General features: G+C 40.8%; 6 protein-coding genes and 6 long non-coding RNA genes across 15 annotated transcripts in view; 5 read left to right on the plus strand and 7 right to left on the minus strand.

Annotated features, from left to right (window-relative positions):
- Positions 1 to 6,346: 6,346 nt before the first annotated feature.
- Positions 6,347 to 15,468, minus strand: LOC116310367 (placenta-specific gene 8 protein-like). Its single transcript, XM_031727132.2, has 4 exons — positions 15,414 to 15,468; positions 12,280 to 12,390; positions 11,919 to 12,064; positions 6,347 to 7,226 (listed from the first exon to the last, which is right to left on the minus strand). The coding sequence occupies exons 2-4, from the start codon at positions 12,386 to 12,388 to the stop codon at positions 7,131 to 7,133; spliced, it is 351 nt and encodes a 116-aa protein (XP_031582992.1). The 5' UTR covers positions 12,389 to 12,390; positions 15,414 to 15,468; the 3' UTR covers positions 6,347 to 7,130.
- A 20,766-nt stretch (positions 15,469 to 36,234) lies between these two features.
- LOC120433452 (G2/M phase-specific E3 ubiquitin-protein ligase-like) lies at positions 36,235 to 44,028 on the minus strand. The gene is made up of 12 exons (XM_039599687.1): positions 43,990 to 44,028; positions 41,310 to 41,446; positions 40,862 to 41,076; positions 40,347 to 40,405; positions 40,199 to 40,264; positions 39,941 to 40,006; positions 38,867 to 38,954; positions 38,561 to 38,775; positions 38,173 to 38,440; positions 37,875 to 38,029; positions 37,423 to 37,661; positions 36,235 to 36,443 (listed from the first exon to the last, which is right to left on the minus strand). Exons 4-12 carry the CDS (start codon positions 40,352 to 40,354, stop codon positions 36,235 to 36,237), a joined length of 1,314 nt encoding a protein of 437 aa, XP_039455621.1. The 5' UTR covers positions 40,355 to 40,405; positions 40,862 to 41,076; positions 41,310 to 41,446; positions 43,990 to 44,028.
- A 3,308-nt stretch (positions 44,029 to 47,336) lies between these two features.
- Positions 47,337 to 48,933, plus strand: LOC120438961. The gene is made up of 2 exons (XM_039609574.1): positions 47,337 to 47,415; positions 47,721 to 48,933. The coding sequence occupies exon 2, from the start codon at positions 47,901 to 47,903 to the stop codon at positions 48,567 to 48,569; it is 669 nt and encodes a 222-aa protein (XP_039465508.1). The 5' UTR covers positions 47,337 to 47,415; positions 47,721 to 47,900; the 3' UTR covers positions 48,570 to 48,933.
- A 9,294-nt stretch (positions 48,934 to 58,227) lies between these two features.
- On the plus strand, positions 58,228 to 62,484 carry LOC120433939. The gene is made up of 3 exons (XR_005608855.1): positions 58,228 to 59,404; positions 60,897 to 61,030; positions 62,348 to 62,484. It is a non-coding gene; the product is annotated as an uncharacterized LOC120433939 (long non-coding RNA).
- LOC116310382 lies at positions 61,027 to 65,551 on the minus strand. The gene is made up of 5 exons (XR_004198711.2): positions 65,440 to 65,551; positions 65,105 to 65,264; positions 62,694 to 62,804; positions 62,354 to 62,499; positions 61,027 to 61,458 (listed from the first exon to the last, which is right to left on the minus strand). It is a non-coding gene; the product is annotated as an uncharacterized LOC116310382 (long non-coding RNA).
- Positions 65,552 to 69,968: 4,417 nt separating this feature from the next.
- LOC116310366 (cornifelin homolog B-like) lies at positions 69,969 to 74,244 on the minus strand. Its single transcript, XM_039610086.1, has 4 exons — positions 74,159 to 74,244; positions 71,349 to 71,459; positions 71,036 to 71,187; positions 69,969 to 70,247 (listed from the first exon to the last, which is right to left on the minus strand). Exons 2-4 carry the CDS (start codon positions 71,455 to 71,457, stop codon positions 70,122 to 70,124), a joined length of 387 nt encoding a protein of 128 aa, XP_039466020.1. The 5' UTR covers positions 71,458 to 71,459; positions 74,159 to 74,244; the 3' UTR covers positions 69,969 to 70,121.
- Positions 74,245 to 77,462: 3,218 nt separating this feature from the next.
- LOC120439193 (cornifelin homolog B-like) lies at positions 77,463 to 92,318 on the minus strand. Its single transcript, XM_039609962.1, has 3 exons — positions 92,160 to 92,318; positions 77,803 to 77,913; positions 77,463 to 77,652 (listed from the first exon to the last, which is right to left on the minus strand). Exons 1-3 carry the CDS (start codon positions 92,236 to 92,238, stop codon positions 77,486 to 77,488), a joined length of 357 nt encoding a protein of 118 aa, XP_039465896.1. The 5' UTR covers positions 92,239 to 92,318; the 3' UTR covers positions 77,463 to 77,485.
- An 18,365-nt stretch (positions 92,319 to 110,683) lies between these two features.
- On the plus strand, positions 110,684 to 113,309 carry LOC120437348. Of its 3 annotated transcripts, XR_005611046.1 has the most exons (7): positions 110,685 to 110,913; positions 111,012 to 111,125; positions 111,280 to 111,485; positions 111,603 to 111,727; positions 112,272 to 112,433; positions 112,916 to 113,016; positions 113,145 to 113,309. It is a non-coding gene; the product is annotated as an uncharacterized LOC120437348 (long non-coding RNA). The 3 variants fall into 3 exon arrangements; XR_005611045.1 differs by having other exon boundaries at positions 110,684 to 110,913; positions 111,012 to 111,485; XR_005611047.1 differs by lacking the exon at positions 111,603 to 111,727 and having other exon boundaries at positions 111,012 to 111,485.
- Positions 113,310 to 116,051: 2,742 nt separating this feature from the next.
- LOC120439014 lies at positions 116,052 to 118,869 on the minus strand. The gene is made up of 4 exons (XR_005612322.1): positions 118,677 to 118,869; positions 117,773 to 117,930; positions 117,281 to 117,339; positions 116,052 to 116,314 (listed from the first exon to the last, which is right to left on the minus strand). It is a non-coding gene; the product is annotated as an uncharacterized LOC120439014 (long non-coding RNA).
- Positions 118,870 to 120,958: 2,089 nt separating this feature from the next.
- Positions 120,959 to 129,652, minus strand: LOC116327764 (placenta-specific gene 8 protein-like). 2 transcript variants are annotated; one of them, XM_031749425.2, is made up of 4 exons: positions 129,604 to 129,652; positions 123,233 to 123,343; positions 122,873 to 123,018; positions 120,959 to 121,394 (listed from the first exon to the last, which is right to left on the minus strand). In XM_031749425.2, the coding sequence occupies exons 2-4, from the start codon at positions 123,339 to 123,341 to the stop codon at positions 121,254 to 121,256; spliced, it is 396 nt and encodes a 131-aa protein (XP_031605285.2). In that variant the 5' UTR covers positions 123,342 to 123,343; positions 129,604 to 129,652; the 3' UTR covers positions 120,959 to 121,253. The 2 variants fall into 2 exon arrangements, with proteins under 2 accessions (XP_031605285.2, XP_031605284.2); XM_031749424.2 differs by lacking the exon at positions 129,604 to 129,652 and adding an exon at positions 125,485 to 125,509.
- On the plus strand, positions 127,780 to 134,935 carry LOC120437469. Its single transcript, XR_005611154.1, has 3 exons — positions 127,780 to 127,849; positions 134,605 to 134,738; positions 134,822 to 134,935. It is a non-coding gene; the product is annotated as an uncharacterized LOC120437469 (long non-coding RNA).
- A 6,356-nt stretch (positions 134,936 to 141,291) lies between these two features.
- Positions 141,292 to 144,179, plus strand: part of LOC120436214 — a 3,125-nt gene continuing 237 nt past the window's right edge. The window contains exons 1-2 of the long non-coding RNA XR_005610246.1: positions 141,292 to 143,822; positions 143,980 to 144,179. The exon at positions 143,980 to 144,179 is cut by the window's right edge and continues 237 nt beyond it. This is a non-coding gene — a long non-coding RNA (uncharacterized LOC120436214). The remainder of the gene's footprint in view (positions 143,823 to 143,979) is intronic.

Here is a 144,179-nt window from a genome sequence, read left to right on the forward strand (position 1 = left end):
TCTGCTGTGATTGGTTGGGGTGAGAGAAGGAAGACAGGATAAAGACATGCTGTGGATTAATAACAAGTATGATTCAGTGCAGAGAGGTCTATTAACACATAGTGAGTGAGAAAGGTGACTGGAAAGGAAAAACTCAGTGCATCATGGGAATCCCGGCAGCCTACGTTCACTGCAGCACAACTAAGGGAGGATTCAGGGTCACCTGATCCTGCCCTAACTATATGCTTTAACAAAAGGAAAGTTTGAAGCCTAATCTTAAAAGTAGAGATAGTGTCTGTCTCCCGAATCCAAACTGGAAGCTGGTTCTGCCTATTTTACCAGCCTTAATAAACAGCTTGCTTTCTGTTAATATTAAAATTTTCTTTCACGTTCCTTTGTGTCTGCATTTTGGGTCCATTCCTCAAATTCATACATGTGTCTAACTGTTTTTCCCCACTCGGCGACACACCCGTCGGGGTCAAACTCTGGTAATTGGTGATTCTGTTCTCAGACATGTGAAGCTAGAGACACCGGCAACCATAGTTAATTGTCTTCCAGGGGCCAGAGCAGGCGACATTGAAGGAAATTTAAAACTGCTGGCTAAGTGTAGTGAAGTAGATTCTGGGGTAGGATTTTACATGATGTCCACAAACGCACCACTAACATCCACACCTTCCCAGTTGACAATTAGCAGGCTTATAAGAAACAGCTGCGCTTCACTACCAGAAGGAGTCATTTGGTAGTCTTGTCCATCCAAGGTGGCTGCGAGCATTAGGCAGTTAAGCGCTGCAGATCTCTCCAGGAAAGTTACTCAGTTTAGTATTGCCCTTTAGAGAGTGGTAAGTGGGACTCTTGTGTTCATCATAACGTGGCATAGTAGGGTGGACTTTGACAACTGTTTCCCTCTTTTGTTGCAGGCTTGCACTATACTACTGCTGTCTTGTCATATGCTGTTTTGTTTGTTACGCAATGCTTTTATAACAAACAGTAATTTGGGGTGTATTTGTTTTATGTAGATCTTTTACTAATCTGTTTAATGTTTTATGCTTTCTTTTATTGCTTTAGTGGAGGTGTGGCTGCTTGTTGAGGGGCTAGGCACGTGAGGTGGAATCCTCCCGATGCATGCGAGTGTACACACGGGCATAGGTAGATTGCACCGTTTAGTGTGAGTGAGGTCTGCAGTGAAATCACATGGGTGAGTAATTGGTGGCACCCTTGGGCACTCCTCCCTGTAGGTTGCCTCCTCAAGTGGCCGGTCTCCACCATTTTGTTTAGTTGCTCTTTTATCATGTTGTGATTGTTTTTAGGGTAGCATCGTGGTAGGGAGTCTGGTCGTTTTAATTAACTATTTTGCCGTCTCAACCCTGCTACCTTAGGTGCCTCTTTGATTTTATAATTCTATGTTTTTAGTAGTTCTTCTTAATAAACCTTGATTTGTAAAATTCACCTGCCTCACCTTTGCCGTTAATAACAAGTCTGTGGGCTTTGGTTGCCAGTGTAACACTTACATTGGCTAGAGATATCTTTCCTGGGGTGTAACTCCCTCCCCAGGTGGCGTTGTCAACATCTTAGTTACCGTCCCGGTTATTCCTCATTCGCGCCACCACATAAGGGTAAACGTAAATTCAGTAAAATCATAATTCACATCGGCAGTAATGACACCCAGTTACGCCAATCGGAGGTCACTGAAATCAATATCGAATCAGTGTGTAACTTTGCCAAAACAATGTTGACTCTGTAGTTTTCTCTGGTCCCTCCCCAATCAGACCAGGAGTGACCTGTTTAGCTGCATTTCTCCTTAAATTGCTGTCTGTGTTGTCCCAGAAATGATGTCGGCTTCATAGATAATTGGCAAAGCTTCTGGAGGAAACCTGGTCTTGTTAGGAGACGGCATCCATCCCACTTTGGATGGAGCAGCTCTCATTTCTAGAAATATGGACAAATTTATTAAAGCCCCAAAATATGACTATCCAGAGTTGGGACCAAGAAGCAGAGTTGCAGTCTTACACGCCTCTCTGCAGCTTCTCTCCTCCTGCTACCCCCCCAAAAACCCATCTCCACTGAGACCGTGTCAGCTCCCAAACAGACAAAAACAAACTAAAAACCAGCAAAAAACAATTTAAACATAAAAAAATCAAAAGAAAGAACAATACAGTATCCACATCTGAACCAAAGAGTAAAACATTGTGGATTATTAAATATTAGGGCGCTCTCCTCCAAGTCTGTTAGTACATGACTTAATAATTGATCAACAAATCGATTTACTCTGCCTTACAGAAACCTGGTTGCAGTCGGATGATTATGTTAGTTAAAATGAATCAACACCCCGAGTAATTCTAACTACCAGAAATCGCAAAGCACAGGCGGAGGGGCGGTGTGGCAGCAATTTTTCACACCAGCCTATTAATTAACGAAAGACCAAGACAGACTTTTAATTCATTTGAAAGCCTGATGCTTAGCCTCGTCCACCCCAGCTGTAAAACTCAGAAACCAGTCTTACTTGTTATCATCTATCGTCCACCTGGGCCTTACAGAGTTTCTGTCTGATTTCTCAGACTTTTATCTGATTTAGTGCTCAGCTCAGATAAAATAATTATTGTGGGTGATTTTAACATCCATGTAGATGCTAAAATGACAGCCTCAACATGGCATTTAATCTGTTATTAGACTCAATTGGCTTCTCTCAAAATGTAAAAGAACCCACCCACCACTTTTATCACACTCTAGATCTTGTTTTAACATATGAAATAGAAACTGAACATTTAACAGTGTTTCCTGAAAACCCTCTGCCGTCTGATCATTTCCTGATAACATGTACATTTACAGTAATTGATTACACAGCAGTAAAGGCCCTGGTGTGGTGCCTATGGGTCTAGCTAGGCCCTGGTGCGGTGCAGATGGCCTCAGAAAACAGCACAGGCCCTGGTTGAGGCTCAGTTGGTTTATGCTAGCAGCACAGGCCCTGGTGTGGTGCAGACAACTTCTGGTAGTAGCAGAGGAGAAAAAACCAAAACAAAAAAAACAACCCAAAATTCAAAGCAGACATTCAACAAGGAGACATGCTGCTGCCCCTCTTGGAATTCAGAGTCGAGACTGAGCCTGATGATCATACTGAATCACATGACAGCGGCAGGAATCTCTAAGTTCAACTGCAGATTGCAGATGCAATTATATTAATGCAGATTAATATAAACTCTTCAAGGGTCAAAATCTGCACACACATCATTCTGCTTAGTGAAGGTCAGACAATTTGTGCATTGATTTTGAGAAGTAAGACTCATTAAATAACAGTAATATAATTACACAAATGTTGAAACTTTATATTTTGAGACATTTTGTCAACAACAAAAACCCCAAGATGTGCAGGCACTAATAACTGAATCTAAAGACCTTCATTTTGTCAAGATTTGCCTGATTTAACTGTTGTTACCCTTGCTTAAGCCCCAAGAAGGGTATAACCTGGGTCAAATGTGTTATTGTGTCTGACACACCTACAAAATGAGGACTCGCAGAGTGACGTCACTATAACCTGGGTCAAATGTGTTATTGTGTCTGACACACCTACAAAATGAGGACTCACAGAGTGACGTCACTGAAAGTGTGTTAAAAGTGTGTTTTGTTCCAAAACTGGCCAGTAGGCGGCGAAACTGAAAGTGAGCAAAAAGCGCTAAACACACTTAAACACACTTTTCATAAAATTGTGATATTTCAGGACATTTGAGATTTTTGGTTTGGGAGCATGTTGGGGGCCTCTAGAACACTTTAGAAGGCTCGGAAAAATGAGGACCTCAAAAATGTCCTCATTTTTCCGAGCGTCCTCATTTTGTGAGTGTGTTATCATAAAATTGTCCTCAGATGTCACGAAAACAAGTACACATATATATACATATATATATACATATAAAAACTTAACACCCATCTCGCCGCTGCGGGCGGTTTTATCCTTCAAGCTCGGGTCCTCTACCAGAGGCCTGGGAGCTTGAGGGTCCTGCGCAGTATCTTAGCTGTTCCCAGGACTGCGCTCTTCTGGACAGAGATCTCCGATGTTGTTCCCGGGATCTGCTGGAGCCACTCGCCTAGCTTGGGAGTCACCGCACCTAGTGCTCCGATTACCACTGGGACCACCGTTACGTTCACCCTCCACATCCTCTTGAGCTCTTCTCTGAGCCCTTGGTATTTCTCCAGCTTCTCGTGTTCCTTCTTTCTGATGTTGCTGTCATTTGGAACCGCTACATCGATCACTACGGCCGTCTTCTTCTGTTTGTCTACCACCACTATGTCCAGTTGGTTAGCCACCACCATTTTGTCCGTCTGTACCTGGAAGTCCCAGAAGATCTTAGCTCGGTCATTCTCCATCACCCTTGGGGGCGTCTCCCATTTTGACCTCGGGACTTCCAGGCCGTATTCGGTACAGATATTTCTGTATACTATGCCGGCCACTTGGTTATGGCGTTCCATGTATGCCTTGCCTGCTAGCATCTTGCACCGTGTATGTTATGAGCTGGATTGTCTCTGGGGCATCTTTACACAGCCTGCCCCTGGGGTCTTGCCTGGTGTGATAGACCCCAGCCTCTATGGATCTTGTGCTCAGTGCTTGTTCCTGTACTGTCATGATTAGTGCCTCTGTGTTGTCTTTCAGTCCAGCTTTGTCCAGCCATTGGTAGGATTTCTGGATATCAGCCAACTCCTCTATCTGCCGGTGGTACATACCGTGCAGGGGCCTGTCCTTCCGTGATGGTTCCTTCCCTTCCTCCTGTTTCTTGAGTTTCTGCTGCCCGAGGTATTCACTGAGCACACAGTCAGTCGGGGCCATCTTCTTAAAGTATTTGTGGATGTTTGTTGTGTCATCCTGGAATGTGGTGCTGACACCCACCAGTCCCCGGCCTCCATCCTTCCGCTTAGCGTACAGCCTCAGGATGCTGGACTTGGGGTGAAATCCTCCATGCATGGTCAGGAGCTTCCTTGTCTTGATGTCAGTGGCTTCTATCTCCTCCTTTGGCCAGCTTATTATCCCAGCAGGGTACCTGATCACGGGCAGGGCGTAGGTGTTGATGGCCCGGATCTTTTTCTTACCGTTCAGCTGACTCCTCAGGACTTGCCTGACCCTCTGCAGGTACTAGGTACTAGGAAGCTTTCCTAGCAGCCTCTTCATGGTTCCCATTTGCCTGTGGGATCCCCAAGTACTTGTAACTGTCCTCAGTGTCTGAATTGTTGCCTTCTGGTAGTTCGATCCCCTCAGTTCTGACTACCTTCCCTCTGTTTGTCACAGTGAAACTGTTCATCATACTTTGATGCAGCTAAAACCATGCAGACAGAAATGAACAAATAAAGTTCATCTGCGGTGTGACCACAGCTATCAAAATGGGGCAGAACCTATGAATAAACACACGACATGCTTTCATTTCCTCATATCAAAAACAGACTTAAACAGTATAAATGTTGAGTGCATGCTAATCCTCAACAGTCGATTATAGCAGTTTTCTGAATTGCTAAAGCTCAACTCCCATTCTCTACACTAACCTAAACCACTTACATATCTCATTTAAACATTCTGCAAAATTCTAAACACCTCGTTACTCACTGAAACACATTTTGCAAAGTGATAGACATCTACAACCACAGGAGTGATCAGAGACCACAACCACATGGTAACACCTTTGACAGGAAACAATGTGAGCAGCTGTGATAAACCGGCTTTTACCTTTACTATACACTATTTCTTATGTCAATAAGAGGAGTACCAAAAAGAGAAAATGTTAATTTTAGCAGATGCTTTGTTACCACAGTGATTTTCACTATATACTCATGTTTTTGTACATCACTCAAGTGATTAGCTAGTAGGAGATCCATTTTTTGTTGTTATTATAAACATGTTGCATCCCCTAACTGTCGGTTTTCAGGGATTTAAATGTATAACACATACACACCCATGATCTGATAACATTGTGTGGTTGTGAGCACAGTTATAACTGCTTTCATGGGTTCATGGGTTGCCCGGAACTTTCAGAGGTTTTCTGGGTTTAGTTGGAAGAGTTTATTTTGTGCTTAGAGTTTTAAGAAGTCTACATGTGATTAAAAATGTGATGATGAGCTTGTTAAGCAGAAAGTGGCACTAGATCAGGTATCTTGGTGGAGAATAGTAGTGTCTTTAATTTACCTGACTTTTTAAAATGCACAGCTGAACACAATCTTGCATTCTTCGGTCTTTACTTTACAATGTAAAGCAATTATTATGATCTGTCAACTATGATATGTGACAAATAAAATTGAATTTCACAGAATCCAACTTAGAAGACCAGGGTGAGTTGTCATAACCCGGAAAGGTGAGTGGTCAGGATCCAAAATGCACACTCATCGGAAGGTGAGGTTAAACTGAAAATGAGACGTTTATTTGGCCGATGAGCAAATACAAAATGCAAGAATGTAAAGGGGAACTGAAAGAACTGTAACCAAAACGTATACTAGAATAAAACATAGTAGAAACATTAGGTAGCTGAGAGTGAGGAGACATGAGGGGATGGTGACTAATTAGCACAGAGGAATGGACTCAAACATTCAGACTTGACACAAAGACAGAAAGGTTTCTGTCTTAACCTTAACCTGGGCACAACGTGCAAACACAGAGATAAGACTGGGACATTAAAAAAAAACACATAAGGGAACTAACATCATCATCTGAAGAGCTCAAAAGCACCAACTCCAAAAACTAAAGTAGAGCTACATACTGGGTGAATATGAATATTTTTTTATTTCACCAAAAGTTCAGAAAGATTACAATAACCATGAGCATGTGAAAGTACACAGATTTTACTGGCCAGAGTAAAGAAATTTTCTCAATTATATTATATACCCAACATGCTGCCAAACCTAAAAAAAAATGTTGATTCTATATATTGCACTGAACCACACGAGCACAGGAACTTACACATTCGTGTTGTGGGTGGGTGGGTGGGTGGGTGGGGGCAGGGCAGCTGGTGTGTCAGGCTATATTTTTGTTTTTGCCTAATAGAAGCAGAAATCAACTTTTCTTATTTATTGTGTTATTCCAAAATTATACCAAATAACTTTGTCATATTCACCCAACCAACAGCCAAAATGGTTACATGCTATCCTCTCACAACTTGTGTAGTGACCATCATTGAGCTGGTGAGCTACAGGCCGTTCCTGATCTTGACCTCGCGATGCATCTGGCACCAGAAACACATGTAACAGCAAAACGCTTTATACCAGTCTTCAAAGCACGAGCCCTGCAGGATGGACAAAAAGAAGAGGAGAAGAGTGAGAAAGAAGATCGGAGCAGAAGTTTCTGTGGTTTCATTTGTGATGGTTGTAACTACTGTATCAGTGATCACACTGGCATAACAATAAAAGGGCCTGTAAGTGTCACTTTAAGACTATTCAGACATATTTTTAATTCAAATCAACACAGAAAAGGAAACACGGGGAAGCCCCCATGCTTGTCTGATTTAGAGTAATGTCAGTATTCACTTGGCGAATGTGAACCATTGAAAATATGATTCTTATATGTGTGCTGCGCATGTTCAACACCTCTGACCTCTCCTTCAAGGTCATAAAATGGAGCTAATGGTCCAAGTGATAATAAGGTTACACAGGGCTATTTATTAAAACTATGTTTCTCATTACAATTATTCATAGTGAAAACATGAAGGCATATAGGGAATGATATATGGGCACTGTAAATATCATGTTACTTTGGACCTATGACCTCTTCTGCAATGCCAAATAAGGTCAAATTTTCATAAAATATTTATTACTTATTGGTGACATTTAGGAAATGATACTGTTGTATGGGGCCTCAAAATATCATACATGATTTACCATTTACAATTCATCCAAATATTATGTCACATGTGACATCTTAGCTCATTTCTGTATTGCAAATCTATATTTCTTTTAAGTTTATCCTAAAATGTGTGATTTTTACTACTCTACATAATCTTGAAGTACATTAGCAAGCAAAAAATATATACTTTTTTTTTAAAAATTCCCCTGTGGGCGGTCTTATCCTTCAAGCTCGGGTCCTCTACCAGAGGCCTGGAAGCTTGAGAGTCCTGCGCAGCATCTTAGCTGTTCCAAGGATTGCACTCCTCTGAACAGAGACCTCGCCTAACATGAGAGTCATCGCACATAGTGTTCCGATTACCACTGGGACCACTGTTACCTTCACCCTCCACATCTTCTCGAGCTCTTCTCTGAGCCCTTGGTATTTCGCGAGCTTCTCGTGTTCCTTCTTCCTGATGTTGCTGTTGTTCGGAACCGCTACATCTATCACTACGGCCGTCCTCTTCTGTTTGTCTACCACCACTATGTCCGGTTGGCTGGCATCACCATTTTGTCCGTCTGTATCTGGAAGTCCCACAGGATCTTAGCTTGGTCATTCTCTACCACCGTAGCGGGCACCACCATTTTGGCCTTGGGACTTTGAGGCCATACTCGGCACAGATGTTTCTGTATACTATGCCAGCCACTTGATTATGGCATTCCATATATGCCCTGCCTGCTACCATCTTGCACCCTGCTGTTAAAACTTGCTTATGCATTCCATGTATCCCCTCCCTGCTAGCGTCTTGCACCCTGCTGTTATGTGCTGGATTGTCTCAGGGGCATCTTTACACAGCCTGCACCTGGGGTCTTGCCTCTTGTGGTAGACTCCAGCCTCTATGGATCTTGTGCCCAGAGCTTGTTCTTGTGCTGCCATGATTAGCACCTATGTGCTATTTTTCAGTCCAGCTTTGTCCAGCTACTCGTATGACAATGTGGAGGAGGTGGCTGACAATTGCTCCGTTCTGTAGTCGGTATCCGAGGCCAGTCTTGTCACTTATCTTACTGAGGGGGCCCATCCCTTTGCAGAACATGTGCGCCATGTGCCTCTTCTTCTTGGCCACTATGATGCCTGACAGGAGCTTTCATCTGGTACTGAGGGAGGTTATTCGCCAGTAGTTGGATGAGACCGGTCCCTTCTTGGGATTCTTGGGTATCAGGATTGTCTGGCCTTCAGTTAGCCATTTTGGGTGTCTCTCATCAACTTGCAGCTGGTTTATTTGTGCTGCCAGACTCTCATGGATTGTAGTCAGCTTCTTCAGCCAGTGGGAGTAAACCATGACGAGGCCTGTGCTGTCCAACTCTTACATACTGTAGACCCTTTCTTGGATGTCTGCCACTAGTGATGGTTACTAGACCCTGTTCAGGGAGGTTGCCGTGGTTTGATCCTAAGTCTGCTCTTAGATCCACATTCCACCAAACATTGCTGTTATGGGTTGCATCCTTCTCCAATGTGCTTGTTTATTCTCCTTCAAGGCCTCGGCCTTGGAAACTGCCAAGAACAAGCAAAGTTTCCAAGGCCTCAGGTATGGACATTTTGCAGTACTTCTTAGGCACCTTCTTCATTGCACCTTTTTGCAGCTCCAAGTGCTCATCTCCCACCACAATACCTTGATCTTGGCTGCTCCTTGTGGCTGTTCCTCTTGTAGCCAAGCATCTCACTGATCACTGCTGCTGTGCTGTAGATCAGCTAGTTAGTTTTGGTAATGGTCGCAGTAGGCATTGTCTGTAGTACTGCATTCACATCACCTAGTAAACCTTCAGAGGGTACTTCACGTAGTCTTGGTAACCGGCTACAGGGGATCCAGGTTTCAAGCTTCACCATGATCCTTACAAGTCAGTTCCTCTCGCACTCAACAATCCTACTTCCATCATGCTTGGGGCTTGGTATCAATCTTGGGTGGGGGTGAGGATATCTGACCCCTGACCTGTCATCCTGGCTCCCCCTTGCCGTAGCATTTGTGTTGTACCTCGTCAATCTCTAGCTGTGAGAGCAATCTCTTCTTTCGAATGTTGGAACACTGAGCTACAAGTTGTTTCACCGTCGCTGTGGATGTTGGGTATCGAAGAATCCATTGGTCCCTCATCCTATTCATGTAACCCCTTCTGCCAGGGTTACTTGCCCACCGATGCCTTCTTGTTTGACCTGTATATATGTATATATATATATATATATATATATATATATATATATATATATATATATATATATATATATATATATATACCGTATTTTCACGACCATAAGGCGCACCGTACTAAAAGGCGCAGTCTCAGTTATGTGTGCCATTACTGTATTTAACACACACATAAGGCGCTCCTGATTATAGGGCGCGGGTTTTATATACAATCTACGCCCACACTTCCCCCTTTAACGTTCTCATGGTGTCCTCTGCTACGGGGCCTGTTGTAAAAGGCCCCGTAGTTACGGTTTTATTCTGTTCAGTTGTTCACCTGTAGTTTTTTAGAGTGGCCAGTAGAGGTCACCCCACCGCTTTGTATGAGAGAGACTGTGGGCAGGGAGAAACGTGGGCAAGGCACCTGAGCTTTTCTGCTCCAGATTACCGGCAGAGAATTGGTCATTCCGTGAGAAGTGTGCGTTAATGAGCAACGTAAGTTTGTGATGTGTGAGGATGTGATAATAAGATGCGTTTGGGACTGTAACTGAGGTTAGGGGGGAAATGACTATGTTTCTGTCTGTGCCGTTAGCGGGTGCCAAGCTAAGCTAAGCTAAGCTAACTCTCCTGCCGTGTGGTTGGGTATAACTGTGTACTGTGTTAGCTCTCTCAGTGGGTCTATAAGTGAGTCGTGGGTAATATATGGCCTATGGTATTAAAGGGGATGTTAGTTTATTTCCCACCTGTGTTTATGTTGATGTACTCTGGAGTTATTGTTGTGAACACTTTAGTAATGTAGTATTTTCTTTCTGTTCCTTTCAGAGACCACACACACACACACACACACACACATACACATGCCCACGCACCTGAACCTGTATGCAATACCTGCTCCTCTGTTACCTTTAACTGTGTGAAGTCAATACAAGAGTCTGCACTATCCTCGGTGTCTTCATTGTCTCCCTTCTGAACATTCATCCTGGCCTTGAGCAGTGTTCTGGCCGACACTCCGAGGAGTGGTAGCTGCAAACCGAACTAGCACCTTACAGTCCTCCCAGTCCAAGCTATCTATCCAACACCCGTTGTGTGTATCGCTACCGTGCTGGTCCCCTTCTTCTCCACAGTGTGACTCACCGGGATGTCGAAAGCGAGCGGCACCTCGTCCATGTTAGTGATGTGGCTGGGCTGGATGTGTTTGTCGGCGATGTGTTTGCTGCAGTAGGAGCGGAAGATGGCCAGCTTTTCATTATAATCCGCTGGAAGTTGCTGCGCTACCGTAGTCCTGGTCCGGATGGAAAAATGGCACAGTTTCATGAAACGAAAGCACCAAGACGGACCTCCTTGGAAATGTTCAATTTTCATTTCTTCTGCTAGCGTTACTGCTTTTAGTCGAATGGTGACTGTCGAAACGCTTCTCCCACTCGTTCTTTGCTCGATGATCCACTGCTCGAGTCTTTCCTCCAACTTGGACCACCTTATGTCCGCGGAAACTCAGCTGCGTCTTCTTGACCTGTCGGAGCTCGTTTTCCAGCTTCCTCCACTTGCGAACCATCGTTTCATTAATCTTAAATTCTCTCGCGGCTGCTAGATTTCCATGTTCCTCCGCATAGCTGATGGCCTTCAGTTTAAACTGTGCTTCATAAGTGTGTCTCTTTGCCATTTTCAGGGTTGTTAAAACAACGATGTTCTGCATAGTGCACCTACCTGTTCTTTTATACAGGTATGTGCGTTTGTATATACAATCAACGCCCACACTTCCCCCTTTGGCGTTCTCATGGTGTTCTCTACTATGTCCTCCTTACAACACACACAGGGCGCACTGCAATATAGGGCGCGCCGCACTTTTTGAAGAAAATCTAAGACTTTTATGTGCGCCTTATGGTCGTGAAAATACGGTATTAAATAAAATAGTTTTTCTCTCCTCAGTTTTGTTTTTAGCTAACAACAATAACCTTGACCCTCCCCCACTCCCAGCCTTACATCGATCCCGTAGCGCTCTCTGATGGACTTGCTGAGCAAAGAGGACACCACACAGCATACATCCAGGACTGGGAGGAAGCAACAACAGCCGTGCTTTTTGGCTGTATCACACTGCATGCAGGGAAAACACCAAACGGCACAGCAACCTTGACAGAAGAGAAAAAAATATGTAGAGACAAAAATTTATTTCCCTTTTCAATAAGTTCTCCTTCAATGACTGGCTTTTGCATCCTGTGTTTTATATGCTGACTTCAGCCCTAACTTCAGATGGTCAGATACTCAAGACCCTCTGAATAAAAGTCTGATGAGACAGTTAATACAAAAATCACTACTGTTTGTAGAGTTTTCTAGATTAACTTACAAGTTTCCATATCACTGAAGCAATCACAGAGTCCAGTGCTCCACTCCCCATGGTTTAGATTAGTGGTGGTGACTGTCACTACCTGGGTGGGCTGCTGGTAGACGGCCATTTCTGGAGGAAAGAAGGTAAAAATGGAGACACATTGAAGGGTTATAGTGGTTGTTGCTCCTGTGTACAGAGAAATCAAATGCTAGAATATGAAAAAGATAACAGCTGGTTTGAAACATGACTGTCCACAGTGTGGATATTTTTACAAATCACAGTTTTCTGGTTCGTACAAATCACTACAAAGACCCTTGACACTAAAATTCTGATTACATCTTTCAAAACTCATAAACTCAGATAACAAACGGCATTCACAACACATTTCAAACCAATAACTTATATACAGTCATCTTTTTAAACAGATCGAAATTACAATTTTTGTAACACATCCAATCCAAATAATGCTGAGCATTCAAGACACACTACATCAAAAACTTATGAGTGTTCATCGCATGTACCTTAAGTGAGAAAAAAATTTAACCTGATTGTGAATCGATCATATTGATACACAGCCTGTAAGTTTATAAAACTTCAAGATACTAAAACAAATTTTGAGAAAATTAAAATATCAAAGTAATGTGATTTCATATATTTTTTAATTTTCTCAACTTTTGACTTTGTTGTTCACATAGCAGTTCTGGCAACTTGAAATTTCTTGTTCACCTGCATACATTACTGTGAACTTCACAATTATAACTGCTGAAATTCAGTCCCTGTCAACTGTTGCATGAGCTTGGGCCACATCGCTGGCAGAAAACTGGACTCATTCCCAGCGGGTGTTGGAATTTGCCAGGACTGCCCTTTTCCCCCAATTCTGTTAGTATTTATGGATGAAATTTCTAATCATAGCCAGGTGGCAGAAAACTTTCACTTTGGTGACCTCTGGATCTCGACTCTGCTTTTTACAGATGACGTGCTTCTGTTGGCATCATCACACGGTGCCTCTAGCTTGTGTGGAGTGGTTTGCAGCTAAGTGTAAAGCTGCAGGAATGAGAATCAGCACCTCCGCATCTGAGGCCATGGTTCTCAGCCGGAAAAGGGTGGACAGATTATATCGCTTGGTAGGCCTGGATCAGCTGGACGAGGTGGCTGGGGAGAGAAAGGTCTGGCTTTCTCCATTAGGCTGCTGCCCTGATGACCTGGCCCCAGACAAACGAAAGACGATGGATGGTTGGATGGATGGGTGACAAGAAAATCCTAGATTAAATTGCATTTATTTTTCCCTTCAACAAGCCCAGGAACCGTTGTTGAGTAAGCAACATCAGTAATGTAAAACATTATCTTTACAACTCTCAGCTGCTCCCTTATTTCAAGAATCTTTTCATTTATCCAGGCTAGGGAACAGCAGAGGTTGTACACTAGCTGGTGATCAAAAATTATTTGGAAACATGAAATGTTTTAGCTAGCTTCCGGCTGTGTCATCTTCATTTATTTCTCCACCAGACTCTACATAGCATCCTTAATAGGTTGATGTGTTTCAATAACATAGGGGCTAACATGTTTGCCAGGCCCTCTGGGCTGTAACTCGGAGGAAACACACCACAAGATGCCTGATGTAAAAATCTTTGCCAAACCAAACATGTTGTTATTAACATCACAGGAATATTGTTGAGAATAAAATCTCATGTTGCCAAAACTACATTTTGGTAACTTCAAAAACAACTGTTTCGTTGCCCTTATCCCACCTTTTTTGAGATGTGGTGCTTCAATTTTTGCATTGCGTTTTTATTTACTTTCTACTTTTTTTTATTTATTCTGTCTAGCAGAGTGGGTTAAGCAGCAGAGTTGACTATGTTGTTTGGTCCATGAAAACCTTGCTGAATCATCTCTGCCACTCCCAAACAGCTCATCCTGTTATCGACTATGCTGTTGAACTTCTAGATGCAAGTTTCAGCATTATGTGGAGTGAGCCCTAGTACCTCTCCGAGTTGGAGTTGGTCTTAAAATTAAGGAAATCCAATATCAGAAGGCCAAAGACACTTCACATATTACTATTTGTCCCTGTGTAGTTAGAACTAGGTCACGAATGCAGAAGCACTGTGTGAAAAATTAAGCATCACTGTTTTCTGTACAACTTTGACTCTCATATCATATCGTGCATGAATTTTGGCCCACCTTTTCATTGAGGTTTGTAGGTGTCTATTTATACAGAGGTCTCACCACAGCATTTAGGTCAGGCTCTTTTCTGTTACAGTCATTGTCCTGTTGCACGATAGTTTGTATTGAATGATATTTTTGTCATACCAATTGCACCAACAAAGAAGAACAAAGAAGTCATCATGCACGAGCAAGTGTCTGTTTTGGACACGCTGCTACAGTTTTACGCTTTCGCGGGTACCTCTCTGCTCTCGAAGAGAAATCCTGCCTGCGCTAATGAACTTACTTTTGACTGTCTGGAGGCCAAAGGAGCAAGAGGTCCTAATGTAATTGGTCACTTTGATGGACACTTCAGGTTTCTGCATAGAACTGAGATACACTGTGGTAGCCACAGAAATGCTGTTTTAAACTGTATTTGTTTACAATTTGAAAAATAAAGTTTGACGAATGAATTATCAACAGGCAATTAGGTAATGTTAATAAATATCGGTAATACATACCGACAACTGTTACTGGATTAATTTAATGTTGAAGAAATATTTGAAATCAGAGAATTCTAAAGCAGGTTCTGAAGCCTCTACAATCCCGTCCCATTAATCTGCTGTACAGTATCACATAGTTTATGTGATTAACAAAAAAAATAACATAATGAGAAGCACACATCATCCCTACGAAAAAGATCAAATTGCTTATTAGCCTATGTGTTTATGTTGTTGTTGGTGAATGCGCTTCACTCAGTGAAACAGCTGTACACATCTGGCTGCAGAGCTCCACTCACTCTGTGTTCAGCTTCGACTGTAATATTTCATCCATATAATATTTCATGTTCTCTGAACAGACAGACTATGAAGTGGACAGGAGAGGAGGATGTGACAGGCTGTCCTTGGTAAGGAGCTCATTTGTCTGAACTAGTGTCTGATATACAGTTCAGGTTGTTGCTATCATGCTGTGTAAATCTAAGGCTCTTATAACTATGTTACACACATACTTACTTGTAGCTGCTGTGTGCTAGTAATTGCTATGTTTTTATGCTTTGCGGTTATCTCTGTGCAGCTAACCACTGGATTAACTTCAGTTATGCCTGCTGTAGATCCATCACTCTGGTCTCCAGTCCTGGATCTGCAGATCACAGGGAAACATGGCACATCTTTCTACTATCTATTATCACTGCTCAAGCTAAAGTTAATCGGTGTATACCTTTCACCACTGATGCTGCTCTACAGATGAGCGAGTTGCCAGTGCCGTAGGCACTAATGCACCCTACGACCATAAGAGAAGCAGGCTTTGAACTTAATGCTTAAAACAAGCTGGATGGTTTTCAGCGCAGAGGACAGCATCCATGTTTTCCAAAAGAAAATTCAAATTTGCTTTCATCTTTGTATTTTGGTTCAAATCTTAAATACATCTCGATGGCAGTGTGACATCGTTTTAAAATACAGGAACACGGGGGCAGGCAGATATGTCGCAAAGAGACAGAAGTGCCGTACATGTAGAAAAACACTGGTAGAAAAAAACTGGTGTCCTATCTGCACTCACAACCCACAAGAGAGAGAAAACGTGCAAACCAACACATGACCACTTTTTAAATTCCCCTCTTGTTTAGTTTACATGTCGCCCTCCAGAGGCCAAGAAATGTACGACTCATGTTGGTCTGATTCCAAACCGCATATTCGTGTTTTACATGTGAGCGTCAAGAGCTACTTTTTCAGAAAAAGCGTTCAGTCTTTTGTTAGCTTTGTTATATTTTAAATTCATTAATTGCATTGTGGCCTTAGTACATAAGTAAAGATTGTGCTAAAGATTGCTACTGAATAGATAATCACTTTGCAACAAAGGGAATCTAGGATGAATTGGTGTGGTCGGTCTGCACAAGTGGAGACCTTAACTTTATCTAGATACAGTTCTACTCTTTTTAAAGTACTGCCACTGTATAATAGCCTTCAATTTTAATAATATTATTAACAGCATCTCAAGAATATTTCAACATGCACCTTTCAACATGCATGTGTATATACCAGATATGCAGTTTGGAATCAGACCAGTATGAGTAATATATGTATTGGCCTCTGGAGGGCGCCCACATGTCAACTAAATAAAAGAGGTGGAATTTAAAGAGGTCATGTGTCTTTTTGGGGGGAATTTTTCTGAACTATGATGTAAATAAGTAATCTCAAGAACAGAAAATAATTGCTTTCCATGTAAATTGAAGATGTCCTTCTCAATGTCATCAGAGTACTCTGGAAGTCTTACATGAATTTGGAACATAGCACAAGAGGGTGTGACATCACAGCATTGTACGTCACATAACTAGCAGACCTGTAATGACATGAAGTTATTTAAAAAATCCATTATCTTGGTTATGGCTTCTTTCTGATAAATGTAGATACAAATCAGCTACAGTGTGCATTATCTTCACTAAAGTATAACACACTGAACCCTCTGATGTGATGTGGTGGGGAGTACAAATACCTGGACACCCGTATACACAACAGACTCAACCGAAAGATCAAAACAGAGGCTGCGTACAAGAAGCGGATGAGCAAGCAAGGAAGCGCGTGAGTGCACCAAAATGTTGGAGATGTTCTGTCAGTTGAGGTGAGTGCAGTGCACTTTGCTGTGGTCTTCTTGGGGAGCCAGATTGGAGCTGGCGACACACACTGGAAAAAACTGCTCAGGAGAGCTAGCTCTGTGATTGGCTGTAGTTCTGAAGCTGTGGTGGAGAGGAAGTGATTGAACAAAATGCTATCCATCATGGATATTCCTGGCAACCCACTGCACCACGAACTTCTTTAAAAGAGTGATTCAGATCTGTTGCCCCAAAGGATAGAGGAAATACACTGATTTCCATGACAGAATCGTGTCTGTTTCTAATGTGCTTTCCTCTGAGGGCTTGAAGATCACTAACATCAAGACTTTCAGCCTCGTTGTTTCCAACGAGAGATTTCTCCAGAGTCTCTGGATGTTTTGATGATATAGATTTTGATGACTCTAGATGATGAAATATTTTAAGTCTTCACAGCTTTACACTGAAGAAAAATATTCTGAAATTGTTACACAATTTGTTAATGGACGTTTTTGCTGATCAACCAACCTGCCCACCTTTCCTTTGGAGCAACTCTGTTTCTCTAAGTTGCTTTTTAAATACCTAATCATGTTACTGACCTGTTGCCAAGTAACCCAATTACTTTTAAAATGTCCCTCCAGCTGTTTCTTTTTAGCACCACTTATATTTCCAGCCTTTTGCTGCCCCATCCGAACTGTTTTGAAACATATTAGTCCCATCAAATTCAAAACAAGTTATTTTTAACAACATTGTGTCAGTTTAAACATTTGACATCTTTTCTATTATGGACAATAAATTATGGACACTTGTAAGCGAGTTTTGAGATGTGAGATTTGTGACGTTTAGTGTGTTTGGAGTGTGTAGTTAATGTGTTGTCTTGTGTAGTTAGTGTGTAGTGTTGTGGATAGTTTTGTGTTGTGTGTCAGAACAATGTGGCGACTGCTGTCTCCAGGTAGAAACAGGAGTGATACACCTGCTGCTGTCAGACCTGCAGGTATCAGGCTGTGATGTTCTCCTTTATAGTGGACAGAAATTATGTTTTTGGAGTGGCACAAATAATTTGTGTGGCATCTTATTGAAGAACAGCTGATTGTTCTGTAAATAGTTTGAAATGGTTATTTAAAAAATCAAGGTAAATGGATGCAATTAAATTTGTTGTTTGCAAAACTTCTGCATAGGATTTTAAAATTGACAATTAATATTTGCATTTGAAGTTATGAAATATGATTCATTAAACATGTTTGTGATTGTTACAGTAAAAATATAACTTTTTCTACTGTGATTTTATGGTTTTTGTCTGATTTTAGATCAATTCTGGTTATACAGTATGACAAAATGAAAACATAACTGTAAATTCAGACACGCGAGGTTGTGCTAAAAAGAATGATACCAAACAAGGCAAAGCAAATAGTTTTTAAAGATAAAATGTGGAGGGAAAATCAAGAGTAGTAAAAAAATGGCCAATTATACCCTGGACCCCAGAGGGTTAAACGTTCTTTGTTTTTGTTTTTTAAAGTAACGATTGTAAAGGAATTTCTTTCACTTATGTACTAATCACATTATTTTATTGTATAATGCCTTGGTGCCACTGGATTTTAACATGTCTGAAACCCATACTGTAAGAAGGAAGTTGGGGGGAAACAGACAACTCCACAGGAAGAGTCTTTTGTCTCTTCGAGGACTCTGGGAGGTAGCAAGTGAGTGTGAACCTTAAGGTGTGAAACAGCTGTGTACTGCCTTTTGTTCCTGGAGAAGGTATTTAACTGAGAGCCATGCTAGGCTCAGTGAGACTCTGCTGACCCTGCCCCGTGGTCATGCAGGCTCTCCATCAAGCTTGGTTGTCTGTTCTGTGTGTTTTGATTAAAGAATGTTAGCTACCGCTCACCGCTCATCTGCAGGCTTTATTTAAGTGGAAAACTTCCACAACACGCAATAGTTACTTTTCCAAATAATTAATTACTTTTAGAATATTGTAACTCAGTTACTTTTTTGAAGAAGTAACTAGTAACTATAATTGAATTACTTTTTCAAAGTAACTTGCCCAACACTGCTCTTAGATAAATTAAGTTTACTTTATGTCAAATATAGCAAGGTGAATCTATGATGAATCTGATTCTTCTTTGATTGGGTGACAGGAGTTGAAAGTAACTGGATGAGAGAACCATGAGAAGGGCCCTGTGTAATTTAAAGAAAACGCCATCACAGCTGGCATTGAATGGCAGAAAAAAAACACAGTTTTTACTGGTCTTTGAACACTGCTTTTTCGGGCACCCACAAAACAGACATTGAAACGCCATTTGCTAGTGTAAAATACAGCGTTCCATCGTGGTCCCCATCGTTTTTTTACATCGTTCTGACTTATTAAACTGCGATTTTTAAGTCATTTCTTCAACCAGGTAGGTAGTGTAAGTGGCAAGTTGGCACACTGGCAGAAGGAATTTAAATGGGCCCATGAAGTAAAATTATTTGCTCGGATTATGTTTTTTCTTGCAGATTTGTTATGACAAAAATATAATTCCATAAATTTCAGTTTGGATTTAGCTGTCAGAAAGACGACATCACACACTCTAGGATACTTTGGTACTCAAAAGAGTTCATGGTTGGCTTGATAACTGCAACATACCCAGGTCCTGTGACTGCTTTGCATTTAATTGCAAAGCAGTCACAGGACCTGCAAAGCCCAAATCATTGTGCTTCCACCCCTGTGTTTGACACCAGGTATGAGGTGTTTGGGCTGATATGCTAGATTTGATTTTTCAACCAACGTGATGTTGTGCACAACGAGTAAACATCTCCACTTTGGTCTTGTCTGTCCAAATAAACCTTCCCAGACTTGTTGACTGCAACATATGCGCCTAAACTCTATTTACACTATCAGTTGTTTAAAACAATCGAGCTGAAGGGTTTTGATAAAATATTTCCACGCACTCTTCTCTTATCTTCCTACAACAGATAGCTAAAATTTGGCATTCCTGGAAAAGGCTTTCTAGTCTTACATCCACCATTTCTTGAATAGTGTAATTAGACAAAGAGGAACTGCCTCAAATTCAAGTATATTCATCCATGTAGTGATTTTAAAATGGGGTTTTACCATAACGAACGTGTAGCGACTTCCACAGTCGCTAAAGGCCGGGGATGGAGCTTGTCTCTTTGCCTGACGCGCTGTCAACTTATGCAATAATGCGAAAGGTGGAATTGTTTGCTTATTTATTAAAGTGCTTTGAGAGTTAACAGAGTAATGTGATCATCTCACGATTTGTACTCTTACAACGTCACAGGCTCTAATGTAACAAAGCAAAACATGTTGTGCAGCGGTCAACAAAAATTACGGCTACCCAGCCCTCCTCTCTGTCAAAATCAAACCCCCGTGAATGACAGACTGACAACGCCCATTTATGTCGCCGCTAGCACCCACGTGACTCCCATAACAACCAAACAAATGAAAACCCAGTGATCATCAAAATTCTATATATTTAATTATGGCTCCTACACAACGCTACATGGTTTTCCGTACCTGCTAAGCTTTTCTCCAAAGACATGCATGTTAGGTTAAATGGTGATTATAAATTGGCTGTATACTGAAAATAGTACATCTGTAGGTGTGAATATGAGCTAAATAAAGATGTGATTTAAAACATGTTGAGTGCTGAGCACAAGACTTGAAAATTGCTACATAATTGCCAGTCCAATTGTAAATGGATTTTTAGTTCCATTACAGTTATGAGAGTTTAGCTAACTTCAGGTTCATTCAAGCATAGTAAACAGGGACAGGAGAAGCTTGGTGTTTCTAACAAATCCTAAATTTGGCATGCAGTTTATTTCTTGAATCACTCTCACGATGCAAGCTGCTATCTGAATTCATTTATAGTGCAAACAAAGCAAAGTTTCATTGGCTACTGTGCCTAAGATGCTATCATGTAAAGGGTATTTTCAGTTGTAGTGCATTATACGTTACACATAAAACCCATCAGCTAACATTTACCGAACTGTGAGCTAATGCAGATTAGTGTAAGAAAGAATAGTCGCTAAAATGAGTTTAAAACGCTAAACTGTAACTTCCTTTATCCTCACTGTGCTGACAGCAGTGATAATTATCACACATCCAGATCATGTTTTTCTTAAGGAAAGTACAGTTTTCCTTCAACTAACTCACAACAGCTTACTGATGATGAAACTAACCAACCAGTATTGTATGTTCACAAAGAACTGACTGTGTTTAAGATGTTCATTATTATAAAAGGGTTTTTCTTACCTTTCCTCTGATTCTGTAAGCTTTGAAGATGAGAGTAAGAACAAGAGGAATATATACCTGGAAATTGTGAGGGAAGTAGTGGGTGGGCTGAGGTTTTGATTTGGAGCATGTTGTGGCTTCTTTTTTTGGTAATTGCCCTACAAATATCTAGAACAGCCACAGACTGACATTAGTCTAAGAGCTCATGTGGAGAGCCTAAAGAATTTTTTTTTTTTTTTTAATTAACACTCACTGTCAGTACTTGAGTCTCTTAAGGCTGTAACAAAAAGCTGGACCTAAAAGCAGACTCGAGTGAAGCAACTAGGAGTTCAAAAGTTTTAGTGACATCAAGAATTTGTAACAACACGGTCACAGGGAAAGCCAGAGCAGGGAGCAGATGTCACAGGAAGAGTGAGCACTAGAAAAAAAAAAAGGAGCACAGAGTTAGTCATATAGTTCCAAAAGGAGTAAAGCAGTTTCAAGCTAACTTTCTAGACAGGCATTTCAGAGGAATAGCTCAGGAGGACAACCACACATTCTGACCTTGCACATAGCAAGGAGCTGAGGTCTTTCAGCGGTAGGACAGACTCTGGCGAGATTCCAAGTTTTCTTCAGTTCTAGCCACATAGAACTGAAGAAATGGCCACTTCTGGGAACAACAGTGGTTGGTATCCCAGGGAAACCTGATAAGGAGAAAGACCTGTAGCTGAGGAGGTGAGACAGTTATGTGCATACTCAATCCATGCCAACTGAGAACACCAAGTTTTAGTCATTGTGCAAATGTACTGTTTATAAGGTTGGGGAAACCTGCAGTCAGCTGACACTGAAGAAGTCACTTGGATGAGTGACAAAATGTTTGTCCCACTGAAAACACTAATGAACAGAATCAACTTTTTGGAACAAAATGACAAGTTCAATTTTGTCTGCTGCTGCCAAAATCATGCAGACAGAAATGAACAAATAAACTTTATCTGTGGTGTGATCACAGCTATCAAAACAGGGCAGAACCTATGAATAAACACACACAACATGCCTTCATTTCTTCAGATCAAAAAACTTGTCCAGCTTTGACCTGCTGAATGTTAGAAATTGTAACATTTTTGGGATGTAACAGATATAATATAAGACACATTTAGAGTTATTTATCAATTTTTTCTTTGCCACATATATTTGCATATATCTTGCTTTATATATTTGATGTCTTCAGTTTGTATCTACAATGTAGAAAGTAGTAAAAAAAAAAAAGACTGGTAGTGAATATACTATATACTCATGTTTCTGTAGATTGAGTGAGAAACTACTGGGAAATCCATTTTTTTGTTCTTGTTATTAACATGTTGCATCCCCTAACTATCGGTTTTCAGGGATTTAAATGGGTAACAATTACACACCCATGTCATGATAACATTGTGTAGTTGTGAGCACAGCTATAACTGCTTTCATTGGTTTGATACATTGGCCGGAACTTTCTGAGGTTTTGTGGGTTTAGTTGGAAGCTTTTCTTTTGTGCTTAGAGTTTTGAGAATTCTACATGTGATTAAAATCTGATGATGAGCTTGTTGAGCAGAAAGTGGTGCTAGATCAGGTATCTTGGTGGAGAACAGTATTATCTTAACTTTTTAAAACAGACAGCTGAACACAATCTTGTATTCTCGGGTCTTTCTTTACAATATAAAGCAATTATTATGATTTGGTGCTATGATATGTGATAAATAAAATTGAATTTAACAGAATCCAACTTAGAAGACAAGGAGTTGTCATAACATGAAAATACACACTCTCTGGAAGGTGAGGTTAAACTCAAAATGAGCCATTTATTTGGCTGAGAAGCAAATACAAAATGCAAGAATGTAAAAGGGAACCGAAAAAAATGTAACCAAAACCTATACTTGGAAAAAAAAACTAGAAACACTAGGGAGCTGAGATCACTGATGCAAGGAGACATGAAGGGATGGTGACCAGTGATGGGAATAACGGCGTTACTAACAGTGTTACATTTTTCAGTAATGAGTAACCTAACTAATTACTATTCCTATCGTTACAACGCCGTTACCATTACTAACAAGAAAATGCGGTGCGGTCACGTTACTATTTTTAAACAAACAGATGGTTGAAGCTGTAATAATCTGGGCGCTACAGCTTTAAGCAGCTGCGCGCGCTCCTGCGGACAGCAATCACTTTCTGGTAGACAAATCACTTTTTGGCACAGCACCTGGAGCTAAGGGGGAAAACAATCGTATGAGTGCCGCTGTTTGGCTGAAGAAGAATAAAGTAGTCGTGGTAAGCCAATCACATGACCACTTTAAGATGACAAAGCAACAAGGTGATATATACCAGTTTTTAAATTGTGTTGATAGGCCATGTAAAACCAGAGTCATGATAAACAATATATATGCTGTGTTTTTTCCTCAATAGTTTCATCACGTTTACTGTCTAAGAGCGCTAGCAAGCACTTTCTCCTTATGGTAAATGGTCTGTATTTGTATAGCGCTTTACTTAGTCCCTATAGACCCCAAAGCGCTTTACACTACATTCAGTCATCCACCCATTCACACACAGGTGATGGTAAGCTACATTGTAGCCACTGCTGCCCTGGGGCGCACTGACAGAGGCGAGGCTGCCGGACACTGGCGCCACCGGGCCCTCTGACCACCACCAGTAGGCAACAGGTGAAGTGTCTTGCCCAAGGACACAATGACCGAGACTGTCGGAGCCGGGGCTCGAACCGGCAATCTTCCAATTACAAGGCGAACTGCCAACTCTTGAGCCACGATCGCCCCAAAAAATAAAAAAAAACAAAAAACAGCCCGTTCGCTTTGGTGGAAAAATGTACCATGTCAACCAATCAAAAAATGATATGGCTCATCGTTTTTTCACTTTCACATGTTTCTCCCACTGAAACTTTTTGGGACAAACTGACAAGTTCAATTTTATATTTCTCACATCATTTTACAGAGCTGCCAGCTCCAATGTTGATGCTTTAAAATATCACCACTATATGTAAACCTCTTGATCCTACCCAATTCAATTACCTAAAAAACTCTGATATGATTGAAGATGGTAATCAAACTGTTTATCAGAGGGAAAGTGTGATTTGTAGGACACCTGAGCCTAACATTAGCTGGCATAATGTTACCTTATAACCAGTTGCTGTTGTTTAGTCGGCTTGTTATCAACTGTCCAAAGACGGGAAGGTCACACGTCTAATCTGCCGACAATAAGTGACTGCAACAATATCTGGAATAAATAAACATGTTTATGTATGTTATTGTGTTTGAGCCCTGAGTTCAGTTCAAGAGATGAGGCTTAAGGTGAGGAAAAGGAGCAGGAGGTGGAAATGACAGAGGAGAGAGTGGAGTGGTGGAGGAAGAAAAAAACACAATGAGAAAGAGTTGATGAAAATGTACATGTACAAATCTTAACTAGCCATATATCATTCGAAAGAGTCATGATCTTTAAATTAAAAGCAACTTATAAGGTGTATGTCACTGATCTTTTGCCACAAAGGAAATAGGCAGAACGGCAATGTCCATCTCAGCCATTGTATTCGAGCCCGTTCTCACTTGGTCCGCGTAATATACCGATGATTTGTCACGTCCAGAGACGTTCCTCGGGAACGGGAAAGGTATCCTTCCGCGTTCCTCATGAACGCGCCGGGTTGTGGATGGAATCGAATAGATAGACGCTCCCAGCAGTAATACACGTTCCAGCCGTGTATTCCAGCCCTAACCTTATTCCTAATCCTCCTACTTTTCAATAGTCTAGGAACTACAAGTAAACCAGCAGTTTGAGAGGGAAGTGTTCTTATGGGGTGATATGGTACTATGAGGTCTGGTGTAGAGTCAACAATCTGTCTCTGATCATGGACAAAACAAAGACATAATTGTCAACATCAGGAGAGCACAGAGAGATCCCTGTCCACTGAATATCGATTGATCCTCAGTGGAGTTTGTCAAGAGCACCAAATTTCTTGGTGTTCACCTGGCAGATTACCTTTCCTGGTTCAACAACACCAGCTCCATAAGTACGAAGGCCCAACAGTGTCTTTACTTCCTGTTGAAGCTGAGAAAAGCCCATCTCCCACCATCAATTCTCACCACCTTCTACAGAGGGACTATTGAGAGCATCCTGAGCAGCTGTCCCACTGTAACTGCACTGTATTGGATCACAATACCCTAAGAACAGCTTAGAAGATCATTGGAGCTTCTCTTCCCTCCATCACAGACACCAGCATTGTGGAGGACCCCACACATCACACACACACTCTTCACCCTGCTGACTTCTGGCAAGAGGTACCAGAGCATTCTGGCCGTCACTGCCAGATTGTGAAACAGTTTCTTCCCCCAAGCCGTCAGACTCCTGAACACTGGACTGGACACACACACACAAATACCTTCATAGACGTCACTACCAAGCACTTATCTGCACAATCTCATACACACAAACACGCCTTCATACATCAAGTTACTGTCATTGCTGCACTTTTCTGTTGCATAGTTGTGTCTGCACTGTCTTGTGTCTGTATTGTTCTGTTCTCTCTGGTCTGGCACTGGCTTTGTTTTGGGGGTTTTTTGCAATTTTTGCACATTGCCCTTATGTAGTCCTGTTTTAATTGTCTGTTTTGAATGTCATTTGTTGCACCATAGTCTTGGAGGAACACTGTCTCATTCCACTGTGTACTGTACCACTGCACATGGTTGGAATGACAATAAAGCCAGTTAACTTGACTTTAAAGTAAGATGGGCCCTGATTATTAGTATCATTATTATTATTATTACAATTATTATCCTGACTATATCACCCTGTATGTTAGCGAAAGGATTTTGAATTAGATTCTGGAATTAAAATGAAGCAAAGTCAAAACATACTCTCTTTTTCTAGCATTTTGGATACATTTTGCAATAAATAAGTAGACTGTTACATTGCAGCTGATGAAGCTAATCACGGAAATCGTTTTAAATTAGAATCTGTCACAGTGAAGCTGTTCATCATACTCTGATGCAGCTAAAACCATGCAGACAGAAATGAACAAATAGTGGTGTAACCACAGCTATCAAAACAGGGCAGAACCTATGAATAAACATATACAACATGCCCCCATTTCTCCATATCAGAAAACTTTTCCGGCTTTGACCTGCTGAATGTTAGAAGTTGTAACATTTTTGTTGCAATACAATATAAGATACAGATACAACTCAACTCAACTCCCGTTCTCTACACTAACCTAAACCGCTTACATATGTCATTTAAACTTTTTTGCAAAATTCTAAAAACCTTGTCACTCACTGAAACACATTTTGCAAAGTGATGGACATCTACAACCATCTGGTACCACCTTTGACAAGAAACAATGTGAACAGATGTGATAAACCAGCTTTTTACATGAAATCAAAACGTATGAAAGTAAAGTAGGAAATGTAAAGTATGAGACTCTTCATTGCTATAAATTATTCATGAAGCTGTGATGGTTCAAATTTTTGTCACACATACCGAGGTGTACATTAATGATTAATGTATCTGATATGCAAGTTACATTAGTTGATGGAAGTGCACAATATATAAATAAATCCTTTATTTTACCTTTACTAAATTTGAGTGCATGCTATTCCTCACTAGTTGATTATAGCAGTTTTCTGAATTGCCAAAGCTCAACTCTATGCTCTCTACACTAAATTCTCAAAATCCTTAAAGAAACAAGCGCCTGAAAGACGGCGAGTTTGTTGTTATTATAATAAAGAATACATCAGCGGGGGGGCGTTTTAAAAAAGCACTACCCTATCACACATGCCACCAATGGTATTCCCCCCCCCCCCGCCAGCCTCCCCGCCCACGGGTGTTTTTTGTCCGGTTTCGGGCAGGCTCTGCCGGAGATGTCCACCGGAGGCCGCTGTTTAACTAACCCAAATCCCCAGATTCAAGATTCAAAGCGTTTTTTTGTCATGTGTGCAAAGAAAAGGCATTTCTCTGTGCAATGAAATTCTTTCTCTTTTGCCGTGCTATTTGTAGATAAAATACAAATATCATTAATAAATAAGTGGAGACAAAAAAATTGAAGTGCTAAATAGATTAATGTGCAAAAGAGCTATGAGCTGGTTTGATATGTGAGAAGACCTGACGTGCAAAACTTATTATTACTGTTCAAGAGTCTGATAGCAGTGGGGAAGAAGGAGTTGTTGAGTCGGGATGAAGTGTGAACAGTCCGTGTTGGGGGTGTGTGAGGTATTTGAGGATGGAGGCAGCTCTCCTCTGGACTCTGCGATGGTAGATGCTCTGCAGAGAGGGCAGCAGGCTCCTGGTGATCTTCTCCGCAGTTGTTATAACTCTCTGCAGGCGTTTGCAGTCCATAGCAGTAGTGCTGCTGGTCAGTGTGCTCTCCACAATGCAGCTGTAGAACCTGCTGAGGATCTTGGCCGACATAACAAATTTCCTCAGCCTCCTCAGGAAATACAGCCACTGCTGAGCCTTCTTGACCAGCTGTGTGGGGTTCAGTGTCCAGGTGAGGTCCTCAGTGATGTAGACGCCTAGGTATCTAAAGCTGCTCACCTTCTCCACTTCACTCTCCCAGATAAACAGCGGCTGGTGAGGCCTCCTCTTCTTCCTCCTGTCTACTATCATCTCTTTTGTCTTATCATTGTTGAGGGTGAGGTTGTTGTCCTCACACCATGACACCAGACTGGCCACCTCTCTCCCATAAGCTGCTTCGTCCCCTCCTGTGATGCGACCAATCACTGCAGTGATTGTGATATATATTGAAACCATTACTATAGGCCATTTCTTATGTCAATAAGGGAAGTAACACAAAGTGAAAACCCTAATTTCAGCAGATGCTTTGTTACCACAGTGATTTTCACTATATACTCATGTTTCTGTAGATTGAGTGAGAAGCTGGTGAGAAATCCATTAAAAAAAAAAATTATAAAACAGGGTTTTAAATGTGTAACACATACACACCCATGACATGATAACATTGTGTGGTTGTGAGCACAGCTATAACTGTTTTCATGGGTTTGATGCATTGGCCGGAACTTCAGAGGTTTTGTGGGTTTAGTTGGAAGCTTTTCTTTTGTGCTTAGAGTTTTGAGAAGTTTACATGTCATTAAAATCTGATGATGAGCTTGTTAAGCAGAAAGTGGTGCTAGATCAGGCATGTTGGTGGAGAAAAATATTATCTTTACTTTGTAAAACAGACAGCTGAACACAATCTTGTATTCTTGGGTCTTTACAATATAAAGCAATTGTTGTAATTTGATTCTATATAAATAAAATTGAACTGAATAGAGTCCAATGTAGAGGACAAGGGTGAGTTGTCATATTGTCAGGAGGTGAGGTGAGTTTTTTTCTGGCTGGCAGAAAACAAAAACTTCTATTAAAACTCTTCAGTTGTTTCATACAAATCAGCTAAAGAGTTCTGATAAAATATTTCTACCCACCCTTCTCCTACCTTCCTACAACAAATTTAACATTCCTGGAAAAGATGAGCTTTCTAGCATTACAGCCACTTTCTCAAATTAGTTCGAATTAGCTATGGATATTGTAATTAAAAGATTTCCTCTGGTTCTGTAAGCTTTAAAGATGAGATAAAGAGGGAGAGTAAAATATATCTTCAAACTGTGAGAGGTGTGGTGGTGGATGGGCAGACGTTTTCCTGTAAAAGGAAACTTAAAATCCTCTGAAAGGAGAAACACAGTTCCACATTCTTTCAAACCTGTGTACACACAAAAAACATGGAAAGGAAACAGAAATAAACTTCCAACAAAGAAAGTGTTAAAAGTAAAAGTTATGGTCAGTGCCAAGTTTAATGTTCAAAGTATTTTATACTCATTATTATATTATTTTCTCTGTTATTAAAACTTGATTGATGTAGACTATTTAACTCGTACTCTGTATGGTGTAATCACAGGAGCTGCATGTGTATAAATGCAAAGTTGTTTTAGAAGAAAAACAAATTGCACAGATTAAACACAGCCTCTACAGAATAATGCGGTTGACATGACTTGTTAACACCCATTGTTGTTTTGCACTCTGCCTGGATACTTCCTGGAACATTTTGTGGTTTCAGGTGTGACTTGAAGTGTGGAGAACAATCACAGACTGACGTGAGTCTAAGATATTGATGTGGAGAGGCTAACAATGTTTTTAAAAACAATTCATGCACACTTTCACTACTTGAGTTTGTCAGGCTGTAAAAAAAAGTTAAAAACTATCACTACACCACCAGCAACATAACAATAACCAAATATATCCTCGTGACAACCGAGAAAACAAGTATCTTTCAGTTTAACTCTTTCTGTGATGTCCTGCTTATTTGGAGCTAAAAAAGGGCCACCCAAACACATGAGATATCATTGGAAAGGCCAGCGTGTCCTCTTTTGAGCATGATAGGACTTATTAGAGTAGCTCAAATAAGTCAATACATATAGACCAATAACAATTGTCTAATAAAGAGGACATAAATGGATAGGCTGGTTTTCAGGAGGATATGACGTTTATATAAACAAAAAGCCTCTTGTTAGAACATAAACTCCTTTGTACAGCCCAACACTGCCCTCTACAGTGAAAAAGATGTTAGGACAGAATTCTTGGTTAATTATGTATTTCATATTTGCCACTTACAACATCACAGACTCTCTCAGATATTCTCTGCAGCATTTTGTGTTTCTGCAGTCATATCAGACTGATACTGTTTTTTAAGAGCTGTTGTTGAAATTGTGTTAAACATTTCACACACACATCATCACTAGAGTATTTCACTACATAAATAAATTCATATTGGTTCATATTTTATATCCCTTTTGTTACAAACAGACAAGTTCAATTTTGTGTTTTTCCATTACATCAAATATTTTATAGATCTGCCCACACACAAATCTCACCACTAGATGTCAGTAGACTGCAGATTGTAGTCTGCAGAGTTCTGTTTTCTTACCCCTTCCAATTCAAATGCATAATCGTAGTTTTGGTAGTATTGAGCCAGAAAACTTTGGGTACTGAAAAATAGAAAATAGCATTGAAAGAAATAAAAAAGGAAACTGGAAAACCAGCTGAAGTCTACATTTTTTTTATACACTGACTGCATGAAAATAGCAGGGAGTTTAGTGCAGAATAATTTTTTTTGTTTGCAGTATTGTGATAAAGTTTACAGTGATGCATTATGTGTGACTGGCTACATTTAGATTGCATCAAGGCTAGTAGACAGTGGTTTATATTTAAAATGATGGCGCTGGTTAGAGTCACTCAATGAATCCCACCTGTGTCCTAGATTTTAGGGTATAGGGGTTGGAAAATCAGCCCTAGAACTCACACCTGTTCATGTATTTTTGAACTCAGCTGGCTAAATCCACAATGAGTAGTGAATACTGAAGCAGAATAGGTCAACTGATCACAGCCCACACACAAAAGAATCTACTGGAGCTCACCAAACAAGTTATGAGGCTTATTTCTGAGCAATCCTTTTTTCCTACTCTGCACTGCTACACCTGAGAGGCTTATCCCATTTACCAAATCTCACTTTAACCCCTGGTGCCACCACCATTACAACATTAACAGCAAAATCATTAATCAGTTATGGCTCAGGTGAATTAAAGACATAACAAAAAAACATAAAAACATAACTTGGGTGTTTCCTGTTTTTTTCTTGTATGAAGACATGAACTGAACTAAAATCCCCACAAGTCTTTTTATCGCTTAACTTTTTTTAAACAATTAGTTTAATCCAGATTTGTTAACCACACATTTAAACACACGTTAACCTTTTACAGTGGCTTTGCTCGTGCATGTATGTGCATGTGTGCATGTGATGCGCACAACCTCCAGACCTTTGAATGACCTTTGCCCCCCACCCCAATTCCTGGGTGTGTTTTAATTAGGTTTTAATTGTGGTTCTCTCTGATTTCATTCAGTCTGAATCCTAACCTGTTAACAGCGTGTATTTCTAATTCCTTGTTATTTAAAATAGATATTTTGTGGATCTAAATGTTTGGAGTCAATAGTGTGGTATTAAGCTCAATAAAATCTTTTAAAACGTGAATTTTTAGTTAACGGGCACTGTGTTATTTAATTATGTTTTATCATGTGTGACAAATATTTTGGTCTAAAGTGTAGATTTATACAAACTGAAATTAGTTCAGATGGAGGATCCGTTATTTAATGTTGCTTTATCCTGTCACTATGGAGAAGAGCCTCTGTAGAATATTTGACTTGTACTTAATCACAGGAGCTGCATGTGCCTGAATATCTTCTAGGAAGGATAATGCAAAGCTGTTTGTAAGAACTATTCATACACAGTGTAAGTACTTAAAGTCTGTCAAGGCCCGTTACGGCTGTAACAAAAATCTGGACTCAAAAGCAGACTTGAGTGAGGTGTCGTAAAAAAATAATTTGACCATCGAAACCAAACTGATTTTCTGAGATTTATTGAAAGACATTTGAAACCTTTGCAAAGGAACAGCACAAACGGGCATAGAAGGCATAGAGTGCATCACTACCTTGAACACAGAGCTCGCCCGCCAGAGGTGGTGTGCCCGCCAGAGGTGGTGTGCGTGGCGAAAAGCGCCCGCTAGAGGTGGTGTGCGTGGCGAAACGCGCCCGCTAGAGGTGGTGTGCGTGGCGAAAAGCGCCCGCTAGAGGTGGTGTGCGTGGCGAAAGGCTATGGCAAGCCATTAGTGCCAAAATTCGCCACTTTTCTAACCCGTTTGATTAAGAAACGGCGTAAAAAACGCCGTTTAATTATTCAAAACGCCGAAAAAAGCGGCGTTCTGTTTCGACAAACGCCGTTTTTTCCGACTCTCACATGGCGCCCTGAACGCACCATCCGGTGACGTAAAAGCGGCGTTCAAAGACACACGGAAACGCCGTTTTTACGCCACTCGGCAGAAAACGCCGTTCAAAGATGCATAAAGGCGGCGTTTTTACGGCGTTCTGTGCCAGCTGTAACGGCGTTTAAAACGGCGTTTTATTGAAATTATGCAGGGCACTCCCATGGTTCCCTCATCCAATTACTTTCAACTCATTTCACCCAATCAAAGAAGAGGAAGTGCAGACCACACTAATGCATCACCGATTCACCTTGCTGCTAAGTGATTGCCTATTCAGTACCAGTGCTTGTCACAGTATTGACTTGTATTATAATCCCACTATGCATTTTGATGTGTTTAAGGCATGATCAAGCAAACAAACGACAGAATACTTTTTCTGAAACCTTAACTGTGATACCTGTTATGGCAGCTAACAGGTAATGAGCAGCGCTAGCTCTGCTAATTTCTGAGCTTCTTTCTTATTTTCCTCTTTACTTCTCTTAACCTTTAACTTATGTCTTAGCAATCAGATTCTGCCGTCATGCATTACCGCTCCGTGCTAGTTATGTTGACTTTTCTCTTCTTTTGTCTTCTCTTTTTCACCCGTATTTAGACACTCGGCGCATGGCTCCTTTGTTTACGTTAGGGATCAGCTGTTAGCGCTGCGCCCTGCAGCTGCGCTACCGGCAGACAGACCCTACGTCCCCAGTGAGGGAAGAGACGGGGTGATGTCTCCCGAGAAGGACACCTTACACACCATCTCTCCTTCCTGTAATCACTGTAAACGTGAGATCGCTCCCTGATATGATTGAGGAGCTAATGGCGCTAACCCGGTCACAGTGGCAGTACCCGACACTGCCCGGTACTCCCTCTGTGAGTAGGCTGCCCGGCTTCCAGCTGCTGCGGCCGGACAAGACCAGAGACAGCGGTGAGAGGAAAGGAGGGGACTGGGCAGTGTTTGTTAAAGACAGTTGTGGTATCCCTGGGCACATTGCTGTGAAAGAACAACTCTGCAACAGAGACATTGAGCTATTAGCCGTTAGCATCCGTGGAGGCAGCCTGTGACTCTCTGTGGTCCGCAGACTGCAGACGCAATCTCCGAGAGCTCTTCTTCTAATATCAGGGGACTTTAATCATGTCTCGCTGGACTCCACACTGCCCACCTTCACCCAGTATGTGACCTGCCCCACCGTGAGGCAATAAAACATTGTACTTAATGTATGCCAATGAAAAAGTGGCATACAGTTCATCACCTCTCCTGCCCAGGGAAGATCTGATCGTAACCTAGTGCACCTTGTCCCTGTGTGCAGCACTTGTGCACGGAGCCACCAATCACCCACGCAGTGCAGAGATGGTCCGCGGAGGGCATATGAATAAATAATAAAAGCAAATAAATGACAGAATGCTTTTTCTGAAACAAACGGAGACCTTAACTTTTATCAAAATACCATTTTACTCAGTTTAAAGTAATACCACTGTATAATAGCCTTCAATTGTAATATTATTAACAGCATCTCAGGAATATTTTGCCCCTTCAACATGCATTGAAAAATAACCTGATATGCAGTTTTACACCACCGTCATTGGCCTCATTAAAGATGGTGTTGAGTCTGTACACCGGCAGGAAGTTGAGAAGCTTGTACTCTGGTGTAGTCAGCACAAGCTGGAACTGAACACGCTTAAGACTGTGGAGATATCCTCAACACTGCCTCCCTCACCATATCTACACCAGTTCTACACTGCAGTCATTGAGTTTCTCCTGTGCTCCTCCATCACAGTCCGGTATGAAGCAGCCACTAAGCAGGACAGGAGCAGGCTGCAGTGGACTGTACTGGCAGCAGAAAAGATCATTGGCACCCCTGCCCTCCATCCAGGACCTGCACCTCTCAAGAACCAGGAAACGGGAGGGAAAATCATCACAGACCCCTCACACCCTGGACACAGACTTTTTGACCTGCTGCCCTCTGGCAGACGGTGCAGAAGCCTTCAAACCAGGACCACCTGACACAGGAACATTTTCTTTCCCTCGCCATCTCCCTCCTAAGTGGTTGAACTGTCACACTGCTAGACTGCAACTGCAGTCTTTGGTATTAACTTCTGTAATCTCTGTATAAAAGAATTAGATTGTGTATTATATTGTTAGTTTATACACCTGTGTGCATATGTGCATGTGTATTTATGCATGTCCATACACATAGATGGATTGTGTTTTACATTTTTTTGCTTGAGAGACGCCCTCAATCGGAACCTAATTCCTTGTATGTGTTTGTGCATATACTTTTGCCAATAAACGCGATTCTGATTATGAGGTATTTCCTCTGGATGGCACACACACGTAAATTAAGTAGAAAAAATGTCATGTGTATTGCCTCTTTTAAAATTCTTTTTGGAAACCACAAGAAGAGAAATATGTGGCATTCCCTTATGTCATTTTACATCTGTCAGTAGACAATTGTGAACATATTTTGATCTGGCTTTTTTCCTTAACTCAATAGACCTGGCACACATTCTACAAAGACAACTCACTTCCTCTGTTTCAAGCTCTTTGCTTTAAGCAGCTAAAGGGGAGTTAATTTTCTTCTTCCGACTTAGTGCATTGAAGGTATCTTGAAGTTAGTCATTTCAAATCTCACCTTTTCCCGTTATTTTCAGAGATTACAAGTTCATGTGTGACATTTATTTAAACCACCCTGTAGCTAAAAGTAAAAACAAACACTGTAGAAGCACTTGTGGCTGTGTCCTTTGTGCACACACTAGTGAAAATGAAAAACATTCATTTTTAGAGTGTTTGATCTATAAACATGCACCACTGTGTAATCCCTTTTTTGGATGAACAGGCTTAAAAATATAGGCTAGAAAGCGACTTCATTTCAGCGATTTTGGTTCCTTATCAGCAGAGTCAGACAGTATGAATATGAGGGGCTTGTAGAGATGACAGTAGGCAAGCAGACAAGTTTCCTGAGGTTGGGCTGAATGAACCTAGAACACAGGGAGAAACCTAAACAAGCAGAAGGAACTTTAGCTAAATATATTGCCACGTACAGCAAAATGACTAATGAAGGTAAGCCGTGACCATAGAAAATGCAAAGCAATCACTGGATTGACTGTCCGAATTGCTACACACTTTTTAAGCATCGTTCACCAACAAACTGAGTCTAACAAATCATTTTCTTTACTTTGTTAATTACAGTTAGTGCCTTTATGTATAAAACATAATTAAATGCCAGTGTTTATCTTGATGTTATTTTTGCAAAAACAATAGCTTTACAGCCATTATCTCTTACATAATTCTACCACATTTACATAATTCACTACAAAGTTCATGTCAAACTATTTAAATGTAAAATTAGGCAGAAGTCTTAAATGTTTCCATAAAACTCCCCCCACGAACAGTTTAACCCAAATAATATCACGGTCAACACTGACACATGTTCAGAGTCCTCAAATTGATTTTTAACCAGGTTATAGTCAAAGGCCAGATGCCAATCTCAGAGTTAACACCAAAGTTTAAAGTCAGTTTGTTAAAACTGCTTTGTTCTTGAAAGCATTAAAATGAATGCGTAACTTTTAAGTCTGAGTTGATTCTTGAGTTCTTGGTTTGAGAACCGATGAGGGTAAATTCATTGAACCATTTACCTTGACTTAAGCACATAATTGTACTACATAGCCCTTGTCAATGGAACCCAATACCAGTATTGGACAGTAACAGGTAAGCCTCAACTTTAATTTCTAAACAGACAAGACACCATGAGAACTGACATTATAATATTTTATTTTACAACAGTCAATGTCTTTCAGTTCAAAGTTTGGCATCTGTTGTACATCTTGAAAAAATAAATTAAAAACAAAACCCACACTATGCAGTGTACTGTAATTGAACAAACAATCCACAACAAACTTTCAAACTAATATTTCTAGATGAATTGTCATTTTCCTTCCAATACTGTAAACTTTCTGAACACCACTTATTTTGCATGGCTTGATACATGCATACCCCAGTTGTCTTAACTGGACCATAAATACAACTATATACACAATGAATAGTCATTTGTAAAAACACTTAAAATGTAAAATCTTTAAGAAGCCTGAGTGCCAGGAGCAATCCCATTTAACACTTACAATAACTTCATCCCAAAAGGCCACAGGTTTTAACCATAGCTTCCCAGCATCAGTTCATGTATGCAGCTACACCTTTCCAAATCCAAGGGATCCTTTTAATGCATCGTTCATAAGATCTTTAAATTGATCTTCATCTGCAACACCTCTTGGAAGATACAGGGATAAGCTGCACGTTGATGCGTATGGGATGCGCCGCATCCCGGCTCCTGATCGTAAAAGTCTATGTTGCAGGACTGTGGGAACCCCAGTGGTGGAAGTAAGTCAGCCCCAGTTATGAAGACCAGCAGCTCTTCAAACGTGTTGTCCACCTCTTGCTCTGTTGAAATACATACAACTAGTAAATAAGGTGCAATGTATAGGTTCATGAATCAAAGATTTATAATCAGTTACACTGACTGTAGAGCAGTTGCATTAATGACTATTTTGGAGTCCAAAACAGGTTGTTAGGCAAAACCAACATTGCAAAGCACTGTATAATAAAAAAAAAATTACTTAAAGTAATCCTGCCCTCCTAAGACAGGAAATTAATTTTGGTCCTCCCGAGTCTGACCTATATGTCAAGGACTGTTTATGCAATGTGTATGTTTTAAAAAACAAGTTATTCATTCTGTCCTTGCAAAAGTACATTGTTGACTTTCTAGTGACGTCACATTTGCATGGGTGTTGTCATTGCACCACTTGATTACCTAGGACACTAATATACATGAGGTGTCTTTATAGTCAATGGAATACCTGAAGCTTCAATTTAGGCAGTGCATCTAATTAACAAATGACCGTTGTCTCAAAGAGACAGAATAACACAATTTGAAAGGTGAGACCTGTCTTAAACACTGCAAACACACTTCCTTAATCTCAGATGTGCTAATACAGTTGAATCATAAATTTTACTAATTTAAATACAAATATGTAATATAAATATTTAATATTTTAGTGTTAAGAGAAGTTTGTGGTCATGTAATAAAATTAACGTGTTAACAGAAATCACAATGAAAATCAAATTACATCCTATCAGTCTCAACAACCAAGATCTGGTAGAAATGACAGAAGAAATAATCTTCCAAAAATATTTGTAGGTCGTTTCCTTTAAAATAACTTACCTAAAAGGTAAAATAATCAAAAACTTCCCCATATGCTGTAAGAATGTGTGGATTTTGCAAAGTTCAAAGGTTTCATTGCACCCAGGTGTTGTTTAGATTTAGTTGTCTGTATTTTGTATTGTGGACACTGTATTTAACATGAGATGCCTGAAGCAATTCAAACAGAACCAAGACATGTGTTGTATTCTATGTACTCACCCTGAATGGCCATAAGCCACCATTCCCACTGAAAGATGGTGGCTTCCTCTTCTTCACGTCTGTTACTTCCAGCTGGACTCCATCCAATGGTGAAGAGATCCTGGAAGCTGTTCCTTGTAAGTTTATTTCCTGCATTTGTAAATACAGGAAGGAACTGCTTCCAGCATCTCTTCACCATTTGCCAGAATTGACCACACGAGTCCATACCGGCAACAAACTGTTGAATCATGCTGGCAACCCTGTTGACCACAGATTGTACTCTCAATTCATACCACATAGCAAAACAGTCAAACAAAACAGAAAAAGGCTTGTTTTGTCAATTTCAACACTACCTTAACTGCAATATCAATTCAGCAGATTGATTTGTTTAAGTGTTAACTATTAGGGGGAACACAATGGGAAGACGAGCACTGACCAGCAAACTACTTTGTAATTTTCTAACAAATTCTCACCTGTGAAACGCAAAATGAGATACAATCTCGCCCCTTATCCTCTTAACATCAAGTAGTGTGGCAGTGTAGATGTCAGGGATACCACAGCCTGCAATCCAGTCCCCAAGGTGACTTTTCAAGTCTGCCAGGTCTTCTGGGGTGCTGCAGTTGGAAACCTTGAAAATCAGGCAGCTCCATAAATACATACGTTTGAAGCATTCACTAGTTGACTTACATTTTGAGACATTCAACTGATGAGTCAAGCTATGCATTGTGTTTCACTGAATTTAATTACACCTCAGCATGTACACAGCTTTACCTTTTCTATGTTCTGTTTAATGTCATCGTCCATGAAGACCTCGACATCAAAGTCATCAAGAGATGTCTTCTGGCCACACATCAAACAGAACAGGTGTCTATTGATACACCGTGGCCCTGGCCCATTGTGTGCTATCGACCAAGCAATCAGTTTACCAGCCATATAAAACTTGTTGCTTGACAGCAACTGCTGGCTATAACTGAACAGCAGACTGCCAGGCTTCCCCTCAAAAATCCCTAGGGAATTCTGAGTTTCGACCATAAGTAAGCTGCAGGAAAAGGTAGAAAAAAAAAAATTGAGTCAAATTGTGATTTCATCTTTGCAATAACAACAAAACACACATTCACGCATTCTATTATTGTGTGGGAGAGATGGGACTTTTGCTTACCGAAAAAATTCCCGCCTTGGGCCTCCATAATCATCGGCCATTTCACCAACGAATTCAATGTTTGGTAATTTATGCCAGGCAAAATATGACTTCGAAAGTGCCATGCAGGCACTATGTAGGATTTTCCTTCGTCGGGCTATTACTGTACAATAATTGCTGGTGTCAAGATGCGTTTCCTGGAAGTCTTTCAGGACAGTAGCAAGGTCCATCTCATCCTGAAGGAGGGGGTGGGGGGAAGAGAGAGAGGTGTCACGACTACATAAAAACATCCACAGCAGTTCTGGCGGTGTTGTTCATGACACATACATGTGAATCATTTTGTTCAGGGGAAGCCAGGACAGCCTCATCCAGGTCTGATACTTCTGACTCTGCAGAGTCGATGTAAAACTCTTCCCTAAACAGAACACAAATGCATTTGATTTTTTAATATCATGTATACATATTGAAATGTATTGACTCATCTGATAATGTGAAATCAGATTCTTTTACTGTACAGATACAGCCACTTAAAATGGCCACGTGGTCCTTGATTACATGTGTTGGAGCATTTGTATTTTAACAAATTTCAAAATATTAAAATGTAAAGTTTTGTTAGTTTACTTCTATTTTGGGGTTAATTAATTTTTTATTTGTAGGTTAATACTCACTTCATCGTTTTGTTGTTTATCTTGTCAAGTCAGCCAGGAAGAACTTCAGGGCCATTTTTGATAAATTAAGAGACTGGTATAGGACCAGCATGCACTGGGATAGGCCAATGGTTTTGTGTGTTTTTTTTTTGTTTTGTTTTTAAATTTGAGACAAGCAGCATGAAGCAACAAAAATAGATCTTGTTATTGGTTTACAAACTGGATCAATAAACTATACAATGCAACTTTCAAGTTTGGACAGTGCAGTTTTGCCTGCGTACAAAAGATTATCACAGGGCAGCAGTGTCTTCTGTATATTTTTTGTTAGATGTTTTGGGAAACATAAGGAACTGCCACTACAGTGTCCATTTATGGAATTACACTGAAATTTGTAAACACAGAACTGTTTACTGGGAATACTTTGGGTGATCTGTAGTTCCAAGTGTCTGAATGGTCAGGATGACTAAAGTGTTATCGATGCATTGTCAGCAATTAAAAATGCCAATATCACGACATCAACAAATCTCAAAAATGTGAAAAAGCAAAACAGAAACAAAATGAGGCAATTAAACCATTGGTCTATAGTCAGAGTACATAAATGTACTCTGTTCAATACATGCAACCTTTAAATTTTTAATTTTTGCTGGTCTCACCCCGTTATATTGTACTTATAAAACACACACCATAGGTAAATAGACAATAAGTTACAGTTTACACTTCAGTTTTGGCACGTTATTCATCAACTACCACTTGCCTGTTAACCTCTGGTTCCTGGAGACCAGGCCTACTAGAATTAGCTGTATGGTTTTCATGCAGACCACTGCAAAGGAATAGCAGTAATATTTAATAACAGGAACAGGACCCCAACGCAGATATTTCTTGATCTAGACTACACAAAATGATCCAAGTTATAATAATGAGAATTAGTTTGTACAACAGTTTTACCAAAAATAAAATTTGTGCAATATTTTAAGATTAAAATTCCAACTCATAAACAAACAGTGCCATTTACCTGATAACCTCTGGCTCCTGTACATTGTGCCTGCCATGGTCAGGTGTCTCTGTGTCATGCAGCACACTGCAATATGGTAAATATTGATGATGAGAGGATGTAATGCATTTATAGTGCTACAGTCCAAAGGCAGTGGTCAAACACTTACATTGCCATTTCAGACTGCACCACTTCTCCACCAGTTGAGTCGTCATTGGCTTCTGTAATCTAAAACAGAGTATTAAAATATAAATGAAACTGAACAACAAATGAAAAAAAGAAAGGATAAGGACATTACAAAAGAATGAAAAACCCAGAACACCAAAACCCAGGAAACTGGGATTACAATAACAAAATGAAAAAAAATATAAATCTTTACACACAATTGTTTTATGAAAGATGCACATCAGCCCATAAACAAAAAACCATTAGACCACAGTTCAAGCTTGCTCTACTGCATTTCTGTTATTAACAGTGACTCAACTGACGGGGCACTACTATGCCATCTGGCATAGTGATCAGATGAATGTCTTAAATCCTTTGGGGAAATCACAGCATTTACTATTCTGAGCAGTGACATGTTAAAGATGGCTTATACAATATTAGGGTGACTGGAGAGCCACTGAGTTACAGTAATAGTGACAATTATGCCATATCAGCCACCCCAGTGGAACATTTGAATACCTTTGGACGGATATAAAGATTGGAGCGACCCAGTAGGTTTCTTGCTCTAATTTCTTGGGGCGTCTCCTCTTCAAGAGGAAGAATGAGCCGCTGTCCATTCACTTTGCATAGATCGAACTGCAAAGGTATGTCTGCAATATTGTCCCGTAGTGCCTGCCTGAATTCAGCGGCATTGAGGTTTACAGGAACGACCACCCGAGTAGCAGGAGTGGCATCTGTAAACAAATTTAAACCAAGTTAGCTAGCAATGTTATTTAGAACTTTCCCTAAAAACGGAAAATTGTCACATTGTAGTGTCTCCACATCAATTTATTGGTGCAAGGAAATAACGATTACAAAGGTGCTAAATCTCTAATGCCAAATTCTACAATTTGTAAACAAATGACACCATGATGCAATTTTTTTGAAAACCATCACTCCAAATAATTAATCTTAAAATAAAGATTACCCCTATGAGATCGGTAGTGGGTCAGTGTCGGATTCCTTAGTACTGACACCTTAAACGTTAACTGGCGATGTCTGGTTCTCCCGCCTCTTGGCCTGCGCACTGGTCCACCCCCGTGCTGTTGGCGGAAAACTCCAAAGCTATCATTAGACCATGAGATAAGTTAAGTCACAAACTAATATGACACAGAGACCCCCCCCCAACAAAACAAAACACCACACACTCCGAGTAAGGCATGAATGTTCAGCATATCGGTGTTTATTGCATGCATTTTCCGATTGTCTGGCAAATTAAATGCTCCCAGAAAACGTGGGATATGCTACATTTATAAACTAAAATCCTTATGCATAAATGCACATAAGAGGGATTAAAATGATTGTCATTTGAAATCGTCAACCTAGGAGAGATTTTATGATTACAGAATTTGTTAAATGCTGTGGATTGAATTGTAACAGATAATTAGTTAACGAGCCATTTATTATTTAAAAACGTAAAAGGTTTTTTTTTGGCAAGAACAAAAAAGGCGCAAAGCTAGAAGCTTGCCAATATAGTAACCACCACCAAAGCGTTTCACCTTTGTAGAAGAGAAGTCCCCTCTTCACCGTCATCTTGATTAAGTAGCCGGTTAAATTGGGCATTCATTCTGTCTCTGATATCATTGACTCTCCGTCGAAACGCAGCGGTACGTTCAGACATGATTGTCCATAAAAAGTCCGCCAAAAGGCTGGGCAGATATATATAGCATCCCGAAAATTCAAAGTACGGCGGGAGAAGGTACGTTGTTCGTGATTGGATCGGCAAGACTGAACTTTTTTTTTTTAATCCACCCCTTAACACAACCTGTGATCCGAATTTGTGGTAACCAATCACAGTCAACCTCATATTTGTGTTGTCTCAATCAAGCTATGTGCGACAAACAACATTCAAGTGAATGGATGCGAAATCTCTGCACCAACAAAAAAAAACACCACATTTGACTGCAAGTACCCTAGTTAACCTCAATTACTGTTTGACTTTGCTACCTAAAAGCTAAGCCATGATTGTGAAACATTACTTTGTCCTTTTAAGCACATGTTACATGTTAGCTTTGTAGTGAAAAAAAAAAAAAAAAGGTCATACTAACCTTGGTCCGTTAGGAATGTTGCCAACATGCCATTTTAGGTGAGGCATGGTAATAAAGTCTTTAATATGTTACTTCATTTGGCCACTTTATATTATTGAAAATACGGTTTTATCACACTTGTTACATTAGCGGATTAGGCTACATTGTACTGCACTGTAGGGACTTTGTAATAATGTTGATTTAACGTTGTTTTGTCATTGATATTTGATCTATTTGTAGTCGACCAGGTGACAACAACTACGTTGAAAACAACAACAAACAACATCTATTTATAGATGACCAGAGATCAAAGCTGCGATCATCCAAAGAGCCTCTTTCAGTGGTAAATCCTACAGGTCACCATTAAAAAAAGCCATTGATTTGTAGTTGAGCGTTAAATTACTGAGCGGGTATAAAGTACCGGAGAAAATAGATTGAGTGTTCTTTTGTTATCACTGATTTATGGTCTAGTTACAGTTCAACAGCTTTAATAAAATCATGTCTACTTGCAATGTATGTATAGTTGACCGGAAATTAAAGCAGCGATCACTTGGACTATTCCTAGCACCCCCTCACAGTGGTACATCCCTTCAGGTAACCATTCACAAGTCATGTACAGTAGAGCGGGACATTACAGTTACTCTCAGCGGAATTCACTGGAGAAGGCACAAGTTCATGCACTGCACTGGCCTGCACCACGATTATAAGGTAAGAATGAATTTTATTCTATTCGTTATTTCCAGTACAGTAATAGATTCGTTAATATAAAGTTTCGGACAAAATATAGGAGCCCGAAATTGTATCTACTGTCATCTTACAGTCCGGCAACAAAGAACACATTTTCGTTTCATACTTTTGTTATATTCCGTTACAGAGCTAGCCTAACGCTTCGAGGGTTTCTTTAGCCTTGCCGTCGCCTCGGCCACCATTGACCCAGACTGTCGCTCTGTGGTTGCTTTTTTGCATAGTACTAAAAAAAAGCAAATCTGTGATATATGGTAGGTAAACGTAAAGGTAACTGTATAAATGTGTTCAATGACTTTGTTACTTTTGATGATTGGAGAGCACCCGCTTCAATTTGCACATGAAAACTTTAGACTCAGTTCGATTGCTCACGCGGCATGCCCACGTGACTTTACGTCGCATGCTCACCGGAAAAATCAATGCGCAATTACGTGGCTCTAATGATGGTGAGGTTGTGCGTAGGTGCTGCATATAATACAGTATGTTCAGTGGGAGAAACTTAGTCATTTAACTCTACAGCCGAGTAATTATCCCAAGAGCCTTTTTCTAGTAAGCGGGATTAACAGACTGTCAAACCATGAAGTCATAGTGCAACACCAAGTTGCAATTTTAGTAAACTCATCTGAATTAGATCGTGACAGATGTTCCGAATTTTCAGCTTTTGATGTCCACCCTGATAAGCACGCATGTGCCTTTTTAAACGCATGTATAGTTGTATCTACAATACCAGGATTTAGTAATACAGTGGTGTATACAAAGAGCCACATGAGACTGTTAAACTATCATTAAACCCGACACTGCAGACTGAAAGACAAACTCCATGAACTGAAAACTGACCTTAAATATGAGTGCGGCAAATCCACAGTGAAGAGAGATAATAATGATTTTTTTTTTTTTTTTTGAAAGTTCCAAGAATCCAAAACTAACGTACAGGAAGCCACAAGGTAGACAAACAAAGTGTACAACTTGAAACAAAACAACAGAGTGAAAAGCTGAGGGCTTCAATACTTGCAAAGTTGATTAGGGAGAGAGGGACGCAGCTGGGAGAAACAAGACACAGGTGAATTGAATCAAACAAGTATGACCAGTGGAAGCAAAAGCAAGTGCACAAAAGACTAGACGTCAACAATATAAAGTAGTAACCAACTAAAGATAGGACACAGAAATGCAGACTTTGCACTAGGAACACAGAATGGCAGCCTCAAAGAGTAAAGAAATGAATAAACAACAGTATATGCAGAAAATAAAAATAAAGTTAAAAGACAGCGTGGTCTTCAAGAACCCAGAGTACGATACAAAAATGTCTTTTATTCAAGTGAACAAAACAATGTAGACCATGTTCATTTTTAATAAGTTGGAAAAAAATCAAAGCTAATGACAGCATTTAAAATAAACAAAGATGAATAACATAGATGGGAACATTTGAAAATGGAATTGTAACATTATCAAAACTGATTTTTCAGATATGCAGAGTAGAAGATGTGGAGATTCAAATTTTTAACTTGGGTGTGTATTTGAAATATGAAAATATTGGTTGACATCGTTGACATACTGTTATTAAAGATAGGAATATGTATGAAGAGTAGATTCAAAAGCTCTATTAACAGAACTATAACCTGTTAGAATCTGACATTTATTTCAGATGTATTCTGTAACTGTTCACAGTCTCAATACTTACAGTGATGACAGAGTGTTTCCAAAAGTGCTCAGTCACAATTTTCAGAAGACTAACATGGAATTTTTGATTTATTTAAATATATAAACCTGTTGAAAGTAATAATTTAAATTTTTGTCTTTGTAGGATCACAGTAATGTATAGATTTCTAATACAGTCCAAGTTTGTCCAAGAAAAACACCAGCAAGCAGGTTATGTCCTACAACTATTGTATCACTGTAAATGACTAAGACTATAATCGAACTCTCTTCCTTAAACAACAAGAAACATGAAGTGTACTCAGGAGCAGATTCGAGCGCAGGCTCAGAGTGAAGTTAACAGAAAACGTTCTTTACATCATAACCATCATCATCATCATCATCATTTATATAGCACTTTAAAAACACACCTGGTAGACCAAAGTGCTGTACAATAGAAATAGAAATATAGTAATAAAATAGAAAAAACAGACAAGTATGTGTATGTGATGCAAAAGGTAAAATTAAAAACAAGGCTAGAATGCATGAATGTTAACTTTGAGTTCTACAACTAGGAGCAAAATGCTATGAACATGGACTACAGTAGTTCATACTAGAGGGAACAGTAACATGATCTGTGGCCGCCGGAGCTTGGCAAGTGAAACAGTGGTGTGAGAGTTGATGGTGGAGCAGCACTGTGGGACCCATTTTTGTATTGTTACCTTATGTGTGCCGCTACGGGTCACCTTTTGTGTTTTTACGTATGGTGTGTTTATGGAAATGTATTGAAGATAAACGTAACTCAAGCCAGGTGTTTTTGGTCAGAACAAGCAAACAGTTTGTAAAATCTGCGCTGTTATGATAAATGACATTGAATAAAGAGAAGCAAATAAAACTGATGAATACAAAAACAATCTTAACCGTACAAGACAAGTATAGATTGAGTTGGGCTGTTACAAGTTTAATTCATAACAGTTACATTGCCTCACCCCTGCCATCAAACCCTTCAGTGGCTTCAAGTGTAGCATAGCCTCTACAGGCACTGCAGCAGAGGAGAGCAGAGTCAGGAGGGTCTTGGAAGAAGTTCAGAAAAGATCCAAATAGGCAGTCTGAACAGTCTTACTTGTTTGCAGGTGGAGTAATGCATGAATGGATAAAAAGAGTGAGAGGTTATCAGCTGTTGAGGAGCAAATGGAGATCCGTGTCCAGGGGAGTGAGGCTATTGCGAGTGTGAAAGGTTGTCCAGGAAGTAACTAAGAAGACATGAACAGAGAGGTAAGTACTAGAGCTATGAGCAACGTGAGGCCAATAACTGACATTGGTTAACAGATAATATGGCAAAGACTGGTTGTGAACGGTGGTCTTAAATACAGCTGGCTTGATTTGTCTCAGGTGGTGATCCTCAGAGGAGCGATGAAGTAGAGCAGCCAGCACCCCAAGTAGAGCAGGCACTGTGGAAAAATAGTTGTGACTCAACCAGACCATTACAAAGTATGGCCTGGAGGATTTTCATCTCAAGGTGCAAGAACATTCTTAATGACTGTACACGGCGGCTGCTGATGGACGATGTTGGGCCAAATGTGCTACAGTTAGCGTTAAGGAGGTATGATTAAAGCAAGATAGAAAACATTTAACATTTAAAATGTTTAAGGGAATATGGCCTGAAAATATATCATGAATTAAGAAGTAATTTTTGATATCTTTGAGGTTGGAGACTATGCAGAGAAGCCTTCAGTGGGCAAGAGGAAGACTGATCAATGTAACTGCAGCAGATCAACTTCTGCGTGACTTGGCTGAATTGATTCAGGAGGTCGAACTGTCTACTCAGCATGGCCAACAAGGTAAGCACATATTGTGTCGATTCCTTGACTCACCAACAGTGTGAAATAAATTATGACTCTGTCTTAACCTATTTTCCAAATATTTACCTATTTACCTGATATATGGGGTGCCTTTACCTATTTACCAAACGCTTATATATTTTCAGGCTGTTTTGGATACCAGGCACCAGTGGTTTTCAACAGAGGTAGAGGTAGATCCCTTTACCTTATCACTGGAACAGCTTTCATTCCTGAAGTCATGTGGATTCACTGCACCTCAGATGGCTGATATTTTGAATGTTTCACTTCATTGCACAATTCGAAGACGTCTGCGGTCAGTGACTTTTGAAACCAGTGTGACTTTCATTTCTTTGTGACACACACTCACTGTTTATTCAAATTAAATGGTATTGTGAAATTGTAAACATTAGTATATTTGAATGTGCACCACTAGTCAAGTAATGAAGTGTGCTGTTATGGTAGTGATAAATTACTCATGTTTTTTGTCTGATTTCAGACAGTATCATTTCACCCGTGCATCAATGTATGCGGAACTGACTGACAGTGCCTTGGATGAACATGTGCAGGACATTGTCGCTGGCAATGAACAAATTGGTCCTGAGGCTGTCAGAGCCTCCCTGCGAGTACGTGGACTACGTGTACAGCGAAGGAGGGTTCGAGCAAGCATGTTACGGATAAATCCTGGAGCAGCTGCCCTTAGAGCAGTTTTATGGAGACCAGAACGAAGAACATATCAGGTTGCAGGTCCAAACTCATTGTGGCACATTGATGGAAATCACAAGCTGATAAGGTAACCAACCACACTGATTTGTTGAACACCTATTTTGACCAAAGTGAAATTCAGCGTTACATCAAATATAATTGTTGAACAATAAGACACGTCCAATAGAGCCAGGCCCTGGGATGGGCAGTCCTCTAACACAACGGTTATGTTTAAAGGGAAGAGGAGAGAACACAGACAGCGCAAGCAACATACAGAGAAAAATTCAAACTTGACATGTAATAGTGCCATGTAAATCAAATAAGAGTGTGTTTTCCATTGTTTCAATAACAAAGCAGAAATAATATTTTTCTTCTTATGGACCACGGTTTTAGGTGGAGGATAGTCATTCATGGGGCTATTGATGGATACAGTCGTCTTGTGGTCTTCCTTCATGCCTCAAACAACAACCGTAGCAGTACCGTTTTATCAAGTTTCATCAGAGCCGTGGTATCCTATGGTGTACCCTCGAGGGTCCGGACAGACAGAGGAGGGGAAACAATGCTGTCTGCCTGATGATGAACATTTTCAGAGGCTTTGATCGTGGAAGCGCCCTAAGAGGAAGGAGTACCCATAATCAGAGAATTGAGAGGCTCTGGGGTGATCTGTGGCGAGGAATGACCAATGTCTACTGTGATTTATTTCACCACCTGGAGGAGGAAGGCATCATTGACATTGACAATGAAATGCACCTTTGGGCTCTCCATTACATCTATCTCCCAAGGATCAACAGAGATTTGAAAGACTTCACTCAACAGTGGAACAATCATGGCTTGCGGACAGAGAGACACTTGAGCCCATTACAGATTTTTGTCCGAGGCAGCCTCCAGCAACAGGGCCGAGCCTCAACTGCCATGCAGGACATCTTTCAGACTAGAGCAGCTGCTGCTGCTGGGACTATTGGTGGGACAGCTGATGGTAGTGTGACAGCCACTGAGAGTGAGACGACTGCTGCTCAGGGCTTAGGTACTGATTCTGGTGGTGGTGCTCATGGTACAGATGAGCTGGGATTGCTGGTCGACTGGCCTGAGAGGATTACTGTGCCAGACATCGAATTTACTCTGGACGGACCGATGATGGAGCAAGTGGTAGAACTATTTAATCCACTAACTGGCACCAGAGGGAGTCATGGTATTGAACTCATCTCTGGCTTAATATACTTTCTGGACTCGACATATCACTGACACAGTTCAATTATTGACTGAAACATAATAGCAGCAAGTGGAAAGACTTCAAAATATCTAGGTGACTGGATACATATAATGTGAAAAGTTATAATACGTGTTTACTATGTACCATTGAGTAGTGGAGATACAAGAACGAGCTGTGTGACACTGAAAATAAAAAATGTTGAGTGATTTTTAAAGTGTATAAGATGGAAGTTGTGAAATGGAAAGTATACAACTGAAGCTGAATCTCGATAAAGTCAACTTGATTAATCTAAAAGTTACAGCTGTTGATATTGATAAATACAACTATAAAGCAGTGACAGTAAATAATTAAAAAATAAAAAACTGTATAGTAGGTATTGAAGTGGCTCAGTATAGTGTAGTAGATATAAAGTGGTTTAGCGTGTGTTTGATGTTGTGACAGTTCACACCGAGCACATTATGTTTTGCTTTGTACAGATTATGCTTTGTACAAACATAGTTCTGAAAATACTGGACTCCAGTGTAAAATGTGAATAAAAAAAGAGCAAGCAGTGATTTGCAAATGTGAAAGGCAAAGTTTATTCACAGTAGAACATAGAAAACATGTCAAATGTTTACACCGAGACTATGTCGTTAAAAATAAGTCCATTTTAATTTGATGGCAGCAATATGTTTCAAAACAGTTGAGATGGGGCAAGAGAAGGCTGGAAAAAGTGGTACTAAAAAGAAACAGCTGCAGGGATATTTTAAAAGTAACAGGTCAGTTACATGATTAGATATTAAAAGAGCATCTTAGAGAAGCAGAGTTGCTCTGGAGGAAATATGGGCAGAGGTTGATCAAGCTGCAAAAAAAACTCCATTAACAAATTGTGCAACAATTTCAGAATAATGTTCCCAAATGTAAAGTTGTAAAGACTTAAAATATTCCATCCTCTAGAGGCATAAAAATATATTTTATCAAAAGATTCAGTGACTGGAGAAATCTCTTTGCAGAAACAATGAGGCTAAAAGCCATGATGTCAGTGATCTTCAAACGCTCACAGGAAAGTTATCATCATGGAGCATTAAACAGACACGATTCTGTCCTGGAAATCAGTGCATTTCCTGTATCCTTTGGGGCAACAGACCTGAGTCACACTTTTAGAGAGGTACCTGATGAGGTGGATTGAGAGGAATATCCATGATGCATGGCAGTTTGTTCACTCACTTCCTCTCCACCACAGCTTCCGGAGCACAGAACGTGCTCTCCTGATCCAAGAAGAACACATCAAAGTGCACTGCACTCACCTGAACTGACAGAACACCTGTCATTAACATTTTGGTGCACACATAAGCTTGTTCTCAAAAACCCGCCTGCCCATCCACTTCTTGTGTACAGCCTCTGTTTTGATCTTCCAGTTCAGCAAATGTATATATGTGGGTGTCCAGGTAGTTGTGTTCCTCCACCACATCATATCAGCGGGTTCAGTATCTTATACTTATGTCAAGATAATGCACACTGCAGCCCATTTGTATCTACAGTTATCAGAAAGAAGCCATAACCAAGTTACATGGATTCTTTTTTTTTTTTTTTTAAATTACTTCATGTCATACAGGTAAACTAGTTATGTTATGTACAACGCTGTCATGTGCCACTCTCTGTTTCAAATTCATGTAAGACATCCAGAGTACTCTGATGACATTGACAAGGACAACTCCAGTTTACATGGGAAACAATTATTTCATGTTTTTGAGATTATTTATTTACATCACTTTTCAGAAAACGTACATACAGGTCTGATTCAAAACTGCATATCTATTTTTAATGCATGTTGATGGGGCAAAAATATTCCTGAGATACTGTTAACATTATTAAATTTGAAGGCTATTATACAGTGGTATTACTTTAAACTGAGTAAAATGGTATTTTGATAAAAGTTAAGGTCTCCGTTTGTTTCAGAAAAAGCATTCTGTCATTTATTTGCTTTTATTATTTATTCATATGCCCTCCATGACCATCTCTGCACTGCGTGGGTGATTGGTGGCTCCGTGCACAAGTGCTGCACACAGGGACAAGGTGCACTAGGTTACGATCAGATCTTCCCTGGGCAGGGAGAGGTGATGAACTGTATGCCACTTTTCATTGGCATACATTAAGTACAATGTTTTATTGCCTACGGTGGGGCAGGTCACATACTGGGTGAAGGTGGGCAGTGTGGAGTCCAGCGAGACATGATTAAAGTCCCCTGATATTAGAAGAAGAGCTCTCGGAGATTGCGTCTGCAGTCTGCGGACCACAGAGAGTCACAGGCTGCCTCCACGGATGCTAACGGCTAATAGCTCAATGTCTCTGTTGCAGAGTTGTTCTTTCACAGCAATGTGCCCAGGGATACCACAACTGTCTTTAACAAACACTGCCCAGTCCCCTCCTTTCCTCTCACCGCTGTCTCTGGTCTTGTCCGGCCGCAGCAGCTGGAAGCCGGGCAGCCTACTCACAGAGGGAGTACCGGGCAGTGTCGGGTACTGCCACTGTGACCGGGTTAGCGTCATTAGCTCCTCAATCATATCAGGGAGCGATCTCACGTTTACAGTGATTACAGGAAGGAGAGATGGTGTGTAAGGTGTCCTTCTCGGGAGACATCACCCCGTCTCTTCCCTCACTGGGGACGTGGGGTCTGTCTGCCGTGGTAGCGCAGCTGCAGGGCGCAGCGCTAACAGCTGATCCCTAACGTAAACAAAGGAGCCATGCGCCCGAGTGTCTAAATACGGGTGAAAAAGAGAAGACAAAAGAAGAGAAAAGTCAACATAACTAGCACGGAGCGGTAATGCATGACGGCAGAATCTGATTGCTAAGACATAAGTTAAAGGTTAAGAGAAGTAAAGAGGAAAATAAGAAAGAAGCTCAGAAATTAGCAGAGCTAGCGCTGCTCATTACCTGTTAGCTGCCATAACAGGTATCACAGTTAAGGTTTCAGAAAAAAGTATTCTGTCGTTTGTTTGCTTGATCATGCCTTAAACACATCAAAATGCATAGTGGGATTATAATACAAGTCAATACTGTGACAAGCACTGGTACTGAATAGGCAATCACTTAGCAGCAAGGTGAATCGGTGATGCATTAGTGTGGTCTGCACTTCCTCTTCTTTGATTGGGTGAAATGAGTTGAAAGTAAATTGGATGAGGGAACCATGGGGAGTGCCCTGCATAATTTCAATAAAACGCCGTTTTAAACGCCGTTACAGCTGGCACAGAACGCCGTAAAAAACGCCGTCTTTATGCATCTTTGAACGGCGTTTTCTGCCGAGTGGCGTAAAAAACGGCGTTTCCGTGTGTCTTTGAACGCCGCTTTTACGTCACTCGGATGGTGCGTTCAGGCGCCATGTGAGAGTCGGAAAAAAGCGGCGTTTGTCGAAACAGAACGCCGTTTTTTCGGCGTTTTGAATAATTAAACGGCGTTTTTTACGCCGTTTCTTAATCAAACGGGTTAGAAAAGTGGCGAATTTTGGCACTAATGGCTTGCCATAAAAGGCGCCCGCCAGAGGTGGTGTGCGTGGCGAAAGGCGCCCGCTAGAGGTGGTGTGCGTGGCGAAAGGCGCCCGGCAAAGGTGGTGTGCGTGCCAGTTCCCTATTTTTTTTTTTGTCTTGGCCCCGTTCGTTTTACAAGAAAATCCCCCTCCCCCCGAAGAGTTGGAATGCTCTGCGTCTTTGCATTCAGCCATCACACACCATGCAGCTCAAAGATGATATTTCCTGTTTCTCCATTTCTATGTAGGCTGATAATGATCGAGCCCAGCTGAATTCTCAGAGAATGAAGTGTTATACTGCGCATGACTGAATAGAAAATGTTTCCACATCTAAAGACAGCTCTACGACTCATGCCGAGGAGTGACGTTAACCTTCTCATTGGTTGAGAGCGAGAGCCCCCGCTGCTTTCACCTACCCGACTCAGCCACCTCAAATTTGGGTTCGACATGGAGTTGTCACTCCAATGAAAGTTATTTCCTTTTTCCACCGTTGTGCTTCGTGGTATTTATTGCGCAATCTTCCAAAGCAGTACAACGCGCTCCACCGTGCGCACGCTGCAAAATAAAGAGTCGTAACTTCTTATGATCCCCTGCGATGACTTCCTGTGTCTTCTTCTTGCTCTACTCAAAGCCAGAACAGAAAACAGTGACATTTTATAGCTTTGATCTCTGTCCCCGCCCCATCTCTCCCTCTCTCTCTGTCCCTCCACTTGTCTCCTCCCGCTCTCGCTCTCTCTTGCTCGCCCCACCTATCGCCACTCCTCTCTCCCTACATGTCTCTGTGATAGGGTGGAAGACTACCGTTATACCCTCTGGGCAGTACCAAAAGACTCCATGCAGCTGTTATTTCTAAGTTAATTTCATACTACAAGAGTTGCGAAAGCCCCCTAGTGGAGAATGGAGGCACTCCCAATCGATCCGGAAAAGGCTTACAAGCCGATTAGTGATTAACACATCGCAGTTCTAATGAACAAAGTGACAACCATTAGTGCAACATGAAAAATAATAACTTTTATAACAATTTTCTTACCTTACAAGAAACTCAAAATCACTCTCGTGATTCTTTACCTCTGTTTTCAGGGGTGTAAGACCTGGATGATTGCCCAGGAATTTTGCATAAGCAAAGCAGCGAGCTTGTACTAACTGTAATGCAGCTTCCTGATCTGGCATCTGGCACTAATATAACTTCATACAGGTCTGGATAAAAGTACCAGTGCTTTTAAAAGGAGTGCTTTTTCTGGCGCAATAGACCCAGTTCCCACCTAAAATTTGAATGATTTCCATTACAACTATAAAATATATTGTGAATGACACTAAGTGAAAATTAAAATGAAAGTATTGTGAATGTAATATTACCCATTTGACTCAGAGTTTATTGTAAAATTCTATTCAGAAAAATAAGTTTATCCAATGTTTTTCCATTCAGTCTATTGCGTTTTTTTGACACCATTTCCCCAGCTTTGGAAAACTCACAGGCACAGATGAAGCTGGGGTACACAAAAACTGTAAAGCCAGGTGGAAAAAGTTCTGATAAGATGTCTTCCTATTCCCCCAGTACCTTAAAGGATTCTCTGATCTTGGAATGTTTCTCTCCGACACTCTCCACAATACTAAGGGGTTGGCAGTCCCTTATAATAAAATTCAGGACTGCCTGGTCCAGAACAGTCTTCCTAGATGCTTGATTTCAAAATAATAAAACACATATTAAACACATCGAAATGAGCCAGTTGAGGTGGTTCGGGCATCTGACAAGGATGCCTCCTGGGCGCCTCCTGGGTGAGGTGTTCCGGGCATGTCCCACCGGGAGGAGGCCCCGGGGCAGACCCAGGACACGCTGGAGAGATTATATCTCTCGGCTGGCCTGGGAACGCCTTGGTGTTCCCCCGGATAAGGTGGAGGAGGTGGCTGGGGAGAGGGAGGTCTGGGCTTCTCTGCTTAGTCTGCTGCCCCCGCAACCCATGGATGGATGGATGGATGGATATTAATTTTAAAAAAAATGATGATAAAGCTGTTCAGTGTCAATATAGGCCGACCTGTGTTCATTCTCGGTGTGTTTGTCTCCTCATTTTCATGTTTGGCTCTGTAATGCCAAACACTGAGGAGGTGCTTTTGTTTGTGTAAGAAATGCAGAACAGATGCGACATTTAACCTGCATATAATGAAATAAATAATTTACACTTCAACTCACATTGCTGTTTTTCCTATTCTGATAGATTACACTGAAACAAAGACAGACAAACTATTACCTTATTTGCAGTTAAAAGATCAAAATGATCCCACACAGCAGAAACATTTCTTTTTCTTTCGGGCTCCATTTTGTTATGGAGAGATGTGTTTTTTGTTTTTTTAATCTTTGCGAGAGTAATTTCGTGTTTTTTTGTGGCGACTCATTCCGTTGACAGATGCGGATGCGGTACTTTTTAAACACAGTTTGGCGCGTTGGCAATGAGCGATACAGCAGCTGTATCGATCACGTGACTTTTTCTTAAAGCGACGCACGCACCGATACAGGCTTCGCTAGGTGAGCTTGATACAAGCGTCGGTGCGTCAGTGTTGCAGGACCCATCACTAGTAAAATGTAATAGTTAATTCAATTTGTTTTAATTTTCAATTCGGTGTATTTCTTCACGCCTCGAAGTGTTTTATATTATAAAACAATATTTATATTGTTTACTTTTAACACTAACACAACACACATGCTTTATTTAGAAAATTGAAGTGTGCAGAACAGTCACAGATTGACATCAGTCTAAGAGTTGATGTGGAGAGTCTAACAATGTCTTTAAAAATCAACTCACACACACTGTCACTACTTGAGTCTATCAACGCCCGCTAAGGCTGTAACAAAACGTTGAAAAGTTTTATCTAAAAACCTATCACCACACCATCAGCAACATAACAGCAACAAAAGGCCAGGATGTCCTCTTCTGAGCGCAATAGGACTTATTAGGGTAGCTCAAATAAGTCAAAAGATATAGACCAAAAACAAATGTCCAGTAAAGAGGACTAAAATGGATGTTCAAACGACAAACAGAAGCAGCCTAACTCTTTTGTACATTCCAACACTGCTCTCTACAGAGAAGAAGATGTTAGGACAGCCTGTTTTGTTTATTTATTGATTGATTTTTTTGTCCTATCTTATATATCCCATCACAGACTCTCTCAGATATTCTCTGCAGCTTTTTGTTTCTGCAGTCACATCAGACTGACACTGTTTTTAAGAGCTGTTGTACATTTTGTTACAAACTGACAAGTTCAATTTTGTGTTTCTCCCTCACATCAAATGTTTTATAGATCTGCCCACACACAAATCTCACAGCTAGATGTCAGTAGACTGCAGATTGTATTCGGAGTTCTGTTTTCTTACCCCTTCTAATTCAAGTGCATAATCCTAGCTATAGTAGTATGGAGCCAGAACACTTTGGGGTACTGACAAACAGAAAATGAAAGGAAAGGAAACTGAAAAACCAGCTGAAGTATACAAGTATACACTGATTGCATGAATATAGCAGGCAGTTTACAGAGATGCATTATGTACGGCAGGCTAAATTTAGATTAGACAAGACTTGTAGACAATGGTTTACATTTAAGATGATGGTGCTGGTTAGATTCACTCAATGAATCCCACCTGTGTACTAGATTCAGCTACTCTTGCAGGTAGTCTAAGGATCTTGGGATGAAAGTGACTGGACTTCTTTAAGTTTTGTGAGGATGTTTCATCTCTCGTGTGAGAAGCTTCTTCAGTTCTAAAACCAAAAAGTCCCACCTTTAACCCTAGTGGTGGTGTTGCTTAAGAGAGTTGTTAACCCACTACTGATCATGCACCTCATCACAAGAGCCAAGATGTGAGCAACAGCGTGGGCCATTACCACTTGAGGTTTCGCATGAAACCACTGTAAGACCTTGCCTCAAACTATCATGTGTCCCACTGAGGTCACTCTGAAGCAAGATGTGAGGCGCCTGGGAAGGGATCTCAAGAAAGCATTGTATGTAGGTGGCCAAGAGTTGGTGTTGCAGCCACCCCTCATGTTGACAGATGGCTTTTCACAGTAGACATTGGTCACAGGCCTCTTTTACTCCTCTTCTGTCATCTATCTTCTCAGTTCAACAACGTGATTAGCAAGAATGGCAAGGGCCATTTCAGTCACTGTATTCAACATGGAGGCGCAACGTGGCAGGTCCATGCTCTTATCTCTGCATTTTTAATGGATTCAGTTTGAAAATACAGGAGTTTGTTGGAAGATGTAATTACATACTAATAAATGTATATACTCAAGTACATCATTATTGTTTTTTACTTAATAAACTCAAAAATGTACTTAACTTAGCTTCAATTTCTTGACTGAGAGGACTAAGGTGGTGACAAAACAGTTGGGTACAATTTATAGATTTCAGTTGATATTTTGGCAGCAATCTAGGTAAATCTCATTTACGGAAACACATTCTGCAAAGTGATGCACAGCTACAACCAGATGACTCTTCAGAGACCACAAGCATCTGATATCATGAGTGAAAGGAAACAATGCGAGTATGAGACCAGCATTTACAAGCAGGGAAAACCCGGAAAAGTAAAAGAGAGGGGTACTGACTTTACTCATGCACATATGCCTGTATATGCACCATTGACCTTTGTATGACGTAGTTTCCCCCCCAATTCCTGGATGTTTTTTAAGTAGTTTGTAATTCTAAGAAGATATCTCTTTTGTTTGGTTTCTTTGTTTGATTTACATTTTTTTTAAAGCAAAAGCGTAATTAGTAAGTCCAGTTCTGTCTTCAGAGAACATTAGAGTGTTGTAGGGTTTTACAATGATCTGCATGTTAAGCTGTTGTTAAACTACTGTGCTGTTATTTTATTATTTGTGTCTACTGGTCTATCATTCGATATAATCACTGATCAGAGGGTAACAGACAAGTCCACACGTTTCCTGGAGAAGTTCTTTCACAACAAAAACAACAACGACAGAATGGAAGGAGACGCTCACAGCGTGTTTTATAATCAACCGCTGATGACTGAACGGACAAGCACACTTACCAGTGAGCCATCTCTTCCATGAAAGGTTACCCACAGTGCCAACATGTCTTAGACAGATTGATGCATCGCAGCCTCAAGAAATTACGGATGCAGAAATCTAAGAAGCATATGAAACTTGTGTGAATTTTTTTGCGACTGGTGTGCGGATGTTCATTCAACACCAAAAACACACATTAAAAATTAGAATAAATTCAGTGTTTTCAACAAACATCAGAAAAAACATTTCAAATTAGACCAATGGCAGGCCATTCTAGCTGAGATTCAGAGGAACGCAGAAGAAATTGAGACCATAATTATTTGCCCAAAAGAGATCAGTCTGGTCAACCTGCTAATAATCCTTCAGAGAGTAGCCAACAGAATGATAGACGTTTTGACATTAATGCCTTTAAGCAAAAAGTCGTAGAAATGATAGTAAGATTAGATGACCACTGTAGATGTTTAGCATGTACATATTTCAGCATGCCTCTCCCTGCAGGCCAGTGTAACTCTGTTTGTGTTGCTGGTGGTGCTATAGCTAATGGTAAGGATCTGGACAGTCATTTAAATAAGGCTGCTGCTGCTGCTGTTAATTGTAATTCTTCTGCTGTTCTTCTACCACCTTCTCTTGGTCATTTTGACATTTATTAGCTTCTAAAACCGTGTAGCAATCATTGTGATGCAACTGACAACTCTGTGCAGAGGGGTGGTGGAAGTGGTTGGGATTAGAGCTAGAGATATAGGAGCTTTTAATCCCAGAGAACTGTGTCAGTGTGTTGATTTGAGAGAGACTGGTGTAGATAATCTAGAGCACACAGATTGTTGTAAAATCCTAAAACACTAACTATGTGAAGTTGCTGGGGAAATGTTCTCTGAAAACACAACTGGACCTACAATCAAAAAGCTTTTGAATAATAGGGAAATCAAACAAACAAAACCTAAGCAAACAAAGAGATCTCTACTTATTGAAGGCCATGTTGGAAGAAGAGGCAGCAGAGATCTGAGCTGTAGAGTAAGTCGGCTGTGTAGAATGTCTGATCTGTGAATTCTGTGAATATGACTAACTAAATGGGTGTAATAAAGGGGTGTGGAAAAACACAGAACAGGACTGACCAATGAAGTCTCAATTTAATTCAATTCAATTGTATTCATACAGCACCAAATCACAGGAACTGTCGCCTCAAGGCGCTTCATATTGTAAAGTAGACCCTATAATAATGCACACAGGGAAACCGCAAAACAGGAAAGCAGGCTCGGTTGATGGTCAAACTGTCAGCTCATAGAACACAAAACAGGAAAGAGGTTAATTAACGAGAGCGGTGAAAATAAACTAACAGAAAGGAAATTTACTTGAGAAAAAAAAAACACTGTGCAAATCAAAAGGCCAATTTAAGAAAGATTCACACTATGTTCTACCAAGTTAAAAACAAATTCAACAAAGCGCCTTCAATTACATTTATCATTTAAATCAGTCTAAAAAAGAAGTAGGTGTTCCATTCCACAACAGCAACATTGTCCAAATTAAAAATAGTAATACTCATAAAGGCTCTGTTCTTCATACTTTCAGGATAAAGCAACATTAAATAACGGATCCTCCACCTGAAATAATTCCAATTTGTATAAATTCACACTGAAGACCAAAATAGTTGTCGCACATGATAAAACAGAATTTAATAATACATTGCCTGTTAATTAAACAACAATGATTTAAAAGATTACATTGAGCTCAATACCACACTATTGTCTCTAAACATTTAGATCCACAAACTATCCAATTTAAATAACAAGGAATTGGAAATGCATGCTGGTAACAGGTTTTGATTCAGATTGAATGAAATCAAAGCCTAATTAAATCACCCAGGAATTGGGGTGCGGGTTGTGCATGCTCACACGTGCACATACCTGCACGAGTAAAGCCACTGGGATGGACTCAAACATTGAGACTTGATACAAGGAATGGTAAGAAAACCTGGAGACTTAACCTGAGCACAAGAGATTTTTAATCGTGCGACTGTTTTGGGGATCGGCCCGAGTCTCGCCTTAATTGTGTGTCGTCCATCGTGTAGTATACATGGGGTAACGAGAAGCGATCAGGACCAGCTCCTGATCAGCAATAGTATGATCGCAAGAAAATCAAACCTGTTTGAAATCCTGTCGCCCCTCCCGAAGTTATCAACTCAACCTCTCACACTGCGCATGCGCAAACAGAGAAATAGAAGTGAAAAAGACGGAGCAGCACGGCAGTGCAGCGTGTGATCTGGACACAAGCGATGGAGGCACAACTTGTAGAACTTTGGCAAGCTCATTCGAGCCTTTTCGATGTGGCCTCACACATAGCTGGACTGTCGGGCATACCGGTGAGTTTCCAATGGTGATTTTTTGTTTTCATGGGCCGACGTTTTTTGTTTTGTTTTTTGTAACGGTATAAACAATGAAAGGCGGTAGATTGGCCAATTGGTCATGATTGACTCTGGGCTGGACCAATTACAGTCGATGAGGTCGAACTTTAAAGTTCCGTATTTAGGTGTAAAGGAACGCGATTTGTCCCGAACTTCAGCTAGAATGAAAAAAAAAGACACAAAGCTTATTCTGTGTCTTTACGCTGCATTGCTGTGGTGAGAGGGAAACATGAAGATGAAACCAGGAGATGTCCTTACTGAATCACCAGAGCTGAACAGGTGATGGAGAAACAAGTTTACCTTTTAGGTGACATGAATGAGTTGAAGTTATGAACTGTTTCTGAGAGACAGATAACACCAGGATCCTTTTCTACGTAGCTGACAGCTGGTAACTGTGCAGGGGCGGGTCTAGCAAAGTTTTGCCAGGGGGGCAGGTAGGGCATTAACAGGGAAAGGGGGGCCACAGAGAAATACTTTTCTTTCTTATTCTCATTTAAAATGTCTAGCTTTTAATAAACAATCTTACAACCAAAGTTTTTATCTGATGTAAAATGTATAGAAATTCATTATTGTATATAGTAAATATTAAGTCTAATATATACCCTAGTAAGCTATAGTACTCTATTCCTTTGGGAAGGTACCATGTGTTCAGTCTGCAATTCTGTTGAAGAAAGATGTTGAATGTATTTAATTACTGTAGAAAAATAATTGGTTTCTGTGCATTTTACCCTGGCAATAAATTAAAGTCGATTATGTCGATTAAGCATGAGGCGGCGGGTGGGGGGTGGGTCCCTATTTTTTTTGCTGGGAGTTGGCAACCCTGCTAGTTAGGTATATGTAATTATTGATTAGGTTGTTTGATATTTCTGGTAAGTACTAATTAAAATACCAGAATAGGGAGGATGGTGTAGGTTTAGTTTATTAGATTGATACATATATACCAACAAGATAGTGTACATCACTGTCACAGTGGCATTTGTTTTCATTCAAAGGCTTTATGGCTTTTTCCTTATAATACCTGGTGGGCCGGTCTCAAAATGCCTGTGCTGATTTTTTGTCCCAGTCCAGCCTGGGACATTGCTGCTCAATGACAGCTGTCTGGTCAATGTCTTTCAGTCTAGCAAAGTTGATGGTGGTGGTGTGTGTGTCTGTGTGAGTGAAAGACAGAGAGGGAGAGAGAGGGAGAGCGAGCGACAGATTTTGTGTTATAAGCTTCATGTTATGGACGCACAGTGTGAGCACTCAGGTCGCATCAGAGCATCGGGCCGAATAGTGTGAGACCCTGCATCGTGACCTACGAACTTCTAACCCCTGGTATTCAATCGTACAGTTTGAGCAGGAGCTGAATAACGAGACTGAAAAATTTGCATGGTGTATGCCCAGCTTAAGGAGACAAAGTCCTCAAGGCCTCATTTTAGGAGATTAATCAGTCTTCTCTTGATCATTTTAGGAGTTCTAAGCAGACACCCTGGAGGACACTAGCTGGCCAGCCAGACCCAGCTGCCAAGGTGCGAATGACATATTCAGGGTTTGAAGAAACATGTCTCCACAGCTGAGCAAAAATGTACAAGAAACATATAATGGGTGAATATGAATAACTTTTTACTTCAGCAAATGTTAAATTTAACTTTGGAAAGATTACAATAACAGTGAGCGTGTGAAATTATACAGAATTTACTGGCCAGAGTAAACAAACACTCTCAGTTGTATTATATACCCAACACGCTACCAAAGCTCAAAGCATCTGGTTTTAACAAAGACTCTACATATTGTATTGAACTACACAAGCATCAGCACTTTGAAATACTTGAAATGAACTTTGAAATACTGTTGGCCATCTTCACTAAACCAAGAGCCAAAATGGTTACATCCTATCCACTGACAACTTGAGTGGTGACCACCGTTGCGGTGGCAGGCTGCATGTTGGCCCTGATCTTCACCTCACGATGCATCTGGCACCAGACACACTCGTAACACCAAATTATTTTACACCAGTCATCACAGCACGAACCCTGCAGGATGGAGAAAAAGAAGAGAAGAATAAGACATAACACAACCCACAACTCAACACAATTAGAAAACATGGGGTCCCCATGCTTGTCTGATTTAGATGATGAAAGGAGAGGAGAAAACGCCATCCCACAATTCATGAAAACTGTCAGTATAATTGACAAAGTACTCAGATGATTTAAATCTTAATTATAATTGAATTTTCTCATTTGTGCCATAAGCTAGTGATTTTTCACAAGAGCCTGTTAAACGCACACCTGTGTTTCCAAATTTTATCAAATTGGCAAAGCACACAGCTCAATGCAATAACTCATAAAGGAAAAAAAACTTTAAAGGGGTGTAGAGTGGGGTCAAAAGGAATTCAAGGTCAACTCAGTGGTGGTTGAAGATTTTAAAAAAGCCTTATAATGTTGAAAATATGATTGTTACATGTGTGCTGCGTATGTTCAAGACCTCTGACCTCTCCTTCAAGGTCATGAAATGGAGCTAATGCTCCAAGTGATAATATTGCTACACAAGGCTATTTATTAAAACTATATTTCTCATTGCCATTGTTCCTATTGAAAACATCAAGGCATATAGGGAATGATACATGGTCACTGTAAATATGACTCATACTTACATACAATACTCAGACTCGGACTCAGAATAGCCAAAATAATTTACATCGCAATATCATGTCACATGTGAGCTTTTTCCTTCTGACCTCATTTCTACATTGCACATCTATGTTTGCACTCGTTTACATTCTCAGTGTGCTTCTTTTTATGTTGATTTTTGTAGGAAAAGCTTATCTTTTAAAAAGAAATACAATTTAAATAAAATAGTTTTTCATTCCTTGGTTTAGCTTTTAGCTAACAACAATAACCTTTACCCTCCCCCCGCCCCCAGCCTTACAGGGATGCCGTGACGCTCTCTGATGGACTGGCGAAGCGTGCAGGACACCACGCAGCATGCATCACAGAGTGGGAGGCAGCAACACCAGCCATGCTTGTTGGCTGTATCACACTGCATGCAGGGGAAACACCAAAGGGCACAGCAACCTCGACAGAAGAGGAAAAATATGCAAAGACACAAGTTTCTTTCACTTTTGAATAAGTTCTCTTGTGCATCCTGTGTTTTATAAGCTGACTTCAGCTCTAACTTCAGATGATCAGAAGACCCTCTGAATAAAAGTCTGAGGAGACAGTTGATACAAAAAGCACTACTGTTTGTAGAGTTTGCTAGATTAACTTACAAGTGCCCATATCAGCACAGCAATCACAGAGGCCAGTGCTCCACTGCCCAACACCTTGATTAGTGGTGGAGACTGTCACTATCTGGGTGGGCTGCTGGTATTCAGCCATTTCTGGAGGAAAGAAGATAGAAATGGAGACGCATTGAATGGTTATAGTTTTGGTTGCTCCTGTGTACGGAGAAATCAAATGCTAGAATATGAAAAAGATAACAACATTACTGTTCACAGTGTGGATATTTTTACAAATCACAGTTTCCTGTTTCATGAAAATCACTGCAACGACCATTGGCAGTAAATTTATGAGTACACCCTTTAAAACTCATAAATTTGCTAAAACCGAGTTTACAAACTGCATTCACAGCACATTTCAAATCTATAACTTTTATAAATTCACAGTTTCAAACAGTTCAAAGTCATTGTGTCCTTGTGTAGTGATAAATACAAATTGCAGAAGCACTGTGTCAAAAACTAAAGTCATCCCATCATTGTTTTCTGTATAACTTTCTCAGTCTCTCATATTGTTGTGCATGAATTTTAGCCCACCTTTCTTTTCTTTGAAGTTTGTAGGTGTCTATTTATACACAGGCCTCATTTTGGATACATTTTGCTCTAAACAAGCACACTGTTACATTGCAGCTGATGATGTTAATCGTGGAAATTGTTTTAAATTAGAATCTCTCACAGTGAAGATGTTCATCATACTTTGATGCAGCTAAAACCATGCAAACAGAAATGAAGAAATAAACTTTATCTTTGGTGTGACCACAGCTATCAAAACAGGGCAGAACCTATGAATAAACACACACAACATGCCTTCATTTCCTCATATCAAAAAACATTTTCCAGCTTTGACCTGTTGAACGTTAGAAATGGTAACATTTTTGTGATGTAACAGAAACAATATAGGACATATTTAGAGTTATTTATCCATTTTTTCTTTGGTACATAATTTCATATATCTTGCTTCATATATTTGACGTCTTCAGTTTGTATCTACGATGTAGAAAGTAGTAAAAATAAAGACTCTTGACTGGTAGTGAATATACATGTATGTCTACATATACGTGTATATGTACACACAAGCACACAAATTTGGTACAAAGAGGAGTTCATGGTTGACTCAATGAATGCAACGTACCCAGGTCCTGTGACTGCAAACACAAATCATCACCCTTCACCCCTGTTTTTGACAGTTGGTAAGTCAAAAGGAAAATTTATGCCAAGTTTCGTTTTTGCTAACCATGAAGCGGTGCCTGATAACTAAACACCTCCACTTTGGTCTCGTCTGTCCAGATAAACCTTCCCAGACTTGTGGACAACAAGAAATTAATTAAACCTATGTTAATGAGTGAATATATGGGCATAAAGACTAATTACACTATCAGACATAAAAAACAAAAACTTCTATTAACACTCTTTAGTTGTTTCAAATAATCTAGCTTTAATAATAAAATATTTTTTCAACTTTAAGGGTTTTAATAAAATATTTCCACACCCTCTTCTCTTATCTTCCTACAACAGATAGCTAAAATTTGGCATCCCTGGAAAAGACAAGCTTTCTAGCATGACGTACGCTATTTCTTCAATAGTGTAATTAGACAAAGAGGAACTACCTGAAATTCAAGGACATTCATCAATGTAGTGATTTCACAATGTGTTTTCACCATAACGAACGCTACATGATCTTCCTGTACCCCCTTAGATTTTCTCCAAAGACATGCATATTAGGTTAAATGGTGATTATAAATTGGCTGTATACTGAAAATAGTACATCTGTAGGTGTGAATATGAGCTAAATAAAGATGTGATTTAAAACATGTTCAGTGCTGAGCACAAGACTTGAAAAATGCTACATAAAAGCCATACCAAATGCATTTTTAGGCCCATTATTTACAGTTATGAGAGTTTAGCTAACTTCAGGTTCATTCAAGCATACTAAACAGGGACAGGAGAGGCTTTGTGTTTCTAACAAATCCTAAATTTGGCATGCAGTTTATCTGAATTCATTTATAGCGCAGACAAAGCGACGTCAGTAGCCAATATTTCGTTGGGTACTGTGCCTAAGATGCTATCATGTAAAGGGTGTTTGCAGTTGTAGTGCATTACATGTTACACATAAAACCCAACAACTAATATTTACCAAACTGTGCGCTAATGCAGATTAGTTGTTTGACAGAATAGTCGCTAAAATGAGTTTAAAAGGCTAAACTGTAACTTCCTTTATCCTCGCTGTGAGCAATGATAATTATCACACATCCAGATCACGTTTTTCTTGAGAAAAGTACAGTTTTCCTTTAACTAACTCACAGCAGCTTACTGATGATAAAACTAACTATATACCAACCAGTATCATATGTTCACAAAGACCTCACTATTTTAAGATGTTCATTAGTATAAAAAGATTTTATTACCTTTCCTCTGGTTCTGTAGGCTTTGAAGATGAGAGTAAGCGCGAAAGGAAAATGTAACTACAAACTGTGAGAGGTGTGGTGGTGGGTGGGCTGAAGTTATCCTGAAAATGAAACTTAAACTCCTCTGCAAGGAGAAACACAGTTCCACGTCCTTTCAAACCTGTGTATACACACAATTGCATAAAAAGGGAAACAGAAGTGAACTTCCAAGAAAGAAAATGTTAAAAGTAAAAGTTATGGTCAGTGCCAAGTTTAATGTTCGAAGTATTTTATTCTCATCATTATATTATTTTCTCTGCAATTAAAACTTGATTGATGTAGAGTATTTGACTTACTCTGTGCGGTGTAACCACAGGAGCTGCATGTGTCTGAATGCAAAGCTGTTTTAGAAGAAAAACAAATTGCACAGATTAAACACAGCCTCTACAGAATAATGCAGTTGACATGACTGATTGTTAACGCCCATTGTTGTTTTGCACTCTGTATACTTCCTGGAACATTTTGTGGTTTCAGGTGTGACTTGAAGTGTAGAGAACAATCGCAGATTGCCATCAGCCTAAGAGCTGATGTGTAGAATCTAACAATGTTTTTAAAAAACGTTCACACACGATGTCACTACTTGAGTTTTATTAGATCTAACTTCTGCTTTCGATACGGTAGACCATAATATTCTCCGAACAAGGAACATGAAGTTAGAACATGTAGTTGGCCTTAAAGGTAATGTTCTTTAATGGTTTAAATCGTATCTATCAGACAGATCCTTCTCTGTCACCATGGGGAAATACTCTTCCTCTTCTGCCCCTGTTAATTGTGGTGTGCCTCAGGGGTCCGTATTAAGCCCCATGCTGTTCTCCCTGTACATGCTGCCCTTGGGACTCATCTTTAAAAAACATAATATCTCCGATCACTACTATGCAGATGATATCTAAATCTACCTTCCTCTAAATTTGGATGCCACGTCCCCATTCTCGTCTTTGTTCGAATGTCTGCGGGAGGTTAAAGACTGGCTATCCCAGAATTCTCTTAACTTAAATGAAAGCAAAACAGAAATTATTGTTTTTGATAGCCACGTTCCCCTTGGACAGCTAACTGATACAATGGGGTCTTTCGCCAACCACCTTTTTCATTCTGCCAGAAACCTCGGAGTGCTCATGGATAGTTCTTTTAAATTAAACAAGCAAGTATCCACTGTGCTAAAAACCAGCTTTTATCAGTTACACCAAATTTCCAAAGCTAAGCCCTATTAACCACATAAAGAGCTCGAAAAACTCATCCATGCCTTCATCACTTCTAGATTGGACTATTGCAACTGTCTTTACCTGGGCCTCCAACTCTCCCTCCTTCAGCACCTGCAATTAGTCCAAAATGCAGCAGCACGCTTCTTAACCAGCACCAGAAGGCATGAGCACATCACCCCTGTCCTTGCTAACCTACACTGGCTTCAAATATCGCATTGATTTCAAAATCCTTCTGCTCACTTTTAAAATTCTAAATAACCTGGCCCCTAGCTACTTAACTGATCTCCTTGATCCGTACAACTCAAAGAGAGCACTAAGATCCTCCAGCCAACTGCTCCTAATGCAAGGTCTCATTTAAAAACCAGAGGTGACTGTGCATTTGCCATCGCTGCCCCTAGACTCTGGAATAATCTCCCAGTCGAAATCCGTACACCGTAATCAATTTAAATTCCATTTAAAAACACACTTGTTTAACTTAGCTTTTGAAACAAATTAGTTTGACTTTCATTCAGCCTGCACTACACCATGTAAATGCAATTTTAAGTATAATTGTGCTATTTGTTCTTTGTTCTGCCCGCATTGTGGTTTTATTGTGAAGCACTTTGATGTACACTAGTCTTTTAAATGTGCTATATAAATAAACTGACTTGACTTGAGTCTGTTAGGCTGTAAAAAAAAAAAGTGAAAAAATATCACCACACCAGCAGCCACATAACAATACTTAAATATATCCCCCTGAGAACTGAAGAAACAAGGATCTTTCGGTTTAACTTTTTTTGTAAAGTCCTGCTTATGTGAGCTAAAAAGGGCCACCCAAACACAAGAGATATCACTGGAAAGGCCAGGGTGTCCTCTTTTGAGCACAATAGGACTTATTTGGGTAGCTCAAATACGTCACCTGGTTTTCTCTCACTCTAACCTCTGGTCTGTCTCAGTCAAGCTGCCCACCTAACACTAGTTTTTATTTGTATTTTTGTAGAGTTGTGGCCCTGGTGTTGTGTATGGGTAAAATGGGAATAGGCACTGTTGTTACGAGCTCTTAGAAGTTTCATAGTCTTGAAAGAAATCACAAAGGTTTAGAAGAATCTGATGTGTAGAGTTAATGGAGCAATGATAAAATTTATGTAACACTAAACAAGTGAGTACTGGGTCTGATTGATTTCCTTTGACTGTGTTTTGTTACACACCCTTACAGGTGTTTTAAAGTAATCATGTGTGTGGGCTACTTCCTTTTTTTTTAAGCATCCTTTCCTGTCGGCATTTATTTAAAGTGCACTTTAACATAGTGTTAAATTAAATTTGCATGCCTGTCTTGCACAAAAGCAGTGATGCATGAAAGTGATGCATCTACAGCCCTTCCTGGTTTCTTACTTTCCTTTTCACAAGCACCAACAGACAGATGTACATTCTCTGTCTCATTTGCTGCACATCAGACAATATATGAAACTCATCAAACCCACAGGGCTGATCAGAAGTTTCTAATCTGTCAAAGTGTTTATGCAAATAATAATATGCTCTTCACACACCGTGTATTTGGTAATACAAGGATAACAGGATTTTTTTTTACTGCTTAAACAGTGAAAAACATGATTTATTATCATGCATGGAATTCATTAATAGTATCATTTTTATACTTCACAACAACAGACATTTAATAAGACGTGTGAGTTTCTACCATTTTTTTTCACATGGCTGTCGCTCCACTCAAATGTCTTCTAAAATGAAAGTGTCTGATTTCCCTCCTCTGCCTCTCAAATGATTTCTCTCCAAATTTAGCATTAGTTTTGACTCCGCCTTTCTGGCTGTCTGCTCTTAACTGGCTTAATCAGGTCTCAACAGTCTTTTAGTTATTTTTAGGAAGTGACATCTGTGCCGTGGTGGCATTAGTCACTGAGCGAAAAATGTAAGGCGACTTTGTTTTACATTCAGAAGGAGAATGACACAACAAAAAGAAACACACATAAAAACAATAGTTAAGCACAGAAAGCCTGTCACTTAACTATAAAGGACTGAAGGGCAGGCCAACACTGCCCTCTGCAGCAGTTGTTGTTGATAAAGCTCATGGTTAATATAAAGTCTCCTTATCATTGCTGAAAGGGCTGAGTTGATTACCATTCAGCAGAGGGGATCTCACTTTCCTTCCGCATTTCATGGCTGGAAGTTTTCCTGAAGTGTGTTTAAGAGCTGTTGTTGTAAAAGCGGTCTGTGCCGTGACTGTTAGATTGCCTGAATGCAACCTGTCACAACATTATTACCAGGAGAAATAAAATGTGCTCCTCTTCAGATTAAGTATGTAGGAAGACGGTGATGAAGCTAAATTAACAGCTCCTCCATTTCTTCCAACCTTTATCTCTCTGTTGTTGTTTTTGTTTTTAATGTTAAGGATCAGAACACTGTGTGCCACTCCAACAGGTTCAAACACAACCAAATTTAAATTAACTTGTATTTGTGTGAAAACTTAAACAAGTGGACAGCAGACGTGAGAAGTAACAAAGCACAAATACTCTGTTATTGTATTTAAGCAGAATTTTCAGGTATCTGTACTTTTTTTCAGTATTTATTTTTCTGACAACTTTTTACTTTTACTTGCTACATGTATTTTCTGCCCCTTACATTTTCAAAATAGGCTCGTTACTTTAGGTTCATTTAGTATAAGTCAGCCTAAAGGAGTGCAAGTATCCGTATGTTGTGTTCACGGTACTTCTTTCACTCTAGCTAGCACAAAGGAGAAGGAAGCACACTTTTATAAGTGTCAGATAATTCCAAATTTAGCTTTTCTGTCAGTGCAACAAACATCAGCAAACACACAATCTGTTGGTGTGAAGTTTGTCACACTGTGTGTTGCTAGCTAAAGGCCCGGCTGCTGTATTTCACAGAGGGAGAAAAGAGTGAGAGCTAACCTCAGAGATGGAGGAAGAGGTAAGAAAAGACATGACAGCACAGGAAGAAGAGAGAGTAGATTTAAAGGTGAGGACTGATCAGTGATGCTTAGAAAATATTTTAAGCTTACATGTCATTGTTTTAATCATATATATTCCTGCAAAACAAACTATGCCATACTAACTTTGTGTTATTCAAATCTAAAAATGCGCTGTAGTTTGTGTGGGATAAAGAGACTAGCTTGTGATAGTGTGATGGACTTACTGTAAAAAACTGTTGGACTGGTGCACAGTGCACATTGTTGGTTTACATCAACTGTAGTAGACTAATTTGCATTTAAGATGATGATGGTTAGATTAATTCACTGAATTCCACCTTTATACAACTGCATACTGAATATTTTTTAACACGGGTATCTGTACTTCTACATAAATAAAGAAAGTCTGCGGCAGACTTGTGCCTGCCACATGTCCTTGAGGTACCCCACTCCTCAGGAGAAAGTGGAAGGTGATGCGTGTCTGAAAGCGTCTTGGTGCAAAGTATGCACAGCAGACTGACAAACTGCAAAATATTTTTGACACTATGATGTTTTTTTGTAGATAAAGACCAATTCTGATGTATATTCTTATTCGGTAACCTATCAGAATCATGCATGACAGTAAGTGCATTTTAATAGTTTTTATTTTAACAAAGGTTAAACTCAGATCTGAAGAAGAATTCAATTATAATGACAGCGATGACTGTATGAAATAGAAGGATTTTATTTGTCACAATGAAAGCTTGTCTCAGGTACCATCCAACACATTAATATGCCAACAAAACTCTTAACATCTGGTTTTAACAGTAACATTTGCTCTCAAACCACAAAATAAAACAGTCACTTCCTATCAACGCATGGCCTAGGTGGCGACCATATTCGCGGTGGTGGGCTGCAGGTTGGCCCTGATCTTCACCTCACGATGCATCTGGCACCAGACACACTGGTAACACCAAAGTATTTTACAGCAGTCGTCGCAGCAAGAGCCCTGCAGGATGGAGAAGAGGAAGAAGAGAGAGAGAGAGGATGAAGCAGCAGGCGTTACTGCAGTTTAATTTGCAGCTGCCGTGGTTGTTTCTGTGTAAAACGTGGGGGAATGCTACAGTACCAGCAACAACATCGGCATCAGAATGAAGAGGGCCTGTTCAGTTCGCCTCTTTACAGTGAGACATAAGAGATGTACAGATTTTCTTCTCTAATTTGGAGGCCACCCAATCCCTTATACCCTCTATGTGTTCCTTTCATGCAAACATGTCACAAAACGCAGTATCCAGTTCACTTCTCTCATGACACTGCATGATATAGATACCAGTTTGCTGGTTACAGTGCAACCCATAAGCTAATAATAAGGCTGATGAGACAGCTTGGAGCTTCTTGAGGGTAAGGAGGAAGGATCTGCACACAGAGGAACCTTCAATCATTTTCAGTATACTTTTTGTGGATCTCATAAAATCTACATTATAATTTATGTTATGAACATAAATACAAAAATACACACATATAAGGCAGCAGATACAAAGTTTAGCATCCACTGATTTGGGATAAATCAGTATAAATGATTTTAAAATGCTTTAACTGTAAACCCCAAGCAGCAACCTTCAGGGCTTGAAAATGAAGCCAGTGCAGAAGTTTCAAGACTGTACTTCCTCCAGTGGTCACCGAACTGAAACTCTCCCCCATGTTTGTGCTAGCTTGAGCATTTTTCAAGGAATTCATCAAACAAATAATTAGGGCAACAAAGAAATTTGAGTTGTCGCATCCCTAACTGAGCTTTACCTGGATGTTGTAGCGCTCTCTGATGGACTTGCGGAGAAAGCAGGACACCAGACAACAACAGAGACCATCCAGGGCTGGCATGCAGCAACACCATCCATGTTTGTTGGCTGTATCACACTGCATGCAGGGGAAACACCACAGGGAAAAGCAACCTAAAGGAAGGGGAAATATATATTTATATATATATTTATATGAGATCGACCCAGATATTTTATCAACCAAAAGATCTTGAACTTTTCCCCCCTGAGTTCAGGAACTCTGCTGCCTTTCACAAAAATCACTGCTGTTTGTAGAGTTTGTTGGGTTAACTTACAGGTGCCCACATCAGCGCAGCAATCACAGAGGCCAGTGCTCCACTGCCCAACACTTTGAGAGCTGGTGGCTGTCACCAGGTGGGTGGGCTGCTGGTAGGTGACGGCCATGTCTGGAGGAAAGAGAAATGGAGGCTCAGATTTAAGGATGGATCATATAAAATCACTACAAAGACTTTACACATAGATATATGTCTTTAAACTTAATAACCTAACGAATCGAAGAAGCAAGTCTACATTTGCATTACTTTGATTATAATTGCTGGTGTTCCCTCAGTTAAACATTATTTTCTAGGTTTGCATGCTACTAAGAGACTAGCTTGCAAGGGCTACAATTGATTTAAAAGCTGTGAAGTAAATTTTTAATAAGTTGGGTTTTTATTTTTTAAATTTTTATTGTGTTGCATAGCCTTGTGTTTTTAAATATGTTACAGCAAAATCAATGAGTTTGTGTGAGATGCAACAAATATATTTTCAAACAAACATTCATCCTCTTGTGGGCTAATGCACAATTGAAAAAACAGGCTAGGAAACGTACGAGGCAGGTACGGACATTAGACCAGGGGTCGGCGACTGCGAGCTGCAGGCTCTTTTAACCCTCAGCTGTGGCTCCCGCAAACTTTGGGTGAAAAAATAAAAAATAAAACTAAGAAAATTTTAAATGTTACAGGCATAACCTTCCCTTTAATACGACGGAGTATAGGGGCCACATTAAGAAAAATATTTTTGACCATTTTGAGAATAAATTTGAAATTTTGAGACTACAGTTGTTGTCTTAAGACAAACTGCCACAGTTGCAATGCCCTCTGAGTTAGTGAAATACTTCAGAATCTGTTTTAGTAACAAGGACGCAAATGATTTCTCTTTTAGCACATAAACACAGTGCAGGGCTCGCAAAATTTCAAAATCCCTGGTAGCCCTTCGGGCAGGCACTCTTCAGTTTGTGGTAGCCCAAAATAAATTTAAGTAGCCCGAATAAAAAAAGAGAGCAATTTTTTGATTGATGTTTTTTTTTCCTCTTTTGTTTCCATTACAATATTATACATTAAAGTATAATATTGTAACGGAAACAAAACATTAATCAAAAAATTGTTGAAGCACAAATTACAACATTGTATAAAAATTACAATCATCAACTCAAATACTTGGTTCTAATTGAACAGAAATTTCTATGACCTTGTAAGAACTGTGTAGAACATGAATCAGTCTGTGTCAGATCCTGAATTTGAAATTTCCACTGAAGTCACGGGTAAGAGGTAAGTGGAACCAAGATCTAGGACATTTTTTTTAAGTTTGCAAAGACTGCTAAATTTTGCCAATGGTAGTTCACTCTTTGCAACATAGTAAGCTGTTCTAAACAGATTTTTCAGGTTTATTTTTAGTATGTTATTTGCAATTGGTGTTTGTTCTGGGAAAGCTATTGCAGACTGAGCAATAATGCATTTCTTGCATTTCTCATGGGTTCTAATGCGGGTCTTTCTTAAAATTACTGGTCCCAGTAACAAAGGCGCTTGTCGACTCAGAAATCGAGGGAAACCAAGAACACACCCGGCAGAACATTATGTTATTTACAGGGGTGCACATAAGTGGTCCGCTGGTGCGCATTTGCTGTCAAAATAAAAGACGCGCACCAGATAAGAAGTTGCTACGTGCCTTTGCGTACATATAAAAGGCACTGTTTTTGTCCGCTAGAGTGGGATTTTCACGGCATATTCTGCACCACATCTCTGTGCGTTCATCATTTGTCTGAAGCCAGCTCACCTGCTGCAACCACTTTTCCGATAATACGCGCTTCTTTTGCGGTTCGGACTCCTTCTGACATTTCTTTGGAGGTGGAGGAACACCAAAGTAATTGCTTAAAGGAGCTTGCTTCTTCATCTTTAAGAGTTCTAAACAAATGTCTGTAGATAAGATTTTCAAATCTTATGTACGCAAACGCGCGTTGCAACTTCTTATCTGGTGCGCGTTTTTTATTTTGACAGCGAATGCGCACCTGCGGACCACTTATGTGCACCCCTGGTTATTTAGCTTGTCATATTCCAGCCACAGAAATTCTTTTGTCCATGAAACCATAAAGCTTCACTTTCTTTTTCCCTCATAGTCTGATTTGTCATAACTTTTGTGTTTTGTGGTAGGCTTTTCTTTGGTTGTCACTTCTTCACCCTGACTTGTCTTATTTGGCTCAGCAGAACTAAAATATATATCCTGCTGCTTTTACACACGCACTCACATAACGCTCAGCGATTCTCTGCGCGATCAACCTCTCACGTTTAAGCTTGCTGCGGGAGAGTTCACTTGTCAGGTTTGAATAGTAAGCTAATGAGTGATAAGACGATGTCAGAGGAATTGGTGCGCAATTAATCGTCACTCACCAATCAGTACTGCCGCTCTCTATACACAGTTCGCGTGATCGAAAAGTGAAAGCAAAAAACAAGCGCAAATTCAAACTCGATTTCAATATGTCACATATTGACAGTGGTTCCCCGATGCCAATGACACAATTACTCAGTAACATTTCCGAAAGAATGCAAAAGCAATGACATATATTTTTCCTTCCTATGATAGCCCGACGGGCAGGGCTGAGATAGATTTTGGTAGCCCGACTGGAAAATTCGCTAGCCCCGGGACGTCGGGCTAGCGATTTTGCGAGCCCTGCAGTGTAGTGATCAGTATAAGGATGTTGAAAAGATGGTTCAGAAAGCTGCATCTGGTCAGAAGGAAAAAAAACAAGAGTTTGAGTAACGTTCTCTCTCCAGCTCGCCGCTTTACTATAAGTTGATCCAGACCAGAAAGATAGCTAGCAGCTACTTGCCAAACTCAAGCCACAGGTCCACAGGTCTCTCAATTACGGTAGTACGAAGTCCAAACACCGCTCGTTCTTGACCGACGACACTCTGCGGTCCTGCATGAATATTAAAGTGACTTCTTACAGCCCTGATATGGAGAAGCTCTGCAGTGATGTTTAGAAAATAGGCAAAATGCAAAGTGATGTTTTATGTAAAAGTAGGCCTGCGCATACCAGTGTTGCTTTTTCTCCTCTTCAAAGCATTTGTTAAAAGGTTCTTAAAATAAAAAGACATCTTATTACATTTGTATTAAGTGTATGTATTATCCTCTCAGAATTGGGTCTGTGACCAAGTGTTTTTACTAGTTTGGGATTTTATGCTGTTTGTTTTTGAATTTTCATTGTGATTCTTATTTTCATGGTTATTCCTTCGTCATATTTAAAGTGTGTTTTGGCTAGCCTTCAGTTCATCTTAGTTCTCCCACCCTCAGTGTCTGTCTTCTCCTGTGTTTACTATTGTCTCCCCAGTCACTATCACGCTCGCTTGTCCTTAGTCTGAGTCGCCTTCTGTATTTCCTTTTGATGTTTCTGACCCTTTGTTGTAATGACTTGGTGCTATAAGTAAAATTGAATAGATTTAATTTATTTTTTTTTTAAAAAAGAAACAACAATAACAAGAATAAAAATCAAGAATCAGGAATAAAAATACATAAAATATACAGCCAGTGGCAGTGAGAATGTATCCTAAGGAGGACTATTGAGGACTATTGAAATGAATTCTTAGCAAGATTAACATATATGTTAATCTGGCTAAGAATTCATTTCAATAGTGGCAGCGTTATGCTGTACTGTATTTTGGACCAGTAAGCAATTTGAGGAAGTTTTTAAGGTGGAACGGTTTTAAGGATGATGAAACAGCTGTTTACCACAATGACAGTTCTCACTCACTTAAAAAAAAAAGTTTGGTAACGCCAACGTATCGTCTAGTATCAAGGTAGTATAATTTTAGAGTTGCATTTTAACAAATACAAATACGTTCGGGCATTTATTTAAACTTTCACAGCTGTTATGATAATTGCATCGTTTACAGTTATTATGGTGTGCCTTGATGATCTCGTTCGACCTCTGATGTGCCTCAACAACAAGAGGATTGAAACTGCCACAGTACAGCGTAAGGCTGTAAAGGTGGTTAAAAGGCTCATATCAGTCGAGTGTGCTTGTAGAGGCCTGTCTCGGCGGCAGATAGTGAGCAGAATTATGTGACGCAGACTGTAGACTACAATGTGAGGAGAAAGGACGGTTGAAATGCGAGGAGATTTCAACCTTTACAGCATGAATAGCATATCATAGACTTTTCTTTTTTTTTAATGCCAACAGTTTATTATTGGCGACCTAAATGACCACTCCAGATTGTTGCGTGTAGCTGTCGACTCAATTACTCAAACAAATCACAAGATCCATGATATATATATCAAGAAAGGAATTAATATATATATCAAATAAGGGAAATATATCAAATGCACGTCAAACAAAATAAGAAAATTTTAGATATACAAAATTAATTAGGTACAACATTGGAATGATGATGATGATGATGATGATGATGATGATGATTATTATTATTATTATTATTATTATTATTATTACAACTGGCAGAGAAAAATTGTTGACTGTTTGAAGGTGTCCATCAGTATAAAAACTTGTCTTACCTTTTCTCTGGTTCTCTCAGCTTTGTAAAGAAATGAGAGAAAGTGGACATTTAACTAGAAATCAGACAGGGGAGGGGGAAAGGGGGGAGATAATGCTGTAGCTCTATATGCACACAAATACACACAAAAACACACACACATACACCTCTGCAAAATAGTTTTGTTCTGTTTTTTGTTTTCTTTGTGGCTTCTTTTTTGTTTCTTTCTCATGAAGACGGTGACCAAAAAATGTCATGTAACACTGGAACACTGAGAAGCACTGTTATATAAGCCTCGTCATTTCCCCAGTAAAACAGCACCGCAGATGGATTGGCCAATTTTAATGCTGTTTCAACATACAATAGAAGTCAGATGCAAAGCAAGAAAAATAAACAAAGAAATAAAGAAGAAGATGAATGAGAAAATGCTACAGAATTTGTCTGCTTTACACTACCACCCAGTGCAAAGTTACCAGATGACTGAGAAAGCACAGATTTAGTGTTGAAGAACACTGCTAGAAAGTATTTGGTGCATCTTCCGGACACTGAAAAGAAGATAAGGATGACTTGGTGAGGAAGTAGAGGAAAGTATTCAAAGGAAGATGTTAGCAAAAGGTTTTCAAGCATGAGATTGCCGTGCAGAGCTGTACTGACCACAGAGGGATAAGCTGATGAGCCATATGAAAATACGGGAAAGAGATGTCTGAGCTTTTTTCTCATTTTATATTTTTTAGAAAAAAGTGTAATCTTAACTGCATGCCTCAGTTTTACAGCATGATAAAGAAATGTCTGATTTCGGACTGGCAAGGAACCATTCTGTCTTTGGCAGAGGTGTGATGGAGTAGAGCTGTCTTTGGTCCATAAGTAATGGAGAAAAATGTAGAAATGGCAGACATTAGCTACAGCACAAGATGTTTTCTGATGCTTTTTGGATGAAGCAGCAGGCGTTACTGCGGTTTAATTTGCAGCTGCCGTGGTTGTTTCTGTGTAAAACGTGGGGGAATGCTACAGTACCAGCAACAACATCGGCATCAGAATGAAGAGGGCCTGTTCAGTTCGCCTCTTTACAGTGAGACATAAGAGATGTACAGATTTTCTTCTCTAATTTGGAGGCCACCCAATCCCTTATACCCTCTATGTGTTCCTTTCATGCAAACATGTCACAAAACGCAGTATCCAGTTCACTTCTCTCATGACACTGCATGATATAGATACCAGTTTGCTGGTTACAGTGCAACCCATAAGCTAATAATAAGGCTGATGAGACAGCTTGGAGCTTCTTGAGGGTGAGGAGGAAGGATCTGCACACAGAGGAACCTTCAATCATTTTCAGTATACTTTTTGTGGATCTCATAAAATCTACATTATAATTTATGTTATGAACATAAATACAAAAATACACACATATAAGGCAGCAGATACAAAGTTTAGCATCCACTGATTTGGGATAAATCAGTATAAATGATTTTAAAATGCTTTAACTGTAAACCCCAAGCAGCAACCTTCAGGGCTTGAAAATGAAGCCAGTGCAGAAGTTTCAAGACTGTACTTCCTCCAGTGGTCACCGAACTGAAACTCTCCCCCATGTTTGTGCTAACTTGAGCATTTTTCAAGGAATTCATCAAACAAATAATTAGGGCAACAAAGAAATTTGAGTTGTCGCTTCCCTAACTGAGCTTTACCTGGATGTTGTAGCGCTCTCTGATGGACTTGCGGAGAAAGCAGGACACCAGACAACAACAGAGACCATCCAGGGCTGGCATGCAGCAACACCATCCATGTTTGTTGGCTGTATCACACTGCATGCAGGGGAAACACAACAGGGAAAAGCAACCTAAAGGAAGGGGAAATATATATTTATATATATATCGACCCAGATATTTTATCAACCAAAAGATCTTGAATTTTTCCCCCCTGAGTTCAGGAACTCTGCTACCTTTCACAAAAATCACTGCTGTTTGTAGAGTTTGTTGGGTTAACTTACAGGTGCCCACATCAGCGCAGCAATCACAGAGGCCAGTGCTCCACTGCCCAACACTTTGAGAGCTGGTGGCTGTCACCAGGTGGGTGGGCTGCTGGTAGGTGACGGCCATGTCTGGAGGAAAGAGAAATGGAGGCTCAGATTTAAGGATGGATCATATAAAATCACTACAAAGACTTTACACATAGATATATGTCTTTAAACTTAATAACCTAACGAATCGAAGAAGCAAGTCTACATTTGCATTACTTTGATTATAATTGCTGGTGTTCCCTCAGTTAAACATTATTTTCTAGGTTTGCATGCTACTAAGAGACTAGCTTGCAAGGGCTACAATTGATTTAAAAGCTGTGAAGTAAATTTTTAATAAGTTGGGTTTTTTATTTTAAATTTTTATTGTGTTGCATAGCCTTGTGTTTTTAAATATGTTACAGCAAAATCAATGAGTTTGTGTGAGATGCAACAAATATATTTTCAAACAAACATTCATCCTCTTGTGGGCTAATGCACAATCGAAAAAAAACAGGCTAGGAAACGTCTGAGGCAGGTACGGACATTAGACCAGGGTCGGCGACTCATGAGCTGCAGGCTCTTTTAACCCTCAGCTGTGGCTCCCGCAAACTTTGGGTGAAAAAATAAAGAATAAAACTAAGAAAAATTTAAATGTTACAGGCATAACCTTCCCTTTAATACGACGGAGTATAGGGGCCACATTAAGAAAAATATTTTTGACCATTTTGAGAATAAATTTGAAATTTTGAGACTACAGTTGTTGTCTTAAGACAAACTGCCACAGTTGCAATGCCCTCTGAGTTAGTGAAATACTTCAGAATCTGTTTTAGTAACAAGGACGCAAATGATTTCTCTTTTAGCACATAAACACAGTGTAGTGATCAGTATAAGGATGTTGAAAAGATGGTTCAGAAAGCTGCATCTGGTCAGAAGGAAAAAAAACAAGAGTTTGAGTAACGTTCTCTCTCCAGCTCGCCGCTTTGCTATAAGTTGATCCAGACCAGAAAGATAGCTAGCAGCTACTTGCCAAACTCAAGCCACAGGTCTCTCTGCTACGGTAGTACGAAGTCCAAACACCGCTCGTTCTTGACCGACGACACTCTGCGGTCCTGCATGAATATTAAAGTGACTTCTTACAGCCCTGATATGGAGAAGCTCTGCAGTGATGTTTAGAAAATAGACAAAATGCAAAGTGATGTTTTATGTAAAAGTAGGCCTGCGCATGCCAGTGTTGCTTTTTCTCCTCTTCAAAGCATTTGTTAAAAGGTTCTTAAAATAAAAAGACATCTTATTACATTTGTATTAAGTGTATGTATTATCCTCTCAGAATTGGGTCTGTGACCAAGTGTTTTTACTAGTTTGGGATTTTATGCTGTTTGTTTTTGAATTTTCATTGTGATTCTTATTTTCATGGTTATTCCTTCGTCATGTTTAAAGTGTGTTTTGGCTAGCCTTCAGTTCATCTTAGTTCTCCCACCCTCAGTGTCTGTCTTCTCCTGTGTTTACTATTGTCTCCCCAGTCACTATCACGCTCGCTTGTCCTTAGTCTGAGTCGCCTTCTGTATTTCCTTTTGATGTTTCTGACCCTTTGTTGTAATGACTTGGTGCTATAAGTAAAATTGAATAGATTTAATTAATTTTTTTTTTTTAAAAGAAACAACAATAACAAGAATAAAAATCAAGAATCAGGAATAAAATACATAAAATATACAGCCAGTGGCAGTGAGAATGTATCCTAAGGAGGACTATTGAGGACTATTGAAATGAATTCTTAGCAAGATTAACATATATGTTAATCTTGCTAAGAATTCATTTCAATAGTGGCAGCGCTTATGCTGTACTGTATTTTGGACCAGTAAGCAATTTGAGGAAGTTTTTAAGGTGGAACGGTTTTAAGGATGATGAAACAGCTGTTTACCACAATGACAGTTCTCACTCACTTAAAAAAAAAAAAGTTTGGTAACGCCAACGTATCGTCTAGTATCAAGGTAGTATAATTTTAGAGTTGCATTTTAATAAATACAAATACGTTCGGGCATTTATTTAAACTTTCACAGCTGTTATGATAATTGCATCGTTTACAGTTATTATGGTGTGCCTTGATGATCTCGTTCGACCTCTGATGTGCCTCAACAACAAGAGGATTGAAACTGCCACAGTACAGCGTAAGGCTGTAAAGGTGGTTAAAAGGCTCATATCAGTCGAGTGTGCTTGTAGAGGCCTGTCTCGGCGGCAGATAGTGAGCAGAATTATGTGACGCAGACTGTAGACTACAATGTGAGGAGAAAGGACGGTTGAAATGCGAGGAGATTTCAACCTTTACAGCATGAATAGCATATCATAGACTTTTCTTTTTTTTTGTAATGCCAACAGTTTATTATTGGGGACCTAAATGACCACTCCAGATTGTTGTGTATAGCTGTCGACTCAATTACTCAAACAAATCATAAGATCCATGATATATATATCAAGAAAGGAATAAGTATATATATATCAAATAAGGGAAATATATCAAATGCACGTCAAACAAAATAAGAAAATTTTAGATATACAAAATTAATTAGGTACAACATTGGAATGATGATGATGATGATGATGATCATGATGATGATGATTATTATTATTATTATTATTATTACAACTGGCAGAGAAAAATTGTTGACTGTTTGAAGGTGTCCATCAGTATAAAAACTTGTCTTACCTTTTCTCTGGTTCTCTCAGCTTTGAAAAAAATGAGAGAAAGTGGACAACTCAGCATTTAACTAGAAATCAGAGAGGGGAAGGGGAAAGGGGGGAGATAATGCTGTAGCTCTATATGCACACAAATACACACAAAAACACACACACACACACACCTCTGCAAAATGGTTTTGTTCTGTTTTTTGTTTTCTTTGTGGCTTCTTTTTTGTTTCTTTCTCTTGAAGACGGTGACCAAAGAATGTCATTGAACGCTGGAACGCTGAGAAGCATTGTTATAAAAGCCTCGTCATTTCCGTCGATGGATTGGGCATTTTTAATGCTGTTTCAACATAGAATAGAAGTCAGATGCAAAGCAAGAAAAATAAACAAAGAAATAAAGAAGAAGATGAATGAGAAAATGCTACAGAATTTGTCTGCTTTACACTACCACCCAGTGCAAAGTTACCAGATGACTGAGAAAGCACAGATTTAGTGTTGAAGAACACTGCTAGAAAGTATTTGGTGCATCTTCCGGACACTGAAAAGAAGATAAGGATGACTTGGTGAGGAAGTAGAGGAAAGTATTCAAAGGAAGATGTTAGCAAAAGGTTTTCAAGCATGAGATTGCCGTGCAGAGCTGTACTGACCACAGAGGGATAAGCTGATGAGCCATATGAAGATACGGGAAAGAGTTGTCTAAGCTTTTTTCTCATTTTATATTTTTTAGAAAAAAGTGTAATCTTAACTGCATGCCTCAGTTTTATTGCATGATAAAGAAATGTCTGATTTCGGACTGGCAAGGAACCATTCTGTCTTTGGCAGAGGTGTGATGGAGTAGAGCTGTCTTTGGTCCATAAGTAATGGAGAAAAGTTTAGAAATGGCAGACATTAGCTACAGCACAAGATGTTTTCTGATGCTTTGGTCCTGCTGCAAAACATTTTATCTTAGTGAAATTGCAAATTGCCTTTATTTACAAAGAAGATCACTTGGTGCCAAGCTTACCATACACTGAAAATACCACTCATGTTGATATAAAGGTCCCCAGCCACCACACTACAGAAGACAATGAAGACAACGAGATACAAAGCAGCTGAGTGAACAGGCATTTCCAAAATGAGACATGTTCACTTCAAAGCTGCAATTTTTTGGCATAACATATCAGTCTGTTCATTATACTACTGCTGCTGTTACTGCAACTTAATTGTATCACTACTCTCCTCAGTGACAACAACACCTACGAAGCTTTAAAACGAGACCCCACAAGCAGCTACAAAAAGAAAGTTATAGCTTGCCTTCAAGACCTTGAAAAGGACAAAATCATTGACCGCCTCAAATATCACCGCCTTTATCCAGGGGATGCCATACCCTGCATTTATGGACTTCCTAAGATCCACAAGGAAGGGGTCCCACTCAGACCCATAGTCAGTAGCATAAACTCAGCCACTTATAACATTGCGAAACACCTTGCTACCATCCTGGCACCTCTCGTGGGGAACACACCACATCAAGAACTCCACCGACTTCACCGACAAGGTCCAGAAACTTACCCTGGATCCAGATGAAACCATGGTGTCCTTTGATGTAGTCTCTCTCTTCACTTGCATACCCACCATGGAAGCAGTGGAGACTGTCAGAAAATGACTACAAGAAGACAGCTCCTTGGAAGACAGGACCAACTTCACCCCCGATCAGATTTGCACACTGTTAGACCTCTGCCTCACCACAACATACTTCAAATACAACGAAGGCTTCTACAGACAAAAACATGGCTGTGCCATGGGCTCCCCTGTGTCACCTATTGTAGCCAACCTTTACATGGAGGAAGTGGAAAGAAAGGCTCTTGGCTCTTTTAAAGGGAGAGTACCCAGCCACTGGTACAGATATGTAGACGACACCTGGGTCAAAATCAAGACACAAGAAGTGAAATCCTTCACTGCGCACATTAACGCCGTGGATAAAAACATCAAGTTCACCAGGGAAGACACAAAGGATAACTGTTTGCCTTTCCTGGACTGCGCTGTGCACATTGAAGAGAATGGCAACCTCAACATTGAAGTTTACCGGAAGCCCACACACACGGACCAGTACCTCCTCTTTGACTCCCATCACCCTCTGGAACACAAACTTGGAGTAATTAGGACCCTACACCACCAGGCAGAACTTGTTCCTCTAAGTCTGAAGGAAAAAGAAGGAACACACACATGTAAAGGAAGCACTGAAAACATGTGGTTATCCTAACTGGGCGTTCATAAAGTCAGCAAAGAGGCACAGAAAAGAAGATCAGATACCAGCGAGGGAGGATAAGAAAGACAGACGCAACAACATTGTCATCCCCTATGTAGCCGGTGTATCAGAGAAACTCAGGAGAGTTTTCTCCAAGCACGACATCCCAGTGTACTTCAGACCCAGCAACACACTCAGACACAAACTGGTTCACCCGAAAGACAAAACTCCAAAACACAGACTGAACAACGTGGTGTATGCTGTACAGTGCAGTGAGGAATGCCCAGACCTCTACATTGGAGAGACCAAACAGCCACTTCACAAGCGCATGGCACAACATAGAAGAGCCACCTCCACAGGACAAGACTCAGCAGTCCATCTGCATCTTAAGGATAAAGGTCACTCTTTCGAGGATGCCAATGTTCACATATTGGACAGAGAGGACAGATGGTTTGAAAGAGGAGTGAAAGAGGCCATCTATGTCCACTGTGAGCGACCATCTTTGAACAGAGGCGGTGGTTTACGACACCAACTGTCTGCCATCTATAATCCAGTTTTGAGTTCCCTCCCCAGACGCCTTAACGCCCACTCACATCCTGGGCCATCTGACCTCAGGAAATCACATGATAGGGTGGGGCCAGGTTTCACAATGAACTCACCCGAAACCCTGGCTGATTAGGTACCACACCCGCTTTCACACCTTGGCGCATGTGATTAGAGGATCACCAGGGGGTCCTTTGTCCCTCCTTGGGGGGATACTCCCACTGGGTTTAAATCTGGGACTCTCGGCCATTTGACCTTAGAACTGAAGAAGCTTCTCGGATGAGAGGTGAAACGTCTTCAAGCAACTCAAAGAAGTCCAGACGCTTTTCTTTGCAAACTCCTTTGACTACGATGACCTGGATGACTGAGAACCTTCACAGACAACTTAATTGTATGACTGCAGATGTCAAAGGACCATAAGACCATAATCTAATCAAGTCCATGATGTTGATTGTTACGAATTGATATTTTTTGAATGCTATACGCAGTAGCCACCTTTTCTCACATTTATAAGAATTGTTACATCAAAAAGAGAAGAATTAACTACCCAAATGATATCAGTTAAACCCAACCCTCGAAATGTAAACTGCTGAAGGGTTCCTTTGTACAGCCCAACACTGCCATCTACAGTAAAACTGATGTTAGCACAGCCTCAAATTCTTTACTTCTTTATAATTGGTGGCTCATGTTTAAACTTTAGTAGTTGTTCAGAAATATTTTGCTTAATTTCCAATTTCCTTATGTTCTCTGAGGCTGAGGTGATGAACGTTTAGCACAAAGGATCTCAGATATTTTGCGGTTTAAGTCTAATGAAGTCGAAGCTCCTTTTCCCATTTCCAGTGGTTTTTCAAAGTTTTGATCAATGTTAAAAGAGAGATAAACATCCATCCATCCATCCATTCGCTTCCGCTTATCCTTTCCAGGGTCGCAGGGGGCGCTGGAGCCTATCCCAGCTGTCATAGGGCGAGAGGCGGGGTACACCCTGGACAGGTCGCCAGTCTGTCGCAGGGCCAGAGATAAACATGTTTTTAACATTTATTTCAACAGTTCTTTTTTTATATATTGACGTGCATCGTCACTTGGCACCTTACTCTTTACATTTTGCTAAATGTCAATTATAAAAAAATACATGAATTGATAGTTGTGATGGATCTCATATCCAAGGCAGTAAAAGTTGGTAGTGAAAAGAGAGAATTTAAAAATGCACAAACAGATTTCCTTCTTTTCACTGCTGCTGCAGGCTTACTTATGTGTTTGGTCTGCAGCAGGACTTCTTGCTGTCCTTATAGGTATAAGAATTAAAACAAAAGTCAAAACTCTCTAAGGCTGTTCTTAGCAATCGACGTCCACTCCATGAATTAGTGTCAAACACCAGCAACCACGAAATGTCAAGAGCAGTTGTGGAATACAGTCCAAGTGTCATGGTCTGGGTGAGTGCTGGGGTCTTCATCTGAGTTGCTGTCTCCACCTGTGGGCTGCACTCTGGCGCGTCTCCACAACTGCGAGCAATTATGCTGCCAGCTTTTACGACCGGCACTCATCACTAGTCCTCGCCAAGTGTTCTGGTAGCCACAGTGCTGGCCACCACAGTTTTGTTGAGAACAGTTTCCCACAGAAAGCAACTGACCTTTTGTTTGCTTCTACAGCCTTTCAGCTAACTCCATCCATGTCACTTTTCAGTTATTTATTCGTAAAAAATGTTTGGAATCATGTATGATTTTCGTTCCACTTCTCACATGTGCACCATTTTGTATTGGTCTTTCATGTGGAATTCCAATAAAATTAATTCATGTTTGTGGCTGTGATGTGACAAAATGTGGAAAAGTTCAAGGGGGCCGAATACTTTTGCAAGCCACTGTAGACGCTCCCAGCAGTAATACACGTTCCAGCCGTGTATTCCAGCCCTGACCTTATTCCTAACCTTCCTACTTTTCAATAGTCTAGGAACTACAAGTAAACCAGCAGTTTGAGAGTGAAGTGTTTTTATGGGGTGATATGGTACTATGAGGTCTGGTCAACAATCAATCGAAGTCAACACTCTGTCTCTGAACATGGACAAAACAAAGACATAATTGTCTGAGATCACTATCCACTGAATATCGATTGATCCTCGTTGGAGGTTGTCAAGAGCACCAAATTCCTTGGTGTTCACCTGGCAGATTACCTTTCCTGGTTCATCAACACCAGCTCCATAAGTACGAAGGCCCAACAGTGTCTTTACTTCCTGTGGAAGCTGAGAAAAGCCCATCTCCCACCATCAATTCTCACCACCTTCTACAGAGGGACTATTGAGAGCATCCTGAGAAGCTGCATCACTGTCTGGTATGGTAACTGCACCGTATTGGATCACAATACCCTACAACGGATAGTAAGAACAGCTTAGAAGATCATTGGAGCTTCTCTTCCCTCCATCACAGACACCAGCATTGTGGAGGACCCCACACATCACATGTAGAATATATATACGGGAAGGGCGGTGTATACGAGTCTGGCCTAAGTCTTCGGTCAGAAAGACTGCAGCAGTCCAGGAGTTTTTCGTTCACTGTCTTTAATGAAACTTCACAGAAGAACTGGTTACAGCAGGGCTTGCCATGATAAATCCAACTGTGGTACAGCCAGATAGGCACTTATAATTGTGGTAGATGCAGTATTGGTGACTATAAGCATGGTTTTAGTTTCATTAACGCACACGGAATCACACAAACTGCGTTACAACTGCCATGCTCTGTCGCTGCGCCTTTCGTCTCTCACTCCCACTCTCCCTCTGCGTGATGTGCACATGATCAATGATGCGCTCATTTGGGTGCGCTTGATTCTTGCCTCTAGCCGTCCTGAGGCCGAGTCAGCAGGGAATTTGCACATCACACACACACTCTTCACCCTGCTGACTTCTGGCAAGAGGTACCAGAGCATTTGGGGCCTCACTGCCATACTGCGAAACAGTTTCTTCCCCCAAGCCATCAGACTCCTGAATACTGGACTTGACACACACACAAATACCTTCATAGACGTCACTACCAAGCACTTATCTGCACAGTCTCATACACACAAACACACCTTCATACATCAAGTTACTGTCATTGCTGCACTTTTCTGTTGCACGGTTGTGTCTGCACTGTCTTGTGTCTGTATTGTTCCGTTCTCTCTGGTCTGGCACTGGCTTTGTTTTGGGGTTTTTTGCAATTTTTGCACATTGCACTTTGTGTAGTCCTGTTTTGATTGTCTGTTTTGAATGTCATTTGTAGCACCATAGTCTTGGAGGAACACTGTCTAATTTCACTGTGTACTGTACCACTGCACATGGTTGGAATGACAATAAAGCCAGTTAACTTGACTTTAAAGTAAGATGGGGCCTGATCATTATTAGTATTATTATTAATATTATTATTATTATTATTATTATTATCCTGACTATATCACCCTGCATGTTAGCGAAAGGATTTTGAATTAGTTTCTGGATTTAAAATGAAGAAAAGTCAAAACATACTCTCTTTTTCTAGCATTTTGGATACATTTTGCAATAAACAAGTATACTGTTACATTGCAGCTGATGAAGCTAATCACAGAAATAGTTTTAAATTAGAATCTCTCACAGTGAAGCTGTTCATCATACTCTGATGCAGCTAAAACCATGCAGACAGAAATGAGCAAATAGTGGTGTAACCACAGCTATCAAAACAGGGCAGAACCTATGAATAAACACACACAACATGCCCCCATTTCTTCATATCAGAAAACTTCTCCAGCTTTTACCTGCTGAATGTTAGAAATTGTAACATTTTTGGGATGTAACAAATATAATATAAGTCAAATTTAGAGTTATTTATCAATTTTTTCTTTGCCACATATCTTTGCATATATCTTGCTTTATATATTTGATGTCTTCAGTTAGTATCTGCAATGTAGAAAGTAGTCAAAATAAAAACTTTTGACTGGTAGTGAATATACATACATACATACATATACAAAAAGTTTCCGATCTCAAATCTCTGATTTCTGCATTATTCAAAAGACTTAAACGGTTAAATGTTGCGTGCATGCTATTCCTCAGTAGTTGATTTTACCAGTTCTCTGAATTGCTTAAGCTCAACTCCGGTTCTCTACACTAACCTAAACCACTTATATATGTCATTTAAACTTTTTTGCAAAATTCTAAAAACCTTGTCACTCACTGAAACACATTTTGCAAAGTGCTGGACACCTACAACCATCTGGTACCACCTTTGACAACAAACAATGTGAACAGATGTGATAAACCAGCTTTTAAAATAAATCAAAACGTATGAAAGAAAAGTAGGAAATGTAAAGTATGAGACTCTTCATTGCTATGGATTATTCATGAAACTGTGATGGTTCAAATTTTTTTCATACATACCGAGGTGTACATTAATGATTAATGTATCTGATATGTAAGTTACATTAGTCGATGGAGGTGCACAATATATCCCATATTTTACATTTACTAAATTTGAGTGCATGCTACTCCTCAGTAGTTGATTACAGCAGTTTTCTGAATTGCCAAAACGCAACTCTTGTTCTCTAAGCTAAATTCTCTAAATCCTTAAAGAAACAAGCGCCTGAAAGACGGCGAGTTTGTTGTTATTATAATAAAGAATTCATGCGCAGCGGGGCGTTTTAAAAAGCACTACCCTATCACACACGACACCAATGGTATTCCCCCCCGCCAGCCTCCGTTTCTCTCTGGGACCTCCCCACCCACGGGTGTTTTTTGTCCGGTTTCGGGCAGGCTTTTCCCGAGACGTCCACCGGAGGCCGCTGTTTAACTAACCCAAATCCCAAGATTCAAGATTCAAAGCGTTTTTTTGTCATGTGTGCAAAGAAAAGGCGTTTCTCTGTACAATGAAATTCTTTCTCTTTTGTCGTGTTATTTGTAGATAAAATACAAATAGAGAAAAAGTGACAAAAAAGACAAAAAGTGGAGACGAAAAAATGGAAGTGCTAAATAGATTTATGTGCATAAGAGCTATGAGCTTAATATGCTGGTTTGATATGTGACAAGACCTGACGTCCAAAAAGTATTATTACTGTTCAAGAGTCTGATAGCAGTGGGGAAGAAGGAGTTGTTGAGTCGGGATGAAGTGTGAACAGTCGGTGTTGGGGGTGTGTGAGGTATTTGAGGATGGAGGCAGCTTTCCTCTGGACTCTGGGATGGTAGATGCTCTGCAGAGAGGGCAGCAGGCTCCTGGTGATCTTCTCCGCAGATGTTATAACTCTCTGCAGGCATTTGCAGTCCATAGCAATAGTGCTGCTGGTCAGTGTGCTCTCCACAATGCATCTGTAGAAGCTGGTGAGGATCTTGGCCGACATAACAAATTTTCTCAGCCTCCTCAGGAAATACAGCCACTGCTGAGCCTTCTTGACCAGCTGTGTGGGGTTCAGTGTCCAGGTGAGGTCCTCAGTGATGTAAACGCCTAGGTATCTAAAGCTGCTCACCTTCTCCACTTCATTCTTCAGGATAAACAGCGGCTGGTGAGGCCTCCTCTTCTTCCTCCTGTCTACTATCATATCTTTTGTCTTATCATTGTTGAGGGTGAGGTTTTTATCATCATACCATGACACCAGACCGGCCACCTATCTCCCATAAGCTGCTTCGTCACCTCCAGTGATGCGACCAATCACTGCAGTGATTGTGAAGCATTGCTTGGATTTAAATTACATCTACCTGATGTGTTGGACCCTATTTTTACCCAGGAGTTATGTGTGGACACCTTGACTGCGAACCTTAATAATACACTTCTTGAACTACTGGACTCTGTTGCTCCTGTAAAGAAGTTAAAATGTCAAAAAAGGAACCCTATGCCTTGGCTAAATGAGGAGCTCTTGAACTTGAGAAGAAATTGTAGAAAAGCAGAGCGTCACTGGAGATCTTCCCGACTAGAAGTATTTCTCCAGGCTTGGAAGGACTCACTGTCTTCTTTTCAATCAGTGATGTCGGCAGCGAAAGCAAATTATTTCTCAAATCTCATCATGAGTCATAAACATAACTCAAAACTCTTATTCAACACAGTGTCGCAACTTACAGAGAGTAAGTCAACTCTCTGCTGTTCTAATTTGATAGCGCATGACTTTCTTACGTTTTTCAGAGACAGGGCTGAAACACTTAGAAATCAGATAACTCCCTCCTCAAGCTTTTCATTAGACTACTCGGCTGCTTTGCCTGTTGGTGCTGATAAACTGTTCTCTGACTTCGAGGTTATTTCCCTGTATGGATTAACTAAGGTTGTAAAAGCAGCTCGATGTACAACCTGTTCTTTGGATCCTCTACCAGCCTGGGCTATAAAGGAACTGTGGTCAGCATTAGGACCCTACATTCTGTTTCTTTTAAATACTTCATTGACAACTGGAGTCTTCCCTGAATGTTTTAAATCAGCTGTGGTAGTGCCGATCTTGAAAAAGCCTGGACTGGATGTTGACATGGTCGCAAACTACAGACCCATCTCACATCTGTCTTTTTTATCTAAAGTCTTTGAAAAAGTGGTTTTTAAGCAGCTCACTGAGCATTTGTCAACAAGCAATCTGTTTGAACCATTTCAGTCTGCTTTTAGACCAAATCACTCCACAGAAACAGCTTTAGTAAAAGTGGTAAATGATCTGCTGGTAAATGCAGACAACGATCGCACTTCAGTTTTATTACTGCTGGATCTAAGTGCTGCATTTGACACTGTGGATCACTGCATTTTATTAGATAGGCTTGAACATTTTATTGGAATTACAGGAAATGTTTTATCGTGGCTGAGATCTTACCTGTCTGGGAGGTCTCAGACTGTTAGTTTTAAAAATGATCTCTCCGAGGCCTGTGCAGTGAGGCATGGGGTCCCTCAGGGCTCTGTACTTGGACCATTGCTGTTTTCTATGTACCTGCTGCCTCTTGGTGTTCTTTTACGTTCTTTTAATGTAACCTTTCATTGTTACGCTGATGACCTGCAGCTTTATGTTCCTTTAACCATTGGAAATTGTGCTGAAGTCTCTAAACTAGAATCTTGTCTATCTGCAATTAAGGGCTGGTTATCGGATAATTTCTTGCTCCTAAATACTGATAAAACAGAGTTGATGGTCATTGGGCCACACAAATTTCAGCACTTGTCCCAAAATTTCATCTTGAGAATTGATGACAGTGTCATAAATTGTAGGGACAAGGTAAAAAACTTGGGCGTGTGGTTCGACATGGTGCTCTCTTTCGAGTCTCATGTAAAAGAGATAACAAAGACCGCCTTTTATCATTTGAGGAACATAGCCAGAATCAGACAAGTTTTGTCAAGCGACACTGCAGAGGTTCTTGTCCATGCATTTGTGTCCTCACGTATTGATTATTGTAATGCTCTTCTTTCTGGGCTACCAAAGAAATGTTTTAGAGGTCTACAGATGGTGCAAAATGCAGCTGCTCGCATTTTAACAAGAACTGGGAAATTTGAGCACATTAGCCCTGTACTGAACTCTCTTCATTGGCTACCTTGTCAGGTTCGAGCAGATTTTAAGGTTCTGCTGCTCACCTACAAGGCTTTAAACGGACTGGCACCTTCATATCTCTCCGACCTTTTACATCTTTACGTTCCATCCCGTGCTCTCCGATCTCAGGACTCTGGCCTTCTAAAGGTTCCTAGAGCCAGAAAAAAGACAATTGGAGAGCGTGCTTTTTCTTTTCGTGTCCCGTTTCTGTGGAACAACCTCCCTCAAGATATTAGGCAGGCATGCTCTGTGGAGGTTTTTAAAACTAAGCTGAAGACACATTTGTTCACCTTATCTTACATGTCTTAATTCTATGGCTTTTAGTTTTTAAATTTTTACTGTTTTTTAACTTGTATTGTGTCTTTTACCTGTATTGCTATGTATCGCTTTTATTTATTTATTTTATTTTATTTTTATTTTTTATCTTTTTAGTTTCAAATAGTTGTACAGCACTTTGTTTGAAAGCGCTTTATAAATAAAGTTATTATTATTATTATATATATTGAAACCTTTACTATAGGCCATTTCTTATGTATATAAGGGAAGTAACACAAAGTGAGAACCCTAATTTCAGCAGATGCTTTGTTACCACTGTGATTTTCACTATATACTCATTTTTTGTAGATTGAGTGAGTAGCTGGTGAGAAATCCATTTTTTTGTTGTTTTTATAAAACAGGGTTTTAAATGTGTAACAAATACACACCCATGACATGATAACATTGTGTGGTTGTGAGCACAGCTATAACTTTTTCATGGGTTTGATACATTGGCCGGAACTTCAGAGGTTTTGTGGGTTTAGTATGAAGCTTTTCTTTTGTGCTTAGAGTTTTGAGAAGTTTACATGTGATTAAAATCTGATGATGAGCTTGTTACGCAGAAAGTGGTGCTAGGTCAGGTATGTTGGTGGAGAAAAGTATTTTCTTTACTTTTTAAAACAGACAGCTGAACACAATCTTGTATTCTTGGGTCTTTACTTTACAATATAAAGCAATTGTTGTGATTTGACTCTATATAAATAAAATTGTACTGAGCAGAATCCAACTTAGAGAACGAGGGTGATTTGTCATATTGTCAGGAGGTGAGGTGAGTTTTTTTCTGGCTGGCACACAGTAAAAAACAACAAAACCCCCCCCAAAACTTCTATTAAAACTCTTCAGTTGTTTCATACAAGTCAGCTAAAGAGTTTTGATCAAATATTTCGACCCACCCTTCTCCTACCTTCCTACAACAAATTTAACATTCCTGGAAAAAATGGTAAAAATGGTAAATGGCCTGTATTTGTATAGCGCTTTAAAAGATGAGCTTTCTAGCATTACAGCCACTATTTCTTGAATTAGTTCGAATTAGCTATGGATATTGTAATTAAAAGGTTTCCTCTGGTTCTGTAAGCTTTAAAGATGAGATAAAGAGGGAGAGTAAAATATATCTACAAACTGTGAGAGGTGTGGTGGTGGATGGGCAGACGTTTCCCTGAAAATGAAACTCCTCTGAAAGGAGAAACACAGTTCCACATTCTTTCAAACCTGTGTACACACAAAGAAAAACATGGAAAGGTAAACAGAAGTGAACTTCCAAGAAAGAAAGTGTTAGAAGTAAAAGTTATGGTCAGTGCCAAGTTTAATGTTCAAAGTATTTTATACTCAGTATTATATTATTTTCTCTGTTATTAAAACTTGATTGATGTAGACTATTTGAGTTGTACTCTATGTGGTGTAATCACAGGAGCTGCATGTGTCTGAATGCAAAGCTGTTTTAGAAGATAAAAAAATTGCACAGATTAAACACAGCCTCTAGGAAAGAATGCGGTTGACATGACTGATTGTTAACACCCATTGTTGTTTTGCACTCTGCCTGGATACTTCCTGGAACATTTTGTGGTTTCAGGTGTGACTTGAAGTGTGGAGAACAATTGCAGATTGACATGAGTCTAAGATATTGATGTGGAGAGGCTAACCATGTTTTTAAAAACAATTCATGCACACTTTCACTACTTGAGTTTGTCAAGCTGTAAAAAAAAAAGTTAAAAACTATCACTACACCACCAGCAACATAACAATGACCAAATATATCCTCGTGACAACCGAGAAAACAAGTATCTTTCAGTTTAACTCTTTCTGTGATGTCCTGCTTATTTGGAACTAAAAAGGGCCACCCAAACACATGAGATATCATTGGAAAGGGCAGCGTGCCCTCTTATGAGCACAATAAGACTTATTAGAGTAGGTCAAATAAGTCAATACATACAGACCAATAACAATTGTCTAATAAAGAGGACATAAATGGATAGGCTGGTTTTCAGGAGGATATGACGTTTATATAAACAAAAAGCCTCTTGTTAGAACATAAACAAACTCCTTTGTGCAGCCCAATACTGCCCTCTACAGTGAAAAAGATGTTAGGACAGAATTCTTGGTTAATTATGTATTTTATATTTTGCCACTTACAACATCACAGACTCTCTCAGATATTCTCTGCAGCATTTTTGTGTTTCTGCAGTCTGCAGTGATTATTTCCCTACATAAATAAATTCATACTGGTTTATATCTTAAATCCCTTTTGTTACAAACAGACAACTTCAATTTTGTGTTTTTCCATCACATCAAATATTTTATAGATCTGCCCATACACAAATCTCACCAGTAGATGTCAGTAGACTGCAGATTGTAGTCTGCAGAGTTTTCTTACCCCTTCCAATTCAAGTGCATAATCGTACCTTTGGTAGTATGGAGCCAGAAAACTTTGGGTACTGAAAAATAGAAAATAGCAAAGAAATAAAAAAGGAAACTGGAAAACCAGCTGAAGTCTACAAATGTGTTATACACTGACTACATGAAAATAGCAGGGAGTTTAGTGGAGAATAATTTTTTTTGTTTGCAGTATTGTGATAAAGTTTACAGTAGACTCCCTTAGACTCATTATGTGCGACTGGCTACATTTAGATTGCATCAAGGCTAGTAGACTGTGGTTTATATTTAAAATGATGGCGCTGGTTAGAGTCACTCAATGAATCCCACCTGTGTCCTAGATTTTAGGGTATAGGGGGTGGAAAATCAGCCTTAGAACTCACACCTGCTCATGTATTTTTGAATTCAGCTGGCTAAATCCACAATGAGTAGTGAATACTGAAGCAGAATAGGTCAGCTGATCACAGCCCACACACAAAAGAATCTACTGGAGCTCACCAAACAAGTTATGAGGCTTATTTCTGAGCAATCCTTTTTTCCTATTCTGCACTGCTACACCTGAGAGGCTTATCCCATTTACCAAATCTCACTTTAACCCCTGGTGCCACCACCATTACAACATTAACAGCAAAATCATTAATCAGTTATGGCTCAGGTGAGCTATCTAATGTGACTTAGCTACAGTTGCAGCTTGGAATAAAAGTGACTGAACCTCTTTAAGTTTTGTGACGATGTTTCACCTCTCATCTGAGAAGCTTCTTCAGTTCTAAAACCAAAAGGTTTTTAAACCCTAGTGGTGGTGTTGCTACTATTGTTCATGTACCTCATCACCTGAGCCAAGGTGTGAAGAACAGCGTGGACCATTACAACACCAGAGATTTCGAGTGAAACCACTGAAGACCTTGCCTCAGACTATCATGTGACCTACTGAGCTCACCAGATGTGAGGTGTCTGGGAAGGGATCTCAAGACTGCATTGTATGTAGGTGGCTGAGAGTTAGTGTTGCAGCCACCCCCCATGTTGACAGATGGCTGTGCATAGTAGACATAGATTATGTTCTAGCTCTACTTTGGTTTTTGGTGCTGGTGCTTTTGAGCTCTTCAGATAATGATGTTAGCCCTCTTCTGTGTTTTTTCTGTCCCAGTCTCGTCTCTGTGTTTGTCCTTAGTATCTTTTCTGTTCAGGTTAAGTCTCCGTGTTTCCTCACCTTTCTGTCTTTGTGTCAAGTCTGAATGTTTGAGTCAGTGCTACTAGTATATAAGTGGTGGCTTTGCTTATGCATGTGTGTGCATGTGTGCATGTGATGCGCACAACTTTCAGACCTTTGAATGACCTTTGCCCCCCCCCCAACCCAATTTCTGGGTATGTTTTAATTAGGTTTTAATTGTGGTTCTCTCCGATTTCATTCAATCTGAATCCTAACCTGTTACCACCGTGTATTTCTAATTCCTTGTTATTTAAAATAGATATTTTGTGGATCTAAATGTTTGGAGTCAATAGTGTGGTATTAAGCTCAATAAAATATTTTAAAATATGATTTTTTAGTTAACGGGCACTGTGTTGTTTAATGCTGTTTTATCATGTGTGACAACTATTTTGGTCTTCAGTGTGAATTATACAAACTGAAATTATTTCAGATGGAGGATCCATTATTTAATGTTGGTTTATCCTGTCATTATGGAGAATAGAGCCTCTGTAGATAATTTGACCTGTACTCAATCACAGAGCTGCATGTGCCTGAATGTTTTCTAGGAAGGATAATGCAAACCTTTTTTTAAAAAAAAAAAAAACCTAATCATAGACACTGTCAATACTTGAGTCTGTCAAAGCCCGCTAAAGCTGTAAGAAAAATCTGGATTTAAAAGTAGACTTCAATGAGGTGTTGTGGAAAAATAATTTGACCATCGAAATCAAACAGATTTTCTGAGATTTATTGAAAGACATTTGAAACCTTTGCAAATGAACAGCACAAACGGGGCTCGAACTAGCATTGACAAAGAGGCAAAAATAATAACAGCTCCTTTATAGCCATGGTGTGGATACAATCTTTATCTGTTTTGCTGTCAGGAGCTCAGTTCCCACAGTCACGTAGGTACCAGCCTGAGAATGAAGGCACGGAGTGCATCACGACCTTGAACACAGCTTACAATTAGTTTGTCCTCAAATCTTTATGTATTCTGTTAGGTTCGGTGGATGTTGGTTCAGACATGGTGTGTGTGAACGCAGCATGAAAATTCACCCCTCCCTTAGCTGTTAATCAGAGGCTGGTTATAAGGAACAGGTGTGGTCTATTCTTGAGCTCTGGTGTTAGTAGAAATATGAAAATGCGCAGGAAAATCTGACGTTCATGGCAAAATTCACCGACGATACTTAGGGAGAAATAAACACACATCAGCCTTCGGCCATTTGGATAAACGTTCACGCCCCCTAGAGAGCGCCAAACTTTATTAACAGCCACACAGATGTAAATCACATATGAAACATAAATAAACCTACTGGCTGTTTCCATAATTGAGAGCATTTTCTTTTTTCATGTCAACATCTGGCAACTTGGACTCATTCCTTAACAAGGTGGCAAAGACAAAAGGCTGTTAAGTATTGCAGACCGGATTCATTGGATTCAATTGCTGAATCTGTATAACTGTTAAATGGTGGTAAGTAGGATCCTCATGAGTTATCAACAGTTTGCTGTATAGTGGACCGTGGATGACTGTTTTCCCTCTTTTGTTACAGACCTACACACTGCTCCTGTCTTGTTGTAGCCTTGTTGTTGCTTTGCCGGTCATTTATGGACTGACATTGACTGCTTCCTTGTTTCATGGTGTTTTACTCTTGTTTGTTATATTTTATTCATGCTTGTGAAAGAAGTTGCATCTTATAGTGTGTGTTTGTTCTTCTTTCTTTGATATCTCATTTACTCAGCCTGCCAGAGTGGGTCTGCGTCAGTTCCCTTTTTTTTTCTTGGCCCCCGTTTGTTTTACAAGAAAATACCCCTCCCCCCAAAGAGTTGGAATGCTCTGCGTCTTTGCATTCAGCCATCACACACCACGCAGCTCAAAGGTGATATTTCCTGTTTCTCCGTTTCTTTGTAGGCTGATAATGATGGAGCCCAGCTGAATTCTCAGAGAATAAAGTGTTATACTGCGCATGACTGAATAGAAAATGTTTCCGCATCTAAAGACAGCTCTGTGAGTCATGCCGAGGAGTGACGTTAACCTTTTCATTTGTCGAGAGAGAGAGCCCCCGCTACTTTCTTCTACCCGACTCGGCCACCTCAAATTTGGGTTCGACATGAAGTTGTCACTTCAATGAATGTTATTTCCCTTTTTCACTGTTGTGCTTCGTGGTATTTATTGCGCAATATGCCAAAGCAATACAACGCGCTCCACCGTGCACTCGCTGCAAAGTATCAAACAGGTGTTCTGACACCGGCAGGCTGTTCTTCGCTCTTCACGAGCACACGACTAAGTTCTTCACCAGCGAAAGAGTCGTTACTTCTTATTATCTCCTGCGATGACTTCCTGCGTCTTCTTCTTGCGCTACTCAAAGCCAGAACAGAAAACTGAGATTTTATAGCTTTGATCTCTGTCCCCTCCCCCATCTCTCCCTCTCTCTCCCTCTCTCTTGCCCGCCCACCTATCGCCACTCCTCTTTCCCTACATCTCTCTCTCTCTTGCTCGCCCACCTATCGCCACTCCTCTTTCCCTACATCTCTCTCTCTCTTGCTCGCCCACCTATCGCCACTCCTCTTTCCCTACATCTCTCTCTCTCTTGCTCGCCCACCTATCTCCACTCCTCTTTCCGTACGTGTCTCTGTGATAGTGTGGAAGACTCCATGCAGCTGTTATTTATAAGTTGATTTCATACTACAAGAGTTGACAGTAAAAAATGGTTCACCACTGAAAGTTAAAAGGGTATACATTTAATACTATTTCATATTAGTTAACATAAACATAAAAACATGTAAAAACGGTGAGAAAATTTCTATAAAGTGATTATTTTTCATGTTGTACTAATGGTTGTCACTTTGTTCATTAGAACTGCGACGTGTTAATCACTAATCGGCTTGTAAGCCTTTTCCGGATCGATTGGGAGTGCCTCCATTCTCCACTAGGAGGGCTTTCGCAACTCTAAATCACTCTCGTGATTCTTTCCCTCTGTTTTCATGGGTGTAAGACCTGGATGATTGCCCAAGAATTTTGCATAAGCAAAGCAGCGAGCTTGTACTAAGGTCACCTGCAATGCAGCTTCCTGATCTGGCATCTGGCAATAATAGAACTTTATACAGGTCTGGATAAAAGTAGCAGTGCTTTTAAAAGGAGTGCTTTTTCTGCCGCAATAGACCCAGTTCCCGCCTAAAATTTTAATGTTTTCCATTACAACTGAGCACCACTTCAATGTGGGTGGGCTTATAGCAACCATAAAGCATCCCATATGTACAAAATATAACAACAGAGGACATCGAGGAAATGCTGCTCAGTCGATTTTTTTTTTTGTCCAAGATCAGAGTTTGATGGTCTTAAAATATGTGCCCATTTAGACAAAGAAGTAAAATGTAATAGTTAATTCAATTTATGTTTTAATTTTCAATTCGGTGTATTTTTTTTTTTTTTAATAGGACCAAATCACGCCTCGAAGTGTTTTATATTGTAAAACAATATTTATATATTTTAACACTAACACAACACACATGCTTTATTTAGAAAATTGAAGTGTGCAGAACAGTCACAGATTGACATCAGTCTAAGAGTTGATGTGGAGAGTCTAACAATGTCTTTAAAAATCAACTCACGCACACTGTCACTACTTGAGTCTATCAACGCCCGCTAAGGCTGTAACAAAACGTTGAAAAGTTTTATCTAAAAACCTATCACCACACCATCAGCAACATAACAGCAACAAAAGGCCAGGATGTCCTCTTTTGAGCGCAATAGGACTTATTAGGGTAGCTCAAATAAGTCAAAAGATATAGACCAAAAACAAATGTCCAGTAAAGAGGACTAAAATGGATGTTCAAACGACAAGCAGAAGCAGCCTAACTCTTTTGTACATTCGAACACTGCTCTCTACAGGGAAGAAGATGTTAGGATAAATAAACAAAACAGGTTGTCCTATCTTATATATCCCATCACAGACTCTCTCAGATATTCTCTGCAGCTTTTTGTTTCTGCAGTCACATCAGACTGACACTGTTTTTAAGAGCTGTTGTTGAGATTTTGGTATTGTGTTACACAATTCACACACATCACTAGATTATTACTCTGCATAAATAAATTTATGTTGGTTCATATTTTAAATACATTTTGTTACAAACTGACAAGTTCAATTTTGTGTTTCTCCATCACATCAAATGTTTTATAGATCTGCCCACACACAAATCTCACAGCTAGATGTCAGTAGACTGCAGATTGTATTCTGAGTTCTGTTTTCTTACCCCTTCTAATTCAAGTGCATAATCCTAGCTATGGTAGTATGGAGCCAGAACACTTTGGGGTACTGACAAACAGAAAATGGCATTGAAAGAAATAAAAAAGGAAGCTGGAAAACCAGCTGAAGTATACATGTATACACTGATTGCATGAAAATAGCAGGCAGTTTACAGTGATGCATTATGTACGGCAGGCTAAATTTAGATTACATCAAGACTTGTAGACAATGGTTTACATTTAAGATGATGGCGCTGGTTATGAATCCCACCTGTCTACTAGATTCAGCTACTCTTGCAGGTAGTCTAAGTGTCACGGCGAGTGAGATGAGCCGTGTAGGAAATAAAGGAGGATCCAAACACAGGCACTTGTAAAGGTGTGAGGGTGGTTTATTAAACACAAAATAAAATGGACAAATGGCAAATGGAGCAAAAACTAAACTATACTGGGAAAAACTGACTACAGAACACGAACCTGAACATGAATGAGAGCGAGCAGAAACAGATGACGGTTGACAGCAGGGAAACACACAGATGAAGCAGGGTGGATACACAGACGGACCAGCAACTACAAAGACAGAAGACATGACTTAAATACACACAGAGAAACACAGGGAGATTACACACAGGTGGGGAACACAACTGGGAGTAATCAACAAGACGAGACAGAGGTAAAACTGAACACACTCACATGAAACGCAGACCTTCATAATAAAACAGGAAACAAGAACACAACACAATGACGCAGACTCGACACTGAGAGACAGACAGAAAATGACAGATGGAACTAAACCCACACAAAACATGAGAACACAAATCCTAAACACAAATAAACAGAAACATGGAACTCAAATAATAATGTATCACCATCATAATCATCACCACCACCAGTATACAGGAAAAATCCATCTTTCAAAACCAAAACATAACAACTCCAAAAAGCTGGGTCGAACCGACCCAGAACCATGACACTAAGGATCTTGGAATGAAAGTGACTGGACTTCTTTAAGTTTTGTGAGCATGTTTCATCTCTCGTGTGAGAAGCTTCTTCAGTTCTAAAACCAAAAAGTCCCACCTTTAACCCTAGTGGTGGTGTCACTTAAGAGAGTTGTTAACCCACTACTGATCATGCACCTCATCACAAGAGCCAAGATGTGAGCAACAGCGTGGGCCATTACCACTTGAGGTTTCGCATGAAACCACTGTAAGACCTTGCCTCAAACTATCATGTGTCCCACTAAGATCACCTGAAGCAAGACGTGAGGCGCCTGGGAATGGATCTTAATACTGCATTGTATGTAGGTGGCCAAGAGTTGGTGTTGCAGCCACCCCCTCTGTTGACAGATGGCATTTCACAGTAGACATTGGTCACAGGCCTCTTTTACTCCTCTTCTGTCATCTATCATCTATCTTCTCAGTTCAACAACGTGATTAGCAAGAATGGCAAGGGCCATTTCAGTCAATGTATTCAACATGGAGGGGCAACGTGGCAGGTCCACGCTCTTATCTCTGCATTTTTAATGGATTCAGTTTGAAAATACGAGTTTGTTGGAGGATGTAATTACATATACATAGTATATACAAATGTATATACTCAACTACATCATTACTGTTTTCTACTTAAAAAACTAAAAAATGTACTTAACGTAGCTCTAAGTATTCCAGTAATAACTTTATGTATTCAGTTTCCAGTTGGGTGCAATTTACAGATTTCAGTTGATATTTTGGCAACAATCTAAGCAAATCTCACTTACGGAAACACATTTTGCAAAGTGATGCACAGCTACAACCAGATGACTCTTCAGAGACCGCAAGCATCTGATATCATGAGTGAAAGGAAACAATACGAGTATGAGACCAGCATTTACAAGGAGGGAAAACCCGGAAAAGTAAAAGAGAGGGGTACTGACTTTACTCATGCACATGTGCCTGTATATGCACCATTGACCTTTGTATGACGTAGTTTTCCCCCCCAATTCCTGGATGTTTTTTAAGTAGTTTGTAATTGTAAGAAGATATCTCTTTTGTTTGGTTTCTTTGTTTGATTTACATTTTTTTTAAAGCAAAAGCGTAATTAGTAAGTCCAGTTCTGTCTTCAGAGAACATTAGAGTGTTGTAGGGTTTTACAATGATCTGCATGTTAAGCTGTTGTTAAACTAGTGTGCTGTTATTTTATTATTTGTGTCTACTGGTCTATCTATTTGATATAATCACTGATCAGAGGGTAACAGACAAGTCCACACGTTTCCTGGAGAAGTTCTTTCACAACAAAAACAACAACGACAGAATGCAAGGAGATGCTCACAGCGTGTTTTATAATCAACCACTGATGACTGAACGGACAAGCACACTTACCAGTGAGCCATCTCTTCCATGAAAGGTTACCCACAGTGCCAACATGTCTTAGACAGATTGATGCATCGCAGCCTCAAGAAATTACTGATGCAGAAATCTGAGAAGCATATGAAACTTGTATGAATTTTTTTGCTACTGGTGTGCGGATGTTCATTCAACACCAAAAAAACACATTAAAAATTAGAAGAAATTCACAGTGTTTTCAACAAACATCAGAAAAAACATTTCAAATTAGACCAATGGCAGGCCATTCTAGCTGAGATTCAGAAGAACGCAGAAGAAATTGAGACCATAATTATTTGCCCAAAAGAGATCAGTCTGGTCAACCTGCTAATAATCCTTCAGAGAGTAGCCAACAGAATGATAGACGTTTTGACATTAATGCCTTTAAGCAAAAAGTCGTAGAAATGATAGTAAGATTAGATGACCACTGTAGATGTTTAGCATGTACATATTTCAGCATGCCTCTCCCTGCAGGCCAGTGTAACTCTGATGTTTGTGTTACTGGTGGTGCTATAGCTAATGGTAAGGATCTGGACAGTCATTTAAATAAGGATGCTGCTGCTGTTAATTGTAATTCTTCTGCTGTTGTTCTACCACCTTCTCCTGGTCATTTTGACATTTATTAGCTTCTAAAACCGTGTAGCAATCATTGTGATGCAACTGACAACTCTGTGCAGAGGAGTGGTGGAAGTGGTTGGGATTAGAGCTAGAGATATAGCAGCTTTTAATCCAAGAAAATTGTGTCAGCGTGTTGATTTTAGAGAGACTGGTGTAGATAATCTTGAGCATGCAGATTGTTGTAAAATCCTAAAACACTAACTGTATGAAGTTGCTGGGGAAATGTTCTCTGAAAACACAACTGGACCTACAATCAAAAAGCTTTTGAATAATAGGCAAATCAAACAAACAAAACCTAAGCAAACAAAGAGAAGGCCATGTTGGAAAAAAGGCAGCAGAGATCTGAGCTCTAGAGTGAGTCGGCTGTGCAGAATGTCTGATCTAAATAACTAAATAAAGGGGTGTGGAAAAACCAACACGTTCTCACTCCCAACTCGTCAAATGTGTGACGCATGGTCAGGCTCCCTCTGCTTCACTTATCGACGCGCAGGGTACCCCCCTCGCGTCGAGAATTGACGTGCAGGGTCCTCCTGTTGAATACCCTAAACGTTGTTTATTGACGACAAGAGACTGCCGCGGAAGAGCCTGTTGTTCGTATATTTATACATTTCCGAAATCACATTGTAGTGACGTGTACTGAACACAATATATTATATAATGTAAACAACTACCTGAGAAACAGCAGATACAGCAGATAAATTAATTATAGGCCATTACTTTTGTATCGTTTATTGCATTTATGGAGGGAGTGATGTATGCTGGGTAATGGCACAGCTAGCGACACGGTGACTTTATTCACCCGCTTCGGCTGTTATCAGTCCATACAATGGGCGTTATTAGCAGAAATCAGTCCCATAGATATGGGCCATCCACCTGCTAGATTGTTCAGAAGGTTGTTATCATCCATCCAGATGGAGGATCACTAACAGGAGCGTGGGAAGACTCCAGAATCCACTCTGGCTGGAATCCGGTGGATACAGCAGTGTTTACAGGTAAGGCCATTTAAACGGGCAGCATTTATAGAATCAGTGTTGGGAAGGTTACTTTTAAAATGTATTCCACTACAGAATACTGAATACATGCCCCAAAATGTATTCTGTAACGTATTCCGTTACGTTACTCAATGAGAGTAACGTATTCTGAATACTATGGAATACTTAATATATTATCGTGCTGTTTACAACTACGTGAATGTACTGTAACGTTCTCAAGAACCAGACGTTTTGGTCTCAGTTTGTCCGTTTATTCGGTGACAGGCAAACAGGCCGTTAACTCCGGGAGAGTGCTCTCATACAACACCTCACTTCAGCCCCGCACAGTCACACACAACCACACAGACCCCCCTCCCCTTCCTGCAGCACAACCAAACATGTATCTTAAAGAAATAACAACAGTGTGCAGAGATAACCAACATGTCACTGTAAAATAACATTTAACCATCGTTACACTGCCCCCCCAGCAATAAGTTCCTCGTCCCGAGGGAACAACACAGTCTCTGAGGCGGGGTGGTAGCCTCGTTCCTCCTTGACCTCCTGAGCCCCAGGGGTGTACACGGAGCTTGGGGCTTTGAGGTGGAGAGTCCGAGGAGGGGCACGCAGCTCCGGCCGGGGTCCCTCTGTGCAGGGTCATGGGAACTCTGTACACGTCCCTCAGGGAAGGAGGGGAGGGACTGCCCTCTATAGGGGGCCATCCGGTCTCTGTGCAGCGCCACTTTCCTCCCTCTAGGAGGCAACTGCACCCTGTAAACAACTTCCCCCACTCGCTCCAGGACACTGCAGGGCCCCACCCAGCTGCTATCCAGTTTAGGACACCGTCCTTTCTTTCTCTTTGGGCTGTAGACCCACACCAGCTCCCCAGCACGGAAGTGCCTCCCCTTAGTGGTGATGTCATAATTCCTCTTTTGGCGCAGGCCTGCCTTCGCCAGCTGCTCCCAGGCGTGGAATGTGCAGAATCCAGCCGGTCCTGCAGCCTCCTTGCGTAGTCCCGGCCTGGCGGTGCCTCTGGCGCGTCCGGGGGCTTCCCAAAAGCCAATTCTGCGGGAGTTCTCAGCTCTCTCCCTAACATGAGCAGGGCAGGTGTACATTGGGTGGAGTCTTGCACTGCCGACCTGTAGGCCATGAGGATAAGGGGAAGATGGTAGTCCCAGTCCTGTTGGTGTTCTGAGGTAAGGATGGCTAGCTGCTGGGCCAGCGTCCTGTTAAACCTTTCCACCAGTCCATCGCTTTGGGGGTGAAGTGGGGTGGTGCGGGTCTTCTTAATCCCCAGGCGTTCGCACATGGCAGCAAATACCTTGGACTCAAAGTTACGCCCCTGGTCACTGTGGAGGGTCTCTGCTGTTCCAAAGCGGCTGAACATCCCTCCACTAATACATCAGCGACAGTCTCAGCCTCCTGATCTGGGATGGCATATGCTTCCGGCCACTTGGTAAAATAGTCCATGGCCACAAGGACATAGCGGTTTCCCCTGTCTGTACGAGGAAATGGGCCCATGACGTCCACAGCTACTCGCTACTGCCATTGGAGCTCCAGCTGGTTGCTGCTGAAGCTGAGCCCGGACTGGTCCTGTGGCCCTTTGTGCGAGGAACATGCATCACAGCTGCGGCAAAGTCTTCCACATCCCTCCGCTGCTGACCCCAGTAGTAGCCCTGGCGGAGGCGGCGGAGGGTCTTGGACACCCCAAAGTGGCCGGAGCCAGTGCTCCCATGGCAGGCTTCCAGCACAGCTGACCTCAGCGACCTTGGCACCACAACCTGCCACCTCTCCTCCCTGTGGCAGGATCCTTCCAGGCACGCCCAACACCCCTCCTTCAGCCTGAGAGCTGTAAACTTGGCCCACAGCCCCTGGTACAGATGGAAAACCCAGTGACCTCATCCCAAAGGGGTCGCCTCCTCCCTCTCCAGCCACTGCAGGACTGGCAGCAGGTCAGTGTCTTGTTCCTGCCGTCCCCTCCACTCCGCTGCATCCACCACCAGAAGAGCCCTGCAGGTGAGCTGTGTTGCTCCATCCATTGTTGTGAGTTCCCGCTCTGTCTCCTCTCGCTTCTCACAGTAACGGCAGCCAGCTGCAGCACATGGGCGGCGAGAGAGGGCGTCTCATGCGTTAGAATGGTGCGTCCCTGCTCTGTGCTCCACAGTGAAATTGAAGGCTTGGAGCTCTTCCAGCCAGCGAGCTACCTGTCCCTCTGGCTCCCTGAAAGACATTAGCCACTGGAGGGCGGCATGATCAGTTCTGATAACAAATGATGTGCCACACAGGTAGTACTTAAAGTGTCTCACCCCTGCCACCACGGCCAGCAGCTCTCGTCGTGTGACACAGTAGCGCCGCTCACTCCTGTTCAGGACCCGGCTGAAGTGCGCCACCACCTTCTCACCTTCCGGCCCAACCTGCGACAACACAGCTCCCAGCCCCACATTGCTTGCGTCCAGTGTCCAGGACAAAAGGCAGGGTGGGGTCAGGGGGCGAGGACTGGGACTCTGTCAGTGATCTGCGGAGGGTGTTGAATGCCTGCTGACAGTCCTGGGTCCAGATGAAGTCACGGTCCTTCTGCAGCAGGCGGAAGAGTGGTGCAGCTATAGAGGAAAAGCCCTTCACAAACCTCCTGTAATAAGACGCCAGTCCTAGGAAGCTTTTGAGCTGTTTCTGGTCCGCTGGTGTGGGCCACTCAGTAATGGTGTGAATTTTCTCCTCCAAAGTGCCGATGCCCTCCTGACCCAGCTTGTGGCCCAGAAACTCCACCTCCCTCCTCATGAAGTGGCACTTGTCGGGGTGCAGTTTCAGGCCTGCAGCCGCCACCCTCCCCAACACTTGTCTCAGGGCATCCAGGGCAGCATCAAAGGAGCTCCCGTGTACTAGAAGGTCATCCAGGTAGACCAGACACCGTTGGCGTGGGACACCAGCCAGCACGCTGTCCATCAGCCTCTCAAAGGTAGCAGGAGCGTTACAAAGACCAAAGCTCAGGACTTTGAACTGCCATAGTCCCCTGTTGGTGCAGAAGGCTGTCTTCGGTCTGGACTCAGGGACAGTGGCACCTGCCAGTAGCCACTCCGCAGGTCAAGGGTGGAGAACCAGGAGGATCCGGCTACTAAATCGAGAGACTCGTCAATCCTGGGAAGGGGGTAAGAGTCCTTTTTTGTCACTTTGTTGAGTGGTCTGTAGTCCACACAGAAACGCATCCTTGGGCTGTTTTTCTTAGGCACCATCACTACAGCGGAGGCCCATGGGCTATCAGATGGCTCTATGATGCCCGCCTTCATCATTTCACACAACTCTCTGTCAGCAGCCTCCTGATGAGCCAGGGGCAGGTGGCGGGGGCGCACTTTAATAGGCTGGGCATCCCCGGTCTCAATGACGTGCTCTACCAAGTGTGTCAAGCCAACATCACTTTCTTTCAGGGCAAAAATGTCACTAAACTCTCTTAGTACCTGCCATAGACTCTCTTGCTGCTGTGGAGTCAGCCCCTCACAGTTCTTTGACCAGATGCTCCTCACTGCTGAGAGCCTCTCCTCCTCCCCCGCTTGCTGTTCTGCTGGCGGGTCTGCAGGGGTCTCTGAGGTGGAGGTGGATGCTGCGGCAGATGCTGGGCAGACCGGGGGAGGAATAAGCTGCACCTTCTTCCCATCAGGGAGTATGAGGAAGCCTTTGCCCAAGTCCAGTACACCACCAATGGCTCGCAAAAATCCAGCCCAAGGATGCAGGCGTCCTGCACGTCAGCCACCCAGGCAGCATAAGGCACACCGAGGTCCCCACCTTAAACTGGAACACTCCCCTCCCTCTAATTGGGGCCAGATCCCCGGTCACAGTCTTAAGTCGCACATTAGTCGGTTGCACAGCAGCTCCGGTTGGGACGACATCGGGTCGGACCAGCGTTGCATTGGACCCCGTGTCCAGAAGGGCCGTACAGGAAACCCCGCAATCATCACTGGAACATGGCAAAGTCGCCAACCTGGGTCCAGCCCACAGCGATGACCGCACTGGGTGGAAATGGCGGTGGTGTGGGATGTCGTTCTCCCTGGCCCGTGTACTCCCACCTACACGGGCCCGTAGGCGTTCCCTGAACCGCTGCAAGCTTGGGGCACTGCCCGATGAGGTGCCCGACTTGTCCACATCCCCAGCAGCTCCGTGGTCGGGGCGGGGCCAGCCCGAGGGGAAGGCGACTGCAGAGAAGCTGTCTGAACCAAACTGCACGGGCCCGCCGGCATCTCCAGCTGCTCCGCAGGTGCTGACATAGCCCTCACCACATGCGTGTCATCAGCGCCCCAGAGGATCCTGCAAGCATCTCCCTCTCAACGCTAGCTCCAGGGCCACACTGAGCGTGGCGGTCGAGCAAGCTGAGTCTGCATACGGAGCTCTTTAGGGCTCAGGGCCTGCAGGAACTGGTCCCGAGCTAACTCCGCCTGCACTGATGGTGGCATGCTGTCATACGCCCTCCGGCAAAGACACTCGACTTCATGGGCCAAAATGCGAAGGGGCTCTCCTGGCAATCTCGCCTGTTGTGGAACTCCGACCTCAGCAGCACCGGTTGGTTATACTGCCCGAAACGCCTCTGAAGTGCCCCAACCAGAGCATTATAATCTCCCCTTTGCTCCTCGGTCAGCAGCAGCAGGCATGCAGCTGCATCCTCACACAGGCACAAAGCCAATTGGAGAGCTTTATGTTCCTCAGACCAGCCAGCTGCAACAGCTAACAGCTCAAACTGTGCAATAAACACTTCCCATGGCGTCTTGCCGCTGAACTTAGGCGTTTTTATGTTCGCGGCAGCTTGCTGGGCGCCGCCATGTTTGTTTACATCACGTGACGGCGCGCCAAGCGAGGTCGACTCCCCCACCGAATCGCGGCCACGGTGCGAAAAATGTCCCGAGCCTAGTCAAACCTGGGTAAAATCCAGCCTCAGCAGACAGCCGCAGCGCCGTCTCCCTCACTCTATGGGCAGGCGAGCGCGGACGAACCTCCCTCTCCTCCGTCTCCCTCTTAATCTTGTCCGGCAACATCCTCGTGTCTCGTGACGGTCAGCGTCGCCAGCAACAGGGTGTCGGGCGTTTTAGGTGATCGTTCGTCACTTCTGACACCAGTGTAACGTTCTCAAGAACCAGACGTTTTGGTCTCAGTTTGTCCGTTTATTCGGTGACAGGCAAACAGGCCGTTAACTCCGGGAGAGTGCTCTCATACAACACCTCACTTCAGCCCCGCACAGTCACACACAACCACACAGACCCCCCTCCCCTTCCTGCAGCACAACCAAACATGTATCTTAAAGAAATAACAACAGTGTGCAGAGATAACCAACATGTCACTGTAAAATAACATTTAACCATCGTTACAGTACTATTGCTGTGATTTATTACTGTTACTGAAGGTCCGAAACGTAGTAAAGGGACCTCTGGCTAATACGTCGGGTTCGTGTCGGGCTGGTAGCGAAAACTAGCTTTACTTTGTTGTCTGGGTCAACTTTGCTTGCGGAGACAGAGAGAGCGTTGAAAGGCTGCTCCAACGGAACTTATTGTTTCCGGAGGAAAACACGAACACAGTGTACAGTTGAGTCTTAATAGCTTACTTACAAATGGGCTCCTCAGGCACTCTTCTTGGCTGCAGTGGTTATTATTATATTTACATGCTTCCAGCTCCCGTTTTTGCTCCGTGACAGCTCGGACTTTTTCTTTCTCTCCCTCCCTCGCTCACAGACACATAACGTGTATGGCAGTCCATTCTCCCTGCAGCACGGACTACACTGCCCATCAGGCTACATGCTTTAGAGCTATGCCTGTAGCATTCTGCCTTTTAGCTTAGCACAACAACAACAACAAAAATGCGCTCTCTCACCCAGGAAACACGCAGAGAGAGAGAGCGTCACCCTGTAACCATGGCAACCGTAACGCTGCCGCCTGGAACAACAGAGCGTAGCTGTCAAACAAACCCAAACAATCCTGACCCGCGACAATATGAAACAAGGAAGTACCGCCGTGTATTCCATTTATTTCACCAAAGTAACTGTATTCTGAATACCACCTTTTTAAACGGTAACTGTAACGGAATACAGTTACTCATATTTTGTATTCTAAATACGTAACGGCGGTACATGTATTCCGTTACTCCCCAACACTGTATAGAATGACTATTAAAAGTCAGCGAGTGTCAATAATGTTAATGTGGTTATGTTAGTAATACACCGAGTGCTAATATAACAGCTTTAAGATGCATTTGTAGATATTATTACGTGTTTTACCGTCTTTATGGTGCTAGCTTAAAGTTAGGGTGTAAACGTTAGCTTATATTGTAGTAAAGCTGTTACTGTTTAAACGATGTTAGGACAGAAATATTAGCTTCTGTCATGACTGATGAAGTTACTAGTTAATAAAGTTTCCAGTAAAGTGATTAATCGCAGCCACAGATTGACAGTAAATATCCCGATTAGCTTCAGTGCATCTGTTATAAATATGTGCAAGTTTCAGTGCTTCGTTTAAACTGTATGATACTTATACTGACCCAGGGTCAGTGTAAAATACAATCCTAGCTGTGTGAACAAAGCCTGGCTCCTTTAATCCTGCATGACAAACCTCAGGATGCAGGTTATTATGACTCTTTCCTGCTGGCACACCAGGCACACCTGAGAGTCAGCTAGAAGCTTACAGTGACGTGGACATCATGCAAAGACTGCCAGACTCTGTAATACTGTAAATGATCAGTGACTCAGGTTAACACTAAACTTTAAACAGTCCCTCTGTGTTTCTGTGTGTGCTGAACATCTGGAATCAGATTGAGTCAGGCTGCATCAGCTGAATCTGTTATTTGTAAATATCAATATTTTTTATTCAGGTGTGGGGATAATATGTAAGACTGCAGTGAAGCGATGCGCCAGATTAATCCCTGGCCAAAGGCATCGTACTTAAATCAGACTACTGATCCAGCCACATCAGCCTTTTGTGAGGTCTGTTTAAAGGAGACTTAAAATGAACTGCAGGTTCCTGAGAGGTGGACTGTGAGCACAGAAACACATGTTCATACATACAGCTGTAGCAAGCTTACATTAATTTTAAATCGATTTGTTACTCTGATGTCTGTCTCTCTGTTAGTCCTCTGACAGACTGGTACCTGTCCAGGTGTGCTCTACCTATGACTACTGGGACAGGCTCTGGCTCCTGTAATAGAAATTTTCTATTATTCTAATTTAAAGTATTTAAGTGCTTATGCATATGCTTAGTTGTGACACTGTTATAGACTGTTCAGTGAAAGTTTCTAAAACTAGATGAACTTACTTCAGCGTCAGCAGTTTGAGAAAACAACTCCCTTTACAGGTGCTGATAACGCCAAGGGCACAAAACAGCTTAACCATTGATCCGTTAGGTTTCATAGCGAGGCGTGTGAAGTGTGGTAGGATCAGTTTGTAACGTCCTCCCTCTTTCTTGGAATTCATAAAGGAGTGGGAGCACCACTTCTGTGGCAGAGCTGACATGACTGTGAACTGTGATGTTTGATGTGTGTTGGCTCTCCTGCGCGCAGTAATAAATAGCTTGATCACAGCTCTTTCTGTGTTGCAGACTTTATTTACATAATTCCATGATACCACCCCCACCCTCCCACTGTGAACATGAATTGAATATTCAGAAGACATTTGTTTAAATAGTTCTAGAAATCTGAGCTGTTGGTGTGGTAATAATATTAGAGCTGGCAATCTTTCTTACTGAATCTCTACTCTGAGTCATGTTACCTGAGATTAATTCTATGTTTACCTGACAGCCTGGACAAATGTGCTGTGTGAAGGATGTAAATCAAATCAGATCTTAACTGCTTACATTTAAGGAGCCTGTTCATATTTAATTGTAATATGAACCAATGATTTTCTGATTGCTGATTCTAAGAGAGTCTTTGTGGAAATTTGGCTTTTTGTCATTTTAATTCTCTTTTCTGTTTTCCAGAACAGTTCTCCACAGTCGCTGTCCACATGGGTCAGTGGGACCAAGAAGCACTCCGCTAATGTGTGGACTCTGACCAGCAACATCCAGCAAGACCCAGACAGCGTTTTCTATCTCCCAGCTGGAGTTTTTTGTTTGTCTGTGACCGGAGAGTCAGATTTTTGTTGAGGCTGGAGGAACAGCCTTACACTTGCAGAGGTAAGTCACTTTGCAGAGATCCCTCCCACCCTGGCTTTTATGTGCTAGATTTCTTATCTGAAACAGTAACATTTCAGTGACTGCTGCTTATACCACAGGTTAATACACTCTACTGATCCCTGATGGGAGAATCATCACCTCTGCCAACAAAGAAGCCTGGTGGATATTTGTTTGCAGTCTGATGATGGGACATCATGCTCTGCATCTTCAAAGTTTACCTCCTCATTATTATTCATACACAGTAATGTGAAGCATGCTTATATCTAGTATAACTGGACCAACCTGGTGCTCTTCATTTATGGAGGCTGTTGAGTCTGAATGTTGGATGTTGTGTATCTCTTGTTCTCTGGGCTTTGTTGTCCTCAGTCTTTTTGCAGGATCAGAAAACAAAACCAGGAGACCTGTAAATGTTTCTTCTCCAATTGGATGATGATAAGACTGTGACATGGGATGCCACCTTTAGTCTTGTGATGAAGCAAAGCTCAGGACGAAGTGTGATTAAATGGTACCCACATGTGTGCTGCTGAGAAGGATGTACAGGGGCACCTGCAGCCAAATCCAAGCCTCCTCAGGTTAGTTGTAGTTGCAGAATGCTTTAGGACTGAGACAGCTGAGGCATCAAATGTTTGATTAAACGGATGAAAAAGAGAAGTTTCTTCCCTATAATTATCACTTTTTAAAATCTTTAGCAACTTCAAGTCTGTCAGCATGCTGAGGTCACAGAAACAAGAAAAGAAGCTTGACACTTCAGAGTGTTGTTTACAGTTTTCTGTCATCATGATCTCCCCTGAAGTTTATCACTATTAGGCAAGCAGTAAGTCCACAATACTGTAATGATGATTCTGACTTTGGTCATGGTTGCATAATATTTTAATAATATACAATTATTTTTTGTAATTCATGTTTTTTCTGTTAATCAAAAATTTACTTTGTGAAATTTGTATTTGAGAATGCAGAATGTGGCAATATATTTTTGTTCAATATTTAATTTCTTTCAGTTGCAATTGTTAAATGAAAAAAAAAATATATATATATATATATATATATATATATATATATATATATATATATATATATATATATATATATATATATATATATATATGTTATTCTAATTTAGCAAACTAATTTATCAAATATATATATACATATATCTGTATTAGTTTTAATACATTAATTTGACACGTATGTTGAAAATACCATATTGTATTCATACAGAATCAGTATTGTATCATTGTTTGTCTGATTGCTGAGACTAAGAGCTACTTTGATCTGTTTAGATCTAAAGTATCCAAAGTTGAGCTCTAATGTTTCTTCACCCTTGTGTGTGTGATATCTGATTTCCTACATGCTGGCAGAGCAGAGCGGCAGTTTGTGCTCACAGATGGTGACGGTGTGGAGAGACGGTGGTGTTTCCTCAGAAGAACTAGCAGAGTCACCAAGGGCACGAGTCCATCTCACCACCTTGACTTGCAGACTGATGCTCGTCTGCACTGCACAGAGGAAATCAACTGACCGAGGTTTGTCCAGTGCAGTGTTAAGAAATGTATATTTGTTTTATGCTTACAGATATGTTTTTCTTGACAGAGGCTCTGCAGAGGTTAGACAAAGCAGAGAAAATATGTGCTTTACATTTTACTGTGATTTACTGGGACATTTGTTGCCTGATGTTTAGCAGGAATGGAGGAATGGAATCAAAGGGAGATGTTTGATGTTGATGGTTTTGTAATGTGAGTAAATCTTCGGTATTATTTATTTGCTTGGTTATTTTAGGAGTGTTTCTGGGTGAGGGAGAGAGGAGTCATCATCCAGGTAAAGTGGCGTGGATCAGTGGATACACTTGTCTCCCCTTTAAAGGAGATACTCTTAGAGAGAGACGATCCGAGTCCTCCTTAAATGTTAGTGCTTTCAAATACACAAACATTTTTAAAGGACAAAAACGAACATCCAACTTTGACTGTAATACAATTACATTTTTGCATGTGTGTTTTCAAACTCTCAGATGGGCAGGATATCAGTCTTGGACTGTCTAACCTGCCGGAGCAGCACTGAATGACCACCACACATGAGCAGTTCCTGCAACATTCAGCAGCTTTGCTTTTGGTAAGTAGAGTTACCTAAACACATGATATCCATTTCTAACGGCCTGGTTACTTCCTGTCAGTTTTTTTTAGAAACCATGTGGTCACCTGACCTAACACTGTTTCTTCTTCTTCCCCTTAATGTTGAAGTGTCAAATGTCAAACAGCTGGAGAGGAAACTAAACCAGTACTGGGCTGTTTCACCAACATGTGCCAGATGCTGTTCCTTCATGGTGACATCACCAGAGACAGCCCCGCCCACCTCAGGACCTCGCCATTGGTCATGATGATTATAATCAGAACTAAGACTGTACAAATCCAAGACCAGAATGTTTAGATGCTTTCTAATTATTAATGAATACTGAGAGCCTCTTTCTGTGTTTTGTCTGTTTTGGGTTGTTTCTTTTACTTCATTTGTTACTAACAAAGTTCACCAAACGCACACAGTTTACATTCTGTATGTTTCCATCTTTACCAGCCACACTCTGCCTGCATTTAGAAAACAAACCTTAGAAATCGTCGTTTTTCTCTTTTTCTCTTTTTCTCTTTTGTAATTTTGTAATTCAGTGAATATACTGCACTTCTTCCTTTTATTGTGTCACACATTGCTTTAAGTTCTTCATTGTCCAGTTATTTTTTACTGCTGTTTGAATTCTCTGTATGTTTGACCCTGTAGACTGTTTGATGGACTGCTTGTCTTCCTGTTTGTAACCGCCGCCTGTTTTTGACTAAAGATTTGGATTTCTGACTTTAACACAGCCTCTGCGTGTCCTCCCTTTGTGTCCTCTTCCTCTGTGAATGTGTTGCATGTGTCACAGATTCATTTTATTAACAGCTTTCCCACAGTGAGTTTTATCAGCATTCATTCACTGCACATTTCAGAAGGATTCAGATTAATACAGTGATCTTACAGTCAGAATTATCCTGACAGACTGCCACTGTAAATTATCTTTCATCAGGTCAATTTTAAAGCTCAGTATTTCAAAGCAGGAGTTATGAAGAATCATATTGGCATTAGGACTGTAACAATATGTACTTACAAAGTCAAAGTTTTCTAACTATGTTAGAATATTGGAAGACAATCAACTTTTAGTGTTTTGTGCATATTAATTATACTGAAATAGAGATGGTGACCATAACTGTACAGAAGCACTAAACAACTGACAATCTAACAAACATTATTGGCCTGAGCCGTCATGCACAGTGAGTCTGATCCTGTGCTGTGAGAGTCTGACAAGCATGTTTCTGGTCAGTTTGGAAGAAATAACATCACAATGTTGATCTTTTTTTCAATATTCCTTCTCTTTTACAACATAAACTGTGATCAAAGCTACTTATGTTCACAGCATGTAATAATAGTGACAGTCCAGGGCATTGTGGTCTGTTGAGCTAGGGTTAGGGTTAACAATTCAGACATATGTAATCAATCTCTTGCTGGATATAACAAACACCTAGGAATTCATATTATAATTTGATTTTCATGAAATATTCATATTCAGTATCAGTCATTTTTTATTATAACCACGTATCCACCCAGGCTCATGGTGGGGCAGGGCTCTGTCCTGGGATGCTTGAGTACAAGGTAACGTACACCCTGACCAGGTATCCAGTCTGTCAGAATTGTTCTCAATATTTGGTTCAAAAATATGAGTGAAAACAAAAATCCAACTAGGATTCTTGCATATGATGAATGAAGTCTGTCTTTGACTGTATTGTCCAGCTGATCCATCAAACCCCCAGCAGGTGAACCTTATTCATGACATAACACAGTAACAATGTAAAAAATTAAACAGCAACAGTCTAAATGTAAAGTGCATTCTAAACTCCACTTCAATAAATTATATGGATGTGCAGTGAGTCATTCAGGACTGTAAAATGTGAACTACAGAACCCAGAGTCTTCATCATTAAATCTCTGGTTGCTTCATTTTTCTATCCTATATCAGATACTTTAAAGGTTTTAGTAAAGTTGCATTGTCATGGTGAGGCAAAGTGTTTTATGTGTGTGCGTGTGTGTCATGAACGGCTGTAAAAGCCCTTTAATTAAAGAACAAAGCGGGGTTTGAGTTCGAGTTACGGCAGACTGTCGCTACTTCTAAACGGAACGCAGCCTTCCTACGGCGGACAGCTAATAACAGGAATCGGAGCGCGGTCCACCCTAGTCCACAGCAACCACCATAGCAACAGCCTAGCATGACTTTAAAAACATATTCTGTCTTCATAACTATCAAAAACGTAAAATGATTTGTAAAGCATGAAAGTGTTACAGCTGCAAAGAGCTATGGCGGTATCTTTGGAAGCTGTTTACATAGCTAATAATATACGATGTAACCATGGAGACAGTCAGTCACGTGAGCTAGCGGTGCACGTTTACTACAGTGATTAAGGTGATTGTGTGTACAGCGTCCACACGCTGCAGAGGGTAAAGACATTACTTCAGTATTGTTTTAGATTTATATATATTTGTCTTGTGTTGACCATCACCTCAGGTTCACCATTACAGTTTCAGCATACAAATGTCTAAATATGAACACATTCAAAAAAATCATGTCTCAGAAATAACCACAGCTGTTCATGTTTGTCATTATAGTTTTATTTGTAAGAAAATTGTGAACTTCAAATTGTGTATCAAATCAAAGAACATTTGACACGTCTGAGTCATTCCTTTGCCCTATGAGAGCTGGAATAAATATATATCCTGACAATTACAGTTGAAACAGTAGAGACAGGTAGAAATGGGATCAGATTAATCTTTGCTTAGTCAGACACGTCCTGTGTTGGCCTTAACCCAAATTTCCCTTGGGGTCAACCTTCAGGATCAATAAAGTTTTATTGAATTGAATTGAATTGAATCATATTAAATAACAAACAATAGCACGATTTTGCATCCATTTCCAAATTGTAGTCAAGCAGCCCAGTCTCATAAATAGGTAACAGAAATGTCTCTAATGTAGACGTGTACAGTCTAGTGTAAGCATTAAAAGACCATAAAGGAAACACTACTATTTATGTGAAACTAATTGTAATAAAAAATGAACAGGTGCTTTACAAATTTAAAAGAAAGAATCTGAAAACAACACTTTTTTGGTCTAAGTGGTCAAAGTAGAAAACAGAACTGATGTTCAAGAACAAACCGTAGCTGCACTGATATTACACATCTCGATTGTTGTGGTGAACAGACATGTTGCTTTTAAAACCACATGCAGTGTGTGACCATGACTGTCCACTGAGACCATGAACGGCACTTCGCTGAAGCATTCTTCTTCTTTTTCTTCTTCTTGCCATCAAAATGGAAGCAGAAGGAGCACGAGCTGCTTTGATCTACAGAAAGGAAAAAGAACATATGAGCTGAAACCATTAAGATAGAAACAATCGTTCAATGCAGTGTCTCAGGTAGCTTAGCCTGTTACAACTGTTGATACAAGCTCAGTACAGTTAACACAGTGTCGGGGAACTCCAGTGTGGGAACTAGTGGCTTTAGGTTTGTAGTCATTTAACTTTCATCCATTCATTCATTTAATTCAGGAGGAAGAAATATCAGGTTGGTGCAGGCTGGTTACATGCATTTGCTCCCATGCTGTCTTTAACTAAATGACTTGGTTCACTTTATGTCTGGGCTGTATGTGGGGTTATATCATGTTATTTGGGCAGGAGTACCTGTCCCCTGTTAGGCTTAGAAAGTTTCTCCAAGGGTTCTCATAAGCAGAGCTTCTAACTCTTTTAGCTTTTAGCACATCTGTAGCTGTGCAGGCTGACAGGTTTTTGATGGCTCTTTTTACCCCACACTGGTTGTGAGTGTGTAAATAGCCCCACTAGTTCTTTTGGGTTGCAGTTAACTTGGGAGGAAGGGGTGGTTCTGCCATGACTAGATGAATAAAAATGATCTGGGATACATAAATTTCATAATGCATGCATATATCTCTATAAACCTGACCTGAGTGCTGCCATTTTTACATTCAGTTATTTCTCTTAGAAATGTTGGATCTAAATAATGAATGTGTTACAGTCAAACTGACACTGGTCAGTGTAAATGGCTCATTGGGACATAGAAACCTTTAAATTAAATACCATCATCTGATATCGAGTGTCAAACAATATCAAAGCTGTAAAAGCTGTTTACAGTCAGAATTTATAAAAACTATGATTGTAAATAAATTCAAACAAGTGAGCTTTTGTCTTTGTGCTGAATATCAACACTGTGACTTCTTAGACTGTAAGCTTTACTTCAGCACAACCAGTTGTAGAAGCCGTCACTCCAAATGTCTTTTGATAACAAGAAAAAAATACCTTGTCAGTCCACGGCCTGAAGTTCTTCTCCAAACATCTTCTGCCATCAGCTTTGTCTGCTGGTTTGAAGACAATAAACCACAAAAAGATGATTTAGTCACTTTGTCTGCATCATGCAGCTCGAATGTGTCGTGTAACGATGTTGAATAGACGTCGTTATCCCTCTGCTGTGTCAGTAGGATTGTACTGTACAGCATCTCATTGATATGTGAGGAATGCTTATGTAATACGATAACAGACGTCTGGTCTTACATCGTTAAAATATAAAGGGCAGGAGATATTTAGATATTTTTATATTTATATTATATCTTATAGCTAACAGATATTACTAAATAGATAGAATTTACTAAATAGCTGGATGAACATGAAAAATATGTCCATAATCACAAATGACCATGAGAGCCAGTAGAATTAATTCAACTAAACACTCAAAAGACGTCCTTAAATGCTCTTTAAGTGGCAGAACAAACGAACAAACAGTTAATCGCTTACTTGAGATGAAATCTGCTCAGCTACTTTGAAAACAGCTTCTAACTGGTTCCTCCTTTAACAGGACGACTGCTCAGGGGTAAGGCCATGATGCAGTCCAGCAACCTTTATGGTTCTGCTTTGATTCACCAGGAACTATTAGGGAAACCTTTCAGCGCCTCCTGTGAAAGACACAGGCATAAACATTTATTAACATGTTCCACAGTCTTCCAGTTTGATTTTCTCATCCTGTGGACAACAACGTACAGAGATGCAGGTTTATGTTAACTTTTGTAAGGTTTCTTTACTGAACATATCCAGCTGCAGCTCCACTGTGAACCTGAACTGGATAAGCACTTAAGAAAATGTGTCAATAAATGGACAAACATCAACTTACTATATTTATCCAAACAGACTGGACCAATAATGCTTCACTGAGTTAGAGACTTTAACAGTCTCTTCTATGTAAGAATGTCTCGTGATAGACCTGCAAACTTGACAACAAAGGTTTTTCAGACTACATGTAGCTGTCCTCTATGTCAGCTCACACATTTACATTCATGTCACACTTATTTCTGCTTTCCCATTTTTAACATTATTACTTACATTTTGATTAGATACCTTGAGTTTGTAAATGATCAGATTACATAATTGGAATACAATTCAATATAATTCATGTATCCAATTCAAGGTCGCGGGAGGATGAAGCCTATCCCAGCTGATACAGGACAAAGACAGGACAGGCTGCCAGTTATCGCAGGGCTAAGACAATACGTGTAACAGAAAATCCACTTAAATGTTTGATATTTCTAATAATAATCATAATTATGACTATTATTTGAAATATTATTTAAAGGTTTCTTTATAAATACATTTCAATTTTTTTATAACCCCTAGAATATAAACCTGAGCTGTTTCAGATTCTGACCTCTGACCTCAGTGACCAGGCTGTGTCCTCACTGCAGCTCCCTCTTGGAAGTACGTCTGCATCTTGTCTTCCCCCAGTGATGACCACCTGCCCTGAATATCATGTACTGTACCTGAGGAATAAAAAAGGACAAACACTTGCCTTCATTTAAGAAGTACATTCATACAGAGGTAATCTATGGAAACACACTAGTTCACCCTTTGGGAGGAATCAGTTTCTGTGAAACATTTCTGTAAATGAACATCGTGGAGAATGAATGAGTTCTTCAGGTGACTCAGCAGTCCCACACTGACAAATGAAACTTCTGTGGAAGAAGAATCAGGATTTTTTTGATTTCCAATCCAGTTAAACTATTAAGGATTAAGCAACAGTGCTCATCTTTGCTCTTCTGAAATCTGTGTTAAACAACAACAAACATAAATTAGTAACAAAAATACAGCTGAGTAGAAGCTTTACACACCACCAGCAGCCATAATGCTAAATTATAATCTTCAAATGTTTCTGAGCTGTCTTCAACTTGCTTTTAACACAGAAAAGTCCCACAGTCAATGCAGCCTGAGTCAATCCTAGATGTTCAGCACACACAGAGACACAGAGGTACCGTTTAAAGTTTAGTGTTAACCTGAATCACTGATCATTTACAGTATTACAGAGTCTGGCAGTCTTTGCATGATGTCCACGTCACTGTAAGTTTCTAGCTGACTCTCAGGTGTGACAGGTGTGCCAGCAGGAAAGAGTCATAATAACCTGCATCCTGAGGTTTGTCATGCAGGATTAAAGGAGCCAGGCTTTGTTCACACAGCTAGGATTGTATTTTACACTGACCCTGGGTCAGTATAAGTATCATACAGTTTAAACAAAGCACTGAAACTTGCACATATTTATAACAGATGCATTGAAGCTAATCGAGATATTTACTGTCAATCTGTGGCTGCGATTAATCACTTTACTGGAAACTTTATTAACTAGTAACTTCATCAGTCATGGCAGAAGCTAATATTTCTTTCCTAACATCGTTTAAATGGTCTTACCTGTATACAGGTACACCACCGGTGGATGGTGATTTTTCGTTTTTATGGGCCGACGTATTTTTGGTTTGTTTGTTGTTGTTGTTTTTATAACGGTATAAACAATGAAATGCATTGGATTGGCCAATTGGTCATGATGGACTCTGAGCTAGACCAATTACAGCCGATGAGGTAGAACTTTAAAGTTCTGTATTTAGATGTAACAGGTTTACCTTTTAGGTGACATGAATAAGCTGAAGGGAAGTTATGAACTGTTTCTGAGAGACAAATAACACCAGGATCCTTTTTTACGTAGCTGACAGCTGGTAACTGTGCAGGGGCGGGTCTAGCAAAGTTTTGCCAGGGGCCCAGGTAGGGCAATAACCGGGGAAGGGGGCACAAAGAAATACTTTTCTTTCTTATTCTCATTGAAAATGTCTAGCTTTAATAAATAATTATCTGAATCTTACAACCAAAGTGGTCATCTGATGTAAAATGTATAGAAATTCTTTATTGTATATAGTAAATATTAAGTCTAATATATACCCTAGTAAGCTATAGTACTTTTCCTTTGGGAAGTTTATTAGATCAATACATATATACCAACAAGATAGTGTACATCACTGTCACAACAGCATTTGTTTTCATTCAAAGGCTTTATGGCTTTTCCTTGTGGGCCGGTCTCAAAATGCCCGGGCTTTTTTGTCCCAGTCCAGTCCCAGCCTCACAAAATTATTACGACCACTACAACCGTGAAAAGAGTTGGATGGACATTGCTGCTGAATTACAGCTGCCTGGTCAATGATTTTCAATCTAGCAAAGTTGATGGTGGTGGTGTGTGTGTCTGTGTGAGTGAAAGACAGAGAGAGAGAGAGAGGGAGAGCGAGAGACAGATTTTGTGTTATAACCTTCATGTTATGGATGCACAGTGTGAGCACTCAGGTCGCATCAGAGCATCGGGCCGACTAGTGTGAGACCCTGTACGTGACCTACAAACTTCTAACCCCTGGTATTCAATCGTACAGTTTGAGCAGGAGCTGAATAACGAGACTGAAAAATTTGCATGGTGTATGCCCAGCTTAAGGAGACAAAGTCCTCAAAGGAAGAGGCCTCATTTTAGGAGATTAATCAGTCTTTCACTTGATCGTTTTAGGAGTTTAAGCAGAGGAGGACACTAGCTGGCCAGCCAGACCCAGCTGCCAAGGTGCGAAAGACATATTCAGGGTTTGAAGAAACGTGTCTCCACAGCTGAGCAAAAATGTACAACAAGCAACATATAATGGGTGAATACAAGCAACTTTTTATTTCAGCAAAAGTTAAATTTAACTTGGGAAAGATTACAATAACAGTGACCATGTGAAGTTATACAGATTTTACTGGCCAGAGTAAACAAACACTCTCAGTTGTATTATATACCCAACACGCTACCAAAGCTCAAAGCATCTGGTTTTAACAAAGACTCTACATATTGTATTGAACTACACAAGCTTCAGCACTTTGAAATACTTGAAATGAATTTTGAAATACTGTTGGCCATCTTCACTCAACCAAGAGCCAAAGTGGTTACATCCTATCCACTGACAACTTGAGTGGTGACCACCGTTGAGGTGGCCGGCTGCATGTAGGCCCTGATCTTCACCTCACGATGCATCTGGCACCAGACACACTCGTAACACCAAATTATTTTACACCAGTCATCACAGCACGAACCCTGCAGGATGGAGAAGAAGAAGAGAAGAATAAGAGAAGAATAAGACATAACACAATCAGGCAAACATGGTGAAGTCCCCATGCTTGCCTGATTTAGAGTACTCTCAGTGTTCACTTGGCAAATGTGAACCAGCAGTCAAGTTGTAGTTCTTTGATGCTGTTATAAGAAGCTGGGTGAGTTAATAAAAGTGAATTTGTCACAGCTGTAGTTTCCTGTAAAACAGATTTGAACAAACTGCCGTTACACTGTCTATGCGTTTAATGAAGGCACGCGGGGTATGTTTGAATAGTCAGTTTCACTTAAGAAGAGAAATAAGAATGTGGGTGTCAGCTGTAATAATGTTCAGGAAAAAGAGCTTCAATCATTCTTTAATTACCTCCTTTAGCAAACAATTGACTGGAGCATCCTTTATGAAAGGAGAGGAGAAAATGCCATCCCACAATTCATAGCAACGCCTCATCCAACTATTCACGAAAACTATCCAGTACGCAGATGATTTAAATCTTAATTATAACTGAATTTTCCAATTTGTGCCATAAGCTAGTGATTTTTCACAACAGCCTGCTAAACACATGAAGAACGTGCAGAAAATGTATGTCGATTTTCTGTGTTACCAAATTTTATCAAGTTGGCAAAGCACAAAGCTCATCACAATAACTCATAAAGGAAAAAAAAAACTTTACAGGGGTGTAGAGTGGGGTCAAAACTTGGCTTACATCCACCAAGGAATTCAAGGTCAACTCAATGATGGTTGAAGATTTTTAAAAAGCCTCATAATGTTGAAAATATGATCATTATATGCGTGCTGCGTATCTTCAGCAACTCCAACCTCTCCTTCAAGGTCATGAAATGGAGCTAATGCTCCAAGTGATAATAATGCTACACAGGGCTATTTATTAAAACTATATTTCTCATTGTCATTGTTCCTATTGAAAACATGTGCGCATATAGGGAATGATATATGGGCACTGTAAATATCCCGTTACTTTGGACCCCTGACCTTTCTGCAATGTCAAATAAGGTCAAATTTTCATAAAATTCTACTTATTACTTATTGGCAACATTTAGGAAATAGTACTGCTATATGGGGACTCAAAATATCCAAAATAATTTACATCCACCTTTTTCCTTCTGACCTCATTTCTGCATTGTACATCTATGGTTTTCTTTCAAGTTGACCCAAAAGGTGTTATTTTTATTGCACTATGTATTCTTAAAAAAATCAAAGAAAACAAAATATGAATATATAAAAAAAGTAAATGAATATATAAAACTGTACAAAACACTTTTCAATTATTGTCCAGAGTGAGCTGGCTTAACGGAAGTTTGCACTCTCAGTGTGCTTCTTTTTATGTTGATTTTTGTAGGAAAAGCATATCTTTTAAAAAGAAATAGAATTTAAATAAAATAACTTTCACCCCTCAGTTTAGCTTGGCTAACAAAAATAACCTTGACCCTCCCTCGCCCTCCGCCCTTACAGGGATGCCGTGGCGGTCTCTGATGGACTGGCGGAGCATGCAGGACACCACGCAGCATACATCACAGAGTGGGAGGCAGCAACACCAGCCGTGCTTGTTGGCTGTATCGCACTGCATGCAGGGGAAACACCAAAGGGCACAGCAACCTTGACAGAAGAGGAAAATTATGCAGAGACACAAGTTTATTTCACTGTTGAATAAGTTCTCTTTCAACAACTAGCTTGTGCATCCTGTGTTTTATATGCTGACTTCAGTCCTAACTTCAGATGGTCAGATACTCAAGACCCTCTGAATGAAAGTCTGAGGAGACAGTTGATGCAAAAATCACTACTGTTTGTAGAGTTTGCTAGATTAACTTACAAGTGCCCATATCAGCACAGCAATCACAGAGGCCAGTGCTCCAATGCCCAGGGTTTTGATGGGTGCTGGAGACTGTCACTATCTGGGTGGCCTGCTGGTATTCAGCCATTTCTGGAGGAAAGCAGGTAGAAATAGAGATGCATTGAAGGGTTATAGTTTTGGTTGCTCCTGTGTACGGATAAATCAAATGCTAGAATATGAAAAAGATAACAGCTGGTTTGAAGCATTACTGTCCACAGTGTGGATATTTTTACAAATAACAGTTTCCTGTTTCGTGAAAATCACTGCAAAGACCATTGGCACTAAAGTTGTGAGTACATCTTTTAAAACTCATACATTTGATAAAACCCAGCTTATAAACTGCATTCACAACACATTTCAAACCAATAACTTTTATAAATCTACCGTTTCAAACAGTTCAAAGTCACACAAAATCTTAATCTGTCTTGAATGCTGAGCATTCAAGACGCACTACATCAGAAGAGCAAAGACCCTCTACACATTACTGTTTGTCCTTGTGTAGTTATAACTAAGCCAAATTGCAGAAGCACTGTGTGAAAAACTAAACTAATACCATCATTGTTTTCATCATACTTTGATGCAGCTAAAACCATGCAAACAGAAATGAAGAAATAAACTTTATCTTTGGTGTGACCACAGCTATCAAAACAGGGCAGAACCTATGAATAAACACACACAACATGCCTTCATTTCCTCATATCAAAAAACATTTTGCACGTTTGACTTGCTGAATGTTAGAACTGGTAACATTTTTGTTTTGTAACAGATACAATATAAGACATATTTAGTGTTATTTATCCATTTTTTTCTTTGGTACATAATCCCATATATCTTGCTTCATATATTTGATGTCTTCAGTTTGTATCTACAATGTAGAAAGTAATAAAAGTAAAGACTTTTGACTGTTAGTGAATATACATATATATGTACACACACACACACATGCATATATAAATTTGAGCACAATAGGACTTATTTGGGTAGCTCAAATACGTCACCTGGTTTTCTCTCACTCTAACCTCTGGTCTGTCTCAGTCAAGCTGCCCACCAAACACTAGTTTTTATTTGTATTTTTTTAAGAGTCGTGGCTCTGGTGTTATGTATGGATAAAATGTGAAGAGACACTGTTGTTACGAGCTCTTAGAAGTTTCATAGCCTTGAAAGAACTCACGAAGGTTTAGAAGAATCTGATGTGTAGAGTTAATGGAGCAATGATAACATTTATGTAACACTAAACAAGTGAGTACTGGGTCTGATTGATTTCCTTTGACTGTGTTTTGTCACCTTTAAAACACCTGTAAGGGTGTAAACATGTATGAGGGCTACTTCCTATTTTTTTTAAATCCTTTCCTGTCAGCATTTATTTAAAGTGCACTTTAACATAGTGTTAAATTAAATTTGCATGCCTGTCTTGCACAAAAGCAATGATGCATGAAAGTGATGCATCTACAGCCCTTCCTGGTTTCTTACTTTCCTTTCACAGGTAACAGACAGATTTACATTCTCTGTCTTATTTGGTGCACATCAGACAATACATGAAACTCATCAAACCCACAGGGCTGATCAGAAGATTCTAATCTGTCAAAGTGTTTATGCAAATAATAATATGCCCTTCACACACCGTGTATTTGGTAATACAAGGATAACAGGATGTTTTTTACTGTTGAAACAGTGAAAAACATGATTTAATACCATGCAAGGAATTCATTAATAGTATTATTTGTATACTTCTCTACAACAGACATCTAATGAGACGTGTGAGTTTCTGTCATTTTTTTCACATGGCTGTTGCTCCACTCAAATGTCTTCTGAAATGAAAGTGTTTCATCTTCCTCCTCTGCCTTTCAGATGATTTCCCTCCAAATTTGGTGTTTTAACTCCGCCTTTCGGGCTGTCTGCTCTTAACTGGCTTCATCAGGTCTCAACAGTCTTTTAGTTATTTTCAGGAAGTGACATCTGTGCCATAGCAGTTACATCTTGAGGTCAGATTTGCATTACATGAGTCAATGTGATTGCAAAAAAGATGAACTGACATCTGCAAAGTGTCTCTTAAATTCAGTTTAAATGTGAGGCCACTTTTTTTTACATTCAGAATGAGAATGACACAACAAAAACAAACACACATAAAAACAACAATTATATACAGAAGGCCTGTCACTCAACTAAAAGCCCAACACTGCCCTCCACAGCAGAACAGATATTAGCACAGTCTCATTTTTTCTCTTTCTTACCTCTAGTCATTGTTGATAAAGCTCATGGTTAACATAAAGTCTCCTTATCATTGCTGAAAGGGCTGAGTTGATTATCATTGAGTTGAGGATCTCACTTTCCTTCCTCATTTCATGGCTGGAAGTTTCCTGAAGTGTGTGTAAGAGCTGTTGTAACAGCAGTGCCATGACAGTTAGATTGCCTGAAGGCACCCAATCACAACATTATTAGCAAGGAGAAATAAAATGTGCTCCTCTTCAGATTAAGTATGTAGGAAGACGGTGATGAAACTAATTTAACAGGTCCTCCATTTCTCCCAACATTTACCTCTCTATGTTTTTTTTTTTTTTATGTTAAGGATCAGGGGACTGTGTGCCACTCCAACAGGTTCCACTCCAGAGGAGTGCTAGCGTTTCAGTAAAATAACATTTTGGGCCTTAACGTGTGCACATATCTGTTTCAAAAGCTTTGTTTATACTGCAAATATTTTGTTAGCTTGTGATCTAACTGAGATGCTAGCTTGCAAGGGCTGCACTTAATTTAAAAACTGTGAAGTAAATGTTTAGAAAGTTGTATTTTAATTTACATTTTTTATTGTGTTGCATAGCCTTATGTTTTTAAAATATTACAGCAAAATTAACCCTTTAAAGCCAAGCGTATCGTATTTGATACATGTGTTTTGTGAGGTTTTGAGACTTCTACATCATCAGCGTGAATTTTTTTTACCATCAAAAAATGACATAAACTGCATGACATTTTTAAAATGACTAAATTGCAAAACTATGGCCTATATAGCAAATGTGATACAAATTAAAACTCATGTATTTTGTCTAAAGGTTCAACAAACACTCGATTATCAAAAAATTAAAGATTTCTGGCAGTTTTTTCATGGTTCAGGTTTTAAAGGGTTAAAGGGTTTGTGTGAGATGTAAAAAAAATATATTTTGAAACAAAGATTCATCCTCTTGTGGACTAATGCGCAATCGGAAAAAAACAGAGGTCGGCGACTGCAAGCTACAGGCTCTTTTGGTCCTCAGCTGTGGCTCATGCAAGCTTTGGGTGAAAAAATAAAAAAAAAATTTAAATGTTACAGGCATTACCTTCCCTTTAATACGACAGAGTATTGGGGCCACATTGAGAACCCTTCTGAGAATAAAGTTGAAATTTCGAGAGTTTGTGAAATACTTCAGAATCGGTTTTAGTAACAAGGACGCAAATGATTTCTCTTTTAGCACATAAACACAGTGTAGTGATTTGTATAAGGATGTTGAAAAGATGGCTCAGAAAGCTGCATCTGGTCAGAAGAAAAAACACACAAACTTTTCCGAGTTTGTGTAACCTTCCAACATCTCTCTCCATCTTACCACTTTGCTATAAGTTGGTCCAGACAGAAAGCTAGCTAGCAGCTACTTGCCAAACTCAAAACACTAAGCCTTAGCCAGAGGCCTCTGTACTACGGTACTTCTATGAAGTCCAAACACCACTTGTTCTTGACTGAGGACACTCTGCAGTGCTGCATGAATATTGAAGTGACTTCTTACAGCCCTGATATGGAGAAGCTTTTCAGTGATGTTTAGAAACAGAATAACCTAACCTCACTATTTTATTCTAAAATTATTTGAAAGTGAAATTTTTTTTAGGTGTAACCTCAAATAGACAAAGTGCAAAATTATGTTTTATATGAAAGTAGGCCTCCACATGCCAGTGTTGTTTTTTCTCCTCTTCAAAGCATTTGTTAAAAGGTTCTTAAAATAAAAGGACATCTTATTACATTTGTATTAAGTGCATGTATTATCCTCTCCGAATTGCACCTGTCAGGGAATCTGTGACCAAGTGTTTTCTAGTTTGGGATTTTATGCTGTTTGTTTTTAAATGTCCATTGTGATTCTTAGGTTCGTAATTATTCCTTCGTCATGTTTAAAGTGTGTTTCGGTTAGCCTTCAGTTAATCTTAGTTCTCCCTCAGTGTCTGTCTTCTCCTGTGTTTACTTGAGTCTCCCCAGTCACCATATCAAGCTTAGGCTACGTCCACACTAATCGTTTTCTCTCCGTTTTGGCCTCGCGTCCACACCAGTGGCGGAGCGGGGGGGTGGCTTACTGGGCTTAAGCCCGGGTTGTTTTTTCAGAAGCCTGGGGTCTTTTGGAGTGTAATTTTTTCATAGTTAGATGTCTGGCTGACAACTGTATAAAACAAAAAACTACACACAATATCCGAAGCACATAGTGCACACTGTGGGAATTTACGACTGTGCGTAAATCCCCCCTAATATTGGTTTGATCCGAGCTCAGGCACTAAGCGACTGAGCGAGGGGGCGGGGGGAGCTGCTGCCTCGAGTGCGCTGTTGGAGAAAGGAACCAGGCAGACAGAGGAGAACTGAAGTTTGACCAGGTACCAAAGCAAATCATTCGCACTGTACAAATAATGTAAATATGACGGTGTATCACGAAAGATTGATATCAAACTGATCACTTGACCCATATTACGTTACTTGCTCTTCAAGTCAATCAACAAATGGCGAAATGAAAAGCCAAACAACAACAATGCTGTTTCTTTAGAGAGTCTTAGCTTACATGTGTGTTTATTTCATATTTTCAGTTGTTTCCCTCCACGGCTAAATAGTGTTTCAGTAATGTACTGATATACAAGAATGGACATAAGGAGCTTCTTTCAAAGAAAAAACTCTGGTAGATGTTATTTTATATATTATGTTTTGTATGTTGTTCAGTATATTTCTATGCAAAATGAGAGGAATTTCAGTACACAGCAGTATATTCACAGTTGAAACCAGATATTTACATACACTTTAGGGAAAACACAAGAACATTTTTTACTGTACAACATCAATTTAGAGTAAACTTGTTTTGTTTTGGATAAATAAATATTGAAATATCTTTTGAATTAGTTAAATGTCAGAATAAAGAGAGACAGAGCTGTCTATCACTTTCATCATATTTAGGAGTACATATACACTAAGTTTATTGTTAATTAATAAAAACACTCCAGACGATTCCATTCTGAGCTTAAGAAGCTTCTGATAGGTTAGTAGAGTCCATGTGAGTAAATTGGTGGCACACCAATACAATTATATAAACTTTTCTGAATCTAAATAGTTTACTTTGGTAGAATTAAAAAATAAGTGTAGTGCAGGTCTATGATGATTTTTAGTGCTACTATCATCTAGTTCTGATTCTGGTTCTGTCTTGGTTAAATCCTAAGTAGTCCTGATTTTGAACTGTTGTAGTCCTGTTTTAATTCCAGATCAGTTCTGGGTTTGGTTGAATTGGGGTTTAGTCCTTGTGTCTTGATACAGCCCCGACTTTGTTCTGCTTTGCTGCTTAATTAAAAAACTAGTTTAAGGTGTCCTGCATATGTGATATATATTTTCCTATATAAAGTCATTCTTTTTTGAACAAAACTCAAAACAGAGCCTATTAATCTTTCAGTCCCCCCCCCCAAAAAACCCCCAAAAAACAAACAATTAAAAAAAAATCCCACATGCATACTACCCTTTAGGGCCTCTGGTCCACACTGAGACGGCGTTTTCCTCAAGGAAAAGCGCAGCAGTTTGAAAACGCTCTCAAAAACACATACATTTCAAAACGGAGCTGTCCCGTCGCAGTGTGGACACTTGAAAACGCAGACTTTCTAAAACGATGAGCAACAGTTTATTATTGGCAACTTCATGACCACTCCAGATCGTTGTGTATAGCTGTTGACTCAATTACTCAAACAAATCATAGGATCCATATCAAGAAAGGAATAAGTATAAATATCAAATAAGGAAAATGTATCAAATGCATGTCAAACTAAATAAGAAAATTTTAGATATACAAAATTTATTAATTACAACATTGGAACTATTATTAGTAGTAATAGGCCTGTATTTGTATAGCGCTTTACTAGTCCCTAAGGACCCCAAAGCGCTTTAAACTACAGTCAGTCATTCACACGCTGGTGATGGCAAGCCAGAATGACTGAGACTGTCCAAGCCGGGGCTCGAACCGGCAACCTTCCGATTACAAAGCGAACTCCCAACTCTTGAGACACGATCGCCCCGAGAGTGGTAGTATAGTAGTAGTATTACAACTGGCAGAGAAAAATTGTTGACTGAAGTTGTTCCTCAGTATAAAAACTTGTCTTACCTTTTCTCTGGTTCTCTCAGCTTTGAAAAAAATGAGAGAAAGTGGACAACTCAGCATTTAACTAGAAATCAGAGAGGGGAGGGGGAAAAGGGGAAGATAATGCTGTATGCACACAAATACACATAAATGGACACACACACACCTCTGCAAAAACGGTTTTGTTCTGTTTTTTGTTTGTTTTTGGCTTCTTTGTTCTTTCTTTCTCTTGAGGACAGTGACCAAAAAATGTTATGTAATGCTGGAACATTGACAAACAAGCCTCGTCATTTCCCCAGTAAAACTGCACCATAGATGGCTTGGCCAATCTTAATGCTGTTTCCACATGCAATAGAAGTCAGATGCAAAGCGAAAAAATAAACAAATGAAGAAATAAAAGAACAAGATGAATGACTGACTCAATCATCTGTTAACTTTTTCAACACTAAATCTAGATTTAGTGTTGAAGAAAACTGCTACAAGGTATTTGGTGCATCTTCTGGACAGAGAAAAGAAGATAAGGATGACTTGGTGAGGAAGTCAGAGTGAGGTCTAGAGTGAGGAAGTAGAGAAAAGTATTCAAAGCAAGAAGTTAGCAAAAGGTTTTCAAGCATGAGATTGTTGTGCAGTGCTGTAATGAAAACAGAGGGATGAGCTGATGAGCCATATGAAGATATGGGAAAGAGTTGTTTAAAAAAGTGTAATCTTAACTGCATGCCTCAGTTTTACTGCATGGTAAAGAAATGTCTGATTTCGGACTGGCAGGGAACCATTCTGTTGTGGTCAGAGGTGTGATGAAGTAGAGCGGTCTTTGGTCTAGAACAGGGGTGTCAAACTCAATCGCACTGGGGGCCAAAACTCAAGGCACACTTTAGGTCGCGGGCCAAACAAGATAAACATTTATTGAACACACTAAAACAATGTTTTTTTAAACATAAATATGAATAAAAACAGACAGGAATATAATTCTAGAATAAATAAACTTAAAAAAATAAACTTTAACTTTAAATATTTTGCTCCCCATAAAAATATATCCTGTCAAAATTATGCAAGTTAGAAATATGAACATGCAGCCAAAAACCCCAGAAAAAATAAATGAAAGCACACACAAGGTTGGAGCCGCATGTAGACGGAGCTGGGGTACTGCTTCAGGAATGGAACTAATAAACTGTGCGGGCCATTCAGTGTCGTACTTTGCCTTGAGTGTCCCATTACACTGCAGCTCCATCTGAATCTGCACAGGTGCAGTTTCCACGTAAATGGATTGCGAAGCAGCTCGAAATTCTCTTTTTGTGCTTCAAAGTCTCCAAAGCACCGTGCGAACTCAGTGTGCAGTGCGCTCAGCTTATCAGCAAAGTGCGCCGACTTGGTTCAACATTACTTGGCAACAGAGAAAGTGAGGCAAGTTGCACTGGTGCATTTCTGACAGCTTCACTTGAAATGCCTTCACCGCATCATACATGCCATGTCCATGAACTGACAGATTTCCTTGCTGAGCTCAAAAGCTCGACTGAGAACTTTTCCCCAACTCAGCCAACGGACCTCTGTATGATAAGGAATGTCGGCAAACTCTGAATCTATTTCCCACATCAAAGACTGAAACTGACGGTGATTTAAACTTTTAGCTCAGATAAAATTTACGGTTTGCGTTATGGTGATCATTACATGCTCCATTTTTAGGACTTTACCACACAGCATTTCCTGGTGTATGATGCAGTGATATGCTGATAACTCACCGGTACAGTTCTCCTGCATCTTTACTCGCATCCTGCTGACTAGTCCGCTTTTTTCACCGCACAACACCGGCGCTCCATCTGTTGTCCAACAAGTTTGTCCCAGGGCAGTTTCATGTCGGTTACACTTTGACATACGTTTTCAAAAATGTCTTTTCCTGTCGTTGTCCCGTGCATCGATTTAATGTTCAATATTTCCTCTCCACGGATGAAGATGGCCAGCTGTGCAATGTCCATCATGTCTATACTTTCATCCACAGCAAGAGAGGATGCAATAAAGTTTTTGCTTCTTTCACACAACTGTGTTCTTAAATCAGTAGCCATCTCACAAACCCGATCAGCAGTTTTGTCTGGACACAAGACGTCGCACACCTTCATCATGCAGCTCTTCAGAGTGGTACCGGGCTGATTTGACTGTCTCCTCTGCTACAATAAAACTTGCTTTCACAACAGCTTCACTTTGTGATTTTGCTCTGGTGAAAAACATCTGCTGAAATGTCAGATTCTTCTTTAGCTCTTTTACCTTCTGTTTCTGCTCTGCATTTAGGTTTTTCAGCTTATCCTAATGTTTTGTCTCATAGTGCCGTCTTAAATTGAATCCCTTAATTACAGCCACATTAGTTCCACTAATAAGACACACGGGTTTACCGGCAATGTTTGTAAACATATATTCATTCTCCCACCGGTGCTAGAAGGCTCTGTTTTCAGAATCAACTTTTCTCTTGGCCATTGTGGGGACTAGCTTCGCAATAACAGAAGTTTGACTTGATTGAGGCGGGGATGTTCCAAGGTAGCCTAGCATTCAGCAAGGAGGCTGCAGCGCTGCATTATGGGATCTGTTGTTTGTGTATTGTTAGCGCGTCATATCGCCGGGCGATGCATAACAATAATAATAAATCTATATAAAATGATCTCGCGGCCGGATATAAATGCACGCTGGGCCGGATGTGGCCCGCGGGCCTTGAGTTTGACACATGTGGTCTAGAAGAAATGGAAAAAATAAAAAATAAAAAATGGCAGACATTAGCTACAACACAAGATGTTTTCTGATGCTTTGGTCCTGACTGCAAAACATTTTATCTCAGTGAAATTTATTTAAAAAGACGATCACTTGGTGACAAGCTTGCCATACACTGAAAATACCACTCATGCTGATATAAAGGTCTCCAGCCATCACACTACAGATGTGTCACGGGTGTAAGCTTAGAAGGGAACCCCTGCTATAACGGGGAGAGCAGCAGGGGGTGATCACGGAAACAGAAGACGTATACCCGATTAAAATACTAAATAAAAAAATAAATACACTTTATTTACAACACTAAAAATACCCTGATCAGGGGAGAGAATTTTTTTTTTTTTTTTAAACCCCATAAAACTCAGCACGATAAAAATATAATGGTGCTCAGTCCCAAAGTTCCCAGTCAGACTCCGCCCGCCGCTGTTCCGTGAATTAACCGTTCACTGACGTCTCGCTGCCACCGTGGAAGAGGCTGGCGTCCACTGACCGAAGGCCCGCTCTCCTTCTACTACTGCCGCGCCTTGCCGTCAGTTGCCGCTCCGTTGCTCGCGCTACCTTTGGCGGCGTACTCCCGCACAGCCACTTCTTGTGGGTGCGCCTGCCCCCACGCTACTCCATGGCTCTCCTGCTGCCCTGCGTACGGCCACACACGTCCTTCTCTGACCTGCCAGAGGCTCTTTTGCCCCCTGCCAACAAGGGAGGCCCGATTGATTCTTGTCCCCTGTGCCCTCCAGGTGTATCTAATTGGGGAAGCGGGGGGATTCTCAATAATTACAATAAAACCATGCAACACTAAAATGCACTCAACATTAAAGCACAAGCATGCAACCACTCGATTATAAAAATCTTTCTTGCAAGTAGATGAGGCAATGAAGACAAAGAGATACAAAGCAGCTGAGTGAACAGGCGTTTCCAAAATGAGACAAGTTCACTTCAAAGCTGCAATTTTTTGGCATAGCATATCAATCTGTTTATTATACTACTGCTGCTGTTACTGCAACTTAATTGTATGACTGCAGATGTCAAAGGACCATAAGACCATAATCTAATCAACTCCATAATGTTGATTGTTACAAATTGATAGTTTTTGAATGCTATGCGCAGTAGCCACCTTTTCTCACATTTATAAGAATAAACTGCTGAAGGGCTCCTTAGTACAGCCCAACACTGCCCTCTACAGAAAAACTGATGTTAGCACAGCCTCAAATTCTTTACTTCTTTATGATTAGTGGCTCATGTTTAAACTTTAGTAGTTGTTCAGAAATATTTTGCTTAATTTCCAATTTCCTTATGTTCTCTGAGGCTGAGGTGATGAACGTTTAGCACAGAGGATCTCAGATATTTCCTGCATTTTGTGGTTAAAGTCTACAACAGTAACACTGCTGCAGAACACACTGGGCACGCACACACACTGTCAACAGATAATGCATACACTTGACACTGGTTTATATTTCTAATACTTTGTTTCATAAATTGTGTTACCACCTAGGATGACTAGAGCAAAGGTCTTAGACCTGCAGCTCGAGAGCTCCTTTGCCCATTTCCAGTGGTTTTCCAAAGTTTTGATGAATGTTTAAAGAGCGATAAACATGTTTTAAAAATTTATTTCAACATTTCCTTTTTTATTTACTGACGTGCATCGTCACTTGGTACCTTACTCCTTACATTTTGCTAATTGTCAATTATAAGAAAAGACAAATTGATAGTTGTGATGGATCCCATATCCAAGGCAGTAAAAGTTGGTAGTAAAAAGAGAGATTTTAAAAATGCAAGAACAGGTTTAATTCCTTTCATTGCTGCTGCAGGCTTACTGGTGTTTTTGGTCTGCAGCAGGATTTCTTGCTGTCCTTAGAGGTATAAGAATTAAAACACAAGTGAAAACTCTCTAAGGCTGTTTTTAGCAATCGACGTCCACTCAATGAATTAGTGTCAAACACCAGCAACCACGTCAAGAGCAGTTGTGGAATACAGTCCAAGTGTCATGGTCTGGGTGAGTGCTGGGGTCTTCATCTGAGTTGCTGTCTCCACCTGTGGGCGGAGTGGCTGCACTCTGGCGTGTCTCCACAACTGCAAGCAATTATGCTGCCGGCTTTTAAGACTCACCACCACTCACCACTAGTCCTTGCCAAGTGTTCTGGTAGCCACAGTTAGTGCTGGCCACCACACTTTTGTTGAGAAGAGTTTCCCACAGAAAAAGACCTTTTGTTTGTTTCTACAGCCTTTCAGCTAACTCCATCCGTGACAATACTCACCTTCATCTTGTTGCTTCATCAGCTCCAGTTCACTCTACTCACCTACCTGCCCTCCGGCCACAGTCATGGCAGTCCACCGATTCCCTGCTCTGGAGTCTGGCTGCTTCACCTGGACCGCTCGACCTCCCCCAAACACCAGTTCTCTACCTGCAAAGTGTAAGCCTGAAAGACTCTGCTTTGATTTTTCTTCTCTGGATATCATGTCTTTAACCACTGAATCTATTCTCCTCTCTTTGCAGTGTACTGAGACTTCCGGATGCATCTCCTGATGCCCATGCCCTTCCTCCTTGCCCTGAACCTAAACTTACAAAATGAATTTAGTTTTCTCTCATGTTCTATGTTCTTGTACCAGGTTCTATATCACAGATTGTATAACAGATCTGGAAAGTCATAGTTCATGGTCTTGCCTTTGCAATTTCGTGTTTTTGTGCAATAAAATCCAGTAATCAACACCTACCAGTGCCTTTGAGGTCTGCTACTGAGTCTGTTTTGTGCAGCCTTAACCGTGACACCGAGTCCCCTACTCGTGGGTCTTCTGCGTCACACACCAATGGGGAGATACTTTTAACAGATTTCTGAACACATATATTTAAAGTTTCTTTTAATCCCAATCGTGAAGGGTAATGGGGTTTATATTTGTCAAGCACGGTCCCAAGTCACCCAGATTGTTCTGTTTCCTCCTCATTCTCAAAATCCAATGGCTGAAATGTGATGGACAAGTGAAATTGCTGAATTTGAGGAAATTGGTAAAGATTTGCACCACCGACTTTTACGTCCAAACTACCGGCATTTGCCATGAGCTCCTGGATGGTGTGTGGCTTTAAGATCATCACACAATGGACTGTCGATTGCCGCCTACTTTGATTGCTGTACACCAGGCATGTCCAAAGTCATTGGCCCGCAAGTAATTTTATAAATAGAATAGAAAATGGCCCGCACTTCAACTTTTGCTTGAGTTTATTGCACTTCTTAGTATTAACACTAGGGGGAGCTGCTGTTGATCAAGGCAGTTGCTCCACCAAAACGGACAATCACAGAAGAAATTTATCCCAATTTACTAAACATGGCAGAACCAAAGAAGCGAAAGGTCGAAAGTGAGTGCAGAAAATTTCAGACACGGTGGGAGAGTGAATATTTCTTCAAAGAATTCAAGGGGACGTGTGTCTGTTTGATCTGCACTGAAACTGTGGCAGTTATGAAAGAGTATAATGTACGACGTTATTATGAAACCAAACATCAGGCCTATGCATCCTACACTGGTGCTGAGCGAGAGCAGAAATTAAAGCAAAGGGTAGCTCTCCTGCGGGGTCAGCAACAGTATTTTTTTCGTGCTCAAATTGTCCAGGAAAAGGCTCCAATAGCAGCTATGAGGTCGCCCAACTCATCGCAAGACATGGCGAGCCTTTTTCAGATGGAGACCTCATAAAACACTGCCTCGTTAAAGTCACCGAAATAATGTGCCCGGAAAAAGTGCAGGACTTCAACAACGTCAGCATGTCCAGAAATCCAGTTGTGCGACGCATTGAAGACTCGCCAGCCAACATTAAACTGCAGCTGTCTGATAAAGCTGTGCTTTTGATTTTTACTCCATCGCATGTGATCCGAGCACCGTTGCCACAGACACCGCACAGCTGCTAATTTTTTGCGGGGAGTGGATGAGAGCACGAGCGCTTTAGGTGAGTAAAAAATATATTCCACAGTACCCGTGTGTTAATATGCAGGTACACATGCTTCAAATATCAATAATGCGCATCAATTCTGTCACTACCCTGCTTTTGCGCACCACTTTCTTATATGCGTTTTTCTTGTTAACACACAGAGTACACACCGCTGTGCACAGCGCACGCACACGCAAAGTCAGCTGATCTCCTCTGATGCAGATCTGCTCCTTGATCAAGTGACATTTGTCTGGATTTTTGGCACAAGTGGCGTACGATCAGCACCGCGTCTGGATGGCCCGATTTACATACCCAGCGCAGCTGATACTCACCAGAATAATTTACTAAAATTATATGGACTCATGTTATTAAGTCCAGTTCAGTCTGTTAATGTTGATAATCGTTTCAAACGAACGTTAATAGATGTTTTGCTAAGCCTAATAACGTAAATAACAAACTTGAAATGTACCCGTCCCATTTTCCCCTTTATTGTTTTTTCTCTGTGCTGTAAATCTTCTGTCTAAGAAGAAATCTGAGGCTGCTGTTCTGAGAATGAGCTACCAAAGCTTTCTCTGAATAAATCAACAAAGATCCATTTATGGAAAGCTGTGATGAAGGCAGTTTTGTCTTTAATTATATTCAACAATATAACACATTTGACCACTTTTAAGTGATTTTTAATACAGTAAAGTTAAGGTTATATACCTAATTTCTAGTAAGTGGCCCAGCCCCTCCTATATTTTTATGTATGTGGCCCTCAGCGAAAAAAGTTTGGACACCCCTGCTGTACATACACACACACACACGCATACAGAGAGTTGCAGTTTATCCTTTGATGCGTGGGGCTTTAACACTCTCTCCACGCGTTTGGGTAAGACATCGTGGTTTCACACCAGTGAGGCTGTGCTGCCAGCAGTTTGTCCGAGGGTGTAATACTTGCAGGAGCTGAGTGGATTTGTTTTCAAGCCGGCTCTGACACTTCTTCCTCACAGCACTTCTGTCTAGTAAATAATGAAGGATGTTAATATGCTCTTTAGTTGAAGTACAGTACTGGGTTGCTGTGAGCTTTAAGACTTTATCCTCGCAGGTCTTCTATCTCATGGAATTTGTCCGCGGGTGTAATGCTTGTAGCAGCCGAGTAGGTCTGAGACTTCCTCCTTGCACCTCTTCTATCTAGTGAAGTATGAAGTATGTTAATATTGGGTTTTTGTCGAGCAGCGTCCAGGCTGGCCTGTCTCCACCTCGTTCTATAGCTCCACACTGGTATTCCTGTGCGTTATGTGTGGTTTTGTGCTTTGAGCCTCACTCTTTACGGGTATGTTAATACTGTCTTTTCATGAAGTGAAGTAGAGTTCCCCGCTGCTCAGCGGTCCTGTAAGACGGAGTTGAGAGGCTGTTACGGCTGTGTCTTCGTTGTATCTTCGGCAAGGATGGTCGCTTTTTGCTGTATTTCCTCCGACTTGCTGAAATGCAAGTCAAATACACGAGTATTTGTCCATTTGCTCCACACGCAGCAACAAGAAGTCAAGCAGTCAAAACTTGCACCAAGTGAGACATTTTACCTTCAGTGTAACATTTACCTTCATCAATTATACCAGATACACATTGGTAAGAAAGACTTCATGGTTACAACACGTGTGCATGTATATCAAAGACCATATAAAAACATGAATACAAAAAAGTACAGTAAGAAAGACTTAGCTTCATGGTTTTACAACACTTCTTCTGTGTAACAGAAGTGTCAAGTGTATGCCCTGTGGTCGTTAGCAGTAAAGGACAGCTCCGTGCTGTAGGTCGTCGCGCGCCGACCTACAGCACGGAGCTGTCTAGGCTACAGCACGGAGCTTTCCGTCCTACAGCACGGAGCTGTCCTCTGACTGTGGTACAGCACAGTCAGAGGACAGCTCTGTGCTACAGCAATTGCTTGTTGTACACTGACGACAGGAGACATGCTGTTTTGTTGAAGTGCAAGAGTAACTTTTATTGAGCCGTTTCTTCTCTCGTCATATCTCAGCGTCGGAGGTACATAGAGCTATGAAAATCGCAGTAATAGTTCACCAAAGCCCGCTATGCTGCTATCCCACCTAGTTTTTGAGTTACACGACGTTTTATAACACCAAAAAAGAGCGTTTTTCGCCTCTCACCGCGATCTAATTCTGACTGTACATGACTCTGTTTTCCAAGCGCCCGCCCCCTTTGCCAATGGCGCAGTTGGTAATGACACTGGTCTGCAGCCCAAAGGTCGTGGGTTCGATTCCATCTTGGTCAACATTTTTTTTTTCATTACAAATTAATACACTATCACGGACCAGTAATTCATATTGTTAATTTATTACAATTCTGCAAAGTTTTATGATTTTAGCAGCTATTCTAATATGGACCTCAGATTCTTGTAAACGCACCATGGCAGAAATACATAGAAGCACACAGCCTGATGAAGCAGACAGAAGCAGTACCTCTGATTGGTGGACTGAAATTGAGCAGAACCAGGTTGTTCTGCCTCTTTTCACCCGAAAGTTCAGTGTTTTCACCTCTTATCAGCACAAATCTCAGCCTCTTCTGCTGTTTTTAATCAGAATTTTCAGCTTTTTCACCTTTTTTCAGTTACGTGAGAACCAGTTTGGCTCAATGAGTAGCTGAAAAACTTCAGCCTCTTCTGCTCTTTCAGAAGAATTTCAGCTTTTTCACCTCTTTTCAGCACAATTTCAGCCTTTTCACCTGTTTCTAGCATACAGTTCTGCTTCTTCACCTCTTTTCACAACAATTGAGCTTCTTCGGCCCCCTGCATATTTTTTCTCTCATTATATCTCTCATTGGGAGAAGAACTGCTTTGGCTCAGTGAGATGAGCAGCTGCTGTGAGATCTATTGGTGCAGGTTTGAATCCTACTTGTGGTTGTTAGCACACTTCTGCTCTGCTTGCATGCACTCTGCTTTAGTGACACTGTTCAGTGTACCCTTTCAAATAAAGCAGTTTTCAGCAAAGAGTTCAGCTTCTACACAGTGTTTTCAACCGATAGTTCTCATTCTTCTGCTGTTTTCCGATACCACTGCAAGGCATTCTCACAGCAAATGCAACTTTTTCTAGTTGTCGTTGTACTTGTGTTGCCATAAGCACTCGAACTCTCGACGTTCACCTCGACACACTATTTGCCAGCGCACTATCGTAGTGAGCTAAACTGGCAGAAGTGACTGTAGCGCGCTTTGTGGGTTAAAGAACCTCTGAGCGGACCGTGATTTGGCGTATACTTTGATTCCTGTACACAGATGCACACGGACACTATTAAAACATTCCTTCTCAACACACACGTTAGAAATACATTCACATTTCTTTACTGTCTTCGTGCGCTGACACATAGCCACAAAGAATCAGCACGAGCACTGGCTTTAACACTCGCTCCGCTGACACCTTCTAGCCTTGTGTCCCTTTAGTCCGCATCTGGACTACACAGTTGTGCACTAAAGGGAATACACATCTTCGTGTTCCTGACTCGTTTGTATTTTCACACGCGGGATTTGAACCCGGTCGTACACGCTGTCATCTGATGTGGTGGCGCCCACTCTCTCAGTGCTCTCATAGCTCCATAGTTTTCCAATGAATTCGGCAAAAGTCATTGCAAATTCACTTTGTGTGACATGATCCTGGCACTTCTTGCGAACCAGTGCTACAAATTGTCCCTCGCTCAATGTCTCACCAGCATTTCTCAGGGCAGCGGTGGCACCCTAGGTGGCAAAAACACTTTACTTTCTCTGGGCAGTCTCAGCTACTCTGGGCCCATAACCTGTTAGCAGAGGTGAAACTACGCAGGAATTCTGGCGTGAATATCGAGACTGCACCGAGGACAACTGTGGAGGAAATAAACACACAATAGCCTGAATCCATTTTCTCACTTGAACTCATTCGCAAGAGAGAGAAGCTTTATTGACGATCACCAGCATATACATGCGCATCACAAGTCAATCACAATGCATCTTATCCGCTATTTCCACCTCGCGTTATATACTCTCTCCAATAACGCACACGTTTTCTGCGTGTGTGCTATAATAAATCAAGATGTCCTTCTTACAGTTGAGAGCATATTTTTATCTGTGTCATCACTTTATGAAAACTCTGAAACTTAACAGACAAATTCTCGTGGGTAACTTTTCTTTTAAACCGAGCACACGGATAATGCTTGGACGTCCAACTCCATGCGTCTTTGCGTTCAGCCGTCACACAGGGGGCAGGTCAACGGTGATCCTTCGAACTTGGCCATCTCTCTGTAACGTGAGAGTGATCCCACGCAGCTGAATGGTCAGAGTCAGAGGTGGAAGCCTGGTCGTGACCGAATACAGAATTTGCCCGCAGGTGCAGAAAACTCTGCGGCTCAGCCAGTAGAGGAAATTCTTCATGTCAATGAGAGCGCGCACCGCGCTGTCACTGAATCCATTCAGCCACGCGTTTGGGTAAGACATCGTGGTTTCACACCAGTGAGGCTGTGCTGCCAGCAGTTTGTCCGAGGGTGTAATACTTGCAGGAGCTGAGTGGATTTGTTTTCAAGCCGGCTCTGAGACTGCTTCCTCACAGCACTTCTGTCTAGTAAATACTGAAGGATGTTAATATGCTCTTTAGTTGAAGTACAGTACTGGGTTGCTGTGAGCTTTAAGACTTTCTCCTCACAGGTCTTCTATCTCGTGGAGTTTGTCCGCGAGTGTAATGCTTGTAGCAGCCGAGTAGGTCTGAGACTTCCTCCTTGCACCTCTTCTATCAGGTGAAGTATGAAGTATGTTAATATTGGGTTTTTGTCGAGCAGCGTCCAGGCTGGCCTGTCTCCACCTCGTTCTATAGCTCCACACTGGTATTCCTGTGCGTTATGTGTGGTTTTGTGCTTTGAGCCTGAGCTTCGAGCTGACCGTCCTACAGCACTGAGCTGACCGTCCCACAGGACGGCGCTTACCGTCCTACAGCACGGCGCTTACCGTCCTACAGCTCCGAGCTTACCGTCCTACAGCACCGAGCTGACCGTCCTACAGCTCCGAGCTGACCGTCCTACAGCTCCGAGCTCACCGTCCTACAGCACGGCGCTTACCGTCCTACAGCTCCGAGCTCACCGTCCTACAGCACGGCGCTTACCGTCCTACAGCTCCGAGCTGACCGTCCTACAGCACCGAGCTGACCGTCCTACAGCTCCGAGCTCACCGTCCTACAGCACGGCGCTTACCGTCCTACAGCTCCGAGCTTACCGTCCTACAGCACGGAGCTATCCGGCCGACAGCAATTGCTTGTTGATGTACACAGACGGACAGGAGACATGCTGTTTTGTTGAAGTGCGAGAGTAACTTTTATTGATATTATTGTCATTTTATTTGTGTTGCCATAGGCAAACTCACCCGTTTGTAGATTAAACTTGGATTATTTATCACAAAAGAAGACATAAGCGTATAAGCACCAAAAACTCCCCGGGTGCCCTTCAGCAAACCAGAATACATTATACATGAGTATAAAAACAAAAACAATTACAATGTGAGACACAATACCAGTAACATACGCATTTGTACATAACGCTTTAGGCACCAAGTGAGAAACATTACCTTCAGTGTAGCATTTACCTTCATCAATTATACCAGATACACATTGGTAGGAAAGACTTCATGGTGTACTCTCGTATTCTTAAATTAACTTCTCTTTTGTTTTTTGGGATCAATGAAGCTTATTCCTTAACAGTACCACTACACGCGAAAATTAACACTAGTGTCTACAGTGCAGTAAATCATGTCATACACATTGTAGAGCAATGTAACCCTCCTTTAATTTGCCAAACAATGAAAACAATAAAATAATAAAATGGCAGGTTTCAGTATTCAGGCAAAGCAAAACACACACAGCAATTTACCAGCTGTACACAGAATCTCCTCATATACAGTGTAAACCACCAGTGATAAAATAATTGAATGCAGTAGCACAAAGATGAGGAGGGTCCGTGATCTCCACAAGCTACCTGTTTTAGCTTCCCACGTTGCCAGAGGTACTCAGAGTGACGCGGGCACTCAGAGTGACTATCTGGGGTCCGTCTGTCGCTATCCAGTTCGGTAACGATCCTCTGCAGCTTTTTTACGTTCCACAACTTTAGCAAAACGGCAGTCTACAGTAGTCTTTATTAGCGAACGGCTGGGTTAGCCTCACTTTTACTCAATGCGTGCACGGCCGCAGGAAACAAAACACACAGTCCAGCAGACTCACGCTGAAACTTTACGTGTTATGTCACTAGCTTACCGACACTGTGTCTTATCTTTCCGAAAAGTCAAAACACACTTACTAGTACATAAAAACAAGCTAACTTCTCCACATACTCCGTGTAACTCACGCACCACCCTCTCTCCTCGCGCTCTCTTTTTCCTTTTTCCTTCTCCACCCTGTGTTACCTTCACAGACCATATCCCCGTAGGAAATTACACTTTTCATAAGAAATTCACAAGAAAAGAAAGATAACTTATTTTAAACAATGCAAACACGTTTTTAATCATTTTACATGAACTTTTATCTTTTTAATGTACAAGAAAGTTGAACAAATGAATTTAACTCTTTGGTATTTATATTCTTAGACTTTACTTATCTTTTACTATTCATTCTTCTTTTTAACCCGGGTTACAGTAAAGCTATCTGTCCTACAGCACCGAGCTGACCGTCCCACAGGACGGCGCTTACCGTCCTACAGCACCGAGCTGACCGTCCTACAGCTCCGAGCTCACCGTCCTACAGCTCCGAGCTCACCGTCCTACAGCACGGCGCTTACCGTCCTACAGCTCCGAGCTTACCGTCCTACAGCTCCGAGCTCACCGTCCTACAGCTCCGAGCTTACCGTCCTACAGCACCGAGCTCACCGTCCTACAGCTCCGAGCTCACCGTCCTACAGCACGGCGCTCACCGTCCTACAGCACGGAGCTATGCAGCCGACAGCAATTGCTTGTTGATGTACACAGACGGACAGGAGACATGCTGTTTTGTTGAAGTGCGAGAGTAACTTTTATTGATATTATTGTCATTTTATTTGTGTTGCCATAGGCAAACTCACCCGTTTGTAGATTACACTTGGATTATTTATCACAAAAGAAGATATAAGTACGGTGGCTGGGAAGTGCAAAGCACATTTACAACATAGACAACAAAATAACATTTTAGAAAACACTTCTACATAAAAAAAAGGCAAATAAAAAAATTGACAACAAAATAACAAGTCCGCAACAAATTAACAAGTGGCTCTTGACGGAAAGGGATTGTCTGAAATACCGGAAGTGACTCAACAATGTTTCTGGCCCAAACAAAGCGCTAGCGGAAGAGGAGCGAAAGCACACGGATAACACCAGCTATGGTTCGTACTTGCTGTGCGGTCGGTTGTAATGTTAGATCGCACGACCGGCAAGGGAATAAGCTTGAAATGGTTTATCTTTTCATTCTTTCCCCACCTGGAAGCAACATGAGGCAGCTCATGTATCAGATGTTACCAAAAGAAGACGTCTAGTCTGGATAGCAGCTGTGAGACGAGCTGATATCCAGCTCTCTTCCATCTCCAAATATCTGTTGGTGCTCCAGATATTTTCATTCCGGTAAGCTCTAAATATGTTCATATCACTCTTTATAGCCTATTAGTTTTATTTTCGATGCACTCTGAGGTCATAGCAAATTAGAACAAACATCCTAATGAGTGATTTTGCAGAACTACGTTCTATTTATACAGTTGCTAATTATTTGGCATTATTGCAGGCAAACCAGCCTATGAAATGGATGAAACACATCGTGACTGGGTTCCAGCGCTACACAAGGGGCACTCCGAAATCCCTGCTTCAAACATACCGCCATGCCAATCAGATTACTTCTTCCCTGTGAGGGTGAAGATGTGACCCTTCTGGATAAGATGGTGAAGGTTTGCTGCGTTTTGGTGAACAGTGTGGTAGTAAAACCAG

The sequence above is a fragment of the Oreochromis aureus genome, linkage group 3 (genome assembly GCF_013358895.1).
Source record: "Oreochromis aureus strain Israel breed Guangdong linkage group 3, ZZ_aureus, whole genome shotgun sequence".
Classification (NCBI taxonomy): domain Eukaryota; kingdom Metazoa; phylum Chordata; class Actinopteri; order Cichliformes; family Cichlidae; genus Oreochromis; species Oreochromis aureus.

Coding starts and splice junctions, on each gene's coding strand:
- LOC116310367 (XM_031727132.2), bottom strand. CDS start 12,388: ATGGCCGTCTACCAGCAGCCCACCCAGGTAGTGACAGTCACCACCACT. Junction 12,065..12,279: donor CTTCAGTGATATGGAAACTT/GTAAGTTAATCT, acceptor TCTTCTGTCAAG/GTTGCTGTGCCGTTTGGTGT. Junction 7,227..11,918: donor GAGAGCGCTACGGGATCGAT/GTAAGGCTGGGA, acceptor TCCATCCTGCAG/GGCTCGTGCTTTGAAGACTG.
- LOC120438961 (XM_039609574.1), top strand. CDS start 47,901: ATGATGAACATTTTCAGAGGCTTTGATCGTGGAAGCGCCCTAAGAGGA.
- LOC120439193 (XM_039609962.1), bottom strand. CDS start 92,238: ATGTGGAACTGTGTTTCTCCTTTCAGAGGAGTTTCATTTTCAGGGAAA. Junction 77,914..92,159: donor CCACCACCACACCTCTCACA/GTTTGTAGATAT, acceptor TCTTTCCTCCAG/ACATGGCCGTCACCTACCAG. Junction 77,653..77,802: donor CTGCGCTGATGTGGGCACCT/GTAAGTTAACCC, acceptor CCCTTCCTTTAG/GTTGCTTTTCCCTGTTGTGT.
- LOC116327764 (XM_031749424.2), bottom strand. Junction 123,019..123,232: donor CTGTGCTGATATGGGCACTT/GTAAGTTAATCT, acceptor TCTTCTGTCAAG/GTTGCTGTGCCCTTTGGTGT. Junction 121,395..122,872: donor GAGACCGCCACGGCATCCCT/GTAAGGGCGGAG, acceptor TCCATCCTGCAG/GGTTCGTGCTGTGATGACTG.
- LOC116310366 (XM_039610086.1), bottom strand. CDS start 71,457: ATGGCCGTCACCTACCAGCAGCCCACCCACCTGGTGACAGCCACCAGC. Junction 71,188..71,348: donor CTGCGCTGATGTGGGCACCT/GTAAGTTAACCC, acceptor CCCTTCCTTTAG/GTTGCTTTTCCCTGTGGTGT. Junction 70,248..71,035: donor GAGAGCGCTACAACATCCAG/GTAAAGCTCAGT, acceptor TCCATCCTGCAG/GGCTCTTGCTGCGACGACTG.
- LOC120433452 (XM_039599687.1), bottom strand. Junction 38,441..38,560: donor CCAAGGCGGGAATTTTTTCG/GTAAGCAAAAGT, acceptor CTTTTCCTGCAG/CTTACTTATGGTCGAAACTC. Junction 38,030..38,172: donor TTAAACAGAACATAGAAAAG/GTAAAGCTGTGT, acceptor CTGATTTTCAAG/GTTTCCAACTGCAGCACCCC.